Source organism: Sciurus vulgaris (genome assembly GCF_902686455.1).
Source record: "Sciurus vulgaris genome assembly, chromosome: 5".
Classification (NCBI taxonomy): Eukaryota; Metazoa; Chordata; class Mammalia; order Rodentia; family Sciuridae; genus Sciurus; species Sciurus vulgaris.
Window position 1 is genome coordinate 137888046 of NC_136465.1, and position 144179 is coordinate 138032224.

The following is a 144179-nucleotide window of genomic DNA, read 5'->3' on the forward strand; positions in this document are numbered from 1 at the left end:
ACTAACGAGAGAAATTAAAGAACACTTAGAAGATGGAAAGATCCTCCCATGTCTTGGATAGGAAGAATTAATATTGTCAAAATGGCCATACTACCCTAAAGTGCTATACAAATTCAATGCAATTCCAATTAAAATTCCACATGACATTACCTTACAGAAATAGAGCAAGCAATTATGAAATTCATCTGGAAGAATAAGAAACCCAGAATAGCTAAAGCAATCCTTAGCAGGAAGAGTGAAACAGGGGATATTGCAATACCGGATCTTCAACTATACTACAAAGCAATAGTAACAAAACAGCATGGTATTGGTACCAAAATAGAAAGGTACATCAATGGTACAGATAGAGGACACGGACACAAACCCAAATAAATACAATTTTCTCATATAGACAAAGGGGCCCAAAAATATACATGGAGGAAGAATGACGCTGTCTTCAAACAAATGGTGCTGGGAGAATTGGGAATCCATATGCAACAGAATGAAAACTAAACCCATATCTCTCACCATGCACGAAACTAAACTCAAAATGGATTAAGGACCTCGGCATCAGGACCAGAGACCCTGCAGATTATAGAAGAAAAAGTAGGTCCAAATCTTCACTTGTGGTCTCGGATCAGACTTCCCTTAACATGGACTCCCATAGCACAAGAAATAAAGCTAGAATCACCCCAGGGGATAGATTCAACTAAAACGCTTTCTCTCAGCAAAGGAAACTATCAGCAATGCAAAGAGAGAGCCTACAGAGTGGGAGAATATCTTTGCCAATCCTACTTCAGATAGAGCACTAATCTCCAGAATCTATAAAGAACTTCAAAACACTCTACTCCAAGAATCAAATAATCCAGAAGACAAATGGGCAAGGAAATGAATAGACACTTCCACAGAAGAAGATCTACAAGGCAATCAACAAACATATGGAAAATGTTCAACATCTCTAGTAATAAGAGAAATGCAAATCAAAACTACCCTAAGATTCCATCTCACCCCAATTAGAATGGTGATTATCAAGAATACGAGCAACAACAGGTGTTGGCAAGGATGTGGGGAGAAAGGTACATTCATACATTGCTGGTGGGACTGCAAATTAGTGCAGCCACTCTGGAAAGCAGTGTGGAGATTCCTTAGAAAACTTGGAATGGACCCTCCATTTGACTCAGCCATCCACTCCTTGGCCTATACCCAAAGGACTTAAAATCAGCATACTACAGAGATACAGCCACATCAATGTTCCTAGCTGCTCAATTCACATTAGCCAGACTGTGGAACCAACCTAGATGCCCTTCAATTGATGAGTGGATAAAGAAACTGTGGTAATATATACAATGGAATATTACTCAGCCATAAAGAATGATAAAATTATGGCATTTGCAGGCAAATGGATGAAATTGGAGAATATTATGCTAAGTGAGAGAAGCCAATCTCAAAAAGCCAAAGGACAAATGATATCGCTAATAAGTGGAGGATGACACATAATGGGGGGAGGGAAGGATTAGTGTTAGGGTTAGTGTTAGGGTTAGGGAGGGGGGCAAGTATGGAGGAAGGAAGCACTGTATAGAGGGAAAAGAGGGGTGGGAGGGGTGGGGGAGGGAGGGAAAAAATAACAGAATAAAAAAAAAAAAAAAAGAAACTCTAGCCAGAGCAATTATGTAGACTAAAGAAATTAAAGGCATACGAATAGGAAAAGAGGAACTTAAGCTGTCACTATTTGCAGATGACATGATTCTATATTTAGAGGATCCAAAAACCTCCTCCAGAAAACTTCTAGACCTCATCAATGAATTCAGCAAAATAGCAGGCTATAAAATCAACATGCATAAATCTAAAGCATTTTTTATATGCAAGCAATGAAACAGCTGAAAGGGAAATGAGGAAAACAACTCCATTTGCAATAGCCTCAAAAAAAAAATAAAATAAAATACTTGGGCATCCATCTAACCAAAGAGGTAAAAGATCTCTACGATGAAAACTACAAAACATTGAAGAAAGAAATTAAGGAAGACCTTAGAAGATGGAAAGATCTCCCATGTTCTTTGATAGGCAGAATTAATATTGTCAAAATGGCCATACTACCAAAAGTGCTATACAGATTCAATGCAATTCCAATTAAAATTCCAATGACATACCTTACAGAAATAGAGCAAGCAGTCATGAAATTCATCTGGAAGAATAGGAAACCCAGAAGAGCTAAAGCAATCCTTAGCAGGAAGAATGAAACAGGGGATATCGCAATACCAGAACTTCAACTATACTACAAAGCAATAGTAACAAAAACGGCATGGTATTGGCACCAAAATAGACAGGTAGATCAATGGTACAGAATAGAGGACACGGACACAAACCCAAATAAATACAATTTTCTCATACTAGACAAAGGTGCCAAAAATATGCAATGGAGAAAAGAGAGCCTCTTCAAGAAATGGTGTGGGAAAACTGGAAATCCATATGCAACAGAATGAAACTAAACCCCTATCTCTCACCCTGCACAAAACTCAACTCACAATGGATCAAGGACCTTGAAATCAAACCAGAGATCCTGCATCTTATAGAAGAAAAAGTAGGTCCAAATCTTCACCTTGTTGGTCTAGGATCAGACTTCCTTAACAGGACTCCCATAGCACAAGAAATAAAAGCAAGAATCAATAACTGGGATAGATTCAAACTAAATAGCTTTCCCTCAGCAAAGGAAACTATCAGCAATGCAAAGAGAGAGCCTACAGAGTGGGAGAATATCTTTGCCACTCATACTTCAGATAGAGCGCTAATCTCCAGAATATATAAAGAACTAAAAAAACTCTACACCAAGAATACAAATAATCCAATCAACAAATGGGCTAAGGAAATGAACAGACACTTCACAGAAGAAGATGTACTAGCAATCAACAGATACATGAAAAAATGTTCAACATCTCTAGTAATAAGAGAAATGCAAATCAAAACTACCCTAAGATTCCATCTCACCCTAATTAGAATGGCGATTATGAAGAATACGAGCAACAACAGGTGTTGGTGAGGATGTGGGGAAAAAGGTACACTCATACATTGCTGGTGGGACTGCAAATTAGTGCAGCCACTCTGGAAAGCAGTATGGAGATTCCTTAGAGAACTCGGAATGGACCTACCATTTGACTCAGCTATCCCACTCCTTGGCCTATACCCAAAGGACTTAATCAGCATACTACGAAGATACAGCCACATCAATGTTCATAGCTGCTCAATTCACAATAGCCAGATTGTGGAACCAACCTAGATGCCCTTCAATTGATGAATGGATAAAGAAACCGTGGTATATATATACAATGGAATATTACTCAGCTATAAAGAATAATAAAATTATGGCATTTGCAGGCAAATGGATGAAATTGGAGAATATCATGTTAAGTGAGATAAGCCAATATCAAAAATCCAAAAGAGGAATGATCTCACTGATAAGCGGATGATGACACTTAATTGGGGGTGGGAGGGCGGCATGAATGGAGGAAGGAGGGACTATATAGAGAGAAAAGAGAGTTGCGAGGGGTGGGGGGGACAGAACAACATAACGGAATGAATTAAACATCATTACTCTATGTAAATATATGAATATGCAAATGGTATGCTGTTACTCCATGTAGAAACAGAAACAACATGTATCCCATTTGTTTACAATAAAAATAAATTTAAAAAAAAAAAATAAATAAATAAATAAAAGTTTAAAAAATGTTTAGTTTCAATACTGTATAAAACTCAAGATTCCTTTGATAAAAATCTTTTATAAGCTGCACACTTGATTTAAGTATAAACATGGCAATAAATTATCCCTAATGAGAATTATAGATAAAAATGTAAACATTTGTCAGTAAGACAATGATATTAAAAGATTTGTGCTAGGCAGGCACAGTGGTATACTCCTGTAATCCCAGCAGCTCAGAAGGCTGAGGCAGGAGGATCACAAGTTCAAAGCCAGCCTCAACAATTCAGCAAGGCCCTAAGCAACTTAGTGAGACCCTGTCTCAAAATAAAAAATAAAAAGGACTGGGATGTGGCTCAGTGGTTCTGAGCCCCTGAGTTCTTAATCCCTAGTACTGGAAAAAATAAAAATAAAAGAAGATTTGCATTATACTCAATTTGGCTGTAATGTTTCTATTCCATTTATAGGGTCTCCCTGTGTCCACCAGATGGCAGACAATTCACAACATTACAGATAAGCAAAACCTTCATTTCTGCAATGCTGAACAATAATCTTTGAAATGTTTTAAATCACATTTGATTATACAACAAATGCAGAAGCAAATTTGCAACTTTGTATTACACTTTTTCTTTTCTCCCTTCCAACCCACATCTCCTCTTGGGGATGTAGGGAGCTGTATCTTACTGTTCTTTCCCAGTATTTTCATTCAGGTAGTCATCTGAATTTGAACTTGGTTAAAAGTGAACTTTTGATCTTTCCTTTCCCTTCAATTCTACTTCTCTTTCGGACTTCTTTCTAGATGCTCATCCCAGAAAATGGGAAATTATCCTTGATAATTTCATTTTTCTTAACTTCTGTGTCTAATTCATGATCACATCTTCATTCTTATGGGTAATCTTTTCTTAGGATGCTTGTGAAAGTCTCCGAACTCAACTCTCTTGTCTCCACAGAGTAAAAACAACATTTTTAAAAAATGTAATTTAGAACATATTATGCTAACTACTTCTATGGCTTCCCTTTCATTTAGGATAAATCTAGCATTTTTAAAGTGACCTGCATGTTCTGACCTCTTTGTACCTAGGTAACCTCATTTTCTGCCACCCTTGCTTAGTCATTCTAGCTCAATGATCATATCAATTTCTCAAATATACTGGGCATCTAGCATAATACTTGGCTCAAATACAGATTCCTTCCCATACTATTGCCCTCAGAACAGATTTGTAAAATTAAACCACAGATGAAAAACTAAATTTAGAAAACTTTTGATCATAAAGAAAAATCTTCTTTATGATTGACCTTTTTTTCTTTAAAATTATTGTACTATTGACTTTTATTTATTATAGCAGGTTTCAGAATGAACCAGTCAATATAAGCAGAGAAAAGGCAAGCAATAAACTATATTGTAACACTGTACACAGCTGCTTGGTTTGAAGTGTGGTGCAGATGCTCTCAACAGAGTCCTTAGCATCATAATCAGCACGCTACCTACCACAAGAACCTACTTGTCTATTTGAGGGATGTTAAGGCACATCTTATATTAAAAGATATAAAAGTCCATTGGGAGCTGGGTGCAGTGGCACACACCTGTAATCTTAGCACCTCGGGAAGCTGAGACAGGAGGGTCGTTGAGTTCAAAGCCAGCCTCAGTAAAAGCGAGGCACTAAGCAACTCAGTGAGACTCTGTCTCTAAATAAAATACAAAATAGGGTTGTGGATGTGGCTTAGTGGTGGGTGCCTCTGGGTTCAATCCCCAGTATTGGGATAAAAAAAAAAAAAAAAAAAAAAGTCCCTTGGGAGTAATTTTGAAGGAAACTTTAAGATGCTGCTTAAGTCTAAAGACAAGTGTCTATGACTATAACATAATGAGTTCTTATAAAGAACTGAGGCACTTAGCAGAGTCACTGGTTTTTGTCATCAGTGAGGAACAAAAGAAGGATCATGGAACAGAACCAGAACCCGAGTGGCAGATCATTGTTGGGGGGTGGGGGGCCACAGGAACCAGTGCACTCACTGCCTAGAACCAAGAGTGTCCCATAGAAAAATCCACCAAAAAAATTCACTTTTCTTTTAAAAGCTCCTTGGAGCCTATTTGGGAAATCAACTAAAATTCAGTCTCAAAGTCCCCTGTCTCCCAAATATTAGCATGTGCACTCCAAGAGTGAAAGGAGTGCTAGGGAATGAAGTTGATCAAAGTATGTTAGCAAGTATCGATTAACAAAAAAGAAATACGATATGGCAAAATTTGCTCTAAAATCCTGGCAGATTTCTGCTTTTATGAGAATTATGTTCATAAAAAGTAATGTGCTACCCAAATGATCATCTTTAGCTGCAAGGAAAACACTTTTTAAAGTTTTTTACATTGTCATCCAAAACCAAATTGGAGCTAACTGGAAATGTAGCTCAGTGGCAGAGAACTTGCCTAGCATGCACCAAGTCCTGGGTTCAATCCCTAGTATGGGGAAAAAAACAAAACAAAACAAAAAAAAAAAAAAAAAATGGATATCTGTCTGAAAGGAAGAAGTAGCAAATGGATAATAATGGATATGGAGAATGAGAAATTCACAAGATAATAAGGCCTGAGAAAAGGGAGTGAAAATGAATCCATGCATTGACAGCCTTCAACTCCCAAGATAAATGTTTTCCAGGTGCCTGCTGCAGGCAGGGAGGAGGAGCTTTCTCGTCCTTAAAAGAAACAGCCTCTAAGAGGCTTCTCTAGAACTAGGAACTTCTAGGAACTTCTCTAGAAGTTCAACATTCCTGAGTGCCCAAGGAAATGGATATGTTCACTAGGCCACTCCTCAAAATAATCTATATAAACACAGTCCCTTTCTTTGTTCATTGGCTCATTTTCCACCAGGAAAGTGGGTCCACGGGTGCCATTTCATCCCTGCACCCCTTTTTCCTGAATAAACAGCTTAGATGACTCGTGAGATTTGCGTCCTGCCCAGTCTTTTTGTGCTAAAAGATAATGAGTATGTCTATTCCTTTGCTGGATTTTGTTGACCCTGTGGCAATCTTTGTTATAGTGTTTAACATACCACATTGCAAATGTGTATTTTTAGATTTCTGTATCCCATCATTCACAGTATTTTGAACACAGTATGTACACCATATTTGTTGATGATTTATTATTGAATGTTTTCTTGTGGATCCATTTATTTTGAGTAAAAATTAGGTTAAATTTGTTACCATTAAAAATTAGGAGGAGGAATTTAGAAAAAATCACTAGAAAATGTTAGCATATGTAATTTTTCCTTGATATTTTACATTTTTATAATATTTAAATTTTAATTGATTTTAGTATGTGAAAAAAACCCTACTTCTCACACAATAAAATAGTAACTAGAACACAAAAATTTTTTTAGCATGTTTGGGCTGCTAAAACAAAATACCACAGACTGGGTTGGATGGTCTATAAACAACAGAACTTTGTTTCTGAGTCATCTCCCACATGGACTTAAGAAGTATTGAAAACCCTGTGGTTGGTTGTGGCTGCACATTGAATTCATAATGTTCAAGCAATTTTATTGGTAAGAAGTTGGTTTTCTTTTTATCTTTTTATTTCTGGCTTCCTATCTACTGGTTCTAAATTGAGAGAAGAGTTAAGACAAGAACAGCTGCCACTGCCTACGCCCATTAATGATAGGAAAATACTAAATTTTTGTAGACAACTCTGTCCAAAAGTGTTTAATGAGAACTTAAGTCTAGCAAAATAAATGGATAATGAAATCTTGCCAGTCTAACAATAAAAGAATAAAAGATCTCAGAAAAGAATGATAGTAAATATCAGAGAGTCAACAAACACACATGTACACAAAAAGGAATTTGTTCATTTCTTCATGAATACCTACTGTATGTGAGGTAATATTCCACAAAGAATATTATAGACTTGTAATATTTTAAATAAAAGTTTCTTGGTACTCTGATTTGATTGTTCAACTTTTTAAAAAGGTTTTTTTTTTTTTTTTTCTGTAGTTGTAGATGGACGGCATGCCTTTATTTATTTATTTTTATGCAGTGCTAAGGGTAGAACCCAGTGACTCACACATGCTAAGCAAGTGCTCTGCCACTAAGCCACAACCCCAGCCTGTTTGACTTTTGAATTATTATAATGATCAAAGGTAAAGCAATATGTTTTTTAAGTTGATGATTCAGTCAGTATAGTAACATTTGAGTGCTTACTATTGTCAGGCAAGCAGTTTTTATACAATATCTGATTGAGTCCTCAAAACAACTCTATGAGACAATACCTCAGAAAAGTCTAGGTTATGTTACAGTTGAAAAAATAAGTCAACTGCTTAACTGAATAGATTAATTTCTTTTTCTCAAAAAGTTGGCTCTGGGATTGGAGATATAGCTTATTTGGTAGAGTGCCTGCCTTGCATGCACAAGGCCCTGGGTTTAATCTCTAGCACACAAAAAAAAGTTGGCTCTGTTTGCAGGCAACTCTCCAGGCAACTGTCCTGTAGGTCATGACATGATAATCCAGGCTGCTTCAACCTTGTGGTGCTACCCTTTTAACATATTCTTGTCCAGATTGCCACAGTAGAGGAAGAAAGGGAATTTCATATCAGCTTTTCACTGCCTTATCCCAAAAGTGACACGTATCAGTTCTTAATAGTTCACTGACCAGTCTGAGTCACATGGTTCCACCTAATTGCAGGGTCAATGAGAATTGCAGTAAATCAGCTGTGCACACAGAAGGGGAAAATAACGGAATGCTGTTTAACAATAGTAAAATATACCATAAAGTGCAATTATTACTGTTCTCTTTTTTTATAGGTGAGTAAATAGAAACTTAAAAGTTAAGTAATTCATCCAAGGCTACACACAAGATAAGCAGGGGAAATTTTAGATAAACCTGGGCAGCCTGACTCCAGAGTTTGTGCTTAATCTCTATTCTACAATACCTCCCAGCACCATAGTTGAACTCTGGCAGTACCTAGCCACACTAGGGATATTTAATTAAACTTATATAAATTTAATTCGATTCAAATAATTTGCTGAACTCTTTCTTTGTGCCAGTATTGCAGTTGTATCTGGAGGAGGGTTGGACTATTTAACCATCTAGATCACATCCAACTTTGATATGGCGATATAGATAAATAGGACAAATGTGATGGTTAATATCAACTAGGCAATTAATGATGCTCAGTTATTAAACATTCTGGATGTTATGTGAAGGTATTTTCGGATGAGATTAACATTAAATCAGTGGACTCTGAGTAAAGCAGATTACTATTCAGAATGTGGGTGGACCTCATTCAATGGGTTGAAGGCCTGGTAGACCAAAGACTGACTTCCCCAGAGCAAGAAGTAATTCTACCAGTATCTTGCCTTTGGACTTGAACTGAAATCTTCCCTAAGTCTCCAGAGTTGCATTTCTTTAAAATAATCTCTTCTCTCTCTCCCTCTCTCTCTCTCATACACACACACACACACACACACTTCTTCTTGGCTTTGTTTCTCTGGTGAACTCTGACTAAGCTTAAAAATTAGCCTCCATAAAAGAAGGTTAGGAAATGATACAGATGCTCTTTGAATTATGATAGTTATATTCCAATAAAACTATCAAATTGAAAATACCTTAAGTTGAAAGTGCACAGTAACCCTACTGCCCATTATTGCTTGGTAGCACAGTGTACTGAAGTGTTTTGGTTGCTTACTCTCAGCTTGTGGCTGCTTCCCAGCAACACAAAGGAGTATCATACCACAAATCACTAGCCCAGGAAAAGATCAAACTTCAAAGTTCGAATTATGGCTTCTACTGAATATTTTCAGTTTTGCACCACTGAAAAGTTAAAAAAAAAATCAATAAGTTGAACTATTTTCATTGGAGTATCATCTGTACCAGTTAAGAACAAGAGCTGAAAGCCAAGCATGGTGGTACAGGCCTATAATTCCAGCAACTTGAGAGACTGAAACAGGAGGATTTCAAGTTTGAGACCAAACTCATCAACTTAGTAAAATCCTGTTCAAAATAAAATTTAAAGTGGGGTGTGGATGTAGCTCTGTTGTAGCTCACGTGATGCGTGGGGTCCTGGGGTTCAATCCCCAATACTATACACAAATGCACACAAAAACCAATGCAGTCCCTATTTACTTTGCTCATAGAACGCTAAATGAAAGAGTGGAATTCTAGAACAAACTATACAAGAAGCCCATGTTTATTATTCTTTTTATAATATAAGAAATTTAAAATTCATTAATTATAAAATAAACCCTGAAAAAATAAAACAATCTGCCACATGTTGACCTCAGAATGTAGTTTTATAATCTGTATATTTTGCAGAGTGTTTCAATTACTTTCACAAATTCAATTGTTTTCACATTGTGAGAATATATTGCTAGGTTTTAATTATCATTTTAGAAGGAATTCACCTCTCCTATACAACCTAATGCTAACAATCACAACTTTTGTTTTCTTGTACAGGATACTGTTTTTGAAGTATTTAGTTGCCCTCTGCTGGCCACACATTTGCAGAATTCTGAAAAGAAAAATTTTCTAGATTGCACATGATAGTGATAAACTTCTGAAAAGATATATTCAACTTTTTCATCAAATGAATTCTTAATGGGTTTCTGGTGCTTCAATTGAGATATGTAGTTTAATCCAAAGTTCTTCTAAACAAAGTACTCTTCTTTTTTTATAATACATGTGTCATATTTTACGTCTCTTCAAATCCTTTTATGAAACCACACATGAATAATTTACCAAATTGAGAAGGGAAAAAAAAACACTTGTTCAAGAATCTCAAACCTTATATTTATCCTGTCTCTGCTACCATCTCTGTGACCAATCCTTGACAGGACACTTTTACCTTTTCTTCAAGTCTACTTCCTTGTCTATACAATGAAGTATAATCGACATAAAAGACTATACATAAAGTGTATAATTCAATAACTTTTGATATATGCATGCAACTGTGAGACCAACCCTACAAACAAGATATAGTGAATGTTTTTATCACTCCCAAAATCTCTATATGCCATTTTGTAATCCTTTCTCCTGCCCCTCTCAGGACCCTCCCATCCTCAAGTAACCACTGATCTTCTGTCTGTCACTATAAAATAGTTTGCATTTTCCTAGAATAGAAAATAATTTTTAAGTTCATTAGAGACCAAAATGAAATATGGAAAACACTTAAATGCTCTTTAAATGTTAAGAACAACGACAACATTGAGTTTCCCAGGACTAGTAGACTGCCTTACATCCATGAAGCCCTGGGTTCAGTCCCCAGTACTAGGGAAGAAAAAAATTGAGTTTCCTTATCATAAAACCCGAGGCAGCAGTGTGATCCCGTGGCTAAAGCCTCAAGATTTTGAGTCATCAGTTGTGAGCCTGGGTCTTGGCTCTATTATTTATTGGCATGACCTTGGGCAAATTACTCAACATTCTAACTTGGGTTGATAGTTTCCCCATACTAAAGGAAATGGATAATAATAGCATCTGTCCTCTTAAGGAGATTGTGAAATTGTATATAAGCACTTAGCTCACCACTGGGACTGTGCAAGCAAAGCACTCAACCAATGGTAGACATTTCACAGAACTCTACCCCAATTCTAAGAAAAGGAAATGAAAATCCTGACCATATAGCCCCTGTTAATTTTAATGCAATCATTTTAAGTGGAACATGAGGATTTTTGTAGATCAATTTTGAAACATGGTATCCAGCTGACTCTGACTCAAGTCCTTTTTCTTTTTATTAACCTTTATTTATATTATGTGGTGCTGAGGATCAAACTCAGGGCCTCACCTGTGCTAGGCAAGTGTTCTACCACTGAGCCACAACTCCAGACCCTCAAGTCCTTTTCTTAAGCAACCCATTTGGGCCTCTTTCTCAAAACTCCTTTCCCAACTGCCACTATATCCCCTTCTTTGTAATCCCATCCCCAAACATTATGACCTGACAGTCATCTCATTTCACCTTTGTGATTTGATAAATAATGGCCAGAGGAGAGTAGAATGATAGGAACTCAATCAGAATAGAGTGAATGAAAATTGACACTTGAGGTGGTAGTTACCATGGAAATAGAGGTAAATGAAGAAACTGAATGATAAACATTCTTTGATGGTTTTCTCCTTTATATTAAGTGTTGCTGTTATTCGTTTTGAACAGTCAAATTCTGCCAAGTTCATACCTAATAAAGGTCTCTCCCTACAACAGAAACTACTTGAGGTTCAGCTGCCAGCCTAGCCCATACTAGTCAGTTAATATCTGGAACTGATTCTAACTTTATGGAAGAGAGAGCTAAGATGCTATAAATTGAAACATATAAGGAAAGTACTTTTGGCATGCTTTCTTCCATGAAGTTTTAGCACTGCATCATTAAAGATAGCCCAGAGAAATACCTGAGGAAGGGGTAGTAGCCCAGAGAAATACCTGAGGAAGGGGTAGTTCTTCATTGGGAAGAAGAATCTCTGGCCTTCCATACCTCTTATCTTGTAACATACCACTTACACACATTAATTCACTCCTATTTCTGGTTGCCTCTCAGAAATCAATACCTTATGTGCACATAGTTGATTTGGGGAAAAGATTCAAGTGAATTGGAATGGCAGATTGGTAAATCTAGAGCATGGAAATAAGTAATTAAAGAGTACTTTATCACTCTGGGCATTGCTATAGGTGATGTGGGTTCATTTTGCTAGACCTTAGAATAGCTATCTAAAATTCACCAAGAATTCTGTGCCTAAATGAAGAAGAGGGGAAAATTTATTCATTAGTTCCTTCCTCTGTTGGTCAATGTGGCAGACAGATCCTAAGACAACCCCCAATGATCCTTCTTTCTGGTATGAATGATCTTCATTAAGTTCTTCCCCTGAGTCTGGGTGTAATCTGTGAATTGCTTGCAAACAGAAGAATATAGTGAAGGTGCAAGGTGTTCCTCCCATGATTACATTAGGTCTATGGCAAATGGGATATGGGATATGATCTCCTCTCTCTCGCTCGCTCTCCCCCCTCACCTCCCTCCCTTCTCACTCCCTTACTTGCTGGCCTTGAAGAATCCAGTTTCATATGTCAAAATACATTCTACTGTCATGTATAACTAAAAGAACAAATTCAAAAAATAAGAAAAAAAAGAAGCAAGTTGCTCTGTTGTGAACTGCCTATGATGGTCACATGGCAAGGAACTCATACAGCCTCTGGACAGTGGGCAAAAAATCCCTGAAGCTTTCATTACTTGTATTACTAAATTCTCTTATAAAAATAACATGGCCCTCCACTTTACAATGTCAAATTCTGCCTTCCACATAAATTCTTTTCCATTTCCTTAGAATTGGAATTTTTCATCTCTCTCACTAACTATAGTAAAGCACAACTAGTTTGGAGAACTATAAACCATTTGAACTGATGTACAGATGTTCATTCATCAAATTGAAGCAGGTCCCCAAGTCCCTGGCCCTTTTGTATTTTGAGACAGGTCTTTCTAAGTTTCTTAGGGCCTCACTAAGTTACTAAGGCTGGATTTGAACTTGCAATCTTCCTGCTTTTGCCCCCTGATCTGCTGAGTTTACAGGCATGCTCCACTGCACCCAGATTATCCCACATTTCACCAGTCTCTCCTCTTCAAAATCAGAATCAGAATCCTAGTCCTGATTCCTATAACCCTAGATGGATTATGTGAGCATTAACTAGAAGAGGTGTGATTCAGACCATACTTAATACCCAACTTCACTGTAAGTCCACACACTGCAACTAGCCTGTGAGCTCCATGCCATTAGTCCCGGGCCACAGTCTGTCTTTCAGAGGACTTTGTAGTATGGGCATCAGAACTCTGACCAAAAGAATTTCAAGTTTGGATCAAACATCATTCAGCCAAGGGATACAAGTAATCTTAACTTCATCCCTCTTTCGAATTCTTTGTTCCTTCTACTCTGGATAGAGTTGAACATTTCTGGACCAAGAAAGCTTAGCCACTCACTCAGGTGGTTACCTATTCCCTAACTGTTTTCTGATTGACCCAAGAAAGCTGTTTAGAACAGCATTTCTTAAGGTTTTGGTCTCAAGATCCATTGACACTCTTAAAAATTATGGAGTATTTCAAGTGGTCTTCATTTATGTGCTTATATTTGTTAATTTTATCTTATTATAAATTGAAATAAATTTTAAAATTTTCTTAATTCTTTTAAAATAGTAATAAACCCATTATATTTTAACATAACACATATTTCACAAAAACTAATTGTATTTTCCAAATATTTTACTGAAAAGAATGTTTTTATATTTTTGTAAATCTCTTTAATGACTGGTTTGATAAAGGACAGCTTATTCATTATTCTTTCATTCATGCATGAATTTTAACTTATTATTTAAAAACATTTTTTGTACCTCTATGTCATTTTCAAGAAGGTATTTCTTTTGGTCTTAAATGGTGACATTATTTGGATAGGTGAAATGTATAGGTTTCATAAAGAGAATAAGAAGTAGTAACAGATTTATGAAGGTAAAAAAGCAGGAAAATTGCTTGAGGAAAGGCAAAGAGGATGCATATTATAGATTATAGACAAGATCAGAAAAGTAGTTCAAGGTCATCTCATGGAAGGCATTGAATGCTTCAAATTTATTTGGTAAGCAATGGGAAGCTACTAGAGATATTTGAGTAAAGACAGAAATGATGGAACAGGTTCAGTCAGAGTTTTCTTAAGATTTATTTGCAGCTACACAAAGACTGATGGAGGGTAAGAACCTAAAGACAAGAAAAACAGGTTGGAATCCTGAACTAGGGTGTGATCAGAGAAATAAATTTTGAGAATGACAAGTAAGATCAGTAGGTGGAATGGAGAAGTTGTTGGTCAAAAATGATTACAGTTTCAAGCATGAGTTATTGGGAGAATGGTGATACTATTAAAAGAAATCAGGAAGTCAGAAAAAGGAACAGTTTGTGTGAATCAGGAGGATGAGCTTAAAAATAGAAGACATAGAGGCAAACCCACACAGATTCAGATCCTTGACAAAGATACCAAAAACAGACATTGGAGAAAAGACAGACTTTTTAACAAATGGTGCAGGGAAATCTGGTTATCCATATGTAAAAGAATGAAACTAGATTGGTATCTCTTACACCGCACTAAAATCGACTCAAAATGGATTAAAAAAAAAAAAAAATCTAGGAATGAGACCAGAAACCTTGCAACTCCTGGAAGAAAACATAAGGTCAACACTCCAACATGTAGACTCAGGTGACTAATTAATAAATGGGGTGGCATCAAATTAAAAAGCTTCTGCACAGTAAAGGAAACAAGGATGTAAAGAGAGAACCTACAGAATAGGAGAAAATCTTTGTTCTTCTAACAGAGGATTAATATCCAGAATACATAAAGAACTCAAAAAACTTGACATCAAAAATAAACAAATAATCTAATTAATAAATGGGCAATGAACTAAACACTTTTCAAAAGAAGAAATATAAATAGCCCATAAACATGAAGAAAATGTTCAACATCTTTAACAATTAAGGAAATGAAAATCAAAACTACACTTGAGATTTCATCTCACTCCAGTTATAATGGCAGCCCTCAAGAGCACAAAAAATAATAAATGCTAGATTAGATGTGGTGAAAAAGGAATACTTTTACACTGTTGATGGAACTGTGAATCAGTACAACAACTATGGAAATCAGTATGGAGATTTCTCAAAAAACTAGGAATGGAACCACTATATGATCCAAATGTACCACTCCTAGGTATTTATTCTAAAGAATTAAAGTCACAATACTATAACAATACATGCACACCCATGTTTATAGCAGGACAATTCACAATAGCCAAACTAGAGTGATGTCTCATCAGTGGATAAATGGATAAAAGAAAATGGGGTATATATATTCAATGGACTTTATTAAGCCATAAAGACGAATGAAATTATGTAATTTTCAGGAAAATGGACGAAACTTAAGGGCATTATATTAAGTGAAATAAGCCAAACTCTGAAAATCAAGAATTGTGTATTTTCTCTCATGTGTGGAAGCTAGAGAAGAAAAAGGAAAGGAAAGGGGGAGTGGATCTTATGAAAATCTAATGGAGATCAGTAGAGGAAAGGGACCCGAGGGAGGTGGAGAGGAGGGAAAAGGGAAATAGCGGGGAATGATGTTGGTCAAATTATATTGCTATATTGTTTGCATGTACAACATTTATATTGTGTGCATGTGCAGATAAGTGACAATGAATCCCACCATTATGTCTAATTATAAAGCATAAATAAAAATATGGAAAAAAAGGATGAGTTCAGTTCTTTATCTGTTAAGCCCATAAACGTCTATACTCAAAGGGAGTTATTCTAAAATCTTACAACATTTACAAGAACTACAACCTAAAAGAAGAATATGGTTATAGCTATACTGACTTGTATATGCTCTTTGCAATACAAATGTAAGGGGAAAATGGAAAGTGAAGTTGTGTTTTAATTCCCTATCGAGTTTATTTCTACACAAATCTAGCAGATATATAGCTTTTCTTGATTCATATATTACAAAGATAGCTCTTACGAAGTAATACATATTTTTTGAATAACTATTATCACTTATGCTAACTTTTATATATTTCATGTCAATCCGCACATCAGCTCCTAGATATTATTTGGAATTTCACAAGAGAAATTGAGATGCAAAAAGGGTAAGCAACTTTCCCAAGATCAAGCAGGAAGTGATGGAATGATATTTAAATGCAGGTTCTGTAAAGTTTCAAAATCTTCTGTTTTTTTCTCTTTTTGCTATAAAAAGGATTTATTTGCCCTTCTCTCTTTCCCTTTCCACAGAATGAAAAAGAAATAGTGCTTGTTAGCATAGTCTTTATTATATGATTGTATCCAGGGATTCATCTCAGACCTGCTTAGGGAAATGTTAGGGAAGGCGATGCTCAGGGGTTCTCCTTTTGTGGGCAGCTATTTTCCCTGTGAACTGAAAATTCCTGTAACTTATCTAAGAGTGAGCGATTAACTAATAAAATTAATTTAATGGAAAAATCACCCCATAAAAAGAGCAGATATACAGTTGTTAAATGTACCTATAGTAAAAATTAAAAAATGGGGCTGGAATTGTAGCTCAGTGGTAGAGTGCTTACCTAGCACATGAGAGGCGCACTGGGTTCCATTCTCAGCACCACATAAAAACAAATAAGTAAAATAAAGGTTTGTGTTCATCTACAACTAAAAATATATTTAAAAAATAAAAGAAATTTTTAGGCAAGGCCCTTGAAATCACTTTAAATCTAGACAAACAGCTGAGAATGTCCTTAATATCAAGTCTGAGTACCAAAGTGTAGTATTCTTCCTATACATGAGGGAAGGCAGAAGATAAAGAGTCTTGGAGGTCTGCATTTCTGTTGGATGTTCCAGAACAGAGGAAAGACACACAGGCACTGAATGCTTTGCATACTCTGCCTGGCATTTGGTGAATGCTTAACACATGCCAATTCCTGTCTTCTTCTTTTGCATTTTAATGAAAATGTTTCCCTGCATCTTATTTCATTTCCTTTCAATATGAAAAGAAAATCCTGAGGAATAATATATCATCCTGACTGTTAGAGGTACCTAGCCTTTACTCGTTGAAGTTGAATATGCCAGGATAATCCTGCAGCTTGGTCCAACCTGAATGTTCTGGGTTGTGTTCTCCCTGTAGGAATTGATCATCTATTCTTCTGATCATTGAACTTGATGACAAAAGGTCTTTTAGATAGGCAGGGCCTTCCTACTTAGAAGTTCAAACTGAACCTGGACCCCACAGAAGAAAAAGTCCATGACATTTCTTGTGTAATACTGTTAAACTTCACTCATGCAGTAACTAAGGACACTTCTCTTAACTCCTTTATGGTTAGAGTTGCATGGGTGACATCTTGTATAACAAAGATGTACAAAATATATAATTTGACAAGAATTATCAAAGAGTGCCTTATGGAAAATCTCAGATATGAGGTAAGCTTTGTATAAGCCAGAAAAATTCTGAAGTTTTGTCAGATATGAAAAAAAGCAAAAGCATTTTTGATCATGTTATACAGAGGAGACCACTCGGCTAGCAACGTAAAGGAAAACGGTGAGGAAATCAGGCTAAGTGGATCTTCAAAGTTCAGATGATGGAGGATGTTGATCAAAAAGATTATAAATTTTGACTATGACATATATTTAAGAAATATTTGCTTATTAAGAAAGGAAGAAATTATTTACAAGTAAATCCATATTACCTTTGTCAAGACATGTTCTTAAACCTTTATTTCAATCCCCTTCTTCTGTGAAAGGGAAAAAAGGATAATAACTAACACCACAGAACCACAGGCCTCATATTTCCTAAAGGAGAGTAATGAGCTTAGCCCCCAGAACTGTACAGGTGTTCCCTTCAACTAGCATCTCACAGCACAAAAGGAGAATGGTGTATGTATTAGGCTGTTAAAGCTGCCATAACAAAATGCCTTAGACTAAATGGCTTAAACAACAGAAACTTATTTTCTCACCATTCTGGAGGCTGGAAGTCTGAGATCAAGGTGCCAGCATGATTGGTTTCTGGGGAGGGTCCTCTTGCTGGATTGCTGGAGGCAGCCTTCTCCCTAAATGTGTGCTCGCTCACATAACCTTCCCTTTGTTCAGACACAGGGTTAAAGGATGCTTTCTGGTGTCATATCTTGTTAATGGCACTAATTCCATTCTGAGGACCTTACATCTAACCCTAAATATTTCTCCAAAGTCTTTTCTCACACTGGGAGTTAGGACTTTAACACATGAATGGGAGGTGGGACACAAATATTCAGTGCAAAACACTAAATCTTGAGATAGCTGAATAAGTAGTTTTAATCTCCTTCATATAATCATCTATAAAAAACAAAATGACAGACTGGGGCCATAGTTCAGTGGCAGAGCACTTGCCTAGCACATGTGAAGCACTGGGTTCCATCCTTAGCACCACATGAAAAATAATCAAAGGCATGCTGTCCATCTACAACTACAAAAAAAAAAAAATGTTAATTAATGTATGGTGGTACAGCCCTATAATCCCAGTCACTTGGAAGCCTGCAGCAATAAGATCATAAGTTCAAAGTTATTGTCAGCAACTTAGCAAAACCCTCATCAACTTAGACCCTGTCTCAAAAAAAAAAAAAAAAAAAGGAATTTTGAAAAAAGAACTGGGGATATTGGTCAGTGGCAAAAGCACTCTTCATTTCACTCCCTAGTATAAATAAAATTAAAAACAAAATGACATTCTTGGTAAGACAGAATACCTGTGAAATAAATTTAAATAGACCTGTATTAGATTCAATATCTACATATCATATCTAATATCTACATTGTTTGTTTCTTCAACAGATAATCATGAATTAGACAGAAATGACCACTGACCTATGGAACTTATAGTCTCAGGAAAAACAGGCATTAAATAATCAGTAACTTTTAAAATAAACTTCTGTTGTGAAAATATCATCTAAGCACTTACCTTATTAAAATAATTAACAAATATATTTTGAGGTCTTATGCTAGGTGTAGGAGATATAAAAATGCCTTTTTTCAAGTCAACATTTGATCTACTTGACTGTAAATGTATCAATTCAGTAAAACTTCCCATTTTCACCCTTTTGTCCAATCATGATGTCTCCTTTGACTTCTAATGGGATCCAACCTGAGCCCACTTTCTATTAGCATCCATACCTGCCTTTCATTGCACTTGTTTTCACCAATTATAGAATATCATCTCCTCTTACCAGGAAAGCTATCAAAGCAACCTGTGAGTTCTCCCACTGAAAGGAATTTCCTTTCCATGTTGCGCCTCAGCTGACATGAAACAGGCATATTCATTCTTCTTTCAGAAAGCAGAGATCTGTGTTTTCTTTGACCTTAGAGCTTATGGAACCCACAAGGTCTGAAAATTCTATTTTAGATTATGGCACAGTAGAAAACTGAACATAAAGACCCTGATTCAATAGCTTTTCTTTTTGTGTTAAAAAGAGATTTGGATTTTTAAAAAATGAATTGCTTCACATTTATAGTTTAGGTCTCTTTAAGGCAATGCAACTAGATACAAGAATGAACTGATTATACTGCCCTCAAAAAACATCAGAGGGACTCTTTCTGAGTAGCCAGACAAATACACTGGGTAGATCACAAGGCATATATTTCTTCACTGATATTTATGTAGAGTTTTTAGATCTCTGGTCCTAATTTTGGAGCAGCATAGTCACCTATAAACTGCCACATTATTACAAGAAATCCAAATGCCATGATTGGTGATGGTTGTTTTATAATCCCAACAATATGAGAAACCTTTCTTTGTTTAATGGTTTTAATAATTAATAACCCAAAACTTTACTCTGTGCTCCAACTGTAAGAATGGAAATACATAAAACTCAGATAACATTTCCTAAAAGGTCTACTTAGTCCCTAAATTGGAAAATGTGCACTTAAATAATTAATTGGGCTTTTTAATAGGTGTTCCAGGAAACACTTTCTACTTTAATTGGCAGAATCAAGAGAGAAAAGATAGGTACATATGCTGATAAAGCATATTCAGGGGTCAGGGAACTCCAATTCTGTTTGTTGATTTTGTAGTATGACTACTTCCACTATGACCAATACCACACTACCAACCTAACACCAATGAATGTAGAGTGAAAGAGATGTGTACACTTGACTTTCATGAGCCTGTGTAAGCCATCTCCAGGACCCACTGGCTATAACCCAGGGGGAAGAAATATTAACATATTTTTCTCCTAAAGATGCAGAAGATTATATCTTCTCTTCCATGGAAATAGTTTCTAGAAAATTCAGTATCAGGAGTTATATTTATTTATTTTTAATAGTTTAGTTTAAGCAGATGCAAGCTCAGCTCTTCTTGAATGGGTTCTTGATTGCTGCTTCAATCATCTGAGGACTCTCACTTCTTCACTCTTCTAAAGCAGACTGCCAGTTATTCTCCAGGTGAGGCACTAGAACCTTCAGAGACACTAAAAGGACTACAGGGTAGAATTTGTACTGCCTCAGCTCCATACCACTAGATGAGAAGGACACACAAACAACATGAAAAAACAAGGGAACAAAGTACCTCAAACAAAACCAGATGTTCCAGCAACAGAATCCATAAATAACAGTAAGAAATGTCAGAGATAGAGTTTAGAAAATACATAGTTAGATTGATCTTCGAAATAAAGGATGGTATTAGAAAGAAAATACAGGGAAGTAAAAGATCACTTCAATAAAGAGGCAGAAATTATAAAAAGGAATTAAGCAGAAATCCTTGAAATGAAGTAACAGTAAACCAAATTAAAAATTCAATGGAAAATATCACCAACAGACTAGACCACTTGGAAGACAGGAACCTCAGACAATGAAGACAAAATATATACTCTTGAAAATAAAGTTGACCACACAGAGAAGATGGTAAGAACCATGAACCAAACTTCCAATAAATATGGGACAACATAAAGGCCAAATTTAAGATTTATTAGAATAGATGAAGACATGGAGATATGAACCAAGGGAATGTGCAATCTTTTCAATGACATAACAGAAAACTTCCCACATTTAAGACTGAAATGACAAATCAAGTACCAGAGGCTTACAGGATTCCAAATGTACAAAATTACAGCATAACCCACACCAAGGCACATTATAATGAGAATAACTAACATACAGAATAATGACAGAATTTTAAAGGCTGTGAGAGAGAAAAAACAAATTACATATAGGGGAAACACAATTCAGATTTCATCTGATTTATCAACCCAGACCCTCAACACCAGGAGTTCTGGGAATAATATATATCAAGCTCTGAAAAGAAAATGGATGCCAACCAAGAATTTATATCCAGCAAAATTAAGCTTCATATATGAAGGCGAAATAAAAACCTTCCATGATAAACAAAAGTTAAAAAAATTCACAACCAGAAAGCCTACACTACAGAACATTCTCAGCAAAATTTTCCATGAGGATGAAATGAAAAGAAAATGAAAACCAGCAAAGGGAGGAACTACACTAAAGGAAAGATCAATCAAAGGAGCAACTAAGTCATGTTAAAAACAACAAGTAAAAACCCAAAATGGCTGGGAACACAAATCATATCTCAACAATAACACTGAATGTTAATGGCCTAAACTCATCAAAAGACATAAGACTGGCAGACTGGATTTAAAGAAAGACACAATAATATGCTCTCTCCAAAGACTCACCTCATAGGAAAAGACATCCACAGACTGAAGGTGAAAGGTTGGGAAAAAACATCACTCACATAGACTGCATAAATAAGCAGGGGTTTCCATTCTCATATCAGACAAAGTGGACATCGAACCAAAGTTAGTCAGAAGGGATAAAGAAGGACATTTCATACTGCCTAAGGGAATCATACACCAACAAGATATAACAATTGTAAATATATATGCCCCAAACATTGGAGCATCTATGTACATCAAACAAACCCTTCTCAATTTCAAGAATCAAATAGACCACAACACAATAATACTGGGTGACTTTAACACACCTCTTTCACCACTGGATTGATCTTCCAAACAAAAACTAAACAAAGAAACTATAGAATTAAATGATACAATCGATGACTTAGGCTTAACAGATATATATAGAATATTTCATTCATCATCAAACAAATACATTTTTCTCAGGAGCATTTCTTCTCTAAAATAGATCATGATGTATGCCACAAAGCACTCTCCAGCAAATACAAAATATAGAAATCCTACACTGCATTCTGTCAGATCATAAGGAATAAAACTAGAAATCAACAATAAATAAATAGTAGAAGCTACGCAACACCTGGGACTAAATAGCATGCTATTGAATGATGAATGGATAAAAGAGGAAATCAAGGAGGAAATAAATTCTTAGAAGTAAATGATACAACATATAAAAATCTCTGGGACACTCTGAAGGCAGTGCAAAGAGGAAAGTTCATTGCATTGAGCTCATACATTAAAAGAATAAAAAGTCAACAAATAAATGACCTAATATTACATCTCAAAGCCCCTAGAAAAAGAAGAACAAATCAACAGCAAAAGCAGCAGAAGACAGGAAATAATTAAAATCAGAGCTGAAATCAATGTAATTGAAATAAAAGAAACAATTCAAAAACTGACAAAATAAAAAGTTGATTCTTTGAAAAAAATAAAATAAAATTGATAAACCCCTAATCACACTGACAAAGAGAAAGAGAGAGAAGGACTCAAAATTACTAAAATCCGTGATGAAAAAGGAAATATCATGATAGATACTCCTGAAATACAGAGGATAACTAGAAACTATTTTGAAAATTTATACTCAAATAAAATAGAAAAACTTGAAGACATCAACAAATTTCTAAAGACATGATTTACCCAAACTGATGCAGGAGGACATACACAATTTAAACTCATCGATTTCAAGCAAAGAAATAAAAGACACCATCAAAAGTCTACCAACCAAGAAAAGCCCAGGACCAGATAGAATCTCAGCCGAGTTCCACAAGACCTTCAAAGAAGATTTAACATCAATGTTCCTCAAATTATTCCATGAAATAGAAAAGGAGGGAACCCTTCCAAACCCATCTATGAGGCTAGTATCACCCTATATCAAAATCATACAAAAGACACATCAAGGAAAGAAAACTTCAGACCAATATCCCTCATGGATATAGACAAAATTCTCAATAAAATTCTGGCAAATCACATACAAAAAAATTATTTAAAAGATAGTGCACCACAATCAAGTGAGGTTCATCAATGGAATGCAAGATTGGTTTAACATATGGAAATCAATAAACATAATACATCACATCAATAGACTTAAAGACAAGAATCATATGATTATCTCAATAAATGCAGAGAAAGCATTTGACAAAATACAGCACCCCTTTATGTTCAAAACACTAGAAAAACTAGGGATAGTAGGAACATACCTCAATATTGTAAAAGCTATCTATGCTAAGCACATGGCCAACATCATTCTAAATGGAGAAAAACTGAGAGCATTCCCCCTAAACTGGAACAAGACAGGGATGCCCTCTTTCACCACTCCTATTCAACATTGTCCTTGAAACCCTAGCCAGAGCAATCAGACAGATGAAAGAAATTAAAGGATACAAATAGGAAAAGAAGAACTCAAGCTATCACTATATGCTGATGACATGATTCTATCTTTATTTAGAAGATCCAAAAAATTCCACCATAGAACCTCTAGAACTCATAGATGAATTCAGCAAAGTAGCACAATATAAAACCAATACCCATAAATCAAATGCATTTCTATACATAAGCAACAAATCCACTTCAAGAGAAACTAGGAAAACTACCCCATTCATCATAGCCTCAACAAAAATAAAATACTTGGGAATCAATCTAACAAAAGAGGTGATGGACCTCTATAATAAAAACTATAGAACACTAAAGAAAGAAATTAAAGAAAACCTTAGAAGATGGAAAGATCTCCCATGTTCTTGGATAGGCAGAATTAATATTGTCAAAATGGTCATACTACCAAAAGCACTATACAAATTCAATGCAATTCCAATTAAAATTCCAATGACATTCCTCATAGAAATAGAGAAAGCAGTCATGCAATTCATTTGGAAGAATAAGAGACCCAGAATTAGCAAGAAGTGTGAAGCAGGAGGCATCACAATACCAGAACTTAAACTCTATTACGGAGTAATAGTAACAAAAATGGCATGATGTTGACACCAAAATAGACATGAAGACCCATAGTACAGAGACACATCCACATAAATACAGTTATCTCCTACTAGACAAAGGTGCCAAAAACATACACTGGAGAAAGATAGCCTGTTCAACAATGGTGCTGGGGAAACTGGAAATCCAAATGTAACAAAATGAAATTAAACCTCTATCTCTCACCCTGCACAAAAATCAACTCAAAGTGGATCAAAGACTGAGACACTAAAACAAAGACCCTGCACCTAATAGAAGAAGAAGTAGGCCCAAATCTTCATCATATAGGTTTAGTACCTGACTTCCTTAACAAGACCCCTAAAGCACAAGAAGTGAAATTAAGAATCAATTAATGGGATGAATTCAAACTAAAAAGCTTCTTCTCAGCAAAGGAAACAATCAATAATTTGAAGAGAGAACTACAAAATGGGAAAAAATCTTTACCCCATGCACCTCAGATAGAGCACTAATTTTCAGGATATATAAAGAACTTAAAAACTTAATACCAAAAAAAACACAAATAACCCAATCAATAAATGGACTAAGGAACTGAACAGACACTTCACAGAAGAAGAAATACAATCCATCAACAAACATATGAAAAAATGTTCATCATCTCTTGCAATTAGAGAAATTCAAATCAAAACTGCTCTAAGATTTCATTCTCACTCCAATCAGAATGGCAATTATCAAGAATACAAGCAATAATACGTGTAGGCAAGGATGTGGGGAAAAAGGTACACTGATACATTATTGGTGGGACTGCAGATTAGTACAACTTTGGAAAGCAGTATGGAGATTCCTCAGAAAAACTTGGAATGGCACCACCATTTGACCCAGCTATCTCATTTCTCAGTTATACCAAAGAATTAAAATCATCATACTACAGTGACTCATCCTCATCAATACTTATAGCAGCTCAATTCACAATATCAAAACTATGGAACCAACCTAGATGCCCTTCAACAGATGAATGGATAAAAATAATGTGGTACTCAACCTTAAAGAAGAATGAAATTATGGCATTTGCAGGTAAATGGTGGAATTAGAGGGTATCATGCTATGTGGAATGAGCCAATCCCAAAAAACCAAAGCCTGAATGTTTTCTCTGATAAGCAGATGCTGATCCATAGTACGGAGTGGGTTGGAAAAATGAAGGAACTTTGGATTGTACAGAGGAGAGTGAGAGGAGCGGTTGAGTGGGCAGGGAAGGGAAGGACCATAGATTGTGAGACAGACATTATTACCCTATATACATGTATGAAAAGAATTTTTTTTAAAAAAAATTTTATCACTACTAAAAAAAGTTAATGAAAATAAATAAATAAATAAATAAATAAATAAGACAATTTTGAGATAACAGCCAGGCCCCGTAGGACCCTGGCTGGACTGACTGAGCCCGGTCTCCAGGATCCCTCAGCCCAACCGATCACTCCCTGCCTCTGGGGCCCTCACATCAACTGACTGCTCCCTGCCACCAGCACCCCCAGACCAACTGACTGCACCCTATCACTGGGAACCCAGACCAACTTATTGCACCCGGACTCCAGGATCCCACAACTACACCAAACACACCGGACCTCCAGGACCCCTGCCGGACCAACTGCATCCTATCTCCAGGACCTCCAGCTGACCACGTCCACCCCTGAGCTGCAGCTCCCCACTGCCAACACATTTTGAAGCCAGAGCGGCCATCTTGGATCATCCTGGAAGCTGGAGCTCCGATCTTTGGGTGGGGCAAATCCCATCCTGAGATGCCTGCTGGAGGCTTGAAGCTCATTGTCAGGTACCTCTCATGCATCAGGCTACTGAACACTGGGAGGTTTCATTAGTATATGACTGTTATACAGTAGATTTTCTTTTTTCTCCATTTTAAAAAATTTAAGTTTTTATTTCTTTACTTTTCTTGCTTTCTTTTCCTTTTGTTTACTTGTTCCCTCAGAGTCTCTTTCTCCCTTTTTTGCATGCTAACATCCGATTTCTTTTGATTACACTCTCACACTTTCTATTTTCTAGAACTTCTGTATATTCTTTTCTTCTCCCATTAACAGCCACATTCTACATCCCTCTGCATCCTCTTTGTCCTCCATTAGAAACTGCAGACCTTATTGCAAACCTGTTTGTTTTACAAAGATAATATTTGAACTCATTTTGCTTATTATGACAATTTTGTTATTGTCCCCCATAGGGGCTATTTGGTCTAGGATTACATAGTGCCTGATTTGGGCACTGCTAATATTGATCTCCCTTAAAGAAAGGGTTTTGGAAACCTATAGGACCACTATAAGCCTATAGGGGGAAATCTGCAATACCCTAGATCTGCTACTGCTAGAGGGGAAGAAACATGAACAACATGAAAAACAAGGGAAGAAAATGATCCAAACAAATCTAGATTCTATAGTAATAGAATCCAATGACAGTATGTTAGAAGAAATGTCAGAAAAGTACTTCAGATTATACATGATTAAGATGATTCGCGAAGCAAAGGATGAGATAAGAGAGCAAATGCAGGCAATGAATGATAATACCAATAAGCTGAAAGAGCACCTGCAGGAAGCGAAAGATCATTTCAACAAAGAGATAGATCCTAAAAAAAAAACCAAATGGATATCCTTGAAATGAAGGAGACAATAAACCAAATAAAAAACTCAATGGAAAGCATCACCAACAGACTAGACCACTTGGAAGACAGAACCTCAGATAATGAGGACAAAATATTTAATCTTGAAAATAAAGTCGCCCAAACAGAGAAGATGATAAAAAATCATGAACAGAATCTCCAAGAACTATGGGACATCATGAAAAGACCAAATTTAAGAATTATTGGGATTAAGGAAGGCACAGAGATACAAACCAAAGGAATGAACAACCTATTCAATGAAATAATATCAGAAAATTTCTCAAACCTGAAGAATGAAATGGAAAATCAAATACAAGAGGCTTACAGAACACCAAATGCACAGAATCACAACAGATCCACACCAAGGCACATTATAATGAAAATGCCTAACCTTCAAAATAAAGATAGGATTTTGAAGGCCGCGAGAGAAAAGCATCAGATTACATGTAGGGGGAGACCAATACGGATAGCAGCCGACTTCTCAACCCAGACTCTAAAAGCTAGAAGGGCCTGGAACAACATATTTCAAGCTCTGAAAGAACATGGTTGCCAACCAAGAATCCTATACCCAGCAAAACTAACCTTCACATGTGAAGATGAAATAAATCCTTCCATGATAAACAAAAGTTAAAAGAATTTACAAATAGAAAGCCTGCACTACAGAATGTTCTCAACAAAATATTCCATGAGGAGGAAATGAAAAACAACAATGGAGGTCAGCAAAGGGAGGAACTACCTTAGAGAAAAATCACTCAAAGGAGAAACCAAGCCAACTTAAAAGCCAAAAATAAGCCAAATGACTGGGAATACAAATCATTACTCAATAATAACCCTGAATGTTAATGGCCTAAACACCTCAATCAAAAGACATAGACTGGCAGAATGGATTAAAAGAAAGACCCAACAATATGCTGCCTGCAAGAGACTCATCTCATAGAAAAAGACATCCACAGACTAAAGGTGAAAGGATGGGAAAAAACCTACCACACACATGGACTCAGCAAAAAAGCAGGGGTTTCCATCCTTATATCAGATAAAGTGGACTTCAACCCAAAGTTAGTCAGAAGGGATAAAGAAGGACATTTCATAATGCTTAAGGGAAACATAAATCAGGAAGACATAACGATAGTAAATATTTATGCCCCAAACAATGGTGCATCCCTGTACATCAAACAAATCCTTCGCAATTTCAAGAATCACATAGACCACAACTCAATAATTCTGGGCCACTTTAATGCACTGCTGTCACCACTAGATAGATCTTCCAAACAAAATCCAACCAAAGAAACCATAGAACTGAATAACACAATCAATAACCTAGACTTAATAGACATATATAGAATATTCCATCCATCAACGAGCGGATACACTTTCTTCTCAGCAGCACATGGAACCTTCTCAAAAATAGACCATGTGTTATGCCACAAAGCAGCCCTTAGGAAATGCCAAAAAATAGAGATACTGCCTTGTGTTCTATCAGATCATAATGGACTGAGAGTAGAAATCAATGACAAAATAAAAAAAGGAAATTACTCCAACACTTGGAGACTGAATAATATGCTATTGAATGAAACATGGATAACAAAAAACATCAGGGAGGAGATTAAAAAATTCTTAGAGGTCAATTAGAACGATGATACAACATATCAAAATCTCTGGGACACTATGAAAGCGGTACTGAGAGGAAAATTCATTGCATGGAGCGCATTCCAGAAAAGAATGAAAAGTCAACAACTAAATGACTTAACATTACAGCTCAAAGCCCTAGAAAAAGAAGAACAGAATAACAGCAAAAGTAGTAGAAGACAGGAAATAATTAAAATCAGAGCTGAAATCAATGAAATTGATACAAAAGAAACTATTCAAAAAATTGACAAAACAAAAAGTTGGTTGTTTGAGAAAGTAAACAAATTGATAAACCCTTAGCCACACTAACAAAGAGAAGGAGAGAGAAGACTCAAATTACTAAAATACATGATGCAAAAGGAAATATCATGACAGACACCACTGAGATACAGAACATATTGAGAAGCTACTTTGAAAATCTGTATTCCAACAGAATAGAAAGTACCGAAGACATTGACAAATTTCTAGAGACATATGCTCCTCCCAAACTGAACCAGGAGGACATACAGGATTTAAACAGATCAATATCAAGCAATGAAATAGAAGAAGCCATTAAAAATCTACCATCCAAGCAAACCCCAGGACCAGACGGATTCTCAGCTGAGTTCTACAAGACCTTCAAAGAAGAACTCATTCCAATACTTCTCAAAGTATTCCAGGAAATAGAAAAGAAGGGTACCCTACCAAATTCATTCTATGAAGCTAATGTCACCCTCATACCCAAACCAAGAAAAGACACATCAAGGAAAGAAAATTTTAGACCAATATCCTTCATGAATATAGATGCAAAGATCCTTAACAAAATATTGACAAACCGTATCCAAAAACATATTAAGAAACTTGTGCACCACGATCAAGTGGGGTTCATCCCTGGAATGCAAGGATGGTTTAACATCCGTAAATCAATAAACGTAATCCATCATGTCAGCAGACTTAAGGATAAAAATCATATGGTTATTTCAATTCATACAGAAAAAGTGTTCAACAAAATACAACACCCCTTCATGCTGAAAACACTAGAAAAAATAGGGATAGTAGGAACATACCTGAACATTGTAAAGCCTATTTATGCTAAGCCCATGGCCAACATCATTCTTAATGGAGAAAAACTGAAACCATTCCCTTTAAAAACGGGAACAAGACAGGGATGTCCTCTTTCACCACTTCTATTCAACCTTGTCCTCGAAACTCTAGCCAGAGGAGGTTTCAAGATGGCGGCCTAGAGGGTGGCTGCATTTCATGTTGCTCCAGGACTCAGGATTCAAAAGAGGAGAAATTGAGAGACTTAGGACCAACTCAAAGCAGCCCGGTGAGTCTCTCCCATTGGGGAGGCCTCCTGGATGGGACTGTAGTCCCGGAACGCAGGGAACTTGTGAAGTAGAGCTGCCGGTGAAACGCCCCTCCCCCCGCTGGAGCAGTGAACTTGGACAACTGGGAGCGTTGCAAAGGAGGCCGCTCAGCACAGCGCAGGGACTCGGAGCAACCACTGGGGCTCTGGTGGCTGCCCAGGGGAGGAGCGGCGAGGAGAGCTGTGTGGACTCAGAACACCGGAGCCTGCCCTGAGGAGGAGGAGGAGGAGCGTGGCCACTTGGATTCGGAGTGGCTATACCAGAGCTACAGGCGGTTGCCAGAGGAGAAGCGGCGCGGCGAGCTGTTTGGATCAGACCACTTCTGAACACCGGGGCCTTCCCGGAGGAGTAGGAGGAGGAGGAGGAGGAGCGCGGCGGGTCGTTTGGACTCGCAGTGACTGCATTAGAGCTCCAGGCGGCTGCTCAGAGGAGAAGGCGAGTGGTGAGTTGTTTGGACTTAAAGCGACCGCTCCTGAACACAGGGGGGCTGCCTGGAGGAGGAGCGCGGTGGGTCGCTTGGTCTCGAGTGGCCACACCAGAGCTCCGGGCGGTGCCCAGAGGACACGTGCAGATGGTCACGTGGATTCAGAGCCACTCAGAGCAACCGCTCCTGAACACCCGGGGGGTTACCAGGAGAAGGAGGAGGAACGGGGAGGGTCATTTCTACTCGGAGTGATTGATTGCCCAGGGCTACGGGTGGTTGGCGGAGGAGGAGGCACGCAGTGAGTTGCTTGGACTCCTAGTGACCGCACCGGAATACTGGGCGGCTGTCAGGAGGAAGAGGTGTGTGGCGGGTCTCTGGGACTCAGAGCGATTGTACGGGGCCCCAGGTGACTGCTCAGAGGAGGGGCCGCATAGCCAGGCGATTAGGTGCAGAGCAGGGTCCCAGGATCTAGGAGGCTTCTTGGTGGAAGAGCCCCACAGAGACACGCTTAGGGGCGGAGCGAAGGTTCCAGGACTGCGGGCAGATTCTCTGAGGAGGAGCAGCCTAAGGAGATTCATCTGCGAAGGGTGAGGCTCCCAGGCCCAGGAGGTAGGGCCGGCCCCTGGGAACTTTGCAGAGGAAAGCAGCCCAGCCCAGGCGGTAGCTGTAAATTGAGGGGAACCTCTAGGAGGGAACTGACCAACGAGACCTCCCCACCAGGTGAGTCTTCCCTGCCGGGTGAGGTTTCCCCACAAGGACGGTAAAACCAGAGACACAGGCCCAAACAGGCCTTGCCTCAACCCGCAGTCTAGTTCCACTTTGGATGACCATTGGTCAACAAGTGGAGGCACCTCTGCCCACTAGCAGGGATTATACCCCACCTGAAGGCCACCACTCCTAGAGAGGCAGCTTCCTTGTGGAGCACCGCATTATCAACTTCCTCCAAGACTTCAGCCTACTGAAGGCTAAGAGGGGATATATATAGAAATCTTCAGGAACATTGTAAGTCAATAGAGGAAACCTACAATATCTCAGCGGTCCACTGATACCTGAACAATATGAGAAAACAAGGAAAGAAAATGCTGCAAACAAATCTAGATGTTACATCAATAAAACTCAATGACAGCATGGCAGAAGAAATGACAGAAAAGGAGTTCAGAATGTACATAATTAAAATGATCAGGGAAGCAAACGATGAGATGAAAGAGCAAATGCACGCACTGAATGATGAGATGAAAGAGCAAGTGCAGGCATTGAATGATCACACCAATCGACAGTTAAAAGAGCAAATACAGGAAGCAAAAGATCATTTCAATAAAGAGTTAGAGATAATGAAAAAAAAACAAACAGAAATCCTTGACATGAAGGAAACAATAAACCAAATTAAGAACTCCATAGAAAGCATATCCAGTAGGATAGAACACCTGGAAGATAGAACCTCAGACATTGAAGACAAAATATTTAACCTTAAAAACAAAGTTGAACAAACAGAGAAGATGGTAGGAAATCATGAACAGAATCTACAAGAACTATGGGATATCATGAAAAGGCCAAATTTAAGAATTATTGGGATTGAGGAAGGCCTAGAGAAACAAACCAAAGGAATGAACAATCTATTCAATGAAATAATATCAGAAAATTTCCCAAATCTGAAGAATGAAATGGAAAATCAAGTTCAAGAGGCTTATAGGACTCCAAATACACAAAATTACAACAGACCCACACCAAGGCACATTATAATAAAAATACCTAACATACAAAATAAAGACAGAATTTTAAAGGCTGTGAGAGAAAAGAACCAAATTACATTCAGGGGGAAACCAATACGGATATCAGCAGATTTTTCAATCCAGACCCTAAAAGCTAGAAGGGCCTGGAACAACATTTTTCAAGCCCTGAAAGAAAATGGATGCCAACCAAGAATCTTATACCCAGCAAAACTTACCTTCAAATTTGACGATGAAATAAAATCCTTCCATGATAAACAAAAGCTAAAAGAATTTACAAAAAGAAAGCCAGCATTACAGAACATTCTCAGCAAAATATTCCATGAGGAAGAGATGAAAAACAAAGAAGCAAATCAGCAAAGGGAGGAATTATCCTAAAGGAATTGTCAAATAAAGGAGGAAACAAGTTGTGTCAAACAAATAAATAAATAAAATTTAAAAAATGAACCAAATGACCGGGAAACCAAATCATATCTCTATAAAAACCCTGAATGTTAATGGCCTGAATTCATCAATCAAAAGACATAGAGTGGCAGATTGGATTAAAAAGAAAGATCCAACAATATGTTGCCTGCAAGAGACTCACCTCATAGAAAAAGATACCCATAGACTAAAGGTGAAAGGATGGGGAAAAACATACCATGCACATGGACTCAGCAAAAAAGCTGGAGTATCCATCCTCATTTCCGATAATGTGGACTTCAAGCCAAAGTTAGTCAGAAGGGATAAAGAAGGTCATTTCATACTGCTTAAGGGAAGCATAAATCAGCAAGATATAACAATCATAAACATCTATGCCCCAAACAGTGGCTCATCCATGTATGTCAAACAAATCCTTCTCAATTTCAGAAACCAAATAGACCATAACACAATAATACTAGGTGATTTTAACACGCCTCTCTCACCACTGGACAGATCTTCCAGACAAAAATTGAACAAAGAAACCAGAGATCTCAATAACACAATCAATAATTTAGACTTAACGGACATTTCTAGAATATACCATCCAACCAAGAGCGAATACACTTTCTTCTCTGCAGCACATGGATCCTTCTCTAAAATAGACCATATATTATGCCATAAAGCTAATGTTAGCAAATACAAGAAGATAGAGACACTACCATGTATTCTATCAGATCATAATGGATTGAAGTTAGAAATAAATGAAAGAGTAAAACACAGAAACTATTCCAACATCTGGAGATTAAACAATATGCTATTATATGATGAATGGATAACAGAAGATATTAGGAAGGAAATTAAAAAATTCTTAGAGGTAAATGAGAACAAAGAAACATCATATCAAATTCTCTGGGACACTATGAAAGCAGTACTTAGAGGGAAATTTATTTCATGGAGCGCATTTAATAAAAGAAGTAAAACTCAACAAATAAATGACCTAACACTACAGCTCAAAGCCCTAGAAAAAGAAGAACAGACCAGCACCAAAAGTAGTAGAAGACAGGAAATAGTTAAACTCAGAGCTGAAATCAATGAAATTGAAACAAAAGAAACAATACAAAAAATTGACAAAATAAATAGTTGGTTCTTTGAAAAAATAAACAAAATTGATAAACCTTTAGCCACACTAACAAAGAGAAGACGAGAGAAAACCCAAATCACTAAAATTCAGAATGAACAAGGAAATATCACAACAGACAGGATTGAAATACAAAACATAATTAGAAGCTATTTTGAAAATCTATACTCCAACAAAATAGAAAATTTCGAAGACATCAACAGGTTTCTAGAGACATATAAATTGCCTAAACTGAACGAGGAGGACATACACTATTTAAATAGACCAATTTCAAGTACTGAAATAGAAGAAGTCATCAAAAGCCTACCAACAAAGAAAAGTCCGGGACCAGATGGGTTCTCAGCCGAGTTCTACAAAACCTTTAAAGAAGAGCTCATTCCAATACTTCTCAAAGTATTCCATAAAATAGAAGAGGAGGGAACCCTCCCAAACTCATTCTATGAAGCCAATATCACACTGATACCTAAACCAGACAGAGACTCATCAAGGAAAGAAAATTTCAGAACAGTATCCTTAATGAACATCGATGCAAAAATTCTCAACAAAATTTTAGCAAATCGCATACAAAAACATATTAAAAAGATAGTGCACCATGATCAAGGGGTTTCATCCCAGGAATGCAAGGTTGGTTCAACATCAGGAAATCAATAAATGTAATTCACCATATCAATAGACTTAAAGTCAAGAATCACATGATTATTTCAATAGATGCAGAAAAAGCATTTGATAAAATACAGTACCCCTTCATGCTCAAAACACTAGAAAAAATAGGGATAGTGGGAACATTCCTTAACATTGTAAAGGCCATTCATGCTAAGCCCATGGCTAATATCATTCTAAATGGTGAAAAACTGAAAGCATTCCCCCTAAGAACTGGAACAAAGCAGGGATGCCCTCTTTCACCACTTCTATTCAACATCGTTCTTGAGACTCTAGCCAGAGCAATTAGACAAACCAAAGAAATTAAAGGGATACGAATTGGAAAAGAAGAACTCAAACTATCCCTGTTCGCTGATGACATGATTATATATTTAGAGGAACCTGGAAATTCCACCAGAAAACTCTTAGAACTCATAAGTGAATTTAGTAAAGTAGCAGGTTACAAGATCAATGCTCATGAATCCAATGCATTTTTATACATAAGTGATGATGAATCTTCAGAAAGAGAAATTAGGAAAACTACCTCATTCACAATAGCCTCGAAAAAAATAAAATACTTGGGAATCAATCTCACAAAAGAGGTGAAAGACCTCTACAATGAGAACTATAAAACACTAAAGAGAGAAATTAAAGAACACCTTAGAAGATGGAAAGATCTCCCATGTTCTTGGATAGGAAGAATTAATATTGTCAAAATGGCCATACTACCTAAAGTGCTATACAAATTCAATGCAATTCCAATTAAAATTCCAATGACATACCTTACAGAAATAGAGCAAGAAATTATGAAATTCATCTGGAAGAATAAGAAACCCAGAATAGCTAAAGCAATCCTTAGCAGGAAGAGTGAAACAGGGGATATTGCAATACCGGATCTTCAACTATACTACAAAGCAATAGTAACAAAAACAGCATGGTATTGGTACCAAAATAGAAAGGTACATCAATGGTACAGAATAGAGGACACGGACACAAACCCAAATAAATACAATTTTCTCATACTAGACAAAGGGGCCAAAAATATACAATGGAGAAATGATAGCTTCTTCAACAAATGGTGCTGGGAGAATTGGAAATCCATATGCAACAGAATGAAACTAAACCCATATCTCTCACCATGCACGAAACTAAACTCAAAATGGATTAAGGACCTCGGAATCAGACCAGAGACCCTGCAGATTATAGAAGAAAAAGTAGGTCCAAATCTTCACCTTGTTGGTCTAGGATCAGACTTCCTTAACAGGACTCCCATAGCACAAGAAATAAAAGCTAGAATCAACCACTGGGATAGATTCAAACTAAAAAGCTTTCTCTCAGCAAAGGAAACTATCAGCAATGCAAAGAGAGAGCCTACAGAGTGGGAGAATATCTTTGCCAATCATACTTCAGATAGAGCACTAATCTCCAGAATCTATAAAGAACTCAAAAAACTCTACTCCAAGAATTCAAATAATCCAGAAGACAAATGGGCCAAGGAAATGAATAGACACTTCACAGAAGAAGATCTACAAGCAATCAACAAACATATGGAAAATGTTCAACATCTCTAGTAATAAGAGAAATGCAAATCAAAACTACCCTAAGATTCCATCTCACCCCAATTAGAATGGTGATTATCAAGAATACGAGCAACAACAGGTGTTGGCAAGGATGTGGGGAGAAAGGTACATTCATACATTGCTGGTGGGACTGCAAATTAGTGCAGCCACTCTGGAAAGCAGTGTGGAGATTCCTTAGAAAACTTGGAATGGACCCTCCATTTGACTCAGCCATCCCACTCCTTGGCCTATACCCAAAGGACTTAAAATCAGCATACTACAGAGATACAGCCACATCAATGTTCCTAGCTGCTCAATTCACATTAGCCAGACTGTGGAACCAACCTAGATGCCCTTCAATTGATGAGTGGATAAAGAAACTGTGGTATATATATACAATGGAATATTACTCAGCCATAAAGAATGATAAAATTATGGCATTTGCAGGCAAATGGATGAAATTGGAGAATATTATGCTAAGTGAGAGAAGCCAATCTCAAAAAGCCAAAGGACAAATGATATCGCTAATAAGTGGAGGATGACACATAATGGGGGGAGGGAAGGATTAGTGTTAGGGTTAGTGTTAGGGTTAGGGAGGGGGGCAAGTATGGAGGAAGGAAGCACTGTATAGAGGGAAAAGAGGGGTGGGAGGGGTGGGGGGAAGGGAAAAAATAACAGAATAAAAAAAAAAAAAAAGAAACTCTAGCCAGAGCAATTATGTAGACTAAAGAAATTAAAGGCATACGAATAGGAAAAGAGGAACTTAAGCTGTCACTATTTGCAGATGACATGATTCTATATTTAGAGGATCCAAAAACCTCCTCCAGAAAACTTCTAGACCTCATCAATGAATTCAGCAAAATAGCAGGCTATAAAATCAACATGCATAAATCTAAAGCATTTTTATATGCAAGCGATGAAACAGCTGAAAGGGAAATGAAGAAAACAACTCCATTTGCAATAGCCTCAAAAAAAAAAATAAAATAAAATACTTGGGCATCCATCTAACCAAAGAGGTAAAAGATCTCTACGATGAAAACTACAAAACATTGAAGAAAGAAATTAAGGAAGACCTTAGAAGATGGAAAGATCTCCCATGTTCTTTGATAGGCAGAATTAATATTGTCAAAATGGCCATACTACCAAAAGTGCTATACAGATTCAATGCAATTCCAATTAAAATTCCAATGACATACCTTACAGAAATAGAGCAAGCAGTCATGAAATTCATCTGGAAGAATAGGAAACCCAGAAGAGCTAAAGCAATCCTTAGCAGGAAGAATGAAACAGGGGATATCGCAATACCAGAACTTCAACTATACTACAAAGCAATAGTAACAAAAACGGCATGGTATTGGCACCAAAATAGACAGGTAGATCAATGGTACAGAATAGAGGACACGGACACAAACCCAAATAAATACAATTTTCTCATACTAGACAAAGGTGCCAAAAATATGCAATGGAGAAAAGAGAGCCTCTTCAAGAAATGGTGCTGGGAAAACTGGAAATCCATATGCAACAGAATGAAACTAAACCCCTATCTCTCACCCTGCACAAAACTCAACTCACAATGGATCAAGGACCTTGAAATCAAACCAGAGATCCTGCATCTTATAGAAGAAAAAGTAGGTCCAAATCTTCACCTTGTTGGTCTAGGATCAGACTTCCTTAACAGGACTCCCATAGCACAAGAAATAAAAGCAAGAATCAATAACTGGGATAGATTCAAACTAAATAGCTTTCCCTCAGCAAAGGAAACTATCAGCAATGCAAAGAGAGAGCCTACAGAGTGGGAGAATATCTTTGCCACTCATACTTCAGATAGAGCGCTAATCTCCAGAATATATAAAGAACTAAAAAAACTCTACACCAAGAATACAAATAATCCAATCAACAAATGGGCTAAGGAAATGAACAGACACTTCACAGAAGAAGATGTACTAGCAATCAACAGATACATGAAAAAATGTTCAACATCTCTAGTAATAAGAGAAATGCAAATCAAAACTACCCTAAGATTCCATCTCACCCTAATTAGAATGGCGATTATGAAGAATACGAGCAACAACAGGTGTTGGTGAGGATGTGGGGAAAAAGGTACACTCATACATTGCTGGTGGGACTGCAAATTAGTGCAGCCACTCTGGAAAGCAGTATGGAGATTCCTTAGAGAACTCGGAATGGACCTACCATTTGACTCAGCTATCCCACTCCTTGGCCTATACCCAAAGGACTTAATCAGCATACTACGAAGATACAGCCACATCAATGTTCATAGCTGCTCAATTCACAATAGCCAGATTGTGGAACCAACCTAGATGCCCTTCAATTGATGAATGGATAAAGAAACCGTGGTATATATACAATGGAATATTACTCAGCTATAAAGAATAATAAAATTATGGCATTTGCAGGCAAATGGATGAAATTGGAGAATATCATGTTAAGTGAGATAAGCCAATATCAAAAATCCAAAAGAGGAATGATCTCACTGATAAGCGGATGATGACACTTAATTGGGGGTGGGAGGGCGGCATGAATGGAGGAAGGAGGGACTATATAGAGAGAAAAGAGAGTTGCGAGGGGTGGGGGGGACAGAACAACATAACGGAATGAATTAAACATCATTACTCTATGTAAATATATGAATATGCAAATGGTATGCTGTTACTCCATGTAGAAACAGAAACAACATGTATCCCATTTGTTTACAATAAAAATAAATTTAAAAAAATAAAAATAAATAAATAAATAAAAGTTTAAAAAATGTTTAGTTTCAATACTGTATAAAACTCAAGATTCCTTTGATAAAAATCTTTTATAAGCTGCACACTTGATTTAAGTATAAACATGGCAATAAATTATCCCTAATGAGAATTATAGATAAAAATGTAAACATTTGTCAGTAAGACAATGATATTAAAAAGATTTGTGCTAGGCAGGCACAGTGGTATACTCCTGTAATCCCAGCAGCTCAGAAGGCTGAGGCAGGAGGATCACAAGTTCAAAGCCAGCCTCAACAATTCAGCAAGGCCCTAAGCAACTTAGTGAGACCCTGTCTCAAAATAAAAAATAAAAAGGACTGGGATGTGGCTCAGTGGTTCTGAGCCCCTGAGTTCTTAATCCCTAGTACTGGAAAAAATAAAAATAAAAGAAGATTTGCATTATACTCAATTTGGCTGTAATGTTTCTATTCCATTTATAGGGTCTCCCTGTGTCCACCAGATGGCAGACAATTCACAACATTACAGATAAGCAAAACCTTCATTTCTGCAATGCTGAACAATAATCTTTGAAATGTTTTAAATCACATTTGATTATACAACAAATGCAGAAGCAAATTTGCAACTTTGTATTACACTTTTTCTTTTCTCCCTTCCAACCCACATCTCCTCTTGGGGATGTAGGGAGCTGTATCTTACTGTTCTTTCCCAGTATTTTCATTCAGGTAGTCATCTGAATTTGAACTTGGTTAAAAGTGAACTTTTGATCTTTCCTTTCCCTTCAATTCTACTTCTCTTTCGGACTTTCTTTCTAGATGCTCATCCCAGAAAATGGGAAATTATCCTTGATAATTTCATTTTTCTTAACTTCTGTGTCTAATTCATGATCACATCTTCATTCTTATGGGTAATCTTTTCTTAGGATGCTTGTGAAAGTCTCCGAACTCAACTCTCTTGTCTCCACAGAGTAAAAACAACATTTTTAAAAAATGTAATTTAGAACATATTATGCTAACTACTTCTATGGCTTCCCTTTCATTTAGGATAAAATCTAGCATTTTTAAAGTGACCCTGCATGTTCTGACCTCTTTGTACCTAGGTAACCTCATTTTCTGCCACCCTTGCTTAGTCATTCTAGCTCAATGATCATATCAATTTCTCAAATATACTGGGCATCTAGCATAATACTTGGCTCAAATACAGATTCCTTCCCATACTATTGCCCTCAGAACAGATTTGTAAAATTAAACCACAGATGAAAAACTAAATTTAGAAAACTTTTGATCATAAAGAAAAATCTTCTTTTATGATTGACCTTTTTTTCTTTAAAATTATTGTACTATTGACTTTTATTTATTATAGCAGGTTTCAGAATGAACCAGTCAATATAAGCAGAGAAAAGGCAAAGCAATAAACTATATTGTAACACTGTACACAGCTGCTTGGTTTGAAGTGTGGTGCAGATGCTCTCAACAGAGTCCTTAGCATCATAATCAGCACGCTACCTACCACAAGAACCTACTTGTCTATTTGAGGGATGTTAAGGCACATCTTATATTAAAAGATATAAAAGTCCATTGGGAGCTGGGTGCAGTGGCACACACCTGTAATCTTAGCACCTCGGGAAGCTGAGACAGGAGGGTCGTTGAGTTCAAAGCCAGCCTCAGTAAAAGCGAGGCACTAAGCAACTCAGTGAGACTCTGTCTCTAAATAAAATACAAAATAGGGTTGTGGATGTGGCTTAGTGGTGGGTGCCTCTGGGTTCAATCCCCAGTATTGGGATAAAAAAAAAAAAAAAAAAAGTCCCTTGGGAGTAATTTTGAAGGAAACTTTAAGATGCTGCTTAAGTCTAAAGACAAGTGTCTATGACTATAACATAATGAGTTCTTATAAAGAACTGAGGCACTTAGCAGAGTCACTGGTTTTTGTCATCAGTGAGGAACAAAAGAAGGATCATGGAACAGAACCAGAACCCGAGTGGCAGATCATTGTTGGGGGGTGGGGGGCCACAGGAACCAGTGCACTCACTGCCTAGAACCAAGAGTGTCCCATAGAAAAATCCACCAAAAAAATTCACTTTTCTTTTAAAAGCTCCTTGGAGCCTATTTGGGAAATCAACTAAAATTCAGTCTCAAAGTCCCCTGTCTCCCAAATATTAGCATGTGCACTCCACTTCATTTAGATTCTTGCTCGTGTATCACCTTTTCGAAGATACTCCTGAATCACTGGCACTGCTTAAACTAGCACCCCTTTCATTTTCCCTTGATCCTTTTCTGTCTTTCTTCCTTTCTTTCTTTTTTTGGGAGGTGGGTACCAAGGATTGAATTCAGGGGCATTTAACCACTGAGCCACATCCCCAGTCCTATTTTGTATTTTATTTAGAGACAGGGTCTCAGTGAGTTGCTTAGTGCCTTGCTTTTGCTGAGGCTGGCTTTGAACTCATGATCCTCCTGTCTCAGTCTCAAGCCACTGGGATTACAGGCATGCTTCACCACAACCAGCTCTGCTTCTATTTTCCTTTCTGCTGGTTATCACCACTTGGTAGAATTTTCTGTATTTGTTTATTGACCAGCCCTTCTACTAGATTGTATTCTCTAGAGGGGCAGGGAATTTGTCTGTTCTATGAAACATGTGTGCCAAGTGCCAAGCCATAACAAGAAGGAAATGGATATTTATTGATGAAATATTTGCTTGAGTAATAAAAAAAAAATTTCCCATTCTCTATATTCTGGTAGAAATTCTAAACTCTCCCAAATACGGAAAGGATAGGCAACTATTAATGTTTTCTAAATGGATTTTATTTCTTATTTTTAAAATTAAGAAAATAGTTTGCTAGAGCAAAATATCTAGAAAAAAATAGATCACTGGTAAAAAAAAATCAAACACACATGTTCAAGTCTTAAATTAAAAAATGTTTATTTTCTCTTGGTTCCCTCATTTGGTTTTCCTCACAAAACAAGATAAGGTCATTGCTTCTCAGTGCTTATCAGCTTGAAAACACAGTTGTTGGTTTTTCCCCCTTTCACAGTTTTCATTTTTTAGTGGACAGTTCATGTCAGTCAGAATTATTTATTAGCATGTAAGCCTGTTCCTTCCAAATGAATTAATTGGAATGGGAACATTAATTTATCTGAGTAGAGCTGTCAATGCTGCCTAGAAAACACCATCACAAATAAGTACCAATAATAAGCCTGAAATGCACTGATTATATTTCCAATGCAATAATAATAATAAGGTAACTTTCTATGAAAGGTATAAATGCAATCACCTGGAATAGGGTAATTTTTTGAGAATTTATTATGAATGGGAAGAAAATCCAGAGAATATCTGATGTTCCCAGACCTCTCTTTTCCTGAGATCTGTGTTCCTTCTTCATATTCTGGGACTTTAGGTTTCCCTTTCCCCAAGTCACATGAAGATGTTCTTTCAAACTAGGACACTTGTTCCCTTTCTTAGAGATAGACATTCATGGTAGGGACCAAGGTAGGTCAGTGAGACTCTTTCCCTGGAGTATTGAAAAGGGGTCCAAAGATTTCAACTTTTTTGAGCACAAGAGGTATAACCCAGGGAGAGAGTCAGTGGTGGTAAATATTTTCTGTTCCAAGACGTGGAAAACAGAGACAGGCAGTGTGTAGAGACTGAAGAATGGAGACTTGGAGGGCAGCAGAGACCTGGCATGAGAACCTCTTGATTTCCTGATAGTACTCCAGGCTATTTCCTGGCTCCAGTTGATTGCTGCATCTCAGTCCATGGGTTCTGTGAAACAGCTTCATTCGTCAGAATAATTTTTTTTCTTCCCTTAATCTAGTTCAAGAGGGTCTCTATCACTTGCCATCTAAGGTTCTCATAAATTTGATTTTCCTGAGTAGAGTAGAACTGATCTCTCTCTCTCTCTCTCTCTCTCTCTCTCTCTCTCTCTCTCTCTCTCTCTCTCTCTCTCTCTCTCTCTCTCTCTCTCTTCTGGAACGGAACCCAGGGCACTCCACCACTAAGCTACATCCCCAGCCCTTTTAATTTTTTAAATTTTGAGACATGGTCTCACTTAATTTCTCAGGCTGGTCGCTAACTTGTGATCTTTTTGCCTCAGGCTCTGTAGTGACTAGGATGACCTGTAGAGTCTCACCAGCTCGGCAACATCTCTACTTTTTAAAAAGCAATTAAATGTTTGCAAGGTTTTTTTTTTTTTGTTAAGTCAGAAGAAGAGTTTTAGAATGACCTTTCCCCTCCTTGAATGAAGAGACACTCTTGGTTTTCTTATTCAAGCAAATAGATGAGAACTTTTTGTTTCATTAGCTGGAATCAGTTAGAATTGCAACTGCTTTCCGTTCCAAACCCATTCTTATTATTATTATTACCCAGTTTATTTTTATTAACTGATCCCATGAAACACATGGGTCCTTATTTTCTATTATTTCCTAAATAATAGTTAAAAGATCAGGATTTTCATTTCTGTAGGGTAGACTTGCTGCTTATTAGGATCCTTAGAGACTGAGGTGAATGAAGCACAAGTGAAACTTGAAGAAAAAAATAATTTGATTTTGTGGTCTCTTAGGGAAGCAGAATCATACTGAGAAGAAAGCAAACTCATTTTTGAGTGTATGTTCAAATAATCATCTCATTTGTTATGTTTAGATTGTATCTTCTGGATTTTAGAGATGTGACTGGTTCTAGGGGTTTTTGTTTGGTATGTAGTCCAGAATTGGGCAGCACCACAGAGGAAGTGGGCCATCTGGTGAACTGGAAACTTGTATCTTTGATGACACTGGTATATGGTATTCCTTAAATGAAGCCTTCCTAGGGCTCCTCAGAGGCTCATTTTTCTGTTCTTGTTGTAAAAAGAATGGGCTTTGCCTTCTCTTTACTCTTGATCCATACTGGGTTATCTCGTATCTCATGATACTAATCCAGGTCATTAAGGTGCAAAGCTATTATAATAAACGTGGGGAAATCTTTATACACACATTATACACAACAAAGTAATCTGATTCTCAAACTCTAATTTCCATGTTTTCTTCCAGTTCATGTAAAGTCTCTCCTACTTCTCATGTCTTTTTTGCAGTGCTAGGGATTGAACCCGGGTTGATAGGCCAGCACTCTATGAACTGAGCTATATTCCCAGTCCCTCCCTATTTCTCACTTCTTTGAAGGTATTTTTTCCCCTTGTTTTCTAGGTTAACTTTTGAGTTCAGAATGAAGTTCCTTTTGTCAAAGCTTATAGCATTCTGTATATTTATCCTTTTAGTTTCTCACCCATTGAAGCTTCTCTTAACTGGTCCCTCTTTTTCTTGGGCATGTAGGCTTGGGGCAGTTCCCTTGGGGGTGAAAAATGTTCTTTGGGGTCATATAGGTAGAAGGCAAGGAAACCAGAATTCAAAACTAGGCAATTGTTCTTAGAACTGGAATCTTAATCATTGTAGTACATACATACTAAAGAGTGAACTTGTAATGGGGATGAGGCATGGGATCAGGATAGAAGAGAGGTTCCAGTGCAGTTGTCCCAAACACCAGTTGAGGGCTTCTTTTGAAAGCATGTGGGGTAATATGCTTTCTAAGTCAGGCTGGCTTAAAAAAAAAAATCGGTAGGTAGATACAGGTTTTTGTTTCATTACTGTCTTAGGTTTGGCATTGATCATGGTATAACATTGAATCTTCATATTAATTCCAAATCTTCTACATACTCTATTCTTACAGAGTTCTGGGTTCTCATGAAAATAGAATTCCTAGATAATCTATTTTTTTCAAAGTTCCCAAAGTAGGGCATGAAGATTGTTATCATCAATATGGCACACACACCCAAGCACATATGGAAACATATACATGTGTGCACAGGAACACGTGCACGCACACACACACAGAGAAATCCTTTCTGTATATGACGAATGCTGGAATTGGCTCTTTACAAATTATCAGGGTGCAATCTCTCATTTTTGGTTCTTTCCCTCCCAGGTCTGTCTAGTCTCTACTTACCTCTTCCAGTAATGCTACTGTTAACTGTTTTACTTAAAACTGCTTTGTAACAAACCATCCAACTTCTTGGTGTAAAAGGACAATAATAATTTTATTACATCTTATGGGTTTTATGGATCAGTCTCAGAGACTCCATGCTGGTGAAGTCAGACAGGAATTAAAGATAAAATAGCAGACTGTAGGGAATGGGGAGAACCCAAGCAGCTGGGGCTGGGTGGGCCTCCCCCCCCGCTTCTCCCTCTCTTCCTCTCTCCCACCCCCTCTTTCTCTCTCTCCCTCTCCCCCTCTTCTCCCTCTCTTCCTCTCTCCCACCTCCCCTCTCTCCCTCTCTCTCTCTCCCTCTCCCCCCTTCTCTCTCTCTCTCCCTCAGCATTTCTCCATGAGTTAGTTGGGTTAGTTCCACATCATGACAGCCTTAGCATGTTTGGGGTTCTTGTATGGCAGTTCAGTATTGCAAAGCAGAGTGTTCCAGCCAAAAAGACAGAAACTTCATCACATTTTTAATAACCAGCTTCAGAAGTAAAGTGTTACTTATGTTACATCCTACTGATTTACAAGCAAGTCATAAACCTGCCCAGATCTGAGCTATCGATGGGACAAAGCTCTAGGAGGATCAGATAATGTTATGTTATTTACTTTTACTATCAGAGATATTTTTTAAAACTTAAGAATAAAAAAATAAAAATAATCTATTACTACCATTCCGGATCTTCTTTCAAGGCTATGGGCAGTAGTTCTAATTCACTTTTATAGGCTTTGTAGTGTTAGTTGAATTTGTCTCAGGTTTGGGCCATCTGGTGACCAGTCTTGGACTGGCATCATGGTCTAGTTCAATTATAAGATTACTTAGTTTGCTATTTAGGGTCCGATTCATGCATGTGCACTTTGGAGGTTAGCCTAGGAGGCAATATAATTTTATAGGACCATTTTCTTTATCTCTTTTATATTACTTCCACTCTTGGGACTACAGATCCTTTGTGTCATAATATGAAGTTCCCTCGAAGTTTTAGGCACCAGCTTGGCTAATATTGCTGTTACAGTATTGGTAGGGGGCTGGTATAAAAAAGTATAAAACAAAGGAAAAAAACAGAAAAATTTCTCTACCCTCTGATCCATAAAGGTCTTCTTTTCCAGTCCTTGGATCAAAATAGAGAACTCCTCCAGGAGCCCTTTCTGTCTGTACTTACTATGCAGTTCTAGATTCTAGGTCATCTTCCAGTTCAGGACAGAAGAACATAGGGATGTCTCGCCCACACCCAGCTGTGCCAGGGGCAGTGGGGTAGACTGCAGAAAGGCCAAAGAAAGTGCCTAGAAATGTCATGCAAAACATGATTTACTGGGGAAAGAGGACAAGCGATTAAGAAGAGTTCAGTGGTGACAGGCTGAACAGATAAAATAGCATCTCTCTCCCTCAAGGTGTTTCACCAATCAGGGCCCCATATCCCTGGTAACATTGTGTCCAGTGGCAGTTTGGGGACAAGTGACACGTTTTTCCACCGAGCCCTCAGTTCTGCACTCATCCCCACTCAGAGAGGGGTTTTATATGTCAGACTGCAGAAGTACTGACATCATCAGCCTGAGCTTGCTTGATTTGCTTAGTTTGCTTGTATGACCGGCATCCTAAGGAGCAAGCAACTGTCCTGGTGTACATGCAAGAAAGTAGCTTTCTACAGATGACAACAACCTGCCCTTGTTCCCAGTGTGCACATGAGAGAAAGCCAGTGTCTTTCAAGATAATAGGTATCCGGAGTTTCCATCCTAGGCTTGCTGTCATTGCTCTCTTACCTTGGCTAGGCTTTTGGAAACAAAAAGGGGACATTTAGGAACATGGCGTGTATGTCCCCCTTTTCTTTAAGGATGGTACAAGGAGATAACAGAAAACTCAGCACCAGCTTGATTCTTGATTCCCCAGTCTGCCATGACCATATGCCTCAGATAACTGCTCTGTGTACCTATCCAGAGTTTCCAGTTACATTCATTGGGGGAGAGAGGATGAAGGGTGCTTCCTCTTCCTGGACACTCTGTTGAACAGTTAACGTCTGCTTTTTCCTGCCAGAGCTTTCTTTTCCTTCCCATTATCATTTGAATTGGTTCTATCTGCCCTAGCCTCAATGTTTGTGGAACCAAGTGAAGAGCCTCTTCATGATTCGTTGTGTTGGTCCTGCACTTCACACGAATGCTTCCACATTACTGTCAACAAGACCTGTTTTCAATTCTGTTAATAAGGGTTACTTGATGTAGTTTTCTCTAGTGAAATAGTAAACAACAAACACTCTCTTTTTAATCTTCAAATCAACCAAACCAAAAACTTCAGGAGATTCTTAGATCTAAAAAGAATTAGTGTTCCTTGGTCTTATTCAAAAATATATAGTAATGAGATGGCCTCCATGAAAAAGAAAAAAATATTGGATCTTCTGGATTCTGGAGAGTCCATTATGTGTATGTGTTTCACACGAGTTTAGTTATTTTGATGAAAAAAATAGCTGATGTTTGCCTTTCCATCTCTGCTTTATTCCACATCTCAGCCTCTGTCTTTCGTTATTTATGTGTCCCATTGTTCTTTGAACTCACGCTTCTTGGTCCTGCTGCAATCCCAGGACATTCTACCACAGGGTTGGTACGAGGGTGATGATGGAAACATAGGTCCAAAAGAAACCTTCGAAGTCCCCTACTTCCAAACTATCTGATGCACTGGCCAATTACTCTTTTTTATAAAAAAAATCTCTATTATTTACATTGTTGTTCTCTTCAAATTTTAATCCATTAAAAAAAAACTCACACAAATTCAAACAAGTTTTGCATTTCCTTTACTTTCAACGATGATACTTTCGATAAAACTGCCCAAACACTGAATTATAATTATGTTTAAACAGTTGATGGTATAGGTGGTTGGACAAGTGACATATCACAAAGAAATGAACAAGTACAGGTCCACACTATAAATAAATGCTGGAACCTCTTCTGGGTGGTGTTCTCTCTTCTGCAGAGAGCATTCCCTTCAAACGTGTCATTCAGTTGGAGAGAGAGAATGGAGATGGATTGGAGAAGGGTGCTTCAGACTGAGTTGGGACCCTGAGATCTTGACTCAGAATAGAAAGAAGAAAAACAGAAGGTGAAGAAATGGAATAACTGGCACCAAAGTGCATACTACTATGAACGGGGAAGAGAGGCAGAGTTCCAACAGCCAATTTCTACCTTTCCAGAAAACTGAGAAACAAATTAAGAAGGATGTTGGGACTAATGACACGTTAACTAACTCAGGCTGACTCCTTACTCCCTGGCGAGTGAGCAAGATCAAGGCCTCAAAGGTGGTTTCAATAGTTAATGATGATGAATCAGACCACCGTCAGGGATTAGTTAACAATAGTTTCGTGAACGTGATCAGCTCATGCTTGCCATATAGTCCTATGGGACTCTTGCCTGCGTGAACACCCCATGCCTTGCTGACCTTTAAGCTGATTGGTTCTCGCCTAGCCCCCAACCTACATAAAAGCTGTGTGACTTCCTCAATAAACGAGTTCCTGCTGTGACAGGTCTCCCTGACGCCTCTGATTGTCCTCCGCACGGAGGGCTGGGAGCGGGCGGTCAGGTGGCCTTACCTATCCCAGTCTGACCTTGTTGGGGAGTGTCCCCTTCCCTTGTCGCTGGTCGAGAAGGGCGAGGGGGCTTAAGACCCCCAACAGAAGGAGTGCAAGGAACATGGGTTAGGGATTAGGAATTAGAAAGCACTAAGTTGTAGGATGAATGATGATTAAATTTTCCCACTCTGTCATTGGATTGACCTGTTTTTAAGTCCCAGGTCTTCTTCCCACCAACTGTGTGACCTCGGAATAATCTAACCTCTCTCAGACTCTGTCTCCTTACCTGCCTCCCTCCTGTGCTCATTGTGATGATTAAACAACAGGTTTGTAAAGCTGTCAGGGCCGCAGCTGGCAAAAGTAAGTGTTAAGTGCTCAGTAAATGGTAGTTGTTCTTATTATTACACAGTTATTTAAGAATAGTTATATCTTCCCAGTGGCTCAGGAAGCTGAGGTGGGAGAATTGCAAGTTCAAAGCCAGCTTCAGCAATTTAGTGAGATCCTAAACAACTTAGTGAAAATAAAAAGGGCTGGGAATGTAACTCAGTGGTCAAGCGCCGCTGGGTCCAATCCCTGGGACCAAAAAGAAGAATACTTATATCTTATTATTAATAATATTTTTAAATGCCAGTTCTATCTTAGTGGTAGTAGTAATTCTTATTATCATGTCCATGGAAGCCCTGAAGTAAAGTAAAGATGGATTGTCTTTCCCTCAGCTCCACAGAAATTCATTAGGGAAATGTTTCCCAACTTGGGAACGTTTGTCTTTGTAGTTATTAATTAGCATTCAGATAACTTAATGTTCCAAACGATCTGTCAAGAATGTTTCTAATTTTAACACCATTACTAACAGAAGGTAGGTGCTATAGCAAAACAGGAATGAGAATATATTTTAAAGAGCGTATTAAGGAAATAAATAAATTGAGTTACCCAAAGTATGGATCTGAACACTGAACCAAGACTGTGGGCTAATAATGAAGTAGTCCATTCTCTCTGTACAGCCTAAGTGGGTACCGTTTGATTCCCTCATCTGTTGTAAATGGGCTTTGCTTCTAGCAGGTGTCTGGGATTGTTTTGTTTCCACATGTGAATTTATCAATATTCAATTGGTCTTTTGAAATCTTTGTGAGGAGTTACACACTATTCCAAAATTTCATAAGGAAATGGAATACTTGGATTCAGAAATGCATTATCCCATAGAAAACTTAATTTAAATGATAATTCACTTCTGAGATGAGTTCTACTAAATAAATTCATCATAAGTTGAAAAGTGAAATATTTTAAAATAAAAGGATAACTTTTTAAAAACCTGATGCCATGTTGGTTTTTAAATTAAACAGGAAAATAAGGTTTTAGTCCTCTACTACTCTCTGATTGTGTGACTAACTACATCATTTTAATTATCCATCCTTCAATTTCTTCATCTGGAAGATGAAAGTATATAAGAGGTTGTGGTAGAAGAATGTTTTTTTTAAAAAAGTCCTTCCCATTTCTATACCCACTAGAAGGAACTGAAGGGGCTAAGTAGAAAAGAAAACTCTTAACTAAGAAAGGTTCTAACCTTGTCCACATTACCCACAAAGAACATCACCCACACAAATCATCATCCAGAAAGAACATCACTTGAAGTAACCTAAAGGAGAAGCTAGGTCCTGTTACAGGATTCCTTTAGATTTGAAAACAACACAAACTAGAGATGAGATTGAGGCACCTGTAACCTATCCAGTTCAGAGAGATGCGGGATGGGTGGGCTTCACAAAAGTCCGCAAACCCCTTATTTTGAAACATTCTGCTGCTAAACATCTCATTAAAGTGCATGTCACTACTTACAGGGGAATTAAATTACACAAGTCCAGTCTAAAACTAGAACTTTTCTTTGCATATTTGTACACTTGTGAGATGGTATCCGGCTCATCTCGTGATTGTAATTCAATGATATCCAGCTCATCTTGTGATTGTAATTTGAGTTGCTAATTACTGACTACAGTCCTAAAAGGGCCTTGTGAAAATGTTATGTCCTATGAAATAGCACAGTAATATAAAACAAAATTACATTTTATAACATATTGCAGCTTTGTAACAATTGAATACTCAATTTAAGAAGAGATAAATTCACTACTTTCTGAAATTTATTGACAGTTCCCTGTTTTTCTTATATAAAATGTAGTAGCAATACACATATTTTGTATGGTGATACCCTTATCTAGAGATGCCTGGTAAGACATAAAATTGTATTACAAGCTGGAATATTTTGTCATATATAAGTCTCATGGACATCTATCTCTACCCCATATATACATGATACATATTAAGTGTTTATGGAATAAAGTGGACATTTTAAAATCATAAATGAAATGAGATATTGAACAGAACCTATTAGAAGAAACAAAATTACAGGAAAAGTCTGGAATTAGACAGTTCCCCACACTGGTCAACAGGTGGCACTAGAGTAGCTTGAATGTCAAACACAACAAAGGGAGGAAATAAAAGGAGCAAGCCACCTTTGGGTGAAATGCAGGGAGGCAGCAGGGCTGTTGATATTAGAATATACCTCATCTGTTTTTCTCAATCATTCATTGCTTGAAGCAAAGGACACTTCCAGGTACAAGCAAAAGTTGTACTGAACCTCTCTGCCTTGGACTTCTCCCTAAAAAATGGATATTGTAATAATACCCACCTTGTAATAGTGAGATAATGCCTGCAAATGCCAACAGTGCAGATTGCAGAGTAAGCACTCAATAAATATCAGTCATCATGATTCTGCACAATGATCATGAGGCACAAGTAATATAAATGGACTAGATATTAATACAAGAATGATGTTTAGGATTCAGAGACTACCTAGTATTAAAACATCCATAAAACAGATTGGTATAGGAATAATCATTTATACTGATAATGTAACACTTTGTATTAAATAAGTATATAAACTCAGGAGCTCATTGAATCTCTGAATTAGAGTTTAAGTATATTTCAGTAAGTCTTTCCACAGACAAGTTGGTCAGATAAACCTAAAACAGTTATAAATATTGCAAAACTAGGCAAACCTATTTTGGTTTATTCCTTTTCTAACAAGTGTCAGTCCAAATTATATTCAACTCTGCCCAAACACAGGTAATAAAGACCTTCAGTTTTATGAGCTCAGTTTGGTCCTTACCTAGAAGTTCATCAAAGATGGGCAGAATGTTAGAAGAAAGAGGCTGGAATTAGTCTGCTGATCTAAATTTCATATTTAGTGGATCAGAGGGGAGCTCTTGAGCGCTCTCAGAGACATCAAGCTGAACTTGCTCTTCCTAACTTTTGACTGCAAGTTTGGACTTGGAGTAGGATTCTACCTAACAAGCTTCAAGGTTTTCATGCCTTTTTTTTTTTTTTTTTTTTAAGAACATGGCTCTGCCCAGGGCCCCAGACTACCTGCATATCTATTACCGGTTTATCCTATATTTGGATGAACCCACTCTCCCTCAGATATTGAATGAGATTCTATTTCAAGACACACAGATTTTTCTGGAGCAATTGTCACCTCCTGTGACCAGAAGTAGTCAGAGGGAAAATAATTGTCATATCATTTCTTGGAAGTAGACCCCAAACCAGATTAATCCTGCATCCTTCACACCACTTTAGACTTACTTTCAAGTCACTGTAACCAGGAAGTGAAGATTCCACCACTAGGCTTCACTGAAATTCAGGAGACAAAGGTTGGTGAAGAAAAACAGGTTTACTCAAGCTAACCTTAAGGAACCTAGAGATCATTTTGTTTCAAATCTACATTTTGGGGGTAGGGAGGTGGGGCTCAGAGGCATGAACAGCTTTTATAAAAGCAGAGCGGGTACAGGGGGACAAAAGGCAGGAAATATACATATGTAGATTCAAAAACTCCTTACAATTGTTTCCCTGGTTACTGACTGGGCCCAAGGGTGACTGCTTAGTTTCCATTCTCAGCAGGAAGATACTCCAGACACAGAAAAGCAGTTATCAGGAAGTTGCTTTTAGTTTTAAAATTGCTCTCTTTCACTACTATTTTAGTGGGGGCAGGCCAAGGACCTTTCCCTTGCCCATAATCATTTCCACCTTCCTTTCTTTTTCTACTACTTTCAGAAAGTCTCATTCATGCATAATAGGAAGGGAAGATTGAAATGGAATAGAGAAAATCAGATATTACAAAGAAAAGGAGTGATAAGAATGCTTTTGGCTCTGCATAAAATGCTATGCGTATGCTATACCTAGAAAATGGAAAATAAAGTGACTCTCAAATCTTAATATAAGAAAATAAGGACTGGGGCTGTAGCTCAGTGGCAGAGCACTTGCCTAGCATGTGGGAGGCATTGGGTTCGATCCTCAGCACCATATTAAAAATAAATGAATAAAATAAAGGCATTGTATCCATCTACAATGAAGAATATCTTTAAAAAAAGAAAATTAATATAATTTCATATGGTGGCAATATGGAAATAAAATTGGAATTTTGTCTGAATCCTGCCTCTTCTAATTTACAGGTTATATGACTTTGCACAAGCTTCAACTCTGAATCTGTTTCTTCATCTACGCAATGTAGCTATAACAGTGTCCATTTTGCAGAGTTTTTGTAAATGCTACATTTTTGGATGGTGCCCATGTCAATCCTTAGGTTAGAGGTTGAAAAAAAACACTCTGTGGGTTGAATGTGCCTCAAAGCTATGTTTTGTTTGGTTTTGTGTCAGGGGGTCCCCAAGACCATCTCAGTTTCCATGATTCACTAGGAGGATTTGCAGGACTCTGCATACTCATGTTACAAGCACCCCAGTTCAGAGGCCCTGCTGGGGTCCGGAACTAGATTCTATTTTCCACAACAGAGATAATAAGAAGTACCATAAAAAAGAAAAATGAGTTGCAATTTGGCCCAAACTAGGAAGGCAGATAATCTGCCTCCATTCATTTCCTATAGAAATGTTTTTATAATTAATAGGAACAAAAAGTCAGAAAACACACATATGTAAATTTAGTCAGGCTGTGCTAGCCAGAGATATTATGATTTCGGTTTCCTGTGCACCTACCTTGGGTGTGGGGATTGGGGGATTAGCTTCTCAGTTTCTAATTTTAGCATGAGGAAGTTGGGATGAAGAAATATAGGTTACCAAGAAATGAAAGAAAGTGGAAAAAAAAAAAAAAAACTATTTGGGAGCTTTTTATACATAGGGGCCCCATTACACTCATGGTTATGATTTTATCAGGGAAAAAGGATACAAAGTCAAACCAGCAAAGGAAAAGTCACCTTGGGCAAAGACCAGGGTAAACCAGGGGCAAACTTCCAGAGTAACACAAGATGTGCTCAGTTACCCCAGCAATGAGTTGTGATAATGTGTATGAAATGTTGCAAACCCGGAAGCTCATTAGAGACTCAGTGTCCAGAGTTTTATTGAGGACTAGTCATGCAGGTGGGCTCTTCAGGCATGAATAGTTTTTATAAAAGGAGAGGGGTTATAGTAGTTCAAATTCTAGACTCCCAGAAGGAAGACAGGTGATCAGCATAAACCATATTGTTTGTACAAAGAGCTTTGGCACAAGCAGACACTCCTAACAGTTCTAGGAATGGTGGGAACCCTACAGGAATCCAGCCTCCTAGGTGCCAGCCAGAGGCCAGTTGGCAAGCAAGCCTTTCTAAGGATGAACATTAGAGCTGCTAAATTAAACCTTTTCGGCATGGACCTGCACAGGGTTTTTACTTTGAAGGTTTTTTAGAAGTTTTATTTATTAATTTATTTATTGCTTACTTGCCATCCTCTAAAAATTAAGAACTTCCACTCAAAATTTCTAGCTTCTTGTGAAAAACAAAAATCAGATATTGTGGCAACAACAGATTCATTTTCCCATATAGTAACAATTGATGGTTCATTTAGATAAGGCTTCAGATTCCCTTAGACGCCCCCCATCTCCAGTCTCTACTACTCCCAGTAATCTTTCCCACTTTGAGTGCCAACTGCTATTTATCATTACGCATGTTTGGCCTTAAGTTGCTTGAACTAAGAGGTCAGTTGGCCAGAGACAAGAGAAAGGAGCAGGCGTGCGGTACACTACTGAGTAATGATAATGGAAACAGATCATGATTAATGAATTCCTAGTTACCCAGAAATGCCATAAATGCAGAACTCCTCTCTAGCACTTCCTGTTATAGCAGTTACTTGTGAGTATTCTTGTATTGACATGAAAATACTTTTATTGCTGAATACAATAACTCTGCTTTATTTACTTGAGTTGGTCTTTGTGGCTATTCACCTAAAGATCACCTACCATAATAGTGAATATAAATTAGTCATGGCATATATTGTCAATCAGTACTTTGTAAACTGAAATCATCATCATTATTATTCTAACAAATCTTGGTGGTATGACTAAAATATGTCAACAGAAAGATAAATTTTGTTCAAAGGAAACAGATGCAATAAACATCTAGTTCTACCTATCAATGTATCCACTTATTTAGTAACTCAACTATTACATGACAAGAAAATGTAGATAACAAAATAAAATTTGATCTTTATATTCCTAGCCTCTAAAAAACTACCAGGGATAGAATTGGAGTGAAAAAAATGTTTCCTGACTTTATAAATTTTACCTATAAAGATAACCCAAGCACAGAGGTAAATGAAAATCAGGCTAATGAGAAGAACATGCTAGTGGTGGTCATAGAAGTATGTTTCACGCCACTAACCACATGGATGATCTAGGTGCTGCTTTTCCAATTCCAATTTCAAAACCAGCATGGCTGCAAGTTAAGGAAGAGGAACTGCAATCATGGCAGTATCTGTTGAAAGTTTCATTCTACTTAAAGAATTTGAAATATTCTTTACTTACCTCCCATTTCTTAGAAGACTGAGGAAGCAATGAGACTTAACTTTTATTAATAAGGAAAAAAAACTGGCTAGAAAGAAATACAAGCTGCAAGAACGTTAAGAAAAAGAGGCAGTGACAAATTAAAGATAGACATTGGGAGTCAAGTTTGATTTTGTAAGTATTCTTTTAATTGTAAAAGGCAGAAATCCAATTCAAATTGGCTCAGGCACAGTTGGATCCAGGTTCTCAAAAGAAATAATTAGGAACTGTATTTCTCTATGTCTTGGTACTATTTGTTTTCCTATGTATTGGCTTCACTCTCAAGACAAGATCACCTCTTATAGTGGCAAAATAACATCCAATAGCTCTGCTCTTATGTCATACTGAACAGGTAGGATAGTCAGACAGTAAGACATAGGCAGGCAGTTAGGGCAATGGACCCCAAATGGATTGTTTTGTGGAAACATTCCACACAATCCAACCACCAAACCCTCTGACCCAGAGAAGTAGAAAAAGGAAAGGTAGGATGGACCTGAGCGGAAGCTACAGAGAATTTTCCAACTCAGCAGATAAAAGGGTACAACAAACCAGAACATCATGGACCTGGTCAATGACAACTCACCTTTCAAATACCTAAGTATTATAAAATTTGAAACCATGTAGATAAACATTCTTAACCATGTAGGTGAAAATTCCTAGGCCCAAACTCTTCCTAGGCCTCTATCAGGACCACGCCCACTCAATGAGAACTCTGTTTCTTTTCCCTTGAATAAATCTTACTCTTTTTCACTCACTTTCTATTATCTGTGAATTTCATTCTTTGAGTTCACAAGACAAGAACCCAGAAAGGAATTGCGGTTGTCTGCTGCTAAGTTGTAACACTAGCAGGTGTGGCCTGCTGTGGAGTTGAAAGAACTATAACACAAACAAGCTCTGCCCCGAGCAATAATAACAGCAGAAAATCTAGCTTTCGTACAAGGTTAGCAGCCTCATTAGAAAGAAAGCAACCCTTTCCCAATAGTTTCAACAGAAGTCTGGGATTTGAGAATCATTAGACAGGCTTGTGTTATGGTACCAATTATGTGACCTGGGTGATGGTGGGTGTAGGAATATACCAGGAATATACCAGATCTAAATTAAGGAAGTGAAGTTAGCAATAATCAAACCATAGAGACAGAAAATGAACAATTCCATGAAGGAAAATTGAAAAGCTACAAGATTTAGAGATGCTGGGAATTCATTTATTCATTTACTCAACTGATTACTGAGTTCCTACTATATGTAGGCTTGTTTTAGATTCCAAGTATATAATAGTGAATAATATAGACAAACATCCCTGCTTTATTGCTTTATTCCAGGTGGGGGTGGAGAATACATAATTACAATAACATTTAATATTTCAAATGGTGATATGCATAACGATGGAAAATGTCAGGGAAGGGACTAGAGATTGCTGGGGAGGAGGGAGGCTGCAATTTTATTTAAGGTTATTGAATTATTGGAGAACACCGTGCTAAGAAGGGGACATTTGAGAAAAAGTAGTTCAGGGAATGAGCCATGTGGATGTCTCAGATAAGAAGGTGAGAGAACAGCAATGTAAATATGGGTTTGTACCTTGCAGAATGAGCCAGGGAAGAGTAGGAGATATGGTCAGTGATCATAAAATGTCTCATAGGCTATTGCCTTTGGTTTTACTTTGAGATGAGAAAACATTGGGAGATTGAGCAAGGTAGTAACATGATCTAGCTAAAAGTAGACTGAAGGAAGGAAGCAAGATATAGGTAAGCGATTAGTGCAATAATCTAGATTAGAGACATTAATAGTTTCAACCAAAATGATCAGAGAGTACCTGGGGAAAGGGTCAGATTCTGGATATATTTTGAAGACAGTTGCCGTCATATTCTAATTGGGTAGAAGACAAAGAATCAAGACTAATTCTAACATTTTTGGCAAGAATGGCTAAAAGGATAGAGTTGCCATTAACTGACGTGGAGAAAACTGGAAGAAATAGGTTCGTAGGGAAATATGAGTTCAATTTTAGACCTGTTAAATTTGAGATTCCTGTTACAACTCAAAATGGAGATGTTGATAGGCAGTTGAATATGAATTTGGATTTAAGCAAGAGTCCTTGGCTGGAGAGTTATCTTGTATATATAGACGGTATTTAAAGCAATGAAACTGGATAAGATCACTAAAGGTGACAGTTGAAGATGAGAGTTCCAAGAATGAGACTGGATCCTGAGAAGTAGCCAATGACAGGGTGAGATTATCTCGGAAGCAAAAGCAGTTAATACCAAATGAAGTGAGATCAAATGAAAATAAGAACTTGTCACTGGGACCTAGGGTCCCAAGAAGGCCCCCAAAGGAAAGCAGACCTCAATTGAGGCTATGAGAATCCTTGACTCTCTCAGAAAGGAATTTCAGGATTGGTCAAAGTGAGGGCACAGAGAGAAAGAGGCATTGAAAGAAAGCAAAACGTACACACTCTAAGAAGTACACACACAGGGTAGAGGGTGGGCACTGGAGAGGAACACATAAGCTGTACCATATCTAGGTATATTTAAATGTGTATAATCTGTAGTATAGAGACATGATTTAAGAAGGTATTTTAGTCCTCCTTGGTATTGGAGACAGAATACACTGATCATACTTACTAGCGATTTTTTTCTTTTTTGTTTTTGATAAAAAAAATCCATAATAATTTCCCTATCAGAGGTTTAATGGATCCACTTTGTGAAGTTAAACAGTGTAGGGTTTGATCAAAAGTATGACACATGGATGAAGTATCATATCCTAAAAATAGAAATCACAACAGCATCTACTTGTTGAGCAAAGGCATTCTTGGACCTGTTTTTCTTTTGGGTTCAGGTCAGGAAAGAAGTTATTTATATACATGTGAATAAGGTCCAGGTTAGGAAAGAAGTTATTTATAGATGTGTGAAAATTTATTGACTTAATAGTGTGGCTCGTGACAAAGTATATAAAAAGTATAGTTTAAATCTGGATTTTAGCCAGGTACAGTAACACACACCTGTAATTTCAGTGACTTAGGTGGCTGAGGCAGGAGGATTACAAGTTCAAGGCCAGCCTGGACACCTTAGTAAGAACCTGTCTCAAAAAATAAGAAAGGGTTGAAGAAGTAACTTAATGGAAAAGCGCCCCTGGGTTCAATCCCCAATACCACTAAATAAATACAAACCCCCCACCACACACACATACATATATTTGGATATTTAATCATGTGAAAGTGGATTTTAAATCTGGATTTTAAATCATAGCCTGTTTTGTTCCATGTCTCCTTTCTACCTATCCTGTGTCTTCTATCCTACTCATACTGACCTTTGCATTTAACTCTGAGGAGGCCTTAACATGAGCAATTTAAGTGATTGGCAGTAAAGAAAGTCCCATTGGAGTCTGTTCCAGAAAGAATGAAAAGAAACTTGGAGACTGAAAATATTAAGCAACAATAACACACAGTCTGTCTGTATGTGTTTTGCAATAAAAGGGAGCAGAGAAATGGGGTAGTAGGTAGGGGAGCTAGCTGACTAGTTAGTTGGGTCAAGAGATTTTCAAACGGGAGAAATTTGCAAGTAGATAGCTTGATTCAAAGGAAAGGGGAGGGGGAGCTGATGATGTAGAAGAGTGAAGGCAGAATGGAACAATGTTCTTGAGGAGATATGCAAAAACAACAGATGTCTACTTCAAAAACATATGGGAAATTTAGAAATCCCGGATTTCCTAAGAGCCCAGAGTAAAGATAACTATCCAATGGCCAACATCGCTAAAAAGGGAAAACAGATTCAGAAGAATGAGAGGGCCCCAGAGGTAGAATTCTGATGGAGTGAGGACTATGACTTGACTGAATTTTGATTACCATTGGCCTTCATTCAGATGCATCTGAATGTGCAGTGACAGGGCAAGAGTCCTCCATCACCGTGCATGAGGAGAACAGAAGTCTCCTGGTGGAGAATTCATTCCAAGGAAAAAGAGGAGGACTGCTAAGTTTGAACTAATAACTGGTCAGAGGGGAGGTACACTTAGCAGTAAGCATGGCATCTGACTCTAGGATTTGGCCTCTGGTCCAGCCTCTGTAAACCCGTATTAGGATGTGAAGAAGAGGTGAATACAAGAATTGAAAGCTCTGTTTCAGTTAACTACATAAGATATTAGACTCAAATACAATCCTATCATATTACTCATCTGCTGATGCTAACACAAAAAGGAGAAATTCCTTGATCTCACTTGGGAGCAGCACCACCTTGGTGTAATCAAATGTGTCCAAAAACTGTTGCCCCCTACCAACCACTTCAATACCCAGGTATGCAGTGGAGACCAGTTCTGCGTGGCTGTAAGAGGCCAGTCCTCATTACTCTGCAGGGGTGGTAACCAGTTCTAACAGTGGGAGCGATTTTAATAGTAGCTTCAGGACCCCTTAGTGTGGACACACCACTGTGATGGTGGACACAAGCAGCAGTAGCAGAAGACAGGCACTGTCACGTGACTCCATGGAAAACATAGATATGGGTCAAAAACAGGGGCCCAGAAGAGGATAGAAGCATGGCAGATGGAGGTGGAAGCTGCTATGATGTATTTATGAGCACCTGCATCATACCACCTAAGAGAGTCTCCTAGAAATAATATGTGGAGACTTTGAGGGTAGCCAGAAATACCATCACAGAGGATTGGGGTAAAACTCGTAAATAGCTTACCATTTATTACTGTTAATATGGTTCTATTTTATCCTTAAATTGGTGTGGCTAGGGAAAAATTCCAATCACTGATGAGGATGAAAATACTAAAGAAACACATGTGGCTGAAGAGAATGGGCTCTATCAAGATGTATACTGATGATAGAGGTATGCACAATCAGGGATGCATACAGAGAAAACAGAGGAAGGAGAAAGCACAGAATCCGCTGTGGTTAAGGATAACGAAACAATTGCAGTTTGTTTTTTTTTTTAAACTATATTTAAAGCAAGAAAATGATGTAATGCTGACAGATGGCAGAGAAAGTGTAACTATTTAACTACTATTTTGCTTCCTCTTCTCTTCTCCCACCCCTATCCTTGCTGGGATTGAACACATGATAGGCAAGAGCTTTACCACTAAGCCATTCCCCCAGTCCTCTTCTTCTTAAATAAAGAAGTGGCCTTCAAAGTCGGAGGTAGAAAACATAACTAAGCAGGAACTGGTCTGAATTGTATAATTTTGAGAGATCCTCATTAATTCCACTTTTTTCTATTTTCTGAAATATTTAGAGTTAGTACTACTCTTTTAGTTTAAAATACACTGTTTTATTGAAAAGGAATTAATATTTGACATAGGCAAAATACTTAGTAAGAGTTCAACTCAAAACTTAAGATAATTCTAAATCCACAAATCCAGTTTAATTCTATCCTAAGGGACTGATGTGATGGTGGGAAAACAGCTATAGACTTTAAGCACAATGAAGAATAAGAAAGTTTCTAAAAGACTATCTAATGACTTTTAAAACTTATAAATCAATTTTTTTTGTCTAATCTAGCTAGCATTATCTGCTAGGTGCTGGCATTGTACTAGACTAGAGATCAGCAAACTATCCCCAGGGCAAATCAACGCGACGCCTATTTTGTGAGAAGATTGATTAAATAATTTGAAATAAAATCAAAAGAAAATAACTCATGACATAAAAATTATAAGAAGAATTAAACTTTAAAGTTCACAAAGTTTTATTAGAGCACAACCATGCCCATTTGTTTATAAATTGTCTATTTTATGCAACAATGGCAGAGCTGGGTAGCTGTGACAGAGATTGTATGACTTGCTTAGCCTAAAACATTCACCATTTAGTCTTTTTTTGTTTTGTTTTAAAGCACCCATTCCTAGGCAAGATGCGTATCTGACATTACCTCTAATCCACATCTGTGAAAGTTTGTTATTTGGCTCTCTCTAGATCCAACACAGGGAAGTGGGTTGGAAAGTCCCTATTATACCTGTGATAAAACTGAAATTCAGAACATTTCACTGACTTGCTCAAGGACTCATGTTAGTCTTCTCTAACAATTCCACATTCTCACTTTCTTTCTTTCTTTTTAATTTATGAAGAATAGATTCTATTTCTCACAGTGCTGAAGGCTGAGAGTCCAAGATCAAGATGCCAACTTCCAAGATGGCGCCTCGTTGCTTTGTTCTCTGGAGGGAGAAACCCTGTCCGCACATGACTGAAGGTAGAAGGGCAAGTGAAGTCAATGCTGTATGAAGCTTCTTTTGAATGCCTCGTTCCCACTCAGAAGGGAGGGGCCCTGATTACCTTTTTTTTAAATTAATTTTTAAAATTCTAATTAGCTGTACCTTCATACCATCACATTGGCGACACCTAAGTTCTGAAGGGAACACATTTGAACCTATGCAGATCTAACTTCTAGTATATTGTTAGTTTAATTCTCTAAAATAGGTAGAGTCTGCTGATTTGTTCTGGGGTGTTTCCTTTTAGATGAAAGTAGGACAGAAAGAAAGCCCACATTCTTTTATACCATATCATACACTGTGAAGATTGGTAATAATCAGATATTTTGCTTTTTTTGAAATAGAGAAAATGGTTCACTGGAAAATTTTAGACTAATTGTGTTTCATTTTAAAACTCAGATACAATCAAAATAAATTGTACATGAGTGGCTATAAAATGTGAAAAAAGTAATTACTCAGTAAGAATACTTTCCTGCTTTTATCATGATTTATATACTGTGAATACATTAAGATACAAGAAATAAAATTATAAAGAAAGACATTTTTGTATAATGCTTTACAGTTTTTTTTAAAGCACATCTACATGTACCATTTTATTTGAGATCACAACTCCTTTAGCTTAGCAGTGTAGGTATTGTTGGCCCTGCTTTGCAGACAAAGGTCAGAAAGTTTAAGTGGCTTGTCTAGAGTCATAAAACTAATTAATGACGGAGCCAGGACTTGAATCCAGGTCTTCTTTCAATTCAGTTCTCAGGGCATAATAAAATAGTTACTATTTCTTACATTCTTAATGTGCCAGTAATTTGTTTTAAATGTTTTAATCATGTTAACTAATTTGAGTTTTATGATGACTCTGTGAAATATGTACTACTATATTATTGCCATTTTATGAATGAATAAACCAAGGCAGAGCGGTCTGGTCACTTGCTTACGTTAAGTAGTAGAATCAAGCTCTGCACTAGACCATCTGGCTCTAGAATCAGATAGCTCAACCACTGTAAACTCTTCCTCCTCCCACTGCATCTGACAGCACCCCATGGTACTACTCTAGACCAATTAACAAACCCATGTGCTGGGTGAAAGTGTAGTTACATGACTACATTGTGGATCAATAGCAATACTAACAGCAGTGATTAAGGAGTTGCAGTATCTTTAGTGGAATTTAAGAAAAGGAGTTGGTTGGTTGTTTTTTGCCTGACTTGTATTGCTGGTTCTAAATGCAGGTACACAGATTTACAGGTTGTATTATGTGCTTTTAAGTAAGTAATTCTCTCATTCTGAAGAAATTCCTGCAAAGAAACTCTGCAGTGGACAGCTTAAATTTTCATATGCTGATAAAGAAAGCACAACAAACCCAGATAATGGAAGAGCCACTGCTTTGTGAATTGAGGGGGAATCCCTCTCCCCAGATACTAAAGTCATTGATGATCTAAGCAGATCCAACATACATATAGTCTCATTGCTTTCTCTAAAAATGAAACTAATAATAGGCAAATGATATAAAATAATAGAGAAAACGTTGCAATCAAAACAGTTGGAGATTGTTGATGGACATTCACAAAGTAAAGCTGAATAAGGCCTTGAAGGTGGGGGGGGGGGGTGGATCATTGAGTTCAGGAAATACCAGGAATGTTTAGATACTTAAGCATTTGCAGCTTGTTCATATGATCTGTACCTTTGTTTTGCAAATGTTACAATAACCTAAGTATTATAAGCAACTCTCTTGAAGTTGTTTGCATTTATTCTAAATCAGTGACCTGTAGAGTATGTCCTAAGACTAGCAGCATTAAGCATTAACCGGGAAACAGTTGAAAATGCAAATAAATTTTGGAGCCTACCCCAGATCTACCACATGAGAAACTCAGGGGGTGGGGGCAGGCAGTCTATGTTTAAACAAGCCCTACATGATTTTTTTCTTTGGTAAACCCATACTGTCCTAGTCTAGAACAGTTAGATGAGAAATAACTAGAATGATAGGCAGGCATTTCTTAATACTCAAAGATAATTAATATCAATAAAGACCATTCAAAGTAAATTTATCTAAGACTACAGTACTTCAGACTTGTTATTCAAAGTCCAGAGACCAACAGCATCGACATTCTTGTGAGCTTACTAGAAATTCAGAATCTAGGCTCCCTGCCCTGACTTAATTGGATCAGAATGGGCTTTTTTAACAAGATTTCGAGGTCATCCCAACCCACGTTACATTTGAGAAGCTTGCTTCCAAAAAACAATTTAAAAATGTTTGGGAGTTAATTTTTAAAATGATACTTTGGCTGTTTCCTTTGGACAAAACTGTATGAGAGCATGATAAAACAAATTTCACCACTTTATATTCAACTTCTGTTGCACTATTGTAACTTTTGTGACAAAAGAAATTTGAGGGCTTTATGATTTTCCAGAGGGTTTCTTTTCATCTTTGGTAGTTATACAATTCTCTTCTGAAGTGGCCATCTTTCCTGTTTATTTTCTCTTACTAGATGCTCCTGGGTCTAATGCCTCACTTGTCAACAGCTTTTTATGACCCAGTAGTTTTCCAATATTATGTCCACCGACTTCATGAAACCTATCTGTTTTTAAAAAACTCGAAATCCACTTTAGAGTCAATTGCCAGTACATTTGTGCATATTTACCTCCAATATTCTGGGAACAGCTTTCTGCAGCATGTTGACAGGATGGGTGGGGATGGAAGTCACCCAGCTGGAGGGTGTTTGGGTGGGGCTGATTTTAAATATGGTCCCGTCATTAGTGAGTGTGTTTCTATTATGATAATTATTTGCTTTCTTTGGTAACATAACTGGGCAGGCAGGCTAATGAAAACCCAGTTAGCAACGACCTAAATATTAAGGGTAATTATCTCTGGGCAGTTAAAAGTTCAGGCAATTTTGAATTCCTTGTTGGCGCTTGTCTGTATTTTCTAAACTTTTTAGAATGAACGTATGTTATTTCTACAAGGAAAAAAAAAAAAACCCTGCTAATTAATAATTTTTTAAGTCGAGGTGTAATTTACATTCAGTAAAATGCAGAGATCATAAATGTTCAGTTTAAAGAGTTTCCACAATTGTATACACCTGTGTAACCACCACTCCAAACAAGATATGAGATATTTCATCATCTGAAAGATTTCTTTGTGTCCTTTTAAGCCTGAAAGGTCCCAAAGATAGCACTCCTCCTGTAATGTACACACGGCCTCTAAGGCTTTCTCACCTCTAGTGTGGTTTCAATGTGCTACTCTGGAATAGCACTTCCTATCCCGATTGCAGTAAATACGCATGTCATTGACCTTAACAGTAGGAAGTAAGGAGACAAGGGTAGTGAATGCTGCATTCTGCATTTCTTTCCATATACTTCCCTAGTGTGTTTCTAATTCATATTGTGAGTAGTTAAATGAGAAAAATTCCATAATTTCCCCTGCCCCACACCTTTCCTGTTTCTCTTTTTCCTTCCTACTATGAAACAGTTATCATGCTGCCAGCAGAGAATTCTATTAAAATGAAAACTTTGTCCTTGCCAAGGACAGACAAGAGGCCCCACAGAGGAAGAGTTTGCATCCCCACTTCTGGCTCCTTCCCACCGCCTGCCACCTGCCTCTTAAATGTCTATCTTATTGCTCTGATTTATGGTCATGATAAAAACAATTGCTAATTAAGATAATTAATGGGTGGGGGTGTAGGTCAGTGGTAGAGCACTCGCCTAACATGCAAGAGTCCAAGTTTGATCTCTGGCACTGCAAAAGATAAATAAAATAGTTTAAAACATGGAGAACTTTCTTAAAGATTATCTTTTGTTAACCTTCCCTGCAAAACCCCATGAAATGCTAATATTCATCCATTCATTCATCATTCACTCGCTCATCCACACTCTCATTCCCTTGTTCATTCACACACAGCACATATTTATATTTATAGATACTATTTGCCAGGCAAAATACTAGGCTCTAAGTAATAATGGCAAAAAGGAATAGTCCCTCACAAAGCTTATTATGTAGTGTAGGAAGCAGAAAGTAAACAGCAATTATGATTCAGAATGTACTAATTCATGTATGTATGCATTTATTGAACCCAGTTTAATCATAATAATGAAAAGAGAAGCAATCTAACCAGCAATAGGCAGATGATAGATTATTGCGCAGCTGCTTCAAATGTTTTGTGACCATTGAAAGTTATTTTTTGGAAAATATATTTGAGGATATATTAATAATATAATTTAAATGTTTTGAGAGGAAGAGAGAGGAGAGAGGAACTAGAATACCAGCTAGAAGAAATATACTTAAAAATTAAAAGGTCTTATCTCTGTGAGGTGGAATTTTTCTCCTTTATATGTTCCTATATTTTCCTACTTTTCTATGACAAATATGTTACTTTTATAATCAGATAAAAATTATACATGAAAAATACTTACAGTATTTTTATAAGTATGCCAACACATCTGTCAGTACCTACTGATGGTAATATTTATCTGCAAATACATCTTAAGTTAAAAATGTGTCTTTCTACTTGGAATGGACCCTCCATTTGACCCAGCTATCCCACTCCTTGGCCTATACCCAAAGGACTTAAAATCAGCATACTACAGAGATACAGCCACATCAATGTTCATAGCTGCTCAATTCACAATAGCCAGACTGTGGAACCAACCTAGATGCCCTTCAATTGATGAGTGGATAAAGAAACTGTGGTATATATATATATATATATATATATATATACAATGGAATATTACTCAGCCATAAAAAATGATAAAATTATGGCATTTGCAGGCAAATGGATGAAATTGGAGAATATTATGCTAAGTGAGATAAGCCAATCTCAAAAAGCCAAAGGACGAATGATATCGCTAATAAGTGGATGATGACACATAATGGGGGGGAGGGAAGGGTTAGTGTTAGGGTTAGAGTTAGGGTTAGGGAGGGGGGCAAGTATGGAGGAAGGAAGCACTGTATAGAGGGAAAAGAGGGGTGGGAGGGGTGGGGGGAAGGGAAAAATAACAGAATGAATCAAACAACATTGCTCTATGTAAATTTATGATTACACAAATGGTATGCCTTTACGCCATGTACAAACAGAGAAACAACATGTATCCCATTTGTTTTCAATAAAATAAAATTTTAAAAAAATGTGTCTTTCTAATGAAATCTTCATTTTAAAAAGTTTATTTCCAGTCAGGCACAGTGGTGCATGCCTATAATCCCAGCACCTTGGGAGGCTGAGGCAGGAGGATGGCAATTCAAAGCCAACCTCAGCAAAAGGAAGGTGCTAAGCAACTCAGTGAGACCCTGTCTCTTTTTTATTTATTTATTTATTTATTTATTTATTTTATTTTATTTTTTTTTTTGAGACCCTGTCTCTCAATAACATTCAAGGGCTGGGGTTGTGGCTCAGTGGTAGAGTGCTCACCTAGCATACGTGAGGCCCTGGGTTCGATTATAGCACCACATAAAAATAAAAAAAGTAAATAAATACCATTCAAAATAGGACTGAGGATGTGGCTCAGTGGTCAAATGCCCCTGAGTTCAATACCTGGTAAAACCCCCCACACACACAAAAAAAGTTTGTTCCCTTATAACTTTTCTTTTACTGTTATCTATAATGAGTTTTTGGTTTTAAAATCCAATATTTAAAGAAGAATTTTAATATATATATATATATATTTATGTAGAACTTATAGTGATTTTACTTTATTTCATTTAATCTTGAAATAACACACACACAAAGAAGTAAAAAAAGAAGGAAAGAAATGTAAAATAGCAAGCAAGCCTGCCAGGAGGTCAGGAAAGAAGTGTTCTTATGAGAGAGAGAGAGAGAGAGAGAGAGATACTCAACAAGGAGAAAATATATACCCCATATACCCCGTACCCCCAGGGACCTACCTCCTCCAGCCACAGCCTACCTGCCTATAGTTACTACCCAGTTGATCCGCATTAGCAGATGAATTCACTGATTAGGTCTAGGCTCTCATAACCCAACTATTTCACCTCTAAACCTTACATTTTCTCACACATGAGCTTTTGGGAGACACCTAATATCTGAACCACAACATGGGGACTGACCTCAGGGGTGCTCTACCACTGAACTACATTTCCAGCCCTTTTTGTTTTTTGTTTTTTTTTTTTTTAATTTTGAGACAGGATCTCCCTGAGTTGCTGAGTCTGACCTTGAACTTGGAATCCTACTGCCTCAGCCTCCAGAGTCACTGCACCCTGCTGCTTTTTGTGTGTGTGTGTTTTTTAATGGGGGAGGGTGTTTAATTTCAATATTTACTTTAATCTGTCAGTTTCTATTGGGGCCCTCCATTTCTCTGGCCTTATGTTTTCACAAGCAGCTAAGGCAGTTAAAATAACACTTTCGGCTGTTCTTGCCTTCCCTTGTTCCATTCTTGAATTACCTAGGTAGTGAGAATGCCCAACTCAGCCCCTTCCTCTCTCTCTTGGATGTGCCTGCCTTGGAAATGTGCCTTTAGTTCAGCTCCTCTTCCATTTAGTGAATGTACTAAGGTAGAGTCAGCAAGAGGCCAGTGAAGGAGGGCTGAGTACACTAGCTCATAGTTGAATATTAAGAAGCTCATCCTCCACGCTTCAAGCCAGCTTTTGTTTGACCACAGCTGTTAATGCACCACTCACGCCTCTGCACACCGCTAGACTCGCTGCTGAGGACTGGCATCTCTTTATATCACTGCAGGAGTTTTCTTCAGCCCTACAGGAGCTATTAGTTGTACAAGTAGAATCAGAAGGGCAGAGGAAGCCAGGCATGGAGGCACATGCCTGTAATCTCAGCGACTCAGAGGCTGAGATATTAGAATTACAAGTTCAAGGCTAGTCTCAGCAACTTAGCGAGACGGTTCAATGGTTCAATCCCTAGTACAAAAAAAAAAAAAAAAAAAAAAGAAGAAGAAGAGAAGGAGGAAGAGGAGTTGTTGTTGTTAATAAACACCATCTTCAACCAGTGGGACAATCTCCCTGTCTTCCAGTGGGGCCATTCTAAGGTGTGTTCCACACAGGTTCTCGGGAGCTCCTCAGTAGGACTGAGCTCATCGACACATTCTTTAATGGCTTTTCTCCCCTCTCTGTCTCTCTTTCTTACATCCTCACTATACTTCCTGGGACCACTGATACAGGTCTTAAAAATCAGTGTTCAGTCCCCCAGTGTTGAAGATTAAACACCTGAGAAACACCAAGGCAAGAGCAGGAAGTAAATTTTATTTAAGAAACAGAACAGAGATAGATAGAGATAGAGATAGAGAGAGAGAGAGAGAGAGAGAGAAACCTCCAGAGATGGGGACCAGAACTGGTGCCCATGGCAGTGGAGTGTCTTGCTCCTTTATAGATTTTAGGTTTCCTTTCTTCTCATGCCTATGTGACCAAAAGGCAGGAAGAGAGCCGGCCAGGGGTGATTGCTTGTGTTGACAAGGGAAGTCCTTCACCTCCCCTAGAGGCTATTAGTAACCAGGTGATAGGGAAGTGCTATCTACCAATTTCCTTTTCTTTGGTAATCAGCTACCTGTTTGCCCTGGTCTCATTCCTCACTAAACTTCCTAGGATCACTTCCCTGCAAAATCTTGATGGACCTAAGGTGCCCAGTAATAAAGTTGATATTTTGATCTTCATCTATCTGACTCTTATGTCCATCTCTCAATGATTGTGAACAATCTCCTGTTAGGAAAAATGGGACTTTAAGCCACCCCCCTTCTCCCACCCCACTCACACATAGAAGCTTTTTTAATCCCTATGTTACAAACACAGTTATATAACTTGTTTTGGATTAAATTAGTATTAGATAATTACATTATTATTACCATAAATATGAATCTTATCTCATCTACTTATGTATGGCATTGCACCCCCTTCCTGGAATATGGTCCATCTCTGAAACCTTTCTGAAACGGCCAATCACATCTGATAGTCTATCAATCCCACTTTTCCTTGCTGACATTGCTTGTGTCACCTGCTCCCGTCAAACGTGCTAATCAGGTTCTATACTTTTGCATCATCATGGTATGTCCTTGGTCTTTCTCCGGTGGTGGACCCCCTTTCCCTTTTTCTTAGTTTACTCTTATTTCAGGGAGCCCAATAATTCCCACAATCTTTCTGAGAAGAAAATAGGAGAGGCAAATTATTTAAGACCTGGGTTGTCTGAAAATATATTTACTTTTGCACTTTATGTTGAGTATGGACAGGTACAGAATTTAACTTAGAAATTACCTTCTTTAGAATTTTGAACTTTTAATTGTCTTCTAGTTTCCAGTGGTTGTGACTGGGAATTCTGATCCGTTCTGATCCCTGATCCTTTGTTGTTTTCCTTTCAAATACCTTCTCATACATACATTTAAAAATTCTTGATCTTCTGATATCTCACGACATCTTTCCTTGGTTTCATCTTTTTGCAGGACTGTCCTTTCATTCTGAGAAACTGGTTTGTACTTCTCTGATTTTCTTCTCTTTGTCATTTGTTCTTTCTAGGAAATTCACTTAACCATTATCCTCAAGCTTTCTTTTGATTTTTAATTTCTACCATATTGTTTTTTAATGTTTAAGAGCTTTTACTGTTCTCTGAACATTCCTTTAAAATTATCTTGCTTTTTTTTTCTCATAAATACCTTACTTTTATCTCTCTGAGGATATTATTACAGTTTTTCACTATAATTTTTCTATTCCCTGAATTATCTCAGAGTAGTCTCAGAAGTTGTTGTGTCTTTCATGTTAAAAGCTCTCCTCCTTGGTTTTGCAAGTTACTAAAATGTTGATGGGAAGTCCTGTTTGCATGTTCAGGGCTTGTTTGTATGTTTGCATGTTGGTGGACTTCACTGTACATTAATTAGGCAGTAATCTACTGGTTTCATGAGGACACCTAATTGACCATTTATGAAGGTGTTTTCTCCTGATCAGCCAGCTCTCTTAGAAGTGGTCTCCTGTCTTCTGCCTGGGAAATATCCACCTGGCTTCCAGAATTCTTTTTTTTTTTTTTTTTTTTTTTTATGTGATGCTGAGTCTCAAACCCAGGGCTTCACACATGCCAGGTAAGTGCTCTACCACTGAGCCACAACTCCAGCCCTGGCTTCCGGAATTCTTGAGCGTCAAAAGAGAAAGGGAGAAGTCTTGCTGTTCTGTATGTGGACTTACACTCAAATCTCTCTGAGTGTGACCCCCTCAACCTGGTCCTCAGCTATGTCCAGTGTCTCTAAGATCACCTCAGGAACATATGCTGTTAGGGATTCTGCCCTCTTCTGATGGAGTTGTGATAAATGCATTTGGTGTAAATCTTTGATCTGTCTACAACTGGTTCTTAAAATGCATTTTTAGAAGCTATATTATTGGATTTAAAAGACATGAGGACATGAACCTTTAAAAGACTTTTATAAAATTTGTTAAATAATTTAGTTTGAAAGATTGTTAGTAAACTCACCCTTGATTCAGGAGAAGACCTTTGTTACACACTTACAAGCATCCATGCATCCTCAGTTTTTATTTTTATTTCTTTATTTACTTATTTTTGTGGTTCTGGAAATCGAACCTAGGGCCTTAAGCATGACAGGCAAGCGCTCTTCCACTGCATTACATTCCCAGCTCTTGGTAGCTCACAGGTGAATAATAGAAATTTGATTTTTAAAAAATTATAATGATTGTATTGAATACTTTTTGTGTGTGTGTTTAACAATCATTTGTATGTCTTGTTTCAGGAAATAGCTTTCATAGATTTTTTTTTTTACAGATCAGAAATTAAAATTAACCAGAACAAATACTAAAAGGCTTCTCTAACTCATAGGGAAGTTTTTCTTCTTAACCATATTTATTTGAATTACAAATGGAAATAAAAATGATACAGGAAAATATAAATACACAAAAATACTCCAGTTTAACCAATCTAAGATGTCTCTTTTTTCTTCTAGAAAAGTTTAGTATTTATGATCTATATTCCTTTTAAATAACGGGAGAAATTCCCATAAAATGTTTTTTATTATAATAATTCCTACCAAGTATCCTAAAAAATGTCTAGACTTCTGCACTGCTGATGGAGTTATTAGTGAAAAACCCAGTACATATTGATGAAACAATACTTTAGCAAGATTAACCACAGGCATAAGACTTGAGTTGACAAAAAATTACCTAAGTAACTTCTGGCAGTTCCATCAATGGCTATTTTTTTGAGTTGTGAAGACCTGACCATAGAATCAAGAAACATTAAAAAGATTCTCCTAAAAGCAAAATCCCTAAGTTGCCAGGTGCAGTGGCACACGCTTGTAATCCCAGTGGCTCAGGAGACGGGAGGATGGAGAGTTCAAAGCCAGCCTCAGCAAAAGCAAGGCGCTAAGCAACTCAGTGAGACCTGTCCCTAAATAAAATACAAAGTAGGGGGTGGGGATGTGGCTCAGTGGTTGAGTGCCCCTGACTTCAATCTCCAGTACGCACCACCCCCACAAAAAAATCCCTGAGGAATCCACAGGTGAATTCCCTTTCCAGAAACAGTAAACAATCTGAAGCTAGCTACTGGGTCCTAGTGTTCTCCCAGTGACTGGCCCTGATGCTCTCCTTTCCTCAGGAGATCGTGGGGATGGATGTTGTAGGGTTCATTTTAGTCATCACCAGGATAGTCACCCCAGTGACTTCAGCCAGCTCAGCCAGATCCCATTGAAAGTTAACAGATAGTGACTGCATTTATAAACTGACCTCCCCCAAATACCATTCTGTTTTTGAGAAAAAGAATGTCTTGCACTACCCAGCACATGGAGAGTTCTCAATAAATATTATATTACCAACACTTTCTGAAAGAATTTCAAGGCACAGAGAATATAAGAAAAATATCTTGGGGTATCTTTTTTTACAGGTGCATAGAGAACTTCAACCGGTAGCTATCAAACAAGTATTTCAGCAGTATTTGCCAGTGGCCCATCTGGATTGTTGAGAAGGCACCTGGAGCAATGATTATAGAGGGCTTAGAATTTGAGCTTTTGATTCTGATCGATATGGATCCAGTTTTACCACTTACCAGGGACAGTTGCTTAATTCCCCTGTGTTTACTTTGTTCATCCATAGAAAATGGGAGCCATGTATAGTACTTATCACAGAGATTTTGGAAGGGTCAATGACAGAATGCATGTGAATGTGTAACACACTGCCTTGCAAGTAGTGGGCTCAGTGAGTGCTGTCAGTATCTGGGTCCAGTCCAGCTCACCTTGTCTAGCAGCCTATCTCCATTTAGGAAGATTGGCAGAAATACAGTTTTGTAAATACCGAGAAAAGGAGTGAGGAATGTGAGGGATGCAGGTGATTTTTCAAGAGAAATTCCAGAAACAGATATTTTGTTTGTATCTTTGAACACAGCAAGTCATAAATCTCAGCTTGTGAATCACCTCCTTGGAGTACACTGTGGGATAGAGAAACCAGCTTAGCAGTAATCAAAGTGGCAGTTTAAAAAGCCTCCTGAGAGTGGGTGGTTCTTGTTTCTTCCTTGGAGTACATTGCCATGACCAACCGTGAAGGAAATCCTGAGATCAAAATATAATAATTTAGTGATTTTCTTTTAAATGCAGCAGAAGCAGAACAAGATGGTTCTGAATCAAATGGCAAGAATGGATGCTGAAAAATCTTGTTTTATTTTGAAAATTTCACACTTTCTTTTTAAGAGTCACCTTGTTATGCCCCTCAGGTGGAGGCAAGGGGACAAGGAAGAGATGGCAAGAGAACCAAAGAGGAAAAACCTACAAGTGAAATTGTAAGGTTGTTTTAAATGATGATAGTTAGTTTTGTGGTGAGGCTTACATAAAGCTGACATGTTTGTCGCTGATCTCCCTCAAGGAGAGTCAGACAGGAGCAGGAGCCCTGTCTAGTTCTTTTTGCTTTGGCTCAGGGTTATTTGTTTTTGACTCATCCAACAGCCGTGACAGAATTGGGATGAAGGCGTAAGAATCAAGAAGTGAGAAACTCTCTTTCTTGCTTAGATACTAACGTGGAATAAATGTGGATTAGGTTGTCAGTCAGAGCGCTTAAATACAGAACATTCGGGGGCTACACAGTGATGAACAAAACAGCACGTCTAATTTGAATTTATTTGGCCCTCCAATCTCCGGTTTTACTACAGCAATTCCATTTCATCTTCAAAATAGTGACCGTCTTGTTGGAGAGAGCAACCTTTCATACACCGAAAACAAATAACTAGTACCATGCCAGAGCAGCATAGCATGGTGCTTACCAGTGTGAACTCTGGGGTCAGATCACTTGGGTTCAAGTTCAGTCTGTAGTTGAATAACCTTGGGCAAGCAATTCAATATCTTGGTGCCTCTGTTTTCTCATCTGTAAAATGGGGATGATAATAATATTACTTCATAAAGTTTTCATGAGGATGAAATTAGGTAATACATGTAAAACACTTAGAATCATTATCCTTGATCATCTAACATGTACACTTAATACACATTATCTTTTTTTAAGTTCTAATAACAACCAGTAATTATTATTATTATTATTATTTTATTTTATTTTTTTTGTGGTGCTGGGGATTGAACCCACGGCCTTGTGCTTGCAAGGCCAACTGAGCTATCGCCCCAGCCCACCAGTAAGTATTATTAACTCCATGTTACAGATGGGAACTTTGGGGTTATACTTTAACCTCTTAGATATTTGTCTCTGTGCCTCATAGGCTTAGTGTGTCCCTGTCCATGAGTATACAGCACCTTGCACAGTGACTGGCAGGTGTTGGGAGGACTGATGGCTGTCTTGTCCATCTTGAGGAAGCATTGCTCACGTTATAATTTATGTAAGTGAAAATCCAATTTTCCCTCTAATACAAAGTCCCCTAATTCAGTAGTACTTAGCTTCTTTTGAATACTTCCAGTGATTAAAAACATTCCTTCACTAAGTGGACAATTATTTTTGAGAATATTTAATTGTTAGAGTTCATTGTGATGAGCTGATATCTGCCTTCTTTATAATCTGGAACCACTGAGACTAATTCTGTTCTTTTGAATGTTACAGAATGAGCCTGATATAAAGTCCTTTATACTCTTTATGAGGGTAAGGTGAGGATGGCTGAAGGAGAGACGTGGGCCAAGAATATCAACGGATACACTTCAGGGGTCAGTGAACTTAGATGGGAAAGAAATAACATCTTTATTTTTACTTCCCTCCGACTAATTTTTTTTTTCATTTATTAAAATGGAGACCCAAACCACAATAGTATTAACCATTCCTATGACTTTATCAATAACAGAAATCACAAATGTTTTTGTATTGCTTTGCAGTTGTCTCAGAAATCTTGAAATATCATTTATATTCAGTACAACCTTTTAATTTCAGAGGTTATTATTACATGTTATTTGCATAAATAAAAAAGTTGCTGTATCACAAACTTGTTTTTAAAAATAGTTCAATAACTGCATTTTAAAATAATTGGTTTCTTTGTAATCTTCTGTGTACATTATTCTAAGAAAGGGTCCATTAGCTTCACTGGACCATCAAAGGGATCCATGGCATAAAAGCTTTTAGAAACCTGTGTCTAATTCCTTGTTTATGAGTCAGGCCTTCAAATATTTGGAAACAGATCTAAGTGTCCCTAAATTTTCTCTTTTCCAGACAAAAAGTTCCTGGTGTCTTATTTCAGGACATGACTAGTCATCAAGGAGTTATAGCCTGGGAGGGTCCAACGCAAGCTATGAGGTCCTCCTGCTGGAGAGATGGAGCAGGCATCATAAGCCCAGGACCAGAGCCTCATTCAGGCAGCAATACCATTCTGCAGCAGAGTGAGGGTAATGGAGAGAAGACCAACAAAAATGGGTGGTATTTCAAGAGTAGTCCCCATGCCTGGGTGTGTATGGGGGTGAAGTTAATGGTAACACCAATTAGCACTGGAGTCCCAAGTAGTGGACGGAGTTCTGAAGGGGAACAGAAGTCACATGTGTCAGGCACTGTGTGAGGCAATTTACAGACATCATTGGTTTTATCCTCACAGTAAACCAGTGTGGTGGATTTTCTATCTCCTATTCTCTAAGTGGACCAAAGTTAAGAGAAGATTAAATTAACTTATTCTCATTCACCCAGATGCCCAGAAAACGAGACTGGGAAGTAGAAAGCATTTGGAAAAGGCCAGTGAGCACACTCTAGGGTGTGGTGAGAGAACTCCAGAAATTTGGTGGCAGTGTAGGAGGAGTAGCGCTGACAAGAGCCAACTGAGACTTGGTTCTAAAGTGACTTCAGGAATTAGGGAATATACCAAAAGCACTCTGGGACATCAAGTAAAGCAGAAACCATGAGTCAGACAGAATTGGTAGCCCAAATGGTGCCTAAGTCTCTACCAGGGTAAGTGTACACTGACCCTGTCACCTCTGTGACTTTGCTTATGCCATCCATTCTGGCTTATTCCAAAGAGTCTTTCCCTATGACACACATCCCTTCCTCTTCCTCCTTTAGACAGACCAAATGCCTGTCAACTGATCACCTGTCTCCAAGAACCTCATCTGCTTTGCAACACCCCTTCTTGCTTTTCTGTTATTCCCTTCCCAACCTGGTATTAAACAAAGGCATGCATAATCAAAGCATTTGTCTTCAATTGAGAGTGCCAGCTTAGCTACAGATTCATAATTCAATGGCTTTAGCAAGAGTGTTCAATGAGTATATATCCAAAATCAGTCTTTACTCATTTCAAGAAAAATACTGACTTGTAATCTAAAATTTTAATGAATTTTTCATCCTGCACTTTTCTTTCACATATTATGCATGTTATTGTTCTAAAAGCCAACTTACTCTTTATGCACAAGATTTATTGGATATGCATTAATGCATCTGAAATGGTATGTAAAAGAAGCATTTACACAACAAATGCAATTAACAGAAGGTACTCCAGGAGATAAATCAGTGAACAAGATATGCTCCCTGTCTTCAAAGAATTTTTCACTTAATGTAGGTAAAGACACATAACGTAGAAATGCTTGTGGAGATGTAAACAGTGTTACAATAGCAATACTGTCTTTCCAGTTACAAATTTTTTGAAGGCAGGAATTGTCTTTTTTCTTTCCTCTCCCTCTCCCTTTCCCTTCCTTCCTCCTTCCTTTTAATAGATCTTTAAATCATTCAGAGTGTCTAAAACACATGCTTCCTATAATTTTTTTTCTTTTTCTTTGGCATTGGGGGTTGAACCCAGGGACATTTACCATTGAGCTACATCTTCATTCCTTCTTCTTTTATTTTATTTTATTTTTTTTTTTTTTTGTTTTTTTTTTTGTTTAATCTCGAGACAGGGTGTGGCTAAGTTGCCAGGCTAACCTCAAACTTTCCATCCACCTGCCTGTCTCCTGAGTCACTGGGATCAGAGGTGTCAGCCACCATGCCCCCCACAACAGATTTTTAAAAAAATTTTTAAGTGAATATGTTGAATTCTTATTAAACATTTCAAGACTGTAGTCTTTAACAACTAGGACAGTATTTGGTGTGGTCTAGGTGAACACTGTATAAGTAATTCTCTTTTCAAACCACAAATTGACTATTTGTTTATTCAAATTAAAAGATTATCCTTTCAATAATCTCTTGGATTATTATTACATTAGGTTAACCTTTACAGACAGTCTGAGTATTTTAAGTTGGATTGGTTTCTCTGAGCTTAGTGTCTTTGTTTGTAAATGACATTGCTGGGACTGATTTCCAAGTCTCCAACAGTTCTGGCATTTCTGTGCTTCCCAGACACCCATCAGGAGACTCCTGATTTGCTTATGTAACATCACTCAGTTCCATAATGTTTATTTGGTTCTATCATGGTCACAAGACCTGTGTAAGGGAAATATCAAGATATTTTAAGAACCCTATTACCAATGGTTTAGCCTTAAGAAAATCATATGTGTACATATGTATTATTGGTGAGATCAAAGTCTCTGAAAATGCTCACTTAAAATAAAAGTCCTCTATATCATTATTAACTGATTACACTGGTAAAAATCTTTTTATGTAATTTTCTTGCCCTTTATTGAATTAAAGTAATTCAACCATATAAATTTTCAACCACTTAAATAAAAATTGCTATTATCTGTATTTTGGAGATGGAAGGAGATCCTTAATATTGAAATAGCCATGGCTTTCATTTTTGGAATATTTAAATGAACATTGTTAAAATGTGAATTATGACTAGTTTGAAAACTGAAGTTTATTTCTTTAAAAGTATTGAATTAAAATATCAAGTGCTTAGAATAAAATGGGATATGTAATGCACAATTAAAGAAATTTCTTCTTGAGGTTCACAGAGTTTTGTGAGTGTGAAATAATATGTCAAAGTCATTAACTGTGGTTATTTATGATAATTCTCTATGGGAAGGTAAAAGAATAGACTTCAAAACATTTTCTTTTTAAAAATTAAAGTTCTTCGACTATTGATATTGAGAGGTTTAAGTGCCATGTGTTTAGGTTAAGTCTTAACCTTTCTTGTATTGCAATTAAATCCAAGAGAAAGATATAGGCAAAAACAAGGTAGCCCAGCTGAGATGTTCAATAGTGACGAGGGAGCTATAAGAGCAAGGCCAGCTAGAGAGGAAATGCCCAAGCAGCCCAAGCCTTCCTCATCTCCACCTCCAAGCTCCTTACAGACTTCCTCCCCAGGAACCAGAACAATGTTGATCCATGACAGTTACTTTATATGTATTTGCAATGGAAAGAGCTCCTTAGCTGTGGCTTTCATCTTCAGAATACCTTGCTTACCTGTGTCTGTTCAAGGGTATTTATATATTAATAAAATATATGAATATAATGATAACAAAGAAAAGTAAGTTACTGGAGTATGACTGTGTCTTAGGCACTATGAAAATATAATGAGCTATATTACTCTCCAGTAGAACAATTTTTAAAGATGTGCACACTTTTGTACCATTTGCCCTTTCTCATTTTCCACTAGGTACCCATAACAGAAAAGAACCAAAAAATTTTTGAAACATTGCTCAAATAATAGTAGTATTCAATCATCATAGGAAAAAATAATAGCTCTAAAATATCAGTGCAACATTAGTTATTCAAAAAGATGCTTGCAAAATCAATGTATCAAACTTTCTCAAAATTTGGAGTACTGGTAAAAACTATATGTATCATCAATTAAAGTAGATAAAAATAATGCCAGAACTCCCCCCCCCCCCCCCCCGTAGGTCAGTGCTCACTGCTGAGTGTGCTATAATTATGTACACTAAATGAGCTACAGCTTGAGCTAATAATACCATACTGAGTGCTAGAAAGCTGTAATTATGCAACAACATAATGTGCACTTGGCAAGATTTTCAGTATTGGGGAATCTACTGTCAAATAGCATCTGGCAGAGTTAAAAGTCGAAGTTGGGGGTTAGAATAATTGGTCTAGACGGAACTAATTCAGGACATTGCGGTTCTTGCGAATAAATCATGTCTATTAGATAACCAAAGGCAATGATAATGAATATATCTAGAAAAAACTTAAAGCCTTAAATAACTCATCACCTTACTTTAAAACACAAAGCATTTCCAAGATGGAACACCTGCTACATACCTGTGCACTGCACTATGTGCAAAAGATTTTTAAAAAGTAAAAAATCGAAACTGGGCAAGATGCCCCACACCTGTAATCCCAGTGGCTCTGGAAGCTGAGGCAGGAGGAACATGACGTCAAAACCAGCCTCAGCAACAGCAAGGCCCTAAGCAACTCAATGAGAACCTGTCTCTAAATAAAATACAAAATAGGACTGGGGATGTGGCTAAGTGGTTGAGTGCCCCTGAGTTCAATCCTGGGTATCTAAATAAATAAATAAGGAAAGGAAGAGAGAATACTTCACTGGTACATGTAATTGTTACATGGAATTTGTGATATCATCGAGATACATACATTCTCAAATGAATTAACTCCATTGACAACCCTGCTGACTTTAATGATTGATTTTGCATCAAATTACTACTCTGTTGTTTTGTTTAAAAATATTTTCATTATATTTTATGTTTTCCCCCATAGATTAACAAGATCACTTTCATAAAGTTGTTTTTGTTATAAATTCCTGCCTCTTTGCTAAACCATTGTATTTTATATTGTGTCATGTTTACCTTAAGAGCAGCTGAGATTATTCCATTGCTATAAACTTGTCTTTCCTTCTGCTTCATGTGATAAATACAGAGAATTCTGTTCCCTTCAGTAAGGTTTAATCTTGGTGTCCTGGTTGGATTATGTGGCTCTGAATTCCATTTAACTTATGAAAAACTTCAGGTGAAATCTGTTAGGTGTGGTTTAAATACATATGCTCAAATTTTACCAAGTACCATGAAATTATTCTGGTAGAAATTATTATTAACTAAGTGATTACTTGTACTTTTTAGATGTGAAAAAAATTTTATTCCAATAGATTTGATCATTTTCAGAAACTTGTTTTTAGAGGCAGCTAGATTTCTTGTGAGTATTTAGGGAAATTCCCAGCTTCTAAAATCATCTGTTTGCATGAAATCTTTTCCAAGTTTATTTGGATAGAGCAAATTTGATTTTGAAGATGTTCAATTCAGGAAGCGACGTGTATATTTTGATGCAATTAATCTCTTGAAACTCTTATTGAGAAATGAATTTGGATCATCAAGTAACAACTATCACTATGACTTGGGTGTTTTTGATAAGTCACCATTTAGGAAACTACTCAAGAGGGCTTTTCTCCCTCTAAACCATGGGTTTCAATTTTCTTCCTATTGTGAGTACTGGTGAGAATGTTCAGAGATTAAGTGTGGCTATTCAAAATGAAGCTAAAGTACTAGTTACTACTCTGCCCACTGATACAAAGTTGTAGAAGCAGTACTGCTCTTTTGTAACATTATACATTCAAAAAACATTTATAATTATATAGCCAAAAAAGGAATGAGCATATGAATAAGAAAGCAAAAGGTAATTGTAGGTATTGATTTGGCAGAATTAAGCTGCTGATCATTGAGATGCAAAGCAGACACTACCTGTGCCATTAAATTAGACCAAATGATTTTTACAACATGCTCCATAAAACTGTATGTTGGTCACTAGATAATTGGTTTTTCCTAATGTTTTGGAGAAAGTGCACAATTTCTTTTTCTTTTTTTTTCTCTTTCCTGCCTCCCTCTCCATCCCTCCTCCCTCCTTCCTTCCCTTCCTTCCTTCCTTTCTCCCCCTTTTTTTTTAATTTATTTTTTTCTTTTGCAATTGAGATAATATTGACTAAATCAAGAGAAAGATTATAGAACTGCTAAGAGAATTTAGCAAAAATGCCAGATACAAGGTCCACTCACAAAAATCAATACTGTTTCTCTGCATCAGCAACACTCAACTAAAAATATAACAGATCCCATAATGTTATTTGCCATAACAATCAACTTCACAAGTAATCAGAAAATGGAATAAAGTTTAAGCTCACTGGAGGAGAAGAGCCCATGGAACCAAAATAGTGGGGCATTTAAAGAATAATGAACACATTGAAAGAGAACAGCCTAGGGTTTGTAGATGAGAGCAATGAGAAAGTGTTATCCAATGGTACAAGAGTCACAGACAGAGTATTTAGGGAGGGAAGTGAAAATTATTTGGAAGTAGGTTTGAGCAAAAATCCTCCAAGGGTGTTTTAGGTTTTGTATGTCTTGCAAGCAGGCTACATTTGTTCTGAACTACCTTTTCAAGGATATTGTAGAGTAAACATCTTTGGAAAATAGAAATAATAAAAGGCAAATTATCTTGTTGTCCTATGATCAAAAATAATGTCTTCCTTTAGGGCAAAGATCAGGTAGGCTTATTAACCATTTAAAAAGTTGTTTTTTTTTTTTTTTTCCTTAAGCTCGGGGTTTCTCTCCCCCATATTTGCAGGTGTCACTTGACCTTCTTTGTTTCACACCAGAAATTAGATTTCATGGAACTAGCTCAAGAAAAATGATGATACTATGGCCACTGTTATTGCTATGAATAATAAACTGTCCTTTGTTTCTGTCTTAGAAGTCTCATGTCTTATGCCAGCTTTCATGAAACTGTGGCCAGTAGGGTAAAATCTCGGTCCCTTTACAATTGTTGATGTGAAAGTCCATAGGCATCTCCAAGCCCAGTGTATTAAATGAAAGAAAAAGAAAAACTACAAGATGTGTGGGATTAGCTCTGTTGGCCTCAGTTCTGGCAAACTGTAGTGAGTATAATGGGAGAAGAAGGAGTGGGAATGTTTCCAGAAGCCTACAGAGTTCTGAGAACTCCCCTCCATTCCAGAAGCACAGGATGCTTTCTTCATTTTGACATATTCACTATTAACAATGAAGCCATCGAATCCAGGAGGTGTGGGTCCTACCTAAATTAGCTGGAACTTAACTTAGTCTTTCCCCATAATTAATTCACATAAATATTGAATTTGCAAATTATAAATACAAATATGATACCACATATTTTACATGGATAAAGACGTATACAAGGACATATATGGCTTACATACTGGGATAGGTACTTATGACAGAGGAAGGAATAGGGGAGGGAATCAAGAATAAAGGAACAAAACAGAACAAAGCCAAGTAAGAGTCCTTGCAAAGACTTGATGACATGCCATGAGTAACTCATCTTTTCCCACCTTAGCTATAAAAAACAAACCACAAAATCAAAAAAACAGAACAAAACAAAACCCACAATACAAAATATTTTACCACATTTCCAGCAAAAAACCCGAAGTGGTGTGAAACATATGAACACTAATTCCAACCAAGACCAGTGACAAGCCTTGTTTGAGTCCGACTAACTCTAACTTGAATTCTAAATTATGTGCCATTTTCCAAGGATATAGACATATCCAAGGATATATATTGCTTGTAAACTAGAATGAATTCCTACACTGGGGAGGAGAATAGGGATGGGGATCAAGGGTAATGAAGTAAAAGAACCAAACAAAAGAGGAGGTCCTTGTCCAGATTGGTGATAGTAGCATTCCATGAATAAGTCATTCTCTCTACCTCAGATAGAAAATCAGAAGCAACAAATCCAGATTTCATTACATTCCATCAAACCACTTGTAATGGTATGAGGCATGTGAATCCTGATCTTATTCCAATTTGAACAGTTTGCATTATTTTTCTTATTCTTGAGCCTGGTCACTTACTCAATATGTCCCTTCTGTCCTTAGAATTAGGCATTCGATGTTGGCAAGGATGTAGGAAAAAAGGTTCACTCATACATTGCTGGTGGGACTGCAAATTAGTCCAACCACTCTGGAAAGCAATATGGAGATTCCTCAGAAAACTTGGAATGGAACCATCATTTGACCCAGTTATCCCTCTCCTGGGCATATACCCTAAAGATTTAAAATCAGCATACTACAGGGATGCAGCCACATCAGTGTTTATAGCAGCTCAATTCACAACAGCTAAACTATAGAAACAACCTAAGTACTCATCAACAAATGAATGGATAAAGAAAACGTGATACATATACACAATAGAATACTACTCAGCCATAAAAAAGAATGAAAGGGGATCCAAGATGGCGAACTAGAGGGCGATTGCATCTCACGTCGCTCCAGAACCCAGGATTCAAGAAGGGGAGGTATTGAGAGACTCGGACCAACATAGAGCCACGGGGTAAGTGTCTCCCACCGGGTGAAGCTGGGCCCGGGTGGCAGGCCCGGATAGGGGCCGCTTCTTGGAGCAGGGAAGGGCAGCCACAGACTTCCCCAAACAGCCCTGCTCCCTCTGGCGGCAGGCTCCATCTACAGCCAGCTTCTTGGAACAGGCCGCCTAGTGAGAACTTTTCCGCACAGAGCCAACCCCAAGCCCTGAAACCAGCGGCGGGTCCTGGCTTCGGGGACCAAGGCAGGACAAGGAGAGGCTTCCCCCTAGCAGCCTGGCTTCCCCAGGCAGGGGCTGGGGAAGTTCCTCCAAGACTTCAGGCTACTGAAGGTTGGGAGGTGATATACTGGAAATCTACAGGGACACTATAAGACAAAGAAGAAATCTGCAATATCTCAGAGTCCCACTGATATCTGACCAATATGAGAAAACTAGGGTAGAAAATGACCCAAACAAACCTAGATATGATATCAATAAAACCCAATGACAGCACAGCAGAAGAAATGTGAGAAAGGTAGTTCAGAATGTACATAATTAAAACAATCAGGGAAGCAAATGAGGAGATGAAAGAGCAAATGCAGGCATTGAAGGAGGAGATGAAAGAGCAAATGCAGGCATTAAATGATCGCACCAATCAACAGTTAAAAGAACAAATACGGGAAGCTAAAGATAATTTCAATAAAGAGATAGAGATATTGAAAAAAAACAAACAAACAGAAATCCTTGAAATGAAAGAAACAATAAACCAAGTTAAAAACTCCATAGAAAGAATAACCAATAGGATAGAACACCTGGAAGACAGAACCTCAGACATTGAAAACAAAATATTTAATCTTGAAAACAAAGTTGACCAAACAGAGAAGATGGTAAGAAATCATGAACAGAATGTACAAGAATTATGGGATATCATGAAAAGGCCAAATGTAAGAATTATTGGGATTGAGGAAGGCTTAGAGAAACAAACCAAAGGAACGAACAATCTATTCAAAGAAATAATATCAGAAAATTTCCCAAATCTGAAGAATGAAATGGAAAACCAAGTACAAGAGGCTTATAGGACTCCAAATATACAAAATTACAACAGATCCACACAAAGGCAAATTATTATGAAAATGCCTAACATACAAAATAAAGACAGAATTTTAAAGGCCGCAAGAGAAAAGAATCAAATTACATTCAGGGGGAAACCAATAAGAATATCAGCAGATTTTTCAATCCAGACCCTAAAAGCTAGAAGGGCCTGGAACAACATTTACCAAGCCCTGAAAGAAAATGGATGCAGACCAAGAATCTTATACCCAGCAAAACTTACTTTCAGATTTGACGACGAAATAAAATCCTTCCATGATAAACAAAAGCTAAAAGAATTCACAAAGAGAAAGCCGGCATTACAGAACATTCTCAGCAAAATATTCCATGAGGAAGGGATGAAAAACAACGATGCAAATCAGCAACGGGAGGAACTAGCCTAAAGGAATAGCCAAATAAAGGAGAAACCAAATCATGTCAAAAAACAAAAATGAGTCAAATGACCAGGAATACAAATCACATCACAAAAATAACCCTGAATGTTAATGGCCTCAACTCATCAATCAAAAGACATAGACTGGCAGATTGGATTAAAAAGAAAAATCCAACAATATGCTGCCTGCAAGGGACTCATCTCATAGAAAGAGATACCCACAGACTAAAGGTGAAAAGATGGGGAAAAACATACCATGCACATGGGCACAGCAAAAAAGCTGGAGTATCCATCCTCATTTCAGATAATGTGGACTTCAAACCAAAGTTAGAAGGGATAGAGAAGGACATTTCATTCTGCTTAAAGGAAGCATGAATCAGCAAGACATAACAATCATAAATATCTATGCCCGAACATTGGCTCATCCACTTACGTCAAACAAATCCTTCTCAATTCCAGAAATCAAATAGACCACAAAACAATCATACTAGGCGATTTTAACACACCTCTCTCACCACTGGATAGATATTCCAAACAAAAATTGAATAAAGAAACCATAGATCTCAATAACACAATCAACAATTTAGACTTAACAGACATATATAGAATATACCATCCAACAAAGAACAAATACACTTCCTTCTCAGCAGCACATGGATCCTTCTCTAAAATAGACCATATATTATGCCACAAAGCTACTGTTAGCAAATACAAGAAGATAGAGATACTACCTTGTATTCTATCAGATCATAATGGATTGAAATTAGAAATAAATGACAGAATAAAAAACAGAAACTTCTCCAATACCTGGAGATTAAATAATATGCTATTATATGATGAATGGATAACAGAAGACATCAGGAGGGAAATAAAAAAATTCTTATAGGTAAATGAGAACAAAGACACATCATATCAAAATCTCTGGGACACTATGAAAGCAGTACTTAGAGGAAGATTTATTTCATGGGGCACATTCAACAAAAGAAGTAGAAAAGAACAAATAAATGACTTAACACTACAGCTCAAAGCCCTAGAAAAAGAAGAGCAGACCAACACCAAAAGTAGTAGAAGACAGGAAATAGTTAAAATCAGAGCTGAAATCAATGAAATTGAAACAAAAGAAACAATTGAAAAAATTGACAAAATAAATAGTTGGTTCTTTGAAAAAATAAACAAAATTGATAAACCCTTAGCCACACTAACAGAGAGAAAGAGGGAGAAAACTCAAATTACTAAAATTCGGAATGAACAAGGAAATATCACAACAGACACGACTGAAATACAAAACATAATTAGAAGCTATTTTGAAAATCTATATTCCAACAAAACAGAAAACCTCAAAGACATCAACAAGTTTCTAGAGACATATGAATTACCTAAACTGAACGAGGAGGACATACACAACTTAAATAAATCAATTTCAAGTAATGCAATAGAAGAGGTCATCAAAAGCCTACCAACAAAGAAAAGCCCGGGACCAGATGGGTTCTCAGCCGAGTTCTACAAAACCTTTAAAGAACAGCTCATTCCAATACTCCTCAAAGTATTCCATGAAATAGAAGAGGAGGAAACCCTCCCAAACTCATTCTATGAAGCCAAAATCACCCTGATACCTAAACCAGACAGATACATATCAAGGAAAGAAAATTTCAGACCAATATCCTTAATGAACATCGATGCAAAAATTCTCAACAAAATCTTAGCAAATTGCATACAAAAATATATTAAAAAGATAGTGCACCATGATCAAGTGGGTTTTATCCCAGGGATGCAAGGTTGGTTCAACATCTGGAAATCAATAAATGTCATTCACCATATCAACAGACTTAAAGTTAAGAATCACATGATTATTTCAATAGATGCAGAAAAAGCATTTGATAAAATACAGCATCCCTTCATGCTCAAAACACTGGAAAAAATAGGGATAGTGGGAACATCCCTTAACATTGTGAAGGCCATCTACGCTAAGCTCATGGCCAATATCATTCTAAATGGTGAAAAACTGAAAGCATTCCCCATAAGAACTGGAACAAGGCAGGGATGCCCTCTTTCACCACTTCTATTCAACATCGTTCTTGAAACTCTAGCCAGAGCAATTAGACAAACCAAAGAAATTGAAAGGATACGAATTGGAAAAGAAGAATTCACAAACTATCTCTGTTCGCTGATGACATGATTATATATATATTTAGAGGAACCTGGAAATTCCACCAGAAAACTTTTAGAATTCATAAGTGAATTCAGTAAAGTAGCAGGTTACAAGATCAATGCTCATAAATCCAATGCGATTTTATACATAAGTGATGAATCTTCAGAAAGAGAAAATAGGAAAACTACCCCATTCACAATAGCATCAAAAAAAAAATACTTGGGAATCAATCTCACAAAAGAGGTGAAAGATCTCTACAATGAGAACTATAGAAGGCTAAAGAAAGAAATTAAAGAAAATCTTAGAAGATGGAAAGATCTCCCATGTTCTTGGATAGACAGAGCTAATATTGTCAAAATGGCCATACTACCAAAAGTGCTATACAGATTCAATGCAATTCCAATTAAAATCCCAATAACGTACCTTACAGAAATAGAGCAAGCAGTCATGAAATTCATCTGGAAGAATAAGAAATCCAGAGTAGCTAAAGCAATCCTTAGCAGAAAGAGCAAAGCAGGGGGTATCGCAATACCAGATCTTCAACCCTACTACAAAGCAATAGTAACAAAAACGGCATGGTATTGGTACCAAAATACACAGGTAGATCAATGGTACAGAATAGAGGACACGGACACAAACCCAAATAAATACAATTTTCTCATATTAGACAAAGGGGCCAAAAATATGCAATGGAGAAAAGAGAGCCTCTTCAACAAATGGTGCTGGGAAAACTGGAAATCCATATGCAACAGAATGAAATTAAACCCCTATCTCTCACCCTGCACAAAACTCAACTCAAAATGGATCAAGGACCTCAGAAATCAGACCAGAGACCCTGCAGATTATAGAAGAAAAAGTAGGTCCAAATCTTCAACATGTCGGCGTAGGACCAGACTTCCTTAACAGGACTCCCATAGCACAAGAAATAAAAGCAAGAATCAATAACTGGGATAGATTCAAACTAAAAAGCTTTCTCTCAGCAAAGGAAACTATCAGCAATGCAAAGAGAGAGCCTACAGAGTGGGAGAAAATCTTTGCCACTCATACTTCAGATAGAGCGCTAATTTCCAGAATATATGAAGAACTCAAAAAATTCTACACCAAGAATACAAATAATGCAATCAACAAATTGGCTAAGGATATGAACAGACACTTCACAGAAGAAGATGTACAAGCAATCAACAGATATATGAAAAAATGTTCAACATCTTTAGTAATAAGAGAAATGCAAATCAAAACTACCCTAAGATACCATCTCACCCCAATTAGAATGGCAATTATCAAGAACACAAGCAACAATAGGTGTTGGAGAGGATGTGGGGAGAAAGGTACACTCATACATTGCTGGTGGGGCTGGAAATTAGTGCAGCCACTCTGGAAAGCAGTATGGAGATTCCTCAGAAAGCTTGGAATAGACCCACCATTTGACCCAGCTATCCTACTCCTTGGCCTATACCCAAAGGACTTAAAATCAGCATACTACAGAGACACAGCCACATCAATGTTCATAGCGACTCAATTCACCATAGCCAGATTGTGGAACCAACCTAGATGTCCTTCAATTGATGAATGGATAAAGATACTGTGGCATATATATACAATGGAATATTACTCAGCCATAAAGAATAATAAAATTATGGCATTTGCAGGCCAATGGATGAAATTCGAGAATATCATGCTAAGTGAGATAAGCCAATCTCAAAACACCAAAGGACCAATGATCTCGCTGATAAGCAGATGATGACACATAATGGGGGGTGGGAGGAGTTAGTGTTAGGGTTAGGGTTAAGTTTAGGGTGAGGGTTAGGGAGGGTGGCAAGAATGGAAGAAGGAAGGACTGTATAGAGGGAATAGGGGGGTGGGTAGGGTGGGGGCTAAGGGAAAAAAATAACAGAATGAATCAAACAACATTACACTATGTAAATTTATGATTACACAAATGGTATGCCTTTACTCCATGTGCAGAGAAACAACATGTATCCCATTTATTTATGATAAAAAAAAAAAAAAAAGAAGAATGAAAGTATGGCATTTGTTGGTAAATGGATGGAACTGAAGACTATCGTGCTAAGTGAAATAAGTCAATCCAAAAAAACAAAAGACTAAATGTTCCCTCTGGTACACACCAGAAGTAGGGTAGGGAATAGAAGTTCATTGGATTAGAAAAGGGACATGAAGGGAAGGGAGAGGGGATGGGAATAGGAAAGACAGAACAGATCCAACAGAATATTCCTATGTGCATACATGAATACACAACCAGTGAAACTCCACATCATGTACAACCACAAGAATGGGGTCCTAGTTAGCATAAGTTATACTCCATGTATGTATATATGTCAAAATATACTCTACTTTCACATATATCTAAAAAGAACAACAACAAAAAAAGAAGTATGTATTTGATTATCTGCTTTCTCTAAAGGACTTTCTACCTTATTTGTCTCTTGTGTTTACAAATTTATTATTACTTCAGGGTAGGATCATCCTGGCCCTTTAGGGCCTAACCATTTCTCTGCCTCAGAAGGCACCCTGGCTAGGCTGTACAGGACTTCCATGTGGAACGGTACAGCATGTGCAAGGAGATTGGTGGGTGAGCAGGAGTCTCAGAATTCTCTGGGGATACAAAAGTCTCTCAGGGATATTGTGAGCAACTCTTTCTGGCACAAGACAATGGAAGTAGCCATTGCTAGTCACACAGTAGTCATTACTGTGTGGGGCCAGAGAATTAGAGGATGAAAGGGTAAGGGGAGGAGGAAAAATAATGTGAGATCAAAGAGCAGAAGGTGACTATGAACGAAATGAAAATTTGTTTCTCATCATGACGTCAGTGTTCAGCATGTGATCTGTGAGTTTCAGAGTAAGTGTTGGAGCTGGGAGGTAGTCCAACCACTCTGGAAAGTAATATGGAGATTGACCATATGGACCTAAGGACACTTGAGTGACCTAAGGACAGCAAATAGAAACTATGACTTCCGTCCTCTTGAAGTTTCACCAATGGTCAGCTAAGTGGTCAACAAATGGGCAGTGTAATAGTGAATACTGGAAGGGAATTTCTTCCCTTATTTCGCAATTATGAATAAACAAAGACAACATAGTAGAAATTTAGTAGTTTATCCAAGGGAGTCTGCCGTTTTCATACCAGCTCCTGATTTAATGTGGTTATTTATTGTTTGATATTAAACTTATTACTCTATGCCAGGAGCATTTTCAAGGTATGATAAATAAAAACATTGATTGGTTCTGTGGAATATTTTTTGGTGTATCACACACCAGTGTTTATCTTCAGATAGTCAATGATTTGAATGGGATAGAAATTCATTTCTCCCTCACATGCTCAGGGATGTGCATCCAGGGTTGTTATGATGCGTCTGTGGTGTAAGGTCTCAGGTTCCTTTTATCTGCTTTCCCCCACCCCCACCTCTACCATATACAGGGAGTGCCCCTTGTCTCAAAAGGCAGGCATAAGGGCTGGGGATATGGCTCAGTTGGTAGAGTGCTTGCTTCGCACGCACAAGGCCCTGGGTTCAATCCCCTGCACCATGAGAAAAAAAAAAAAAAAAAAAAAAAAGGCATTACTGTATCCCTGATTCAAGGAGCAAGATGTAGGGTTTGGAGGAAAAAAGGTAATTTCCTTTCCTTCCTTGGCACAAATAAGAAGTTGCACTTAGTACACATCAGCCCAATGGCCGAAACTTCATCATGTGACCACACCTGGGTGTAAGGGGGAATGGGAAATGCAGAGTTATGGACTCAATGTGCTGCCCCCCCCCTGCAATTCATGTGTTAAAATCCTTACTCCAATGTATCAGGAAAGTGGATAGTATCAGGAAGTGGAGCTTCTGGTAGGTAATTAGGTGAAGAGAATGGAGCCTCCTTGAATGGGATTAGTTCCCTTAGATAAAGAAACATAAGAGAACTCTCATCCTCTTTTTTCCATGTAAGGATACAATGAAAAGTTGGCAGTCTGCAACCTGGAAGCGGCCCTTACTAAACTTGACCATACTGGCACCCTGACCTCAGATTGTTACATCCAGAACTGTGAGAAATAAGTTTCCGTTGTTTATAAGCCATCCAGTCCAAGGTATTTTGTTACAGAAGTCTGAACTGACTCAAAACGCATAGTATCTACTATGCTGCCAAATGCCCACCTAAGATTTTTATTACTCTTGAAAAAGAGGAATATTGATATTCAGTGATAACTTCCAATCTTAGCCATGGTAAGATAGTTGTAAATATTTGATCTAAGATTTTTTTTTTGGGGGGGGCAGTGTTAAGAGTTTATTCTTAAAATGATGAAGGCTGTGAAGAACTCAGTTTAATTAATTTAAATATGTACTATTCCATGTTCTTGAGGAACTTATAGCCTCATGGAGGGGGACAGAAATATAAACCAATTATTTCAACATAAAATAAGATTTAAGATAAACACAGAATGTATAAGAAGACAAGCATGGGAAAATGGATCCAGACACAAGCTCTGTGAAGAATCCCTCACCAAACACGGAGGATGAATTAAGTCTCAAAAGAATGAACGTATATGGAAATAAACATAAAGAGCTTCAAAATTAAACATTAAAACCATTTTCCAACAATACCCCATAACTAATAACTGTCATTTGTTTCACTCAGGAGAGTGACAAAGTTATCAATAGTCCTGCCAATATTCTCAGGGTCATTTTCTTTGGATTAGAATCCCCCCACCAAAAGAAAAAAAAAAAAGCTGTAATACATTCCAGTTTTGCTACTCCTATGCCAAAGCATTCCAGGGTCTGGCATGTTTCCCTTCTTTCAAAGAGAAATAGTTATGAGTCTGATTGTTTGCTTAGACCCTCCATGAGTAAAACCACACTTAAGGAGAAAATCAAAGAAATCACCTGGCTTCACTGGCTCTTGCTCCCATCTAATACAGGATCTCAGTTTTCTGCAGTGGGTGTCTCCCTTCCACCCAAGTATTTATAAAGGTCCCCAGGGTGTCTCTCTCATGTGCTCCCAAACAAGAGTCAGTTAACTTACATTAACAGTCATTTTGTTTCCGTTCCTCTTCCTCTAAACCTTTTCCACACCGCATGACCCCCTCCCTCTCCAGACAGAAGCCATCAGTGAAACTCCAGAGCCACTTCCACTGGGCAGCTGTCAGCCTCCGCCTACTGCTCACACTCAATGCTTCCAATGCAGAAGAGCCCTCAACGTGCCAACTGTGTGCCGACTGTCTCTCCTTCTAGAAGCTTAGCAATTCATTATTGCTGTCTTTACCAAGTTTTTATGAAAGAATGCCTAGATTTTACTTCACCTTGGTCTTCACTAACCAACCTCATCCCCTAAGCTGAAATGTGAGTCTGCAGGGCCTGATCTAATGGCATATCTGAGTTGAGGACCTCATGTGGCACTCAGAATTGCCCCTTCCCTACTATAGATTTGACCCCTGTTCCCTTTTCCTGGGGTATGATTCTCTCCAGAGAGAAGAAAGTTTTCTTCCAAGATTTCTCCTTCACTATCCCAGTAGACTTCTTAAAGACCTATCCTTATAGGTCTCAGAAAAGCACTGAAATGTCTGGGTTTCACTTGAGTTCAAAGTGGGACACCTTCCAACACCAAGTTAAGGAAGGAGGAGGTACATATTAAACTATGTTTCCTGTTTTTTGATATTGCCTCTGAGTCATAGCCACCCCCATTTCCAACCTAGTCATCGATGGAAAGTTTCATTTGAAACTCTGAAACCCAACTTTGTGTTATTTTAGCATGGAATAGTCATCCCAAGAAGGAACTTAGTCAATAGAACTTTAAGAACTATCTCCTTTGTCCATAATCTGGTTGCCTTTCCTGTAACTCCTTTGCTATTTAATTCCAGGAAATTGTGTGTGTGTGTGTGTGTGTGTGTGTGTGTGTGTGTGTGTGTGTGTATGCATTTGCACACAATTCCTGTAAGACAGGAAGAGGAAATAGAAAGCCTCTTTTGGGTGAAAAGGAGAAGAAAGGAAGCAAAGTTTACAGCATCAGATGGGAGCATTCAGGAACAAGAAGAGAATATACAATTTACTTAGGTGAGCCCGCAAAGACAAGGGGAGGCATGAAAGAAGTGGATTTCAAAAGCCTTTTTTTCAATGAAATTTTTCCATGTTGATGGACCCTTTGGTGACTGGTAGTGACTTAGGTAACTTTCCTCTGAGACGATGACATATTGTCTTTGATTTCAGCTAAAGTTGATGGTACCCATCTCTTGACTGGAGCCTGCCCTAGTATCCCAGATGCTAATTTGTGTGATGAGGAGTTTAGAGTAAATCCACATTAGTTTAACAACATGGATTCATGACTTTCACCAGTTGCGTGATTCATGCTGGCAAATAAAAATGACTTCATTTGCTTAGATGATTTTAGAAGTGACTTATCAGGAGAGAGGCAACCCTAACTCCCAAGGGTAGCCATTAGCATTGAGCCCCAATGGCAACAGATGCAGACAGTAAATTGCAAACAGTGACTTTGCAATCAGCTGTGAGCTTTTAGAAACCAGCATCTGTGGACATTTAACCACTTGCACTTCTGCCTCACATTCTTTCCAAGGAGATATTCCACGGTTCATTTAGCTGATCAGGACAAGCACCCTTAGCGTAAAGGAAGTAAATAATAATTTACTTATTCCTGGTGAGGAAGAAAAGCACTATTATTAATGAATTCAGCATTTAGAGCTGAATATATAATGTCCTTTCATGGCAACAAAGAACAATAAAAGCAATTTTACCTGTTCCTGAAAGCTTTGCTTTTTTTCCTCCTCTGAGGATTATAAAGGATTGTACTGGATGTTTTACCAGATGGGGGAATGTGAATCCTTTAAACAGGGAGGAGAGATAATGGTCTCTGAATTTCATCAACGATCTATATTCCCCAAATAGAATTAGAACTGCTTCCTATGTAGAAAAATGTTTACTGAACGGAAATTTTATTACCTGGGTATTGAATTCAGTGGTACCAAGGGCATTCCTTTGGAGACAAAGGTCCTCCTGCCCAGGTTTGGTTTCTGTTCTTTTACTAACTTAAATTGAATTAAACCACACTTTGGAAATTCTGTTCGATTTTTTTATGGGTTTGATATCAGTCTTTTTTTTTTTTTTTTTAGTGCCAGTTGAGTCATTTCTTTTGGGGTGTAAATGCTTTATGCATTTTCCCTTTTTACCCACTTCTGAGCAGACTTAATAAAGGTTCATCATGAGAAGGAGCAGGGTTGCACAGATTCTTGGGGTCGGGGAGCCGCACAAATACAATAAAGAAGCTTCATCCCTTAGACTCTTATTTTCACTCTGACTTTGATGCTGCTTCCTACAATGCTTTTCCATTCTAGTCTCAAGGTATTTTGGCACCTTAAAAAAATGGATGAAAATAAGTAACTTTTGAAGGATGAGTTCAGGAGGTACATGTTCAGTGCTTTTTCCAATTTCTGGGGACTTCTGCCCTCTCCCTGCCCCTACTAGGCAAGCAAACCCACTGTCTATCATCTTTTCCTTAGCATAGATTTAGTGACTATATAGCTGGTATGATTTACTCTGATTCTGGTTTTGTTTTCATAAGTAATTTCTCCCTAGAGATGCCTATTTTGAACAGCTAAGGGGAAGGGAACGATTACTGAAGAAGGGATTAATATTAGATATGCATGCTGTGGATAAAATTCTAATGAATTCACAAAACATTCTAATCTGTGTTCGACCAATACAAGATTTCTGCTATTCCTTTAACTGCCTGTGACTTGTCCTTCGAGTCTGTCAGTCATATTTGGAATCCACTCCTTTCAGACCTTTCCTTGCCTTTGTTGTTCATCTAGGTAAACAGGATATTTTTTCTTATTGAGTTCTTGTTTGCAGGGTTTTCAAAATTCCCTCCAGAGAGCAAACAGTAGTCATTTACAGTACTGCTAGGCTTTTGTGGCCCTGTGAATTTTACTGTTGGCTTTCTCTCTTTTCTGTGTTTTTCTGTTTCTTTTACTGTGTTTTGGTCCCCTTTTCTCCTATACGCTCTGTTCTCTTGTAGACTGCTACTCCTTCCACTGCTTCCTGTCCATCCTCAGCAGCTCCCCACCCAGGAACTCCACTGCCTAGGTAACATTCTTAGAGCTGGGTGGGTCTTCTCAGTCATTTCAGCAGGCGGGGCTATGCATTGCTTCAACATAAAACCTCACCCAGCAATGCAGAGAGAAAGCAAGCTTTCTTCCACCTCTGTAGTTTGGTTGGGCAAAAAGTATGTTTTTCAAAATTTTAAAAACAAATCTCATTCATAGACTGGGTTATATCAAACAATTTCTGAGCTGGGTCTCAAAGCACTTTCTGTGTGACAACTTCTCATATGTGAGAGTCCATGTAGGGTATGAGGTCCCAAGTGAAGCCTGCATGTTGGACCCTTAAAAAAACGGAGACCTCTGAAGGTGACAATTGGAAAGAAAGCCTTATTTTTATAAAATCTGCAAAATCCTCCTGGTCTGAAAGCCTGAGTGTGCTACACCTAGCAGAGCCAGACTTACAGCAGGAACTCAACAAATATTGATTTCCTTGGGCCAAATGAGCCCAAGGGCACTTAGCTGTGACTTCCAGACACATTACACCGCTTTCCCTCTGGCAACAGAGGAGGCTGAACACAGGGATGAAGGAAATTTTGCCCCCCTGTCTTCTGCAGTAAATTCTACTGTGAGCACTTTGGGAGGGTGGGGGAGGGGTGTAAAGGGGGCTCCCTTTTGGGTTTTGGAACAGATGCGCCAAAAATGTGGACACAAAATGTAAAGCTCTAATAATAATAAAAGAAGAAAATTAAAAGAAAAAATTAAAACAAAACAAAATATGTACATAATAGAAGTAAGATCTAGTCCCAGAACTGGCAGTGTCTGTGAATTTCCTCGTACTGCTGTATGGTTCCAGAATGAACTTTTGCCAAATCTGTGCCTAAAGAGGGCTCTGTAGCACCTCAAAAGCCAGGAGTGACCTGGCACAAATAAAACAGTAAAGCAAATTGCCATGATACTTTGGTCTTTGCAGCAAACACAGAGATTAAGAATATAGTCTTTGGAGTCAGACAGCCCAAGTTCAAATTCCAGGGCCTTTGTTGTAATCTGAAACCAGAATGACCAGTTTAAAATCCTGACTCTGCCACTTATTAACCTGGTGATCTTGGGCAAGTTTCTTCAACTTTATGTGCCTCTGATTGCCCATCTTTAAAATGGGGATAATCCATGACTATTTCTTTGGCTTGTTCGTGAAAATTACATGAGTTAATACACGTGAGGCACTTAGATGCTGCAGTGCTCAGGCTGCTGATGAAGAGATAAGGACTGAGATGCCCTTGGAATGCTTTCCCCCAGGTGCCATAAGTTTTTTATAATTCCACTCTTCAGCCTTAAAGTTTTTAATTTATAACTGATTTATGTGTACAGTATTATCCAATGTTTTTCTCCATTTGGGTTAAGTGTGTGAGCACTGCTTATTGAATATTGGATCCTTTTCCAACTGAATTATAGTATCTTTCCTGTAATAGGTCTACACATGTCCCCATGTACATCTCTGTCCACGATTTATTATTTTTTCATTATTTATTTCATTGATTATTTTTATTACCTTACCAATAGCACTTTGTCCTAATGATATGGATTTGTAGCAATTTTGCTATCTGGAAATACAGATTTTACAAGTTTTTTGTTCTTTTTTTCTAGAAATGTCTTAACTGTGCTTGGCTCCTTGTTCTTTGGGGTAGTTGAAAATAAGCCTGCGAACTCTTTGACATTTCCCATTTAGGAAGAGGGCCAATATCTCTTCCCCTTGTCATGAACCATTAGTTTTGCTATATTGATTGGAACAGTCACAAGCCCAATTGTTCTAAACTGACTTAATCCCTCCAAAATTCATAGATTGAAGCTTTAGTCCCCATTGTGAACTACATTTGAAGATAGGGTCTATAAGGGGATAACCAAGACTAAATGAGGTTGTAACGGTGGGTCCTGAACCTGACGGGACTAATGTCCTTTTAAGAAAAGAAACATCAGTGATAAGCTTGTGCATGTTCTCCCTCCCCATCCCACCTCCACACACAGAGGAAGGGCCATGTGAAGACAGCCAACTGTAAGGCAGAAAGAGAAACCACACCAGAAACCAACACGCCAGAACCCTGATCTTAGACTTCCAATTTCCAAAACTCCAAGAAAATGTTATTTAAGCCACCTCGTGTGTCAAAATTCTGTTATGGCAGCCCATATGGATTCATAAACCCACACATGCAAAGTATGATCCTGAACTACAAAAAAGACATTACTGGGACAACTAGTAAAATTTGAATAAGGTAGGTAAATTAATTAATAGTACTGTATCTTAGTTTTGTTGATTGTACCATTATGACTATGTAAAATGTTAATATTTAGGGGAACTTAAGAACTTTTGAACATTTTAACTCTGATCACTTTCCTCTTGATGTTCACGGTTTTTGTCCATTATTTTGTTTGTCTTTAAAAAAAAAAACTTACACGTTATATATTATTATTATTTGCAGACAATATTTGTTTAGATTTACCTAGATATTTACCAGTTACTTTGTTTGCTAGTACTTCTTTCATCTTAAAGTTTTCTTCCAGGGTCATTTTCTTCTTCCTAAAAATCATCTGTTAAAAATTCATAAAATGTAGAACACTTTTGCCTTGTTTTTATGATCGTTGTTGTTATTTCATCCTCATTCTTGAAAGAGAGTTCTCCTGGTTACATATTTCCAAGTTAGTAATTACTATCTCTTGACACTAAAAAAATATTTCTCTACCATCTCCTGGTTTTGGTTTTATTGTTGAGATATCTGGTGTCAGGTTATGTGTCATTCCTTTGCAGATTATCTATCTCTCAGGGTGCTTTCAAAATCTTTTTGTCCTTGCTGCTCTGTAGTCTCATTTCATGTGAACTTTTCGTTTATTCTGTTTAATTTATACCTCATCTTCTGTATCTATGTGCTACAATTTGGACCTAGAATGGGTTCCAAAAGTCCATGTGTGTGAAGGCTTTGTCCCCAGGGTGGTGCTATTGGAAGGCTGTGGAAACTTTAAGAGGTAGGACCTTAGTGAGTCATTGGGGGTGTGTCCTTGAAAGGGACTGTGGGACCCTGGCCCCTTCCTCATTTTTTCCTTTGCTTCCTTGCCATGAGGTGAGTGGTTTTGCCCCACCATATGTTCCAGCTATCATGTGCCGCCTTACCATAGGCAATAGGCCAACTGATCACTGGAACTAGAACTTCCAAAACTGTAAACCAAAATAAATCTTTTCTCTTTGTAAGTTGATTATCTCATCATTTTGTCATATTGACGAAAAGCTGTTTAGTACACTATGCAATCCTATCATTTTCTGAAAAAAATTCCAGCCATCGTTTCTTAAAAGAACCACCTTTCATTCTTTGTTTTCATCTTCTGGAATTTCACGTGGACCTCGTTTTTTGTTGCATGTATCTTACCCTCTCTTTCATTTTTCTCTCTCTTGTGTTGCATTCTTCAGATCTATGTTTCAGTTTATTAATTTTCTTTTCTACTGTATGTAGCCTTCTCTTTAGCCTGTTCATTTTTTTATTGCAACAATTGTGTTTCATCTTATTTGGTTCTTTTTCAAATCACTTTTGTAGATTTAGTTCTTGTTCACATTTGTTACTACTTTCTTATGTCTTCAAATATTTTAATTTATGGCATTTATATTCCATGTCTGATATTATTCAATATATGTAGTCCTTAGGTCTAATGTGTCTGTTGCTTCTGCTGACTCTTAGTGTGGTTTTGCGGTTTGATGAACTTTATTGTGAGTTAATATTCAAGAGCCTGCTTTGAGGATGATTTCCTTCAGAGACGATTTGTGATGTTTTGCTGTGACCCAGGGGAGTTACTTGATCTGACATAACCCATGTTCCCTTTTGAGGTCTTAGTTTGTTCTAAAGGTCTCAGCTCACTTTCTCTAGCTGGCCCAGGAATGCTGCACTGCAATACTGATAGTGGCATTTGCTTCAGGGTAACTAGCTTCCCTTCCTGTATTAGAGCTTAACAATCCTATTTTTTCTCATAGTGTTCCCCCCACCTCATTGTCTATAAACCCTACAGGGTCCATTTTTTTAATGTAGGATCTATTTGTTTCATAGAGGAAAGTTCCCTCAGAAAATTGAGTTCCTTCACTTTATTCAAAGCACTTACTACTGTTCAACATTATATAATTAGTTGTTTATTGTTTTATGGTTGTTCTCTTTTAGCAGAATGTAAACTTCCTGAGAAAAGGAACTTTGGTTTGCTTCTATATCTTTAGTGACTAGAATATAGCGCTTAGTATACAGTAGAACCTGGAATAACATTAATAAACATTTCACAAATATTAAAATGAATGAATTCCATTCATAATGCATTAGTATTAGCTATTACACTGACTTCTCTAGATACAAAGATGACTCTGACAAAGTTTCTTCCCTTGAAGTATTTACTAGAATTAGTGGGGTAAGAAGGATACAAAGTAAATAAATAAATCACTTACTATGATTTGAAAATTTGTGCCCCCCTCAAATTCACATGTTCAAACCTAACCTCAGTGTGATAGTTAAGAGGTTGGGCCTTTTGGTATATATTAAGTTATGAGGGAATGGAATTAATACCTCCATAACAGAAGCTCACGAGAACTTATTTACCCTTTCTACAATGTAAGGACACATAGAAGGCACCACTTATGAGGAACGACCCCTACCAGATACCAAATTTGAGGGCACTTTGATCTTGGGCATCCCAGACTCCAGAACTACAAGCAATACAATTCTGTTGTTTGTAAACTATGCTAAGATATTTTGTTATAGAGTTTCAAACAGATTAAGATAGTAAAAGCACACACACACACACAAGTAAGTAATATAATAGCAAGGTACGTATAGCAGTCTGTATACAACGCCTATATGGCATGCCTATTCATTTTTACCTCCATCATGTAAGTTATTATGAGTGATTTGTAGTGGAAGCAATGTGAGCAATTTTATGCTTTAGATAAACTGGTAGAGTATGGGGGTGGGACAAGGGCAGACGAGACTGAAGGCAGGAAAAGAAGGTAAGAAACTACTACAGTTCAAGCTTCAACTGTTCAAAACAATTTTTAAGTGTCTACAGTAAAACAGACAGCTTTCTAGACTGTAAGGAAATATCTGTGAGCATAACAATAAAATCCTGCTATGGAGCTTGTATTCATATTCAAAAGAGTAAATAAGTAAACAAATTAACATGCAAGATAATTTCAGAGAGTGGTAGATGCTAAAAAGAATAGAACAAGGTTGTTGGAAGCAGGTCAATGGTGTTGGCTACCCAAAGAAGATCCATCCAAAGAGATGGTTTATGAATGGAGACCTAAGTGACAAGAAGGAAGCAAGTCAGAGCAAAGGACATTGGGTAGAGAGAACAGTAAATGCAAACTTACTCCTCATAAAGTAGACCACTGTGCCCCGCACCAAATTAGTGAAAGGAGAGTTATTTGTTGAATTTGGAGAAGTAAGCAGGAGCCAGACTACCTAGGTCCTTATAAGCCACTGTAAGAGTTTGGATGTCATTAAAAGTGCAATTGGAAGCTGCTGGCATTGGGATGGGAGTGAAGGGACAAGATGACATAGGTCTTAATGAGCTCATTCACCTGATTTCTCTTTGAAACATGATCAGCAGTAGTCCACAAAAAGGTGGTATAAACTACTAGTTTGGGCAAGAGATCAAAAAGGCTCAAACCCAGGCAAAGGAAACTACCTATGCTGACCTATCTCTCCTGTCTACTCCATAAGCTCTTCAATAGCTTATCTACCTGCAAATCACAGTGCAGCCTGGTACCTGGAACACAGAGAAGATGAAGTGCAGGTAGAGTTAATGAATGTCCACCAGTGTTCTGTTCTTAGATGGTGTGAGCTGGAAAACTCACTTAAAGGACAGTGTTAAGCTGTGGACTCAGACACAATGTAGGTCAGTTAAATTGAGGATTATTTCATGGTCATCAATCATGGTCACATTGTAATCATAGCAATTATGGTAATGTCATCTATTTATTTACAGATGCCTTTTGCTATAGCAGTGTCTGAATAATTCTATGTATATAATCCAGTACAAATCTGTCATCATTACTAGAAACTAATTGCAAAGGAATGTGTACTGCTTATTTCTTTTTAGTAACATTATCCTCATATACAAGAAGATAACATGTTTAGGGAATTTTTACTACTAAAAGTAAGTATCAGGCTTGGGAGATGATCATATTGAGAATTACCAAAGTAATATACTATTTATATTTTAAAAACTAGTCTCATTCAAAACATGCACACTTCCAAGAAACAATTACTCCTCCAGAGAAGTGGGTATACAGAATTGTAGTTAAGAATATGGATTTGGAATCAAGCATCCCAGAATTTGAGTCCCAACACAGTCAATCACTAATGAATAATCTTGGGTAAGGACTACTCTCAATTCTGATTTTTGGAAAATAATACCCTTGTCCAGACTTCTTGTGAGAATTGAATGAGATACTATAATTCCTTTAGGCTTCTCAGTATCTACAATTTTTTCTATGCTATAGAATTCTCCATTTGTGAGCATTGGGTGGGAGAAAGATCCCCTTCCCCTACAAGTGTTGAAAGTGCTCACTACTTCTTTTCCTGGGTTTACTTGCAGCAAGGGCATTAGCATATAATCTAGATCTTTATTATTTGGTGGAGCCCCATTTTGATGCAGAAGTTAATGGCACAGGAGAGAAGAACCTGGGAGCTCTCTCTAGAGGCATCTGTGGCAGACATGGTGTTTGCAATGGTGCCTATCAGTCAGGTTCTTAATGCAGAAGTGACATTGGCATGGACAGCACTGCATATAAACTGGTTTTTGGTGCAAAAAGTGGCATCCGTGCAAAAGGTGCTATCTAGTTCTTGGTGACAGTGACAACAGTTTCCTCACAGCCCAGTTCTGCAGAGTTACTCCTGGAAATTCAGTTGAAAGCCTGTTGCTCCAGGATTCTCTGACAATTCTATGAGTAGTCAACAGCTTTTGGCAAAACTCTTTTAGTCAGCTGAAGTTAGCTTTAATAACTGGCTACCATGAACTCCAGTTGATGTAGATTGTGCACCTATACTCTCAGCACAGTGACTAGCAGAGGATAATCAGTGTTAGTAGCAGTTATATAACAACACGATCCAAATTTCATCAATTAAATATCATCCCTTGGTATCCTAGGGAGTTGTGGTTCCGAACCCCGCATAAACACCAAAATCCATGGATGCTCAAGTCCCTTATATAAAATAGTGTAGCATTTACATATAACCTACATACATCTTTCGTACTTTAAATCATCTCTAGATAACTTTTAATGCCAAATACAATATAAATGCTATGTAAATAGTTGTTATAGTGTAATGATTGGGGAACAATAATAAGGAAAAAAGTCTGTACATGTTCAGTACAGATGCTGCCATTGTGTACCTAACTATATACTACATGTCAACAATGAAACAACATTGGTGTTGGTTTTTTTTTTTTTTTTTTTTTGCGGTGCTGGGGATTTGAACCCAGGGCCTATGTGCTTGCGAGGCAAGCACTCAACCAGCTGAGCTATATCCCCACCTCAACATTGGTGTTTTTAAATTAACTTTTTCAAACCGCAGCTGGTTGGCTCAGTGGATATGGAACTCATGGATACAGAGGGTCATCTGTGTTCCATTTTACAATGAATTTTGATGATCCCATTCCACATTTAAGAGCTGTATTTAATATAGGTTGAGTATTCCTTACCTATATTGGATCAGAAGTGTTTAAATATTTTTAGATTTTGGAATATTTGCATACATGTGAGATATCTTGGAAATGAAACCAAGTGTAAACTAAAATTAATTCATGTTCCAAATATACCTTACATACATGATCTGAAGGTGATTTCATACATTATTTTTAGTGTACATGTGGTTGTTCTTTGTTTTTTGTTTTTTTCGGAACTGGGGATTGGACCCAAGGGTGCTTAACCACCAAGCAACATTCCCAGCCCCTTTTAATATTTTGTTTAGAGACAGGATCTCACTGAGTTGCTTAGGACCTCCCTAAATTGCTAAGGCTAGCTTTGAACTTGCAATCCTCCTACCTCAGCCTCCCAAGCTGCTGGGATTATAGACGTGCACCACTGCACCCGGCTGTACATGTGTTTTGACTATGATCCGTCACATGAGGTCAGGTGTGAAACTTTCCACTTGTGGCATCATGTTGGCCCTCAAAAGGTTTCGAATTTTGAAACCTTTCAGATTTTGATTTTTGGATTCAGGATGCTGAACCTCTATTGTGGTTATTATCTTATCTCTTCAAAATGCTCCATTTGTTTTGTATTACAACTTGGTGAATCTTGGATTCTGTCCTAGACTGCCAACTCCTTGAAGGTAGAAGTTGTTCTTGTTGATGATTGAATTATTTTCTCCTAAAATGTCACAGATGGACCCTTAATAAATACTTGTAGAAGATGCCAAATGAAGAACTGATTGAAGAAACACAAGTGCCATCTCTGGAGCATGGCTGGGGGCTTGGGCAGAATTCTAGGTTGGCATTATCTCAGCAAGGTAGCTTGGTCTAGGTTTGATCCTTAGTTTTATACACTTAGGAAATAGACTCACCTCAGCCAAAGGTAATCACTCTCTTGGAATTAGACTCAGACTAAACAAACTCATAAGAGACTGATACATAAATTTTATTTTCACTAAGAAATATAACTTGTGGGTAGTTTAGAATGCTATTATTCACTCAAGGGACTGGAGTTGTGGCTCAGTAGTAGAGCACTTGCCTAGCAAGTATGAGGCACAGGGTTCCATCCTTAGCACCACATAAAAAAATGAATGGATGAAAGTATTGTGTCCATCTACAACTAAAAATATATTTTAAAAAGAATGACGTTATTGACTCAATGAATATTGATTAAATGTTTACTGTGTATCAGCTACTCCTATATCTCTTTGTATACACTGAACAAAACACAAGATTGCAGCTATCGTGCAATTGGCTCAACTGTGTCAAGAAATATTTAATTGCAGTCAATGATAACTGCTAAAAAGAAAAACGCACCAGAAGAAGGGGATGAAAATTGTTGAGCTGCGGTGTGTGCTACTTTCAACTGAATGGTCAGAAAAGTATTGCCCCATGAGGGGACATAAGCTGAATCCTAAATAAAGTAAGGGAAGAATATTATCTCAAAAAACTGTGAGATAATAAATGTCTGTTGTTTTTAGCCTCTAAATTTTGAGACACATTGTTATGCAGCAACGGACAAAACATGACTAGACTCTAGGAAGCAAAGAGAATGTAATGGGTGATGAGTTCAGAATGGTTGGACAGGACCCGAATCATACACAACCTTAAAGCCCATGAAAAGGATTTGGGATTTTATTTCACTGGAGAATTTGGAGCAAGGAAATCTAACCAATACATTTTCTCCTTTAAGCCAGAAGTTTTCAACCTTGGCTGCATTTTAGAATCACTAAGGGAGCTTTTTAAGAATACCTGTGCCAGGCCCCACATTCAGAGACTCTGTTCAATTGGCCCCAGGAGAGTCTCCAGTATTGTTATTTTTAAAAAGCTCCCCAGGTAATTCTCATGGGCAGCTTAGGCTGAGAACCAGATGTGCTTTGGAGCAGCAAACCTATAGGGGAAGCCAGTGGACTGCTGGCTGAGTACGGAATCAGAGTGGAGTGAGAGCTGCATATTTTTAGTCATGAATGGTTACACTGAATTAAGCAGGTCTGATATATCCAGGATGGCGTCCTCTCTTCTGATCAGTACTGGAGAAATAGCTGCAATTGCTAACATCTGGATTTTCCCTGTCCATGACAACTCTCCTCCATTTGTTCTTTTCGCACATACACAGCACTATGGAGTAGGCTTCAGTTTTAAAAACACCGGTGCAGTCATCGCTAATGTAAATCTTTAGTCTTAAAACTCTTTTGATAAATTCCAACCAATGGCATTGCAAAGTCTTTCATCCTGCATTTCTAAAAAGGAGGACAAAATTTTTTTTTTTTTTTTTTGTGGGATTGAACCTAGGGGCAATTAACCACTGAGCCACATCCCCAGCCCTTTTTTATTTTTTATTTTGAGATAGGGTCTCCCTGAGTTGCTTAGGACCTCACTCAGTTGCTGAGGCTGAGGCAGAAGGATCTCAAAACCAGCTGGAATTACAGGCATGCACCACCACACCTGACCTTCAAAATTAATTCTTCAGGCTACTGAGCTCTGTCTAAAAAGACTGGATCTAATAATCTATATTATTACATGGAACCATAATCAATACATGAACATAAGAGAACAAATTAGAAGACATGTTAAATGCTTCAACAATTCTCAGTTCCTCAAAACTTTATCCCCCATAATGAGAAACACAGATATAAGAAAGCACAAAACAAATCAAAACAAAACCAAAACGTTCATGGAACTACACAAATTTTGAATTTTTATGTTTATTTTATTTCCCGTTTATTATATTTTACAGTTTTGGCTAATGGAATTTTTCTGAATCTTAGATTCTGTTTAGCAAACTAAAACTTTTCAGTAAAATGTAATTAAAAGTTTTAATGAAATTCAATTCAATTGAAATGTAAATTTAAGCATCTTGATTTATGATGCATTACATTAAAAATAAGAGTTTTAGAGGTAAACACTAAGATAATTACATTTGCTTCTCCTCTCCTATCAGTCTGGGGCCTGAAGGGAAGAGAGACTTGCAGAAAGTGCTTCCAACAGTGTTCCTGGGACTGGATGGGACACCCCTGCTCGCCACTACAGTGAAAGTTCATATAATGTAAATATATTGAGTATATCTTGCCAGGTGCTGGTCTAGGTGCTAGGGATGAAGCAGCAAATAATTTATACAAGATCCCTACTTATGGAACTTTCATTGTAGTGGGGAGCAAGGGTGTCTGATAAGAAATAAATGTCATGTAGTAAAGTACCATTATTATAAAACAAGATGATATGTTTTAAAGACACACAGGGTAGAGGAGGGCCACTCTCATTTGGTTAAATAGTCTGTCAGATACCAGATTTATGTCGGAAGTCTGACCCACAGTGTTGTAACTGCTTATTAATTGCCAATTTTTAACATTTATGAGATTTGTATAAAAGTCCAGATTTTTAATCTTCTCTTAAAAAATCCAATCATCACCTAGGATTGATATTTCTATATGATGGTGGTAGTCCTTTCAATGGGGCAAGTCATTCCCTTTTCTTCATAATCCCCTCTTTCCTTTCAGAGCATCTTCTCTCACAATACTTTCCTGGCTTCTGAATTCAGAAGAATTCTTTATCCCTAGGCTACTAAGAATCTGGACCAAAGTTCAGTGTGGAATAGGATCTAAGACATCCAGGAAGCCAGGAGCTAAGGAGCAGTGGGGACACCTGAGTAGACATTGTGATCACTTTTGCTTGGTCTCAATATGGGCCTGAAATGGCTTACAGAGGACCTTGTTAAAACGTATGCAGAATGAACCAGAGATTATTTTGGTTGCTGGGTTTCTTTTTATTGGTTTGCTTGCTTGCTTACCAGAGAGTTCAGTAGGACAGAGAAAAAACTGACCCATGGTCAGGTTCTGTGGTTAAATGGCTATATTGTTTTATAAGAGCACATGTTTTTACACGATTATATGTTGTCCTAAAATTTGCCAAAAGTAAGATGTTTTAAACACTTTTTCTTTCCACTCAGATTTCCCATCTATTAGACTTTTCACAATGTCCAGTGACATTGGAATGGCAATGAGCATTTTTAGAATCCACCTAAGGAAAATTGAGCTGAGAATGTCATTTTTATTGCAAATTGGAAAGTCTTTTTTATTTCAATAAAACTAGCCAGAAATTGTGGACTGCTAATTTGGTTATATAAGTAGTCCCCCTGTTTATCTCTAAGAGATACATCCTAAGACCTCCATTCAGTAGATGCCTGAAACCATGATATTACCAAACACCATATATAATATGGCCCTACAGTGTTGCAATGTAGTACTGGAGTTGATGTCTCTTTCCATATGTTATGCCTTAAAGCCTCCTTTGCATCACTAATTCTGGTTTTGGGTCATTATTAAATAAAATAGAGGTTATTTGGACACAAACACTGCAATACCACAAGACTGGTCTGATAACGGAGGGGGCTGCTAAGTGACGTGGATGGGTAGCACAAACAGCATGGACAAAGGGAGAAAGGAATGACTCACATCCTGGAGTGATGGAGCAGGATGGTGTGAGAGTTCATCATGCTACTCAGAATGGCACACGGTCTAAAGCTTACGAATTGTTTATTTCTGGAACTTTCCATTTAATATCTTTTGGACCACTGCAGGTGACTGAAACCATGTGAAGCAAAACTGTGGGTAAGAGAGGACCATGAAGGGAATGTGACCATGAGAGGAATATGAGGGGCACATTATTTGGTCAGTTTTAAATTTATTTACTAAAGAACTGAGAATATTCTGATAAAAGCCAATGGTTTTGTAATCTTGATAATTGCCATTCTGACTGTAGTGAGATAAAATCTCAGTGTAGTTTAATTTGCATTTCTCTGCTAGAAGTGTTAAACATTTTTTCATATATTTGTTGATGGATCATATTTCTTTTTCTGTGAAGTACCTGTCCAACTCCTTTGACCATTTATTAATAGGGTTATTTGGTGTTAAGTTTTTTAAGTTCTTTATATATCCTGGAGATTAATGTTCTATCTGAAGTGCAATTGGCAAAGATTTTCTCCCGCTCTTAAAATTCTTGATTGTTTCCTTTGCTGAGGTATATATAGGTGAGTTTGCCTCTGGGTCTTCTATTCTGTTCCATTGGTCTTCATGTCTATTTTGGTACCAATACCATGCCATTTTTGTTACTATAGCTCTGGTATTGTGACGCCTCCTACTTCAGTTATCTTGCTAAAGATCACATTGACTATTCTGGGTCTCTTGTTTTTCTAATGAATTTCAAAACTCCATTTTCTATTTCTATGAAGAATGCCATTGGGGAAAAAAATACACTCATACATTGCTGGGACTGCAAATTGGTGCAACCACTGTACAAGCAGTATGGAGATTCCTCAGAAAACTCAGAATGGAACCACCATTTGACCCAGTCATTCCACTCCTAGGTTTACACCCAAGGGACTTAAAATCAGCATACTACAGTGAGGCAGCCACATCAATGTTTATAGCAGCTCAATTCACAAGAGCTTATCTATGGAACCAACCTAGGTGCCCTTCAACAGATGAATAGGTAAATTGTGGTATATATGCACAACAGAATATTTCTTAGCTTAAAGAATAATGAGATTGGGGCTGGGGAGATAGCTCAGTTGGTAGAGTGCTTGCCTTGCAAGCACAAGGCCCTGGGTTCAATCCCCAGCACCCAAGGAAAAAAAAAAAAAAATGAGATTATGGCATTTGCCAGTGAATGGATGGAACTGGAAAATATCGTGCTAAGTGAAGTAAATCAATCCGCTCCTCAAAAAAGGCAGAATGTTACCTCTGATATGCAGATGCTAATTCACAATAAGGCATGAAGGGGTTGGGAAGAAAAGAAGTACTTTGGATTAGACAATGGGGAATGAAGGGAAGGGAGGGGGAATGGGAATAGGAAACAGTAGAAATCAGATATTACTATCCTATTTACATATATAATTACATGATTAATGTGATTCTATACCATGTACAACCAGAAGAATGAAAAGTTATACTTCATATATGTATAACATGTCAAAATACATATTACTGCCATGTATAACTAATAAGAGCAAATAAAAAATAAAGGTTGGTTTCAAGATGGCGGCCAAGAGGGTGGCTGCATTTCATGTTGCTCCAGGACTCAGGATTCAAAAGAGGAGATATTGAGAGACTTGGGACCAACTCAAAGCAGCCGGGTGAGTCTCTCCCATTGGGGAGGTATCCCGGATGGGACGGTGGTCCCAGATCGCAGGGAATTTTGTGAAGTAGAGCTGCCGGCGAGACGTCCCTCCCCCCGCTGGAGCAGTGAACTGGGACAACTGGGAGCATCGGAGAGGAGGCCGCTCAGCACAGCGCTGGGACTCGGAGCAACCATTGGGGCTCCGGCAGCTGCCCAGGGGAGGAGCGGCAAGGAAAGCTGTGCGGACTCAGAACACCAGGGCCTGCCGTGAGGAGGAGGAGGAGGAGGAGCGTGGCCGCTTAGATTCGAAGTGACTGTGCCAGAGCTATAGGCGGTTGCCAGAGGAGGGGCTGCGTGGCGAGCTGTTTGAACTCAGACCGCTTCTGAACACCAGGGCCTGCCCTGTGGAGTAGGAAGAGGAGGAGGAGGAGCGCGGTGGGTCGTTTGGACTCGCAGTGACTGCATTAGAGCTCCAGGCAGCTGCTCAGAGGAGGAGGCGAGTGGTGAGTTGTTTGGACTTAAAGCGACCGCTCCTGAATACAGGGGGGCTGCCTGGAGGAGAAGCGCGGTGGGTTGCTTGGTCTTGAGTGGCCGCACCAGAGCTCCGGGCGGTTGCCCAGAGGACGCATGCAGCGGGTCACGTGGATTCAGAGCCACTCAGAGTGACCACTCCTGAACACCCGGGGGGTTACCAGGAGGAGGAGGAGGAACGGGGAGGGTCATTTCGACTCGGAGTGATTGATTGCCCAAGGCTACGGGTGGTTGGTGGGAGGACGAGGCACGCAGTGAGTTTCTTGGACTCCTAGTGACCGCACCGGAATACTGGGTGGCTGTCTGAAGTAAGAGGCGTGTGGCGGGTCTCTGGGACTCAGAGCGATTGTACGGGGCCCCAGGTGGCTGCTCAGAGGAGGGGCTGCATAGCCAGGCAATTAGGTGCAGAGCAGGGTCCCAGGATCTAGGAGGCTTCTTGGTGGAAGAGCCCCACAGAGACACGCTTAGGGGCGGAGCAAAGGTTCCAGGACTGCGGGCAGATTCTCTGAGGAGGAGCAGCCTAAGGAGATTCATCTGCAAAGGGTGAGGCTCCCAGGCCCAGGAGGTAGGGCCGGGCCCCTGGGAACTTTGCAGAGGAAGGCAGCCCAGCCCAGGCGGTAGCTGTAAATTGAGGGGAACCTCTAGGAGGAAACTGACCAACGAGACCTCCCCACTGGGTGAGTCTTCCCTGCCGGGTGAGGTTTCCCCACAAGGACGGTAAAACCAGAGACACAGGCCCAAACAGGCCTTGCCTCAGCCCGCAGCCTAGTTCCCCTTTGGATGACCATTGATCAACAAGTGGAGGCACCTCTGCCCACTAGCAGGGAATATACCCCACCTGAAGGCCACCACTCCTAGAGAGGCAGCTTCCTTGTGGAGCACTACATTATCAACTTCCTCCAAGACTTCAGCCTACTGAAGGCTAAGAGGGGATATATATAGACATCTTCAAGGACATTGTAAGTCAATAGAGGAAATCTGCAATATTTCAGCGGTCCACTGATACCTGAACAATATGAGAAAACAAGGAAAGAAAATGCTGCAAACAAATCTAGATGTTACATCAATAAAACCCAATGACAGCATGGCAGAAGAAATGACAGAAAAGGAGTTCAGAATGTACATAATTAAAATGATCAGAGAAGCAAACAATGAGATGAAAGAGCAAATGCAGGCATTGAATGATCGCACCAATCGACAGTTAAAAGAGCAAATACAGGAAGCAAAAGATCATTTCAATAAAGAGTTAGAGATATTGAAAAAAAAACCAATCAGAAATCCTTGACATGAAGGAAACAATAAACCAAATTAAGAACTCCATAGAAAGCATATCCAGTAGGATAGAACACCTGGAAGACAGAACCTCAGAGATTGAAGACAAAATATTTAACCTTGAAAACAAAGTTGAACAAACAGAGAAGATGGTAAGAAATCATGAACAGAATCTACAAGAACTATGGGATGTCATGAAAAGGCCAAAGTTAAGAATTATTGGGACTGAGGAAGGCCTATAGAAACAAACCAAAGGAATGAACAACCTATTCAATGAAATAATATCAGAAAATTTCCCAAATCTGAAGAATGAAATGGAAAATCAAGTTCAAGAGGCTTATAGGACTCCAAATACACAAAATTACAACAGACCCACACCAAGGCACATTATAATGAAAATATCTAACATACAAAGTAAAGACAGAATTTTAAAGGCTGTGAGAGAAAAGAACCAAATTACATTCAGGGGGAAACCAATACAGATATCAGCAGATTTTTCAATCCAGACCCTAAAGGCTAGAAGGGCCTGGAACAACATTTTTCAAGCCCTGAAAGAAAATGGATGCCAACCAAGAATCTTATACCCAGCAAAACTTACCTTCAAATTTGACGATGAAATAAAATCCTTCCATGATAAACAAAAGCTAAAAGAATTTACAAAAAGAAAGCCAGCATTACAGAACATTCTCAGCAAAATATTCCATGAGGAAGAGATGAAAAACAAAAAAGCAAATCAGCAAAGGGAGGAATTATCCTAAAGGAATTGTCAAATAAAGGAGGAAACAAGTTGTGTCAAACAAATAAATAAATAAAATTTTAAAAATGAACCAAATGACCGGGAAACCAAATCATATCTCAATAATAACCCTGAATGTTAATGGCCTGAATTCATCAATCAAAAGACAAAGACTGGCAGATTGGATTAAAAAGAAAAATCCAACAATATGTTGCCTACAGGAGACTCACCTCATAGAAAAAGATACCCATAGACTAAAGGTGAAAGGATGGGGAAAAATATACCATGCACATGGACTCAGCAAAAAAGCTGGAGTATCCATCCTCATTTCAGACAATGTGGACTTCAAGCCAAAGTTAGTCAGAAGGGATAAAGAAGGACATTTCATACTGCTTAAGGGAAGCATAAATCAGCAAGATATAACAATCATAAACATCTATGCCCCAAACAGTGGCTCATCCATGTATGTCAAACAAATCCTTCTCAATTTCAGAAACCAAATTGACCATAACACAATAATACTAGGTGATTTTAACACGCCTCTCTCACCACTGGACAGATCTTCCAGACAAAAATTGAACAAAGAAACCAGAGATCTCAATAACACAATCAATAATTTAGACTTAACGGACATTTCTAGAATATACCATCCAACCAAGAGCGAATACACTTTGCGGGGGCGCCCGGCATATAGAACTCATGCCAAGGGAGTGTGCCTGGCGGGTAACAGCCCATGCCAGAGGTTGGAAACTTCCTCTGGAAGATGTTGGCAAGGACTCGTTGTAAGTTGAGTAAAGCTGGAGCTCCTTCCCTAGAGAGTTGATCTCTCTCCCTTCTTTTTTGCTGTTCAAAAGAAACTCACTTTGTTACACTCTGTGATCATGTTCAATAAAGTTTCTCAGTTGAAGGATGATGGGAAAGCAAACAATTCATATGAGCCAATTCGATTCCAGTAAAATAAAGTTCATTTGTTTATACAAAAGCATTAATATTCCTATGGGGAATGGTGAACAATCTGAAGCAATATGCCTCGTGATGTTTTTGTTAACTTTTACACAAAAGTACATTAAGTTTATTTCAAGAGAAGAAGTCTTAGTCCTTTTAGACAAAGATTTTTTGCTTTGAAAATAATGATTTAGTTCTTAATAGTATTGTGTGATTTACTATAGCTTAGGCATGTGATTAGGGTCATAGTAGAAGGTTACTGGAGGTCATGGTTTATCACAGTAACAGGAGACTGGGTAAAGGTTAAATTTTAAAGAAAAATGTGCGTTCTGTAGGTTTCGGGTCAAGAAGAGCCCATTGTGGAGAAATGTTAAGTGAGATAGATATGCCAGATGGCGCCAGTTAGCTGACTTTACAACCTAACTTCTGTTATCTATTGAAACTTCTAAAGAAGTGCTTTCTTTATGTTTGATCACAAGATATTTTGGGTGGTGGGAGCAAGGGTATATAAGCTGTAAAGGAGTTCAATAAAGTTGTCAGCATTCCAACACTGACCCGAGTCCGTGTGGTTTGCTGTCCATCGCCGACGCTGCGCCGCCTAATCTATTGGGGGCTTTTACATTTCAGGCCATTAGGGACCCTTGGACTCTGCTGCTAGGGCTGGTCCCCGGCAACACTTTCTTCTCAGCAGCACATGGATCCTTCTCTAAAATAGACCATATATTATGCCACAAAGCTACTGTTAGCAAATACAAGAAGATAGAGACACTACCATGTATTCTATCAGATCATAATGGATTGAAGTTAGAAATAAATGAAAGAGTAAAACACAGAAACTATTCCAACATCTGGAGATTAAACAATATGCTATTATATGATGAATGGATAATAGAAGATATTAGGAAGGAAATTAAAAAATTCTTAGAGGTAAATGAGAACAAAGAAACATCATATCAAATTCTCTGGGACACTATGAAAGCAGTACTTAGAGGGAAATTTATTTCATGGAGCGCATTTAATAAAAGAAGTAAAACTCAACAAATAAACGACCTAACACTACAGCTCAAAGCCCTAGAAAAAGAAGAACAGAACAGCACCAAAAGTAGTAGAAGACAGGAAATAGTTAAACTCAGAGCTGAAATCAATGAAAGTGAAACAAAAGAAACAATACAAAAAATTGACAAAATAAATAGTTGGTTCTTCGAAAAAATAAACAAAATTGATAAACCTTTAGCCACACTAACAAAGAGAAGACGAGAGAAAACCCAAATCACTAAAATTCAGAATGAACAAGGAAATATCACAACAGACAGGATTGAAATACAAAACATAATTAGAAGCTATTTTGAAAATCTATACTCCAAAAAAATAGAAAATTTCGAAGACATCAACAGGTTTCTAGAGACATATGAATTGCCTAAACTGAACGAGGAGGACATACACAATTTAAATAGACCAATTTCAAGTACTGAAATAGAAGAAGTCATCAAAAGACTACCAACAAAGAAGAGTCCAGGACCAGATGGGTTCTCAGCTGAGTTCTACAAAACCTTTAAAGAAGAGCTCATTCCAATACTTCTCAAAGTATTCCATAAAATAGAAGAGGAGGGAACCCTCCCAAACACATTCTATGAAGCCAATATCACACTGATACCTAAACCAGACAGAGACTCATCAAGGAAAGAAAATTTCAGACCAATATCCTTAATGAACATCGATGCAAAAATTCTCAACAAAATTTTAGCAAATCGCATACAAAAACATATTAAAAAGATAGTGCACCATGATCAAGTGGGTTTCATCCCAGGGATGCAAGGTTGGTTCAACATCAGGAAATCAATAAACGTAATTCACCATATCAATAGACTTAAAATCAAGAATCACATGATTATTTCAATAGATGCAGAAAAAGCATTTGATAAAATACAGCACCCCTTCATGCTCAAAACACTAAAAAATATAGGGATAGTGGGAACATTCCTTAACATTGTATGCTAAGCCCATGGCTAATATCATTCTAAATGGTGAAAAACTGAAAGCATTCCCCATAAGAACTGGAACAAGGCAGGGATGCCCTCTTTCACCACTTCTATTCAACATCGTTCTTGAGACTCTAGCCAGAGCAATTAGACAAACCAAAGAAATTAAAGGGATACGAGTAGGAAAAGAAGAACTCAAACTATCCCTGTTCGCTGATGACATGATTATATATATATTTAGAGGAACCTGGAAATTCCACCAGAAAACTCTTAGAACTCATAAGTGAATTTAGTAAAGTAGCAGGTTACAAGATCAATGCTCATAAATCCAACACATTTTTATACGTAAGTGATGAATCTTCAGAAAGAGAAATTAGGAAAACTACCCCATTCACAATAGCCTCAAAAAAAATAAAATACTTGGGAATCAATCTCACAAAAGAGGTGAAAGACCTCTACAATGAGAACTATACAACACTAAAGAAAGAAATTAAAGAATACCTTAGAAGATGGAAAGATCTTCCATGTTCTTGGATAAGAAGAATTAATATTGTCAAAATGGCCATACTACCTAAAGTGCTATACAAATTCAATGCAATTCCAATTAAAATCTCAATGACGTAACTTACAGAAATAGAGCAAGCAATTATGAAATTCATCCGGAAGAATAAGAAATCCAGAATAGCTAAAGCAATCCTTAGCAGGAAGAGCAAAGCAGGGGGTATTGCAATACCAGATCTTCAACTCTACTACAAAGCAATAGTAACAAAAACGGCATGGTATTGGTACCAAAATAGAAAGGTAGATCAATGGTACAGAATAGAGGACACGGACACAAACCCAAATAAATACAATTTTCTCATACTAGACAAAGGGGCCAAAAATATGCAATGGAGAAAAGATAGCCTCTTCAACAAATGGTGCTGGGAGAATTGGAAATCCATAGGCAACAGAATGAAACTAAACCCATATCTCTCACCATGCACGAAACTAAACTCAAAATGGATTACGGACCTCGGAATCAGACCAGAGACACTGCAGATTATAGAAGAAAAAGTAGGTCCAGATCTTCAACATGTCGGCTTAGGACCAGACTTCCTTAACATGACTCCCATAGCACAAGAAATAAAAGCAAGAATCAATAACTGGGATAGATTCAAACTAAAAAGCTTTCTCTCAGCAAAAGAAACTATCAGCAATGCGAAGAAAGAGCCTACAGAGTGGGAGAATATCTTTGCCAATCATACTTCAGATAGAGCACTAATCTCCAGAATCTATAAAGAACTCAAAAAACTCTACTCCAAGAATTCAAATAAGCCAGTCGACAAATGGGCTAAGGAAATGAATAGACACTTCACAGAAGAAGATCTACAAGCAATCAACAAGCATATGGAAAAATGTTCAACATCTCTAGTAATAAGAGAAATGCAAATCAAAACCACCCTAAGATTCCATCTCACCCCAATTAGAATGGCGATTATCTAGAATACGAGCAACAACAGGTGTTGGCGAGGATGTGGGGAGAAAGGTACACTCATACATTGCTGGTGGGGCTGGAAATTAGTGCAGCCACTCTGGAAAGCAGTGTGGAGATTCCTTAGAAAACTTGGAATGGACCCTCCATTTGACTCAGCCATCCCACTCCTTGGCCTATATCCAAAGGACTTAAAATCAGCATACTACAGAGATACAGCCACATGAATGTTCATAGCTGCTCAATTCACAATAGCCAGACTGTGGAACCAACCTAGATGCCCTTCAATTGATGAGTGGATAAAGAAACTGTGGAATATTATAATTCCACAGCCATATAATGGAATATTACTCAGCCATAAAAAATGATAAAATTATGGCATTTGCAGGCAAATGGATGAAATTGGAGAATATCATGCTAAGTGAGATAAGCCAATCTCAAAAAAGCAAAGGACGAATGATATCGCTAATAAGTGGATGATGACACATAATGGGGGGGAGGGAAGGGTTAGTGTTAGGGTTAGAGTTAGGGTTAGGGAAGGGGGCAAGTATGGAGGAAGGAAGCAATGTATAGAGGGAAAAGAGGGGTGGGAGGGGTGGGATGAATCAAACAACATTGCTCTATGTAAATTTATGATTACACAAATGGTATGCCTTTACGCCATGTACAAACAGAGAAGCAACATGTATCCCCATTTGTTTACAATTAAAAAAATATATAAAAAGATGAACTATGAATCAAAATCATAAAGAAGAACAATATAATCAATGGAAATAATTCTGACATCCAGAGGCAAATGGTAGAAAAATGTTTTTCAGAGTGTAACAATAGGAGTAACAAAAAGAGAAAGAAACAAGGCTCTTGGATTGTCTGACAGTTCCTCTAGTGAAAGCGAGTAGATCACATGAAAAAAGATTTGAATTTCTCACTGATTTGACATATGTGTGGTTGATAATATACTGCTTTTTTTTTTAACTGCATTTTGAAAAATGAATGAGAGCCCTGTAAATGATTTTCCTTTGCCAGTTGGTACTGAAACCTCATGAAGAGAGGGTACCCGGGAGACATGTCAGGGGGCAAAGATGAGCTCACTGGTTCTGATGTGCTGGGACAGTCGCTGTATATCAGATTCCTGCAGATAGAAGATTTCCCATGTGTGGTTCCTGCAGTGCCAGCAGCTTCACCAGTGCCTGGCCTTTGCAATGCACAGCAGCCCACAGCTCCCTCTGGCAAGCTCCTAGGGCCACTCTGTAAAGGAATGCCTTGAATGAGACACCTCCTCAGACCAGCTTTTTTTTTTTTTTTTTTTTTTTAACCAGAATTCAATAGGGCAAAGTTCAGCAAGTTCACTAGTGAGCAGCATAGCAACTTCCCTGCCATTCAACAATCACAGTCACACCCTCCAACAATGTCTGTATCTCCATCCCGCTTGTATAAAATGGGATCTTGGTGCCATATGTCAGCACCAAGATATGTGCCTTTTTATTTTAAGGTAAACAAATTTTTTTTTTTTTGAGAAAAATTTTGTTTTCTTTTTATTTTTTGATAGATTTTACAAAGTTCAGCTCTGGATTTTGATTCAAAATCACCTCCCACACTGGAAAAGATGTGATAGACTTACTATCAGCATTCAGGGAAAAGAAAATGGTGAAGAAAAATTTTGATTAACGTAAAGTAAGAACAATAATTTTTCTGAAATCCAACTCTATCCTTCTTCTTTGGATACATTTTCTAGTGTTTGAAGCTCTACTAGTAAAATTATTTTGAAATTATTAAAAATGGAACTTGAAATAAGTGAACAAATCTTGAATTACAAACCAAGAAATGAACATACTAATTGTTAGACCTACTCTTCAAGTCCACACATGGTGTCACCTGTGGTATTCTCCGATACCTATTTTTACTTACTAAGTTAAACTTTTAAATGTGGTTTCATCTCCTCATTGGACCCAGACTGATACAATATGAAATACCAATACCTATAAAAATAAAAAGAAATTATTATTCAAAAGTTGTTATATACAACTATAACAAAAACATTCATACTAACTGGTTATTTTAAATCAATCACTGTTCTAGAAAACTTAAATGCCCTGAGAAGCTTATAGCTCAGATGTGAAAGAAACTCAAGAGGTTTTTCCAAATTTGACCATAGTCCTAAACTTTACTAGTAACTAAACTTTACTAATAAAAATTGTAAAACTGAAAGAAGTTTTTCTAAACCATAATAAAACACTTAGCTCAACTATGCTGGAGGAAAGATCAAATTATTTTTCAATTGTCTTCAATTAGAAAATAACCATGAAATTATCGTGAAGAGGTGATTAAAGAGTACAGCCAAAAAGGGTAGTAAAGATGAACACAGATGTGTCAAGTAATTGATTAATAATAATACTATGATGTTTTTGAATTTTATAACATTTGTGGTATTCATGAAATTTTTTGAAAATTGTGATTTCGTTTCTCATCCAATATTTTATTCATCATTGTGTATTCTCTTTCTTGAACAAGGTCCACCAGTTGTGTAAGGTCATGCACAGCCTGGATTTGGCCCAGGTAACTCTTTTGTCTCCCCGTTGTGCTCAGGATGTTCATTTGGATCACAGTTTTCACCAGGGGATGCTTGTCCCCCTCCCAAGGAATAGAGATTTTTTTGAAAAGGCAATTTGTGCCTGTGAATGGTATGGGCCAGAAGAAAAAACATTAACCACTAGTTTTGATAAATTTCAGTGTCCAAATACTAAGATTCCAATAGCTTATTCTTTGCAGAAATGTCCTCACAAATATACAGGAGAGGGGAAAAGTAACCCCCTAACCCCAAGATGTTGGGGAATTCAGCTTCTGCCACAGTGTTCAGCATACAGAAAGCAGGGTTACACTGGGCTATATGTGCCATGTGACATCATGTTGGGATAACCTACCACCACCCAGAGATCAGAGCAACACTTCATAGGCCTCACCACACATACAGCCCTTTTTGGAAAGACAAAACCTTTATTTCCTTAATGAATAATAAGCTTGGAGATACAGAGACACCTAGAAAGTATGATTTATTAATTGAAGTTCACTCCAAAATGATTGCAGTTACATACTTCCCCTGTCAGTTTCAGTTGAGAAGAGGAAAACGAGACAGATTGGAGAGCAGCTTTAGAGAGAGAAGACTCCTTTTCTCACGTAAGGAGAAATTGGAAAGGAATCATTTCTAGACCCAAACTCTGCCTGAAGCCTGGTTGAAGGAGTTGTCTACAAAACAGGGGAAATTTTTTAATAAGAAAAATATACATGAATGTATTCATAGTGAATAGAAATAGTCTTAAATATGCAAAGAGAGAGGGAGACCCAACAGGAAACACTGACTGCCAGCCCTCCCAGAAACATGAGATGGAAAATTACAACAAGGTGACCACGAAGCTTCCCAGACTCCAAGATGTGACTTTTCTGAGTTCTTTCATATTTAACAGTATGTCTGCTAATGTTCCAGGAGAACTCAATACTCTTTAGTTCTTATTTTTTACTCATAGGGAGGTAAGTTTGGCTGCATTTTCTTTTTGGGAATGCAGTTATTTTTTTCATTTTTGAGAAAAGAATGTTTTTATATAGCGGATAGATCTCTCTGGGAAAATATCTAATGCCAGAATATCAAATATCTTTCCAGATTTTGTGTTCCTTTTAGCAATAATATTTTTTGAGAGGAAGTTGGACACAAGTGATAAAAACAGAAGGGCCATTACATTTATAATAAAATGTTGTCTACTTGTGAGTATCATGTAACAGGGGGAAATCACTGTAGTAACCATTCAGTTTAAGCGTAAGGAAATTAAGGCCCATGAAAGGTAAAATATTTAGCAGTTGGTAACAAGGATGTAACTGGAATGTAAATTAATTGATTCCTAGCCTAAAGATCTTTTCAGCACACCAAGTTGCATCTTATAACATCTTATAATATGACCTGAGGAGAAAACTCAGCAAATACTTCTTGAATGAATAACCAATGAGTAAACATTAGAAGTGGGTGACTAGGCAGTTTTCATCTGCTTGGCAATGCTCATCACCCTATTTTAAAATCACCAGGGAACAGTTTAAAAATACAGATTCCTGTGCCTCACACCTGGAGGTCTAGAGAGAGGATCTAAGAATCAGTATTTAGAAAAAAAAAAAAAAAAAATGCTTCTCAGGGGATTCTAACATGCATCTGTGTATAAAATACTGAATTCCAAGAGGTTATCTCACAGAGGAAGCTGACGTGGACAGCATTTTTCACATCAAAGGGCATTTCTTAACTCAGCCCTGCTCTTCCTGGCATGGCTGGCAAAGTTGGCTTCTTGCAACTTCATTTCTTACTCCTTTCAAGACGTTCAGATTCCCTCTAAAAATTTTCTAGGTGGCAGGTTCATCATTTTAAGTCTCTAATAACATAAGTGGGATAAACTCGTTATTGGGGCTGGAGAGCAGGAGAGTTGGAGGGTGTTTAGGGGATGTTATTTATACTTACAGAGAGTAGTCATAGGAATTGAAGGACAGCAACAGTTTAAATTAAAGAAAAAAGAATTACAACTATTTAGCTACAACTCATCAAACTTTTTGGAAAGACTTTTGGGCTAGAAGGAGCAGCTGTGTTTAGGATGAGTCATTATATGGAACTCACACTACTATTGATCATGAACATTGAAATAGCTTTGTTATTTATCAGAATGTTTTGCTAGAGTCAGATTTTATTAGTTCTGAAAAATATGTTGTAGAAACTGATGTAATTTTCTCTGTAGGTTTTCGGTGAAAATTAATTGCAAAAGGCAGTTGGGAAGGATGAACTAACATTTTATAATATAAAAAGATGAGCATTCAGAAATATATTGAAAAATACAAACTAGTAACAAGCAGCCCATAAAGGATAACTATAAAGAGAACAGTATTTCCCACTGATGCCTGGTCTGTTTTTTAACTGACATTGGACATATTAATAGATTTTGAGAAAGGCCAAGTACATTCCAGTTGATCATGGCCCACCTTTGTTTAGGTTAGCATATAAATCTTTCCTCCTGCCTTGGGATATAGTGATCCACCTGTCTTGCTGCCACCCAAGACATGCTTCTGTTCATAGGTTCCTGACAGATTGCACTTTGTGCAATCCTAGATCTGTCTGCCTTTTTCTTTGGTCCCACAGCACTTTCCATCTTTGGTGACTGGTTCTCAGATACCAGGACTGTTTTTTTCTGGAACCGTCTGTATTGTATCCATAATATTCAACTTTTGATGAACTTGGAAAAGGTTGAGTTTTGCAGAGTTCTTCCTCTTGAGTATGTTCAGTAATGATTTGACTGGCTACAGAAAGTGGTTATGGATGAAGTTCAAAGTCTCTATTCCCCATATGCTTTCAAGTCCTGGTGGATGAATGTAAAGACTATACCCTGCATAAGGGCACCAGGTCTAACAGGATGCAAGTGGAGGCTGCACAGGCAATGAACCTGTGCTCTGGTCATCACGCTCTATGCCCTAAAAAGGGTTGAAATAGTTGAGGGAAAGGGATGCCAACACCTCTCCATAGTCCTGCATTTGTTTTTAGTTTAGTGCCAGCATGATTCTTTTAGTCTCTTGGGTAGAATTAACTCGTTTAAGGACCAGATCATCATAGTGAAAAAACAAGACATCTAAGGAACTGAGAAACACAGTTTCTGCTGGCAAACGTAATACCCCAAAATGCCTTTTGTCGTATTTATTTTTTACTAATTCAAATTAGACACAAAAGCATTCATATTGGGCAAATTATATTCATATAATAAAGATAGAAAAATTAATCAAAAATCAGATTTTAACTATGGAAATCATACAGGAGTGAATGTTATGAAGGTGATGAGTGTGGAAAAACCTTCTTTTCTATTTTTATGTGACACCAAAGCATTCATGCTGGAAAAAGAGAGGAGCATGCCCTAGATGTGGTAAGTCCTTCAGTTGCTAGCCAAATATCTTTGCTCACCAGAGAATTCATGCTCAGTTAAACATGCAGCCCTGCAATAAATATGGAAACGTGACAATTCAATGGAATGGAAGATTTCCATTTGGGTTCAAGATTCTTGGGTAAATTTTCAATTAAGAGAAAAAAATCTCATCTTTTTCTAATTATACTTTTATTTTACTCAGCAAAATGCCACTAATAATGGTTTTTGCTCTAAGTGTTGAAGACAGATGGAAAGCACTTGCCAACTCAGATTTTTTTTTTGTTGTTCTAAATATCTGCTGCCCAAAGGACAACCCTTTACCTTTCATTATGCTGTTTTCTATGCCTAGGAATCTTTATTCATCTCCTCAATTTAACATCTTAAAAGTCAATTTCATTGTCCATCTGGCTTTGGCTTTTCTAAGAAAAGTTTGTCACTCTCTCTAGTCCCACCTTCATGTTTATTCATAAATGTGCTCCAAATCTTGGCATGATAAAGGTTTGTTTATAACTTGCTATGCCAGTGGATTATGAATTTTTGTTGTTTTAATGTTGTATGAATGGATTTTTTGGCAGTGCTAAAAGCAAATGATGTTTTTATGTGGTTTGATATTTTCAGAAATATTTGTGGCTAAAATTTTTTTAAATAGAAGAATTTAAAGTAGTATTTTTTTATTGTGTTCATGCTAAATATAAAACACCACCAAGATAGAAAGAGATGTGGTTACTTTCCCTAAAAGTAGTAACAACTGTACAGTAAGGGAGATTAAGTATGCAAATAAGTAACCACAAGATAAGGCAAGAGAAATGCAGGTAAAGTGCTAAGGAAGAGCAGAAGGGAAGATACCACTTCCTGCTTTGGGGTGGAGTCAGGGGATCCAAGAGAGGATCTTGGCTTTTTGTCAAGTGTGTCCACTTTTCAGCTTCTTATTATAATTAGGGAAATACAAACATATGTTACAACAGGAATGTATTTTGGAGAAGATAAAGAGATGTTCCTGAAAATCGAAGTTAAAAAAAAAAACAACGAATTTTCTAGAAAGATACTATCATTACTACCTTGTTAGCACCCAATCATCTTCATTAATATGTATATCACTACAAGTGAAATGGCATTATTTCATGTGCGTTTGTATCAATTCAAATTAGGACATAAGATTTCTTTTTTTCTTAGAGTAACCGCAGACTTAAGTCAAAGGCCAGATTTATTTATGGTCATATCCAGCATAAGAATATGCAGTTGGTTAGTTGGTTCTCCCCCCCCACCAGAATTTTATTTTCCCACTTTTTTGATTGTTGCATTATACATACTGATGGGATTTATTGTTACATATTTGTACATGCACACAATACACAATGTAGGACAATATAATTTGACCAATATGACTCCCCAACACTTTTCCTCTCTTTCCCAAACTCCCACCCCTTGATCCCTTTCCTCTATTGATCTCCCTTTGATTTGCGTTAGATCTGCTTTTTTTTTTTTTTTTTTTTTTTACTTTTTCCTCTCTAGCTTCATATGAAAGAAACATGCCCCTTAACCTTCTGAATTTGACTTATGTCACTTAACATAATGGTCTCTAGTTCTATCCTCTTTCCTGCAAATGACACAATCAGAGTTTTCTTTATGGCTGAATAAAACTACATTGTGTATATATACATTTTCTTTATCCATTAATCCATCGGTGGACACCTAGGCTGGTTCCATAGTTTGGCTATTATGAATTGTGCTGCTATAAACATGGGTATGCATGTATCACTGATGTATGATGACTTTATTTCTCCAGGATAAATACTGAGGAGTGGCATAGCTGGGTCATATGGTGGATCCTTGCCTAGCCTTGAGGAGCCTCCATACTGATTTCCATAGTGGTTGTACTAATTTACAGTCCCACCAACAATGTAAAAGTGTTAGTTCCTTTTTCTCCACATCCTTTCCAGTATGTATTATTAGAACAATAGCAATACTTGGAAATAGGACATAGATTTTAGGCATCAGTAAATTAGATAAGCATAACAAAATGGTAAACATTTTGTTAGTTAAGTGAGGTTTAATAAACATAAAAACTTTACAACTTCCTGCAAGGTATCATTCCCTATTAGAATAGTTAAAAAGAAAGTGATGGAAAAAAATTATGGCCAATATTGTCAGAGAAGAGCTACTTACTTTAAGTTTCAAAAGATGAACAAAAAATATCTTCTTTATCAGCAAACTGAATGTAAAAGTCTATTTGACCTAAATTTTATATTGGAAAGAATGTAATATCAACCCCAAACTAAAGTTCCAGTTTCCTTTTGAGAATGAAATTGTGGGAAATGTCATGGATGAGATAAATTGTGGCAGAGAAAAAATGACTGAGCATTTAGCTGGACATTTTCCAGCCTCCCTTACAATTAAATATGCTGGGTGACTGAGTTCTAGTCAAAATAAGGTGATGTATGCCACCTCTAGGACTGGTCCATAAAGTTATCCCATGAACTTACCCTTTCTCTGGTTGAATGTAAATAACACAACAACTCTGGAAGTCATGTGTTGAAGATGAAAGAACCACGAGACAGGCTGCATCCATCTTAAGGGAGAGCAAATTGCCATTAGGAACACTCATGGTGAACTTCATGTATTTGAGAAATAAATTTCTGTTGTATTTGGGCTATTGTACATTTGGGTGTTTGTTATAGCAGCTAGTGTTGCCTTAACTAATATAACAAGGATCTACAAATCGTTTCTTGGTAATAATGTCACACTTTAAATGAAGTTAACTTTAAAGTTCCTTCACAAAAATCACTGCTACATCCCATGTTTATCCAAATGTACTACATAACCCATTACCAAGAGTAATGTAAGTTTTGGCTAAGAATCATATTTCATACCATGAAGTCTTGAGTCTGTTTAGCCGGGGGTTAAGTCTCAGCTCTTCAATTACTAACTGTATGGTCTTGGGCACTCTATTTAATTTCTTTAGGTCTAAGCTTTCTCATCCATTAAATTAGGATAATAACTTCAATTCACAATTTGTTGTAAAGATTAAAAGAGGTGATCTATGAAAAATTTTCAGAACAATGTCCCCACAGCATATTTAATAATTCAATATTTAATAACCGTTATAAGATTTTGTGAAAAAAGCAAAAATGTACTTGCATTTATGTGTTTTCCCCTCGGGGTACTCCTTTTCTTTGCATATCTCTTTCAGAATTCTGCCCTTTTTGGATTGCATGGTACAGTCTAAAAATTGCCTGTCTTAGAACTCCATGTGGCTAGTGCCATAAATTAGGCTCAGGGGAGCCCATCCTTTCCTAGTGTCCTATGGGAAAGGAGACATCCCTCCAAAGTCCTCCAATACAGACAAAGGGAAGAGTCTTGATTTAACCCAAGTGGAGCTTAGATACACATTCTAGAGAGGAATAATGAATTGCTGTTGTGACTTTGGGTATCTTTCTGGTTCAGAATTCCAAACTTTGGGTATATTGCTCTTGTTTTCTACCTAGGAGACATGACTACTGCTCAAAAATAAAACAGTTTCAGTCTTGATGACCTCAAGGGAGTGAGGCAAAAGTTATTATTTTATTTTAAAAAACAGTACCAGTTGAATACTGTGTGCCAGGTACTGCCCAAAGGACTTTGATTATTCTTTATTGGTTGAGATAAATGCAATCATTTTCTCCCACTAATCCACAGCTTTCCTACTATTCTTTGTACATGTCTCTACAATTGATCCAGGTATTCAAAATTCTGGAGCTATCCTAGACTCTTTATGTTTATCCAATCATCAGCAAATCCTTTAAGTTCTAGTACAAAACATAATTCCATGTCTTATTATTATTGTATGGCCACCATGTCGGTCTAATGCTCCATAGTTCTTGCATAAGCTACTGCTGTAGCCCTTGATCTGTCTCTGCTTTTCTGTTAGCCCACTAGAGCATATTTTTTACATAGCAGGAAGAATAATCATACCAAAATGTAAAACAAATCATATCTATCACTCCCTTCCCCCTTACCCTTCCAGTGACTTCCTTGACGGATACAGTGAATTGACATCCAGCATGCATTCTACTCTTCTAATGTGCTTTCTCTACTCTTCTAATGTGCGTTCTCATCCTGGAGGGAATAGAAAATTTTAAATTGGGAATTTAAAGAGTCTGAGAGTTTACCAGTACCACTTGGGATGGGTCTTAGGTTTCAATTAGATGCTCATAAGAGAGATTAGAAAGGTAGAAGCGAGTTGGAGACCGTGTTCTGGCTGCCTTGACTACCTTTGCAGGTAAGTGTGGTTGCAGAGACATTGAGCTGGTGTGGATGTTGAGAGTTGTGGCAGCAATGAGGGCTTCCTCTTCCCTGGGTTATCATGGCCTGTGTTCTTTAAATCACCAGTTCAGTTGTAACCTCTTGATTGCACAGCTTCCTGATTGTGGTAGAGATAGCAGCGTTTTGGGTAGCAGCCTAGTCGGATGTTAGTTTTCTGGTCTCATTCGTGGAGGCCTGGTTTAAAGTTTGCTCTACAGCACTTTGAAGGATTTTGTAGGCACCCAAATTGTGTGTATCAAATCTCTTTCTAATTAAATGAGAGGTTTTTCCTGCTTTCTGTGATAGAATCTTTACTGATATACTTCTAATCACACTTAGAATTAATCTAAAGTCCTTACCAAGCCCTTAAACCCAGAATAATCTGACTCTTGGTCACTCTATTCTCTCTTACTGACTCTGCATAAGCCAAACTGCACTTTTGCATTTTTCTTCTCTCTTAAACACACTAAACTTGCCTCTACTGAGGCATTGTTACCACTTATTCTTATTCCCCTGGATCTGTGTTATGACTCATTCACTTTTTTTCATGTCTTTGCTCCAATATCACTTCAGAGAGGTCTTCTCTAACCACCCATCTAGCTTATGACTCCCTGCACTCTTGTCCCTTTGCCTTCCTTTATCCTTCTTCCTTATACTTTATTTTTTAAAAATAAGGTTATACGCATGTTTTCTTTATTTATTTTTAAAATTTTTTAGCTGTAGGTGGACACAATACCTTTATATTATTTTTATGTGGTGCTGAGGATTGAACCCAGGGCCTCACACATGCTAGGCAAATGCTCTACCGCTGAGCCACAACTCCAGCACTTTTTGTTATACTTTATCATAGTAGTCACCATGTTTGGAATGGAAGCTGTGCTTTGTTCATTGTTCTATTGCTGGAGGGTCAAATAATTGTGGCATACGTGCTTTTAAAAAATTTGTTCTTGAGAGATCCAATATGGCGGACTAGAGGGAGGCTGCGTTCCTTGTCACTTCGTAATGCCAGATTCAAGCAGAGAATATCTGTTTCTCAGTGAGGCAGTTTTTGCTGCTTATCGATCCCCTGGTGTCTACCTACTTGTCTGCTGTGATCACCTGCAGTCTGCCAGCATATCGACGCCTTTTTTGAGAGCAGATTGCTCACTGTTAGGTGTCTATCATCCGCCATTTGCCTGCCTCTTGCCTGTCCATCGCCTGCCTTACCCCTATCCATCACCCAATGCTCGAGGTTCACCTCCCGATCGTCCTACAACAGTCAGCAAACTGATCGCCAACCACCAGTGGAGCACCAGCTGTCTGCTGTTGCCTGGAAGTTCACTGCTACAGTATCTGCTGGTTTGATTACACGTGGCTGCCGCCATTTTGAGACAACAGCCAGGCCCCATAAGACCTCTGGCCGGACTGACTGAGCCCCATCTCCAGGATCCCTCAGCCCGACCGATCACTCCCTGCCTCTGGGGCCCTCACATCGACTGACTGCTCCCTGCCGCCAGGACCCCCAGACCAACCAACTGACTGCGCCCTATCACCGAGACTCCAGACGGACTGATTGCACCCAGCCTCCAGGATCCCACAACCACACCAAACACACGGGACCTCCAGGACCCCTGCTGGACCAACTGCATCCCGTCTCCAGGATCTCCAGCTGATCACGTCCACCCCTGAGCTGCAGCTCCCCATTCGCCAACACATTTGGAAGCCAGAGCGGCCATCTTGGATCATCCTGGAAGCCGGAGCTCTGATCTTTGGGTGGGGCAAATCCCATCCTGAGACACCTGCTGGAGGCTTGAAGCTCATTGTCAGGTACCTCTCATGCATTAGGCTACTGAACACTGGGAAGATTCATTAGTATATGACTGCTATACAATAGATTTTCTTTTTTCTCCTTTTTAAAAAATTTAAGTTTTTATTTCTTACTTTTCTTGCTCTCTTTTCCTTTTGTTTACCTGTTCCCTCAGAGTCTCTTTCTCCCGTTTTTGCATGCTAATATCTGATTTCTTTTGATTACACTCTCACCCTTTCTATTTTCTAGAACTTCTGTATATTCTTTTCTTATCCCATTAACAGCCACATTCTACATCCCTCTGCATCCTCTTTGTCCTCCATTAGAAACTGCAGACCTTATTGCAAACCTGTTTGTCTTACTGAAGCTAATATTTGAACTCACTTTGTTTGTTATGACAATTTTGTTATTGTCCCCATAGGGGCTATTTGGTCTAGGATTGCATACTGTCTGATTTGGGCACTGCTAATATTGATCTCCCCTTAAAGAAAGGGTTTTGGAAACTTATAGGGCCACTATAAGCCTATAGGGGGAAATCTGCAATACCCTAGATCTGCACTGCTAGAGGGGAAGATACATGAACAACATGAAAAAACAAGGGAAGAAATGATCCAAACAAATCTAGATTCTATAGTAATAGAATCCAATGACAGTATGTTAGAAGAAATGTCAGAAAAGGACTTCAGATTATACATGATTAAGATAATTCACGAAGCAAAGGATAAGATAAGAGAGCAAATGCAGGCAATGAATGATAATACCAATAAGCTGAAAGAGCACCTGCAGGAAGCAAAAGATCATTTTCAACAAAGAGATACAGATTCTCAAAAAGAAAAAAAAAAAAATGGAAATCCTTGAAATGAAGGAGACAATAAACCAAATAAAAAACTCAATGGAAAGCATCACCAACAGACTAGACCACTTGGAAGATAGAACCTCAGACAATGAAGACAAAATATTTAATCTTGAAAATAAAGTCGCCCAAACAGAGAAGATGGTAAGAAATCATGAACAGAATCTCCAAGAACTATGGGACCATCATGAAAAGACCAAATTAAGAATTATTGGGATTGAGGAAGGCACAGAGATACAACCAAAGGCAATGAACAACCTATTCAATGAAATAGTATCAGAAAATTTCCCAAACCTGAAGAATGAAATGGAAAATCAAATACAAGAAGCTTACAGAACACCAAATGCACAGAATCACAACAGATTTACACCAAGGCACATTATAATGAAAATGCCTAACATTCAAAATAAAGATAGGATTTTGAAGGCCGTAAGAGAAAAACATGAGATTACATATAGGGGGAGACCAATACGGATAGCAGCCGACTTCTCAACCCAGACTCTAAAAGCTAGAAGGGCCTGGAACAACATATTCAAGCTCTGAAAGAACATGGTTGCCAACCAAGAATCCTATACCCAGCAAAACTAACCTTCAGATGTGAAGATGAAATAAAATCCTTCCATGAAACAAAGTCAAAAGAATTTACAAATAGAAAGCCTTGCACTACAGAATGTTCTCAACAAAATATTCCATGAGGGAGGAAATGAAAAACAACAATGGAGGTCAGCAAAGGGAGGAACTACCTTAGAAGAAAAATCACTCAAAGGAGAAACCAAGGCAACTTAAAACCAAAAATAAGCCAAATGACTGGGAATACAAATTATTTCTCAATAATAACCCTGAACGTTAATGGCCTAAACTCCTCAATTCAAAAGACATAGACTGGCAGAATGGATTAAAAAGAAAGACCCAACAATATGCTGCCTGCAAGAGACTCATCTCATAGAAAAGACATCCACAGGACTAAAGGTGAAAGGATGGGAAAAAACTACCAAGCACATGAACTCAGTAAAAAGCAGGGGTTTCCATCCTTATATAAGATAAAGTGGACTTCAAGACAAAGTTAGTCAGAAGGGAGGAGATTAAAACATCAGGGAGGAGATTAAAAATTCTTAGAGGTCAATGAGAATGATGATACAACATATCAAAATCTCTGGGACACTATGAAAGCGGGTACTGAGAGGAAAATTCATTGCATGGAGCGCATTCCAGAAAAGAATGAAAAGTCAACAACCTAAATGACCTAACATTACAGCCTCAAAGCCCTAGAAAAAGAAGAACAGAATAACAGCAAAAGTAGTAGAAGACAGGAAATGATTCAAATCAGAGCTGAAATCAATGAAATTGAAACAAAAGAAACTATTCAAAAAATTGACAAAACAAAAAGTTGGTTCTTTGAGAAAGTAAACAAAATCGATAAACCCTTAGCCACACTAACAAAGAGAGGTGAGAGAAGACTCAAATTACTAAACTACATGTTGCAAAGGAAATATCACGACAGACACCACTGAGATACAGAACATAATGAGAAGCTACTTTGAAAATCTGTATTCCAACAAATAGAAAGTACCGAAGACATTTGACAAATTCCTAGAGACATATGCTCCTCCCAAACTGAACCAGGAGGACATACAGGATTTAACAGATCAATATAAAGCAATGAAATAGAAGAAGCCATTAAAAATCTACCATCCAAGAAAAGCCCCAGGACCAGACAGATTCTCAGCTGAGTTCTACAAGACCTTCAAAGAAGAACTCATTCCAATACTTCTTCAAAGTATTCCAGGAAATAGAAAAGGAGGGTACCCTACCAAATTATTCTATGAAGCTAATATCACCCTCATACCCAAACCAGGAAAAGACACATCAAGGAAAGAAATTTTAGACCAATATCCTTGATGAATATAGATGCAAAGATCCTTAACAAATATTGACAAAACCGTATCCAAAAACATATTAAGAAACTTGTGCACCACGATCAAGTGGGGTTCATTCCTGGAATGCAAGGATGGTTTAACATCCGTAAATCAATAAACGTAATCCATCATGTCAGTAGACTTAAGGATAAGAATCATATGGTTATTTCAATTGACGCAGAAAAGCGTTCAATAAAATACAACACCCTTCATGCTCAAAAACACTAGAAAAATAGGGATAGTAGGAACATACCTGAACATTGTAAAGCCTATTTATGCTAAGCCCGTGGCCAACATCATCTTAATGGAGAAAAACTGAAACCATTCCCTTTAAAAATGGGAACAAGTCAGGAATGTCCTCATTCACACATTTCTATTCAATATTGTCCTCGAAACTCTAGCCAGAGCAATTAGGCAGACTAAAGAATTAAAGGGATACGAATAGGAAAAGAGGAACTTAAGCTGTCACTATTTGCAGATGACATGATTCTATATTAGAGGCTCCAAAAACCTCCTCCAGAAAACTTCTAGACCTCATCAATGAATTCAGCAAAATAGCAGGCTATAAAATCCAACACGCATAAATCTAAAGCATTTTATATGCAAGCGATGAAACAGCTGAAAGGGAAATGAGGAAAACAACTCCATTTGCAATAGCCTCAAAAAAAAAAAAAAATTACTTGGGCATCCATCTAACAAAGAAGTAAAAGATCTCTACAATGAAAACTACAAACACTGAAGAAAGAAATTAAGGAAGACTTTAGAAGATGGAAAGATCTCCCATGTTCTTTGATAGGCAGAATTAATATTGTCAAAATGGCCATACTACCAAAAGTGCTATACAGATTCAATGCAATTCCAATTAAAATCCCAATGACGTACCTTACAGAAATAGAGCAAGCAGTCATGAAATTCATCTGGAAGAATAGGAAACCCAGAATAGCTAAAGCAATCCTTAGCAGGAAGAATGAAACAAGGGATATCGCAATACCAGAACTTCAACTATACTACAAAGCAATAGTAACAAAAACAGCATGGTATTGGCCACCAAAATAGACAGGTAGATCAATGGTACAGAATAGAGGACACGGACACAAACCCAATAAATACAATTTTCTCATACTAGACAAAGGTGCCAAAAATATGCAATGGAGGAAAAGAGAGCCTCTTCAACAAATGGTGCTGGGAAAACTGGAAATCCATATGCAACAGAATGAAACTAAACCCCCTATCTCTCACCCTGCACAAAACTCAACTCACAATGGATCAAGGACCTCGGAATCAGACAGAGACCATGCATCTTATAGAAGAAAAAGTAGGTCCAAATCTTTGACATGTCGGCTTAGGATCAGACTTCCTTAACAGGACTCCCGTAGCACAAGAAATAAAAGCAAGAATCAATAACTGGGATAGATTCAAACTAAATAGCTTTCTCTCAGCAAAGGGAAACTCTCAGCAATGCGAAGAGAGAGCCTATAGAGTGGGAGAATATCTTTGCCACTCATACTTCAGATAGAGCACTAATTTCCAGAATATATAAGAACTCAAAAACTCTACACCAAGAATACAAATAACCCAATCAACAAATGGGCTAAGGAATGAACAGATACTTCACAGAAGAAGATCTACAAGCAATCAACAAGCATATAAAAAAAGTTCACCATCTTAGTATAAGAGAAATGCAAATCAAAACTACCCTAAGATTCCATCTCACCCCAATTAGAATGGCAATTATCAAGAATACAAGCAACAATAGGTGTTGGAGAGGATGTGGGGAAAAAGGTACGCTCATACGTTGCTGGTGGGGCTGGAAATTAGTGCAGCCACTCTGGAAAGCAGTGTGGAGATTCCTTAGAAAACTTGGAATGGACCTACCATTCGACCCAGCTATCCTACTCCTCGGCCTATACCCAAAGGACTTAAAATCAGCATACTACAGAGATACAGCCACATCAATGTTCATAGCGGCTCAATTCACAATAGCCAGACTATGGAACCAACCTAGATGCCCTTCAATTGATGAATGCATAAAGAAACTGTGGTATATATATATACAATGGAATATTACTCAGCCATAAAGTATAATAAAATTATGGCATTTGCAGGCAAATGGATGAAATTGGAGAATATCATGCTAAGTGAGATAAGCCAATCTAAAAAATCAAAAAGACGAATGATCTCACTGATAAGCAGATGATGACACATGATGGGGGGTGGGAGGGGGGCAAGAATGGAGGAAGGAGGGACTGTATAGAGGGAAAAGAGAGGTGGGAGGGGTGGGGGGAAGGGGAAAAATAACGGAATGAATCAAACATCATTACTCTATGTAAATGTATGAATATGCAAATGGTATGCTATTACTCCATGTACAAACAGAAACAACATGTATCCCATTTGTTTATAATAAAAATAACAAAACAAAAAAAACGAAAAAAAATTTGTTCTTTTTAGATACACATGTCAGTAGAGTGCATTTTGACATTATACATACAAGGACTATAACTTATTCTAATTAGCATCCCATTCTACAGTAAATTTTTTTTAACGAATTTCCATTTTAGAGATAAGGAAGGCTGAGGCAAAAAATAATTAAGTGACTGTTTGAGCTCATACAGTTAGTGGTAGAGCTGGACTTGGAACCCAGGCAGTCTAATGTGGGGGCATTTGCTCTTACACAGGACACCATACTGCCTCCACCGCCTAGGCAATCTCCAATCAAGTGCTCATGTACTCTGTCGGCAGGAAGAATGGAGGTGGGTGGGCAGTTGATGCAGCATGAAAGTTGAAAAAAAAGAAATAAAAATGCTTAAGCCTTTGCCTGTCCAAGAGAGGGCTGTCCTGACCCATAAACACAACTGTCTGCCTGTGAAGCAGGCACATCCCTGTGGTGGAGACAGGTGGCAGAACAGAGAGATGGCTCAGTGCCCCCATCTGTGACAGCATCCAAGTAGCTCCCCTTTTCTGGCTGATTCTACAACAATCCATCCCTCTGCTTTCCAACCTCCAAATACACATACTGCCATGCCTTCAAAATCACTCTTCCCTACCTGGTTGCATTCTCTAGATTGTTGTGGGTTTTCTTTTAATCCCATGGAGTTGGGTTTTACTATTCCCCCATTAACCTTATTTGTTTTTTCCCTATCCTTCCTTCTTTCTCTTTTTCCTTTCCACTCTCTCCTAATAGTTTAACAAAACCATTTCAATGTTGATTTCTCACATTTAGACATGTTGATTTAAATTTAGAAATAACAAAAAGCATTGATTCATTAACATTTCCGCTTTAGGTCACCAGAGAGGGAGGGTGATGAACTAGTATCATCAGCCTCTTTTGTCACCAGGTCAGGGTGGTCATCACTTTCTCTCACAACAAAGCCTTATTGTAGTTCACTGGAGTCCCTACGCCTACGGGAATGAGCAGAGCTGTGGTGTTAGACAAATCTTGGCTTGAACACTGCCCTACCTCTTCTTATTGGGGTGTCTTTTGCCAAGACTTTTCCCTCTCTCTGCTTGTTTCCTTATTTGTAAAACTTGGAACAATTAAAATCTTCCCTGCAGAGTTTTGTGAAGGTTAGGGATAATGTACATAGAGAATCTGGCACGACTCACAGAACATTATAGAACTACAAAAGGAAAGAGGCATTTTTCCCCTACATTAAAGCTTAATAACATTAAGTGATTAGTCTCTGATTGCACATGGAGTTAATTTGTACAATTCATTTTCTCAACATACATGCTTTCTACTGGAAGTTGAACAAAAAAATGTTCAAGTGCCTGCAGCAAGATAGTTTCCTTTAAATATAATGAAAATTGATATTCTTATTTATCCTATATTTGAATTTTTTTAAAGTTAAGATATTCATAAAGATAAGATAAAGTGTCTGAATTTAAATTTAATCATAGAATACTCTGCTAGTATAGTCCATTCATGTTCATTGATGGCTTCACTGTTATCTTCTCCCATAATGAAAGCAGATTAGTCAAAATACATTGTATCAGAATCTGTTTTGTTCTGATTTCCATGACTTCAGTGTCTTCCATAAATAATTTATAATTGATAATATTCTATACTTATTAGGGTGCATGAAAATAGACACTGTTAGATATTTTGATTGAAGTATCACCAATTGTCCTGAGAGCCTCTTGGCTTAAGAAAGTTCCATAAAAGCTCATACCCTTATTTTCAATAATTCCACTTATAGGAAACTGTTCAAAAAATATTCAAGGTGTGATCAAGTACTTTTGAACAAGGACATTAATCAAACATCATTTTAAATTAGAAAAAAATTTAAACATCTTGAATGTTCAACAAAAGAATAATTAACTAAAATAAATAATCCGTTAAAATAGTTTTGCAAGAAATCATTTAATGGTATTGGAACATGTAATAAAATTATAACTTAAAAAAGCAGAACATCATAAATTAATATATGTGGCACAAGAGTATAAAATTCTGTATGAAAGATATACCACAATATCATATTTATTTATGTAAATATTTAGGTACTAAGGATTGAATCCAGAGGTGCTTTACCACTAGTTACAATGCCAGCCCTTTTTATTTTTTATTTTGAGACAGGGTCTCACTTAAGTTGCTTGGAGCCTTGCTAAATTGCTGAAGTTGGCCTCAAACTTATGATGCCCCTGCCTCAGGCTCACTGGGATTGGGTGTACCACTGCACTCAACACAATCCTAATTTTGTAAGTAAAACACCATAAATAGAAAAAAGACTGAGTGGGAAGGGTTTATTTTCTTCTCTGTAATTTTCTGTATTTCGTAAATTCTCTATTAAAAATATGTAATTTTGATAACAGAAAAACTTTGTAAAACAGAGTAAAATAAATTGAAGAATTTAATTTCACTCTGAATTATAGACTTTAAAGCATCCAGAAACAGGTTGGCACACCCTACAGGCAATTGATAAGCTACGTATAAGGCCTGTGCTCACTGTGGTTGCTTCTCATCCTATCGTTCTGTGGCAGTGAGGAAGTAGTTGGGTCTTAATGTTATCAAGTCTGAGGTCAGGTGAGCCCAGTATAGCAGAGCACACTGTCATTAATCCCCGCCACTCACTCAGGAGGCTGAGGCAGCAGGATCCTAAATTCCAGGTCAACCTTGGCTACTGAGTGAGGGCCTATTTGAAAATAAAAAGTAAAAAGGCTGGGGATGTAGCTCTGTGTTAGAGTAGCCCTGGGTTCAATACCCAGCACTTTAAAAAAAAAAAAAAAAAAAAAAAAAAATCCGAGGTCTGGTGAAAAAGTCAAGAGCATCTGTGGAGTGAGTCCCAAGAGAATCCCTCCAGGCCTGCACACCCAATTGAACCGTCTATTCATTTCTTCCCTTCTCTTCCCTTATGCTCTCAATTTCCCTGAAATCCACTGTTGTCAGGTGACTGTACCAAGTACTGGAAACAGGAAGATGTGGTTACTGCCTTCCTGGGGTTCGAGTGAAACTTTGAGATGAACTCAAAGTTAAAAGTAGAGCTCAGTTGTTAGTTTTTCCCAGATTTTCTGCCTTCTAAATGACTTATGATTTTTAATAACAATAACACTCTGTTATTAAGCCTGAGGCCATCATATGTCAACCATATCAACTTTTCCCCAAATCCACTACTTTTCTACCTCCATGCTGTCCTTCCCTCCTACACTCCAGTCTCCAAGGAATTCACTCACCTGTATAAATACTGTAGGTGAGTTCCAGTGAAGCTTCTTGGCTTGGCCTCCTAGCTTCTCTGTGACCTTGCTTTTTAAAATAATTCTGATCTATAGATACTGTTTCAGGCTGCCATTCTCTCTTGCCTGAACATGGCCTGCTAACTGCTCTTATCTCCTGCTGTCTAGTCTCAACACAGGAGCCAGAACAATTTTTATAAAAACAAGTTAGATCATGCTACTCCTTTACTTGAATTCCTCCAATGACTGTCCATCTCTTTTCAGAGTCCTTAGAGTCAGTGTAAGGCCTTTTGTGATCTGCCCCTGACCTCCCACCAGAACCTGGACCCCAGCCTCCACTTCTGCTTCCTTTTTACTTTAGATCAGGAGTTCAATTTGGGGCATGCTGAGTTTCTTATGCCCTTTGGATTTCCAGCTGTCTCCTTGTTCTTCATTGAAAATACGCAAGCTCTCACGGAGAGGTTTTTGTACTCCTGATCTCTGCCTGGAAGCTCATCACCCAAATATCAGAAAGGCTTGCTCTCTCACTTCTTTTGGGCTTTTGTTTAAATGACAACTCTGTGAAGCTTTCCTTGACTACCTTATGTAAAAGTACAGCTGCCCTTCTTCGCAGGATTCTTGGCTTTTCATTTCTCCATGCCATCACTTGACATTATATGTATTTACTTTTATTGTGTATGTCCACAGGAAAGCCTATCTAAGCTGCAGGTCAGATACCACATTATTCCTGTCTAAAGAAAGCATAATGACATGTGTAGTCTGCTTTATGCTCCTACAGTGAAATGCCTGAGGCAGCTAACTTTATAAAGAGAACAGGTTTATTTAGCTCACAGTTTTGGAGTTTAAAGGTCATGGTGCCTGCATTGACTCAGTTCCTGTAAGCAACTCATGGTGAATGGTGACCAGCAATGATGTGAGCACGTGTTAGAGCAAGTGACTCTGCTGAAGTAGGCTAGAAGAAATAAGAGTAGGTAGAACAAAGACAAACAGGGAAGGAAAGAGGGACTATAAATTTAAATCGAAAAACTCCACCAACACCCTCACCTTTTGTCCCTGGGCCTGTTTTTTCTCCAGGCCTAAATTCTTAGAAGTTCCAATAAACCTTAAAGTACTGTAAGTTCAGTTAATTAGTGCCTATATACATTGTTAACTTACAGAATGTATTTTTAGGACAATTAAAAGCATAGAGGAAAATGTTGTTTGAAACCCATGCTACAGTACAGTCCAAGGGCTATTAACTAAATAATGTCAACCTGAAGATTCTGAGAATCTGATCTCTATGATCCATCTGATTGGTGCTCCATGATTAAAAGAATGGAGCTGAATAAGCTCACACCACCCCACACCCTTATCACCACTTAATATCCTTTAAAAGCAGATGCCTAAGACCCCAAAAGTGCCTTTCATTCTCAAATGCCCATACACTCTCTCTCTGTTGCTCATTTTCTCGAATAAATCTTTACTTGTGTCTCTCTTGATGCATCTGAAATTCCTTCTTCTTTTTTTTTTTTTTTTTTTTTTTTTTTTTTTTTTTTTTTTTTTTTGGTGGTGATACCGGGGATTGAACACAGGGATTGTGGCTCTACTACTAAGTCACATCCCCAGCCCTTTTTATTTTATTATTTTTTTAAAAATTTTGAGACAGGGTTGACCAGGCTGACCTTGAACTTGTGATTCTCCTGCCTCAGTCTCCCAAGTTGCTTGGATTAAAGACTGCGCCACTGGTCCCAGTGTAGGATTAGGTATTCTTGTATGTGGTGTGTTCTGTGGTCTCCTTTCAAGACCCCCTAATCAAGCATATGCACTCATCCCCCAATGCTGAGAATACTTCCAGACTCCAAGATGTGACTTTCTGAGTTCTTTCATATTTAACAGTATGTCTGCTAATGTTCCAGGAGAACTCAATACTCTTAGTTTTCTTTTTTTACTCATAGGGAGGTAAGTTTGGCTGCATTTTCTTTTTGGGAATGCAGTTATTTTTTTCATTTTTGAGAAAAGAATGTTTTTATATAGCGGATAGATCTCTCTGGGAAAATATCTAATGCCAGAATATCAAATATCTTTCCAGATTTTGTGTTCCTTTTAGCAATAATATTTTTGAGAGGAAGTTGGACAAGTGATAAAAACAGAAGGGCCATTACATTTATAATAAAATGTTGTCTACTTGTGAGTATCATGTAACAGGGGGAAATCACTGTAGTAACCATTCAGTTTAAGCGTAAGGAAATTAAGGCCCATGAAAGGTAAAATATTTAGCAGTTGGTAACAAGGATAACTGGAATGTAAATTAATTGATTCCTAGCCTAAAGATCTTTTCAGCACACCAAGTTGCATCTTATAACATCTTATAATATGACCTGAGGAGAAAACTCAGCAAATACTTCTGAATGAATAACCAATGAGTAAACATTAGAAGTGGGTGACTAGGCAGTTTTCATCTGCTTGGCAATGCTCATCACCCTATTTTAAAATCACCAGGGAACAGTTTAAAAATACAGATTCCTGTGCCTCACACCTGGAGGTCTAGAGAGAGGATCTAAGAATCAGTATTTAGAAAAAAAAAAAAAAAAAAATGCTTCTCAGGGGATTCTAACATGCATCTGTGTATAAAATACTGAATTCCAAGAGGTTATCTCACAGAGGAAGCTGACGTGGACAGCATTTTCACATCAAAGGGCATTTCTTAACTCAGCCCTGCTCTTCCTGGCATGGCTGGCAAAGTTGGCTTCTTGCAACTTCATTTCTTACTCCTTTCAAGACGTTCAGATTCCCTCTAAAAATTTTCTAGGTGGCAGGTTCATCATTTTAAGTCTCTAATAACATAAGTGGGATAAACTCGTTATTGGGGCTGGAGAGCAGGAGAGTTGGAGGGTGTTTAGGGGATGTTATTTATACTTACAGAGAGTAGTCATAGGAATTGAAGGACAGCAACAGTTTAAATTAAAGAAAAAAGAATTACAACTATTTAGCTACAACTCATCAAACTTTTTGGAAAGACTTTTGGGCTAGAAGGAGCAGCTGTTTAGGATGAGTCATTATATGGAACTCACACTACTATTGATCATGAACATTGAAATAGCTTTGTTATTTATCAGAATGTTTTGCTAGAGTCAGATTTTATTAGTTCTGAAAAATATGTTGTAGAAACTGATGTAATTTTCTCTGTAGGTTTTCGGTGAAAATTAATTGCAAAAGGCAGTTGGGAAGGATGAACTAACATTTTATAATATAAAAAGATGAGCATTCAGAAATATATTGAAAAATACAAACTAGTAACAAGCAGCCCATAAAGGATAACTATAAAGAGAACAGTATTTCCCACTGATGCCTGGTCTGTTTTTAACTGACATTGGACATATTAATAGATTTTGAGAAAGGCCAAGTACATTCCAGTTGATCATGGCCCACCTTTGTTTAGGTTAGCATATAAATCTTTCCTCCTGCCTTGGGATATAGTGATCCACCTGTCTTGCTGCCACCCAAGACATGCTTCTGTTCATAGGTTCCTGACAGATTGCACTTTGTGCAATCCTAGATCTGTCTGCCTTTTTCTTTGGTCCCACAGCACTTTCCATCTTTGGTGACTGGTTCTCAGATACCAGGACTGTTTTTTTCTGGAACCGTCTGTATTGTATCCATAATATTCAACTTTTGATGAACTTGGAAAAGGTTGAGTTTTGCAGAGTTCTTCCTCTTGAGTATGTTCAGTAATGATTTGACTGGCTACAGAAAGTGGTTATGGATGAAGTTCAAAGTCTCTATTCCCCATATGCTTTCAAGTCCTGGTGGATGAATGTAAAGACTATACCCTGCATAAGGGCACCAGGTCTAACAGGATGCAAGTGGAGGCTGCACAGGCAATGAACCTGTGCTCTGGTCATCACGCTCTATGCCCTAAAAAGGGTGAAATAGTTGAGGGAAAGGGATGCCAACACCTCTCCAATAGTCCTGCATTTGTTTTTAGTTTAGTGCCAGCATGATTCTTTTAGTCTCTTGGGTAGAATTAACTCGTTTAGGACCAGATCATCATAGTGAAAAAACAAGACATCTAAGGAACTGAGAAACACAGTTTCTGCTGGCAACGTAATACCCCAAAATGCCTTTTGTCGTATTTATTTTTTACTAATTCAAATTAGACACAAAAGCATTCATATGGGCAAATTATATTCATATAATAAAGATAGAAAAATTATCAAAAATCAGATTTTAACTATGGAAATCATACAGGAGTGAATGTTATGAAGGTGATGAGTGTGGAAAAACCTTCTTTTCTATTTTTATGTGACACCAAAGCATTCATGCTGGAAAAAGAGAGGAGCATGCCCTAGATGTGGTAAGTCCTTCAGTTGCTAGCCAAAATCTTTGCTCACCAGAGAATTCATGCTCAGTTAAACATGCAGCCCTGCAATAAATATGGAAACGTGACAATTCAATGGAATGGAAGATTTCCATTTGGGTTCAAGATTCTTGGGTAAATTTTCAATTAAGAGAAAAAAAATCTCATCTTTTCTAATTATACTTTATTTTACTCAGCAAACTGCCACTAATAATGGTTTTTGCTCTAAGTGTTGAAGACAGATGGAAGCACTTGCCAACTCAGATTTTTTTTTGTTGTTCTAAATATCTGCTGCCCAAAGGACAACCCTTTAACCTTTCATTATGCTGTTTTCTATGCCTAGGAATCTTTATTCATCTCCTCAATTTAACATCTTAAAAGTCAATTTCATTGTCCATCTGGCTTTGGCTTTTCTAAGAAAAGTTTGTCACTCTCTCTAGTCCCACCTCATGTTTTATTCATAAATGTGCTCCAAATCTTGGCATGATAAAGGTTTGTTTTATAACTTGCTATGCCAGTGGATTATGAATTTTTGTTGTTTTAATGTTGTATGAATGGATTTTTTGGCAGTGCTAAAAGCAAATGATGTTTTTATGTGGTTTGATATTTTTCAGAAATATTTGTGGCTAAAATTTTTTTAAATAGAAGAATTTAAAGTAGTATTTTTTTATTGTGTTCATGCTAAATATAAAACACCACCAAGATAGAAAGAGATGTGGTTACTTTCCCTAAAGTAGTAACAACTGTACAGTAAGGGGAGATTAAGTATGCAAATAAGTAACCACAAGATAAGGCAAGAGAAATGCAGGTAAAGTGCTAAGGAAGAGCAGAAGGGAAGATCCCTTCCTGCTTTGGGGTGGGAGTCAGGGGATCCAAGAGAGGATCTTGGCTTTTTTGTCAAGTGTGTCCACTTTTCAGCTTCTTATTATAATTAGGGAAATACAAACATATGTACAACAGGAATGTATTTTGGAGAAGATAAAGAGATGTTCCTGAAATCGAAGTTAAAAAAAAAAAACAACGAATTTTCTAGAAAGATACTATCATTACTACCTTGTTAGCACCCAATCATCTCATTAATATGTATATCACTACAAGTGAAATGGCATTATTTCATGTGCGTTTGTATCAATTCAAATTAGACATAAGATTTTCTTTTTTTCTTAGAGTAACCGCAGACTTAAGTCAAAGGCCAGATTTATTTATGGTCATATCCAGCATAAGAGAATATGCAGTTGGTTAGTTGTTCTCCCCCCCCACCAGAATTTTATTTTCCCACTTTTTTGATTGTTGCATTATACATACTGATGGGATTTATTGTTACATATTTGTACATGCACACAAGTACACAATGTAGGACAATATATTTGACCACTATGACTCCCCAACACTTTTCCTCTCTTTCCCAAACTCCCACCCCATTGATCCCTTCCTCTATTGATCTCCCTTTGATTTGCGTTAGATCTGCTTTTTTTTTTTTTTTTTTTTTTTACTTTTTCCTCTCTAGCTTCATATGAAAGAAACATGCCCCTTAACCCTTCTGAATTTGACTTATGTCCACTTAACATAATGGTCTCTAGTTCTATCCTCTTTCCTGCAAATGACACAATCAGAGTTTTCTTTATGGCTGAATAAAACTACATTGTGTATATATACATTTTCTTTATCCATAATCCATCGGTGGACACCTAGGCTGGTTCCATAGTTTTGGCTATTATGAATTGGCTGCTATAAACATGGTATGCATGTATCACTGATGTATGATGACTTTATTCTCCAGGATAAATACGAGGAGTGGCATAGCGGGGTCATATGGTGGATCCTTGCCTAGCCTTGAGGAGCCTCCATACTGATTTCCATAGTGGTTGTACTAATTTACAGTCCCACCAACAATGTAAAAGTGTTAGTTCCTTTTTCTCCACAATCACTTCCCGTATGTATTATTAGAACAATAGCAATACTTGGAAATAGGACATAGATTTTAGGCATCAGTAAATTAGATAAGCATAACAAAATGGTAAACATTTTGTAGTTAAGTGAGGTTTAATAAACATAAAAACTTTACAACTTCCTGCAAGGTATCATTCCCTATTAGAATAGTTAAAAAGAAAGTGATGGAAAAAAATTATGGCCATATTGTCAGAGAAGAGCTACTTACTTTAAGTTCAAAAGATGAACAAAAAATATCTTCTTTATCAGCAAACTGAATGTAAAAGTCTATTTGACCTAAATTTTATATTGGAAAGAATGTAATATCAACCCCAAACTAAAGTTCCAGTTTCCTTTGAGAATGAAATTGTGGGAAATGTCATGGATGAGATAAATTGTGGCAGAGAAAAAATGACTGAGCATTTAGCTGGACATTTTCCAGCCTCCCTTACAATTAAATATGCTGGGTGACTGAGTTCTAGTCAAAATAAGGTGATGTATGCCACCTCTAGACTGGTCCATAAAGTTATCCCATGAACTTACCCTTTCTCTGGTTGAATGTAAATAACACAACAACTCTGGAAGTCATGTGTTGAAGATGAAAGAACCACGAGACAGGCTGCATCCATCTTAAGGGAGAGCAAATTGCCATTAGGAACACTCATGGTGAACTTCATGTATTTGAGAAATAATTTCTGTTGTATTTGGGCTATTGTACATTTGGGTGTTTGTTATAGCAGCTAGTGTTGCCTTAACTAATATAACAAGGATCTACAAATCGTTTCTTGGTAATAATGTCACACTTTAAATGAAGTTAACTTTAAAGTTCCTTCACAAAAATCACTGCTACATCCATGTTTATCCAAATGTACTACATAACCCATTACCAAGAGTAATGTAAGTTTTGGCTAAGAATCATATTTCATACCATGAGTCTTGAGTCTGTTTAGCCGGGGGTTAAGTCTCAGCTCTTCAATTACTAACTGTATGGTCTTGGGCACTCTATTTAATTTCTTTAGGTCTAAGCTTTCTCATCCATTAAATTAGGATAATAACTTCAATTCACAATTTGTTGTAAAGATTAAAAGAGGTGATCTATGAAAAATTTTCAGAACAATGTCCCCACAGCATATTAATAATTCAATATTAATAACCGTTATAAGATTTTGTGAAAAAAAGCAAAAATGTACTTGCATTTATGTGTTTTCCCCTCGGGGTACTCCTTTTCTTTGCATATCTCTTTCAGAATTCTGCCCTTTTTGGATTGCATGGTACAGTCTAAAAATTGCCTGTCTTAGAACTCCATGTGGCTAGTGCCATAAATTAGGCTCAGGGGAGCCCATCCTTTCCTAGTGTCCTATGGGAAAGGAGACATCCCTCCAAAGTCCTCCAATACAGACAAAGGGAAGAGTCTTGATTTAACCCAAGTGGAGCTTAGATACACATTCTAGAGAGGAATAATGAATTGCTGTTGTGACTTTGGGTATCTTTCTGGTTCAGAATTCCAAACTTTGGGTATATTGCTCTTGTTTTCTACCTAGGAGACATGACTACTGCTCAAAAATAAAACAGTTTCAGTCTTGATGACCTCAAGGGAGTGAGGCAAAAGTTATTATTTTATTTTAAAAAACAGTACCAGTTGAATACTGTGTGCCAGGTACTGCCCAAAGGACTTTGATTATTCTTTATTGGTTGAGATAAATGCAATCATTTTCTCCCACTAATCCACAGCTTTCCTACTATTCTTTGTACATGTCTCTACAATTGATCCAGGTATTCAAAATTCTGGAGCTATCCTAGACTCTTTATGTTTATCCAATCATCAGCAAATCCTTTAAGTTCTAGTACAAAACATAATTCCATGTCTTATTATTATTGTATGGCCACCATGTCGGTCTAATGCTCCATAGTTCTTGCATAAGCTACTGCTGTAGCCCTTGATCTGTCTCTGCTTTTCTGTTAGCCCACTAGAGCATATTTTTTACATAGCAGGAAGAATAATCATACCAAAATGTAAAACAAAATCATATCTATCACTCCCTTCCCCCTTACCCTTCCAGTGACTTCCTTGACGGATACAGTGAATTGACATCCAGCATGCATTCTACTCTTCTAATGTGCTTTCTCTACTCTTCTAATGTGCGTTCTCATCCTGGAGGGAATAGAAAATTTTAAATTGGGAATTTAAAGAGTCTGAGAGTTTACCAGTACCACTTGGGATGGGTCTTAGGTTTCAATTAGATGCTCATAAGAGAGATTAGAAAGGTAGAAGCGAGTTGGAGACCGTGTTCTGGCTGCCTTGACTACCTTTGCAGGTAAGTGTGGTTGCAGAGACATTGAGCTGTGTGGATGTTGAGAGTTGTGGCAGCAATGAGGGCTTCCTCTTCCCTGGGTTATCATGGCCTGTGTTCTTTAAATCACCAGTTCAGTTGTAACCTCTTGATTGCACAGCTTCCTGATTGTGG

General features: G+C 37.7%; 1 long non-coding RNA gene across 3 annotated transcripts; it reads right to left on the reverse strand.

The window, feature by feature from the left end:
- Positions 1-18112: 18112 nt before the first annotated feature.
- On the reverse strand, positions 18113-91307 carry LOC306662650. 3 transcript variants are annotated; one of them, XR_013764172.1, is made up of 4 exons: positions 91222-91307; positions 73273-73373; positions 18523-18596; positions 18113-18206 (listed from the first exon to the last, which is right to left on the reverse strand). It is a non-coding gene; the product is annotated as an uncharacterized lncRNA (long non-coding RNA). The 3 variants fall into 3 exon arrangements; XR_013764173.1 differs by lacking the exons at positions 18113-18206; positions 18523-18596 and adding an exon at positions 47268-47556; XR_013764174.1 differs by lacking the exons at positions 18113-18206; positions 18523-18596 and adding an exon at positions 54887-54970.
- Positions 91308-144179: the final 52872 nt, after the last annotated feature.